Source organism: Aphis gossypii, unplaced genomic scaffold (assembly GCF_020184175.1).
Source record: "Aphis gossypii isolate Hap1 unplaced genomic scaffold, ASM2018417v2 Contig00647, whole genome shotgun sequence".
Taxonomy (NCBI): Eukaryota; Metazoa; Arthropoda; class Insecta; order Hemiptera; family Aphididae; genus Aphis; species Aphis gossypii.
Genome location: NW_026083208.1, coordinates 11,275 through 155,453, shown reverse-complemented (window position 1 = coordinate 155,453; position 144,179 = coordinate 11,275). Strand labels below are relative to the sequence as shown.

The window sequence follows — 144,179 nt, the reverse complement described above, 5'->3', positions numbered from 1 at the left end:
GCTTGATTTTTATATCAGTAGATTCATCAAGTTGTATTGAGTAAAATATCGATTTTTTAATTTTTTCAATAAGCTGATTTTCAATATCATTAGACATAATATTATTCTTCTACTTATTGTATCATTAGAAAACGGTATTTCACGTGATCATCACTAAATAATTCTGTACAAATATCAATCATACATGGTTTTAACAATTATTCACCAATTGAGTAGGTACGGTTTTTTTGACTTAGCTATGTGTAGGGCTGCCAAATAAGAACATTTTAGAAACATTTTGTCCTCAGCAGTATAAGTGTTTATCATTTTTTTATTTTTTTTTAAATTCTTCGAGTTTTCTTAAAAAAAAAAATCCCTCGTTTTATTTTTATACTGAATATGGTTTGTTTCAAGGTGTCTAATGAGCTTACTTGGTTTTAGTGATGCATTTGCCAATGTCATACTACAAATAACACATTGAGGAACATCAGTTCCATTTTCGTTATGGGATGTAAAACCATATTCAATATAACTATTATTATATTTTAATATTTTTACCTTTTTGAGTGGTGGTTCATTATTTTCGTCGGTAGTATCCAAATTATGTTTATTCGAATTTTGATTAGTTGGAGTCGATGTGTTTGGCGGTCGTTTGAAAAAATTCGTCATTGTAACTGTTTACTCATATTATTAATATTTATATTTTATATTTTATATTAATAAATGTAGTCAATTAAAAAAAAAAGTATAAATAAATGAAAATCAATTTTAAAGTGCGTATTATATGCGTATGTCTAACTTAACAACGGCGATGTGAACTGTGAACGATGAACAGCGATCAATATAATTGACGAAATCACGAAATTATCATTTAGCTAGAGTCCACTCTCGCATCTTGCACGTACGGCGATTAGTGATTATCGTAGGTTGATAATCAATTTAATCTATAATAAATGGCTTAAAAATTAGACCTGTTGTTAATAGTGTGTTTTCCGTTTTAAATTATATTTAAACTTGTTATACATGATAACATAACATGTTTTGTTATAGAATTCTCGTATTATTTAATATTGTAATAATTATTGATTTTATTATTTGAGAATTTAAATTTTTTATAATGATTTAAATTTTAAATACTATGATAGCGACTCGCGACCCAAAATAATTAGTTCGCGACCCCCAGGTTAAGACACACTGTTCTAGATGACAATTCTGATGAAAACGTTACGAGATCTGGGGTGCTGGATCCCACGACGAAAAATGATCTCAAGGCCGGGACACACTATTTACACACCACGTCTTAACATGGCTTTACATACCACGCCGTGGTAAGACGTGTGAGGCGGCTCTGTACACATTAATACAACGCGTGTAATTCCATAGTATGCGCTAAAACAATTTAGGTAACACACTTTGAACGCTAATTTTTGTCAGTCAGTACCATTTCTCTATCAAAAGAAGTAAGATCAACTTTGTAACTACATTATGGATTCTTCGTCAAGTTCATCTGACAATGATTGGATAGAAGAAATGGAAGAAACGGTTGTAGCAACATATATTTTAGATCAAACCTATAAGAACCGTCGATTTTGGGTTCACCCAATCAACAAGGAAAGGGATGAAAAAGGCATATTTGTTAACTTATTTCCACAGTTAATTAATGACCCGGAAAAGTTTCATCAATACTTTCGTATGTCGTATGGTCAATTTACTGATTTACATAATTTGATAAAGGACGATATTAAAAAGCATACACAATTTCGGACACCGGTTCCATCTGAACAGAGATTAGCTGTGTGCTTAAGGTAAGCATTAATACAATTTAATATTTTTTTGTTTGCATAATATATTATTATTAATTAAAGAAGACATAGGTACTTATAATATTATGTAATTAAGGGATTCGTATTGGTTAGAACTTTCTTCTGAAATGTATTCAAATTTTGTTGGTTAAGACGTAAGTTGGTGTGCAGGATTGGACGACATTAGTTTTGACCTTCATAAATATAAGTCCGGCCGTTTGAATTTGTGATGAGGTAGACCAACTACCTTCACTGTGTTCTAGATGCAAACTTAAATTTTGAGGTTGTAAATGTGTTGATTGGTTTTGAATATGAGTATTATGAAATACTGGATTGGCTGTTTCAGCTGTTTGATGGTTTACTGCTGTGTTTTGTTCAACCACCAATAGGTGGGCAATCTCTGTTTCCGAAACCTTATTGCATATTTCCATAAGAAGTTTAGCTTCTTTTGACTTTGGTAGACGCTTTGCTATTTTAGCCATACTTAAGTAAAATAGCTCTACATCATCATGCCCAGAAGATTGCTTTTTTTCGTATTTTTCTTTTCTTATGGCTGCATTTTCCCTCATTTATTCACCATTTCTCCAGCGTGATCTATTTTTTTTCTTTTCATTTGCGTTCTTTTCTGGATTCAAAACTTTTTTCTAGATCTGAATTATTAGATATATCTGTAGACTGCGATTCCACATTTATGTTATAGGAAGTATTACCAGTTGTATCAGAGAAAACATCGGAATTTGGTCGCAACGTATTACTCGGAGATGACCCGTTTCTAAATTACTGTGTATTCTAAAATTAAATTTAAATAAAATAAAAAAAGATAATATTTAACTTTTTTATATATTTAATACTGGGTATAACAAGAAGACCTGATAAATTAAATTACTTTTGTTACAATCAACAATCTATTTATATAATTTATACCTTAGGTACCTATAATTCATATTATTTTTAATATTGCTTAACATTATTTTCGATTCTGACGAAGTGATGAATAATTGATTTAAAATGATATATATATTTTTTTTTTGAAGTGTCGATAAATTTTGATTGCCCAAAAAACTTGAAAATTTAATACGAAATTTCTTATAAGTTCTTATTGTAGTTAAAAATAAATCAAAAATCGTTGGTCATCATTTATTTTTTTATAAGCGTTTAAAGTTCATATTTGTATTATGTACCTACCTAAGTCAAAATTGCTAATAATTTTGTAGCTAAAAGTTTGTACAAATAGTTAAGAGTTGAAAATTTAATAAGATTTTTCGTAAGTTTGGCTTACATCTTTAATTTTCGATTTTTTTTTAAGTATTATTTAGGGCCAAAAAAATTTTATCGACACTTCAAAAAATTTTTTCAGAAAAATTGAAAATTTCAATTGTCTATAAATAGCTCAAAAAAACTCAAAATATTTTGAAAATTAAATCATGTAAAGAAATGCCAATCTAAATAACTGGTAAAATTTTCAAGTATCTACGACTTATACTTTTTGAATAATAACAAATATAAAAAATCGTTAGGAGGCTAAAACCGTTATTTAACGCGTTTTGTAAAAAATTTAAATTTCAAACACTTATAAAAATGTTTTGTCTGAATCCGGTAGAGTTTTTTTTACAGATATTTGAAGAAAAATTTATGGAGAACCTTGTACCAAATTTCATAACTTAGTTATAAAAGAAAAAAAGTCGGCAAGTGGGTACCGCTCTGCTGTACATTAGGGGGTGGGGTGGACCTCGGACTAGGGTAGATTAAATTTGAATGCAATGATAGGTATCATTGTATACGAAAAAATTCTGAACGGAGATGATTTGTCAGTCTAGAATATATTATAATTAAATATTGTCATATATTCTATTTTGAAACAAATATTTTATTTTTCAATTAGGACGCATTTGCATTTGGCATGGTCAATCAATTTTTCCAAAAACATTGCATGTAGTATCAATTCACATAGATAATATCTATGATAATTCATAATACCTTATATTATCATAGATATACCTGGTATACCATATTTTTTTTATATAATCACATATAATATTGTACACAGCCAAGGTTCTTAGATTATAATCTATAAACCTTGCACAGTAAGTTGTAATGCTGCAGCTGCTGATATAGATAATACACTTTATCTAGATCTGTGATATTTTATGTTTTGTTTACATTCCATATGTTGACGTTGTTGGTTGATTACGGTTTTTAAAATTTTAATATTTTATTTCTATTATAAATTAACCATGACGTATTAATTGTAATCGTTTTAAATTAATATGATTCTACGTCGTATTGATTCCTTGTGTAACAATTACATATTAACATCAAGACGAGCCATTTCTTAAAGATTTCATTATGTAAGTTTAATAAGTACCTATCACATTAAATTACTTAATACTTACTTATAATTATGTATTTTGTTTATTGTTTAGATATTACTAATGGCTGAATTTTATCATCAAATATGCATATTTAGTGTAACCAAGCTCAGCTGATGTTATACTCAGTGTACTATAATACAAATAGTTATTAGTTTCTCAACTGGTAGACTTTAGTACAGAGGTATTCCAAATAAATTTGACCAGATTACTATGGACTATTTACAATACTAATAATTCAAATTAACCATTAAATAAAGTATTTTTTTTTATATTTTATAAAAATAACAGTGGATTAATACATTTCTTAAATTCTAAGTTCAATAGATACAGAATTTTGTATCACACAGCACATTGAGTAATGATAAATTGTTTATAAGATTCATAGTTCACAGTACATCAACGATATCAACTAATAAAAATGTTTGAACTGTTAAACCGAATGAAGGCCATTGAAAGATTCATGTACTTTCAACCGTTAAATTGATTAAATATTTTGAATCTGTAAAAAATAACAAATTTAATGTAATAAATTAGTATAAACATATATAATAAGTGGCTTTTTAAGTATTACCTAACCTAACCTTAATGTATTATATGTATTATAATATATTCAATAATTGTGAGTATTCGAGTTGTTGTATATAGTTAAATGTACAATGTAAAATATGAAGTATTGTATTATGAATAAATAAATTTAAATAAACTCTGATTATTTATTTTTAGTGACTGTATATTATTATTATATACTTGGCACAAAATTACAAAATAAATGTCCTAAACAATTTAAATTATGTATGGAAAATAACATCTATTATACAGGCTAGTCATCTAAATACTTAACACTGGAAGATAGGCTTTGCTGTAAACTGATATTATATAAGTTATTAAAAATATGTTATGATCGTCTACAAGCTGATTGTTGTTACGGCCTTGTTCTCCTTCTATTTGGATTTCATTATCGTCTAATTGGGTTCTTCTACTTTATTAAACTGTTGGTACAACTTTTTTATTTGATCAATGTTTTTTCATACACTTGTTTACAGTTAATATCTAACAAATCGGTTTTTTCATTGCGCCATGGTAAAATAACATAATATTTCTCTGTAAATTCTTGTTCATTTTTATCCACATTAACCTAATGTAACGTGCCACGTACAATCAGTTGAATGATGTCGATTTGGAAAAGGTTTTGTGAAATAATTGAACTCTCGAATTTTCTAAGTGTTTTTTATTTAAAATTATTCTAAGTCCAATTAATTAATTTAATAAAACTTGTGAAAAATATTCTAAGTCCAGGAGACATAAAATATTAACTGGGTGACGTGAAGGTGCTTGCGCTAACTCTGGTGGATCACGTCTGAATTGTGCCTAATCTGGGCCCCCTTATATATCGTCCAGGGACTCCCGCGGTACCTTCAGATCCCTGATGGTCATCTGCACCTGCATCCGCTTCTGCCCACGCTTTGCGTCATCCGGCCGATAGCGTGCGTCAATTATATGACTATAATATTCTATCGGGTGAGTGATTCCGCAACTAATATATTCTACCGGGTGGCAATTACGTATCCATAATATGTCACCGGATAGTAGTCCATGCCATTACCTCCCAGCGGATAAGAAGCACACGCGATGATACTTTTGATTGTTTCCTACTTTTGTTTATTAGATCCGGTCCTAGTCCGACCACACCCAATCATTGCTTGCCTGGTTGCTCACCCTAACATAACTATGAGGATATCCTTTATGTCCCCATGGTTTAGAGTATTGTGGCTATGGTAATTTATATATTACATTTAATATAATTATCAGAGCACGTTGCACCTCCCCACGAAAAAAAGGTTTATGTCTCAAAGACAGAAATCTTTCAAAGTTCAGTACAAAATAGTTAAGTTACAAATTATTACAATGTTATAGTGTTTACAATAATCGATTACAAGTCATTGATATAAGACATACATTACAATTCTCTGTATGCTTTTACATTTAAAGTATTTTCGTTATATAATATGAATATATGATGTATATGTTGTATATATAGTTTTGATTAAATATGGATTGATTACACTTACAAATGGTTAAATAGTTTGATTAAATATTTTGATTATAATATAATTAATGATTATATGGTTAGATTAAATATTTGGTTATATAATTCTATGTTTTAAATATGTTGGTTAGTTTTCTTATAATTTATAATTGTGATTACAATAAAATATAGTGTTAGTAAATAGTACAATATAGTGATTATAATTGATTTGATAATTCCAATAAAATATGTGGTTAGTATAATGTGTTGATTACAATAGTTTCTTATATGGTAAATTAATTAATACAAATATATTTTTTTTTTACTTATTATAATATTTAGTAGTACAAAATCTATAAAGTTCCCCACAATTCAAATTTATTTCCATATCCCAATAGTAACTTATTCGTACAGTATGTTTTCTTAAATCTAAGTGTATATATATATATTTATTATTATTCCAGTTTGTATGTTATTTTTATTTTATTTACTCAATCAAGATTCGCTGCCCATGGAATGACATACTAATCATTTAAGTACGTCGTCCACATTGACAACAACCCTAATTGATTAATACGTTTACTTGATCACTCTTTACTCATTGGGGATGCCATAGAATCCACCCCATCGATCATATGTCAAATGTTATGTCGACAGGTATTTCGTACAGCCCCAACCACTTCGTTTACCTGATCAATTCATTCTAGACATACATTTATCTACTGTAATTCAATATATCTCGTGGATTCTGTATTATTTCGAGGTAATAGTTTAATTCATAACAGTATGGTTCACCAAATTCTCTGTCTAACGCCATATCATACAAAAATCTTTTGGCTGCCTCAATCATTTCCAATATAGTTTCATCCTCGTAAGGTACGAGTATATTTTCATTAGCGGTAACTATATGAAAATCAAAACAAGCTGTGTAATTATGCCATTCTCCCTGTGTTGGATTAATATGAAATTGCGTTTCTATGTTAAACGATATTGCCGAAGCTAATTGCTCCATTCTATCCATTATTGGTTATTATTTATTTCGTAGAGTTGATTTGTAATTTATAGAATTATGAATTTCTGAAAAAGAATTTTACGTTCGTATTTCGATTATTAATGTAACCGTTGTTTTTGTTTTATTACTACTTTATTGTTATTGTTTATATATTTTTTTTTAGAAATGTTTTATTAGATTTTCATATCGCTGTTTCCGTATCACATAATCAAATATACATTTAGTATACTTGACATCCATTCTCGGATCATGCGCATACGTAGTATGGTGTTTCTTTTTACATATTATCATGGGTCTCTACTAAATTAAGTAGCCTTCCTGTTTTATTATATGTACCGATATCTACTTCGAAAATTATTTCTTTATTGCCTAATTTTTCAAACTGAATATAGAAATTTTTATTAAAATACTTATCGTAGCACGTTATGTTTAACATAGGATAATGGTCTAAATCTAATCTTTTTAAAATATTTTTGTCCGAATGTCCGTTCCATACTACTATCACATTCTCTTTATTACCTCTACGTATATAACTGTCAATATATCCTCGTTTAAATTATTTTCGTTGAACTCAAACTCTGCTTCATTGGTCCAGACAAGCATCTCTCAGATCAGTTTTTACTCTGAACACTCTTTTATTATCTCTCTTATTGCCACCTGAAGCTCCGTCTCACCCATAGGTCGAGCTTCTTCGTTAAGTGGTAGCAAAAGAGGTCGTCCCTCCATTTTCCTAATCTTAAAACGGTCTAAGCTATTGGATATAGCTCCGGAGATGACAACCATGCTTGTCTTGTTCACCATTGAGAACTCGAAGTCCATAATTATGAATTTATGTGTCTCTTTTCTGTATAATTAAACATTTTGTATTAGTGATTGTATTTTCATATATATTTTTTTATACATTTAATACATACTTATACTTTTATGTGATTGTTAATAACTTATATTATTACTTTTAAGTTATATTATATTATTAATATTATTCCTTATTATATCTAAATATCTATATATTTAATTTATACATTTTATTGTTCTTTTAGTAAGGGCGGCATATTACTTAGGGCTAGCCTATCTGGTGTGTCACCTAGTAGCTTTTCCTTAACCCCATTCCTTTTTGCCGATGACGTCATATGTATGATTTCTCTGTCTCTATTCGATATGTCGTTATCCGTAGTTCTTGCTCGATGGCCTATGGCCCTCATAGTGGTCAGTTTGCATTTATAACTTATGTATATGAATGCCAAAAGAAACATGGAGAATACTAACAATGCTATAATTGCATACATCATTAATGAGTGGTTATTACTTTGTACTTCCACTCCGGACTGTCTGAGTATTTCCTCGTCTATCATTCTTTCTACATCGTCTAGTGAGTGGGCCATTTCGTGTATGTTATCGAGTTTGCGTGCGTCGAACTTATGTCTATACTTTTCTATTTTAATGCCCTTGATACTGTTATTGATCTTATACGATATACTCCCTACTCCGATTTAGGTATGAAATTTGTGAAATACTTTGTTTTGATCTCCCTTGTCGGATTTAGCACTACGTGTTCTGCATAAGCTCTACATTCCTGATTTAATTTAATTATCCCTTGATTTTTAATTTTTTCAATATATGGTTCTTGTATTCCCTGACACGTAATTGTTAATGTATCTTTCTTTTGTTGTGTATATCCATGTGTTGGCATACTTAAGTTTGTGGTATATATTTTTAGAAATAATGATTACTCCTGATTCACAATTTTGTGGTAACTGGTCTGGATTTTTAAATAATGAAACTTCACACGGTTGTTCTTTTGATTCGTGTTGTATTGGTTGGAATTCCGGGCAAATAGTAAAAGTTTCTGTCTCGGTACAGTGTAATAATTCTGTTTCAGTAAACGTTGTAAATTGTCTACGATTTTTAGTTATTCCTACATATTGGTATTCTGGTTTCAATACAATACTATGTGATTTGTTATCCGGTCGATCAATGTCTACAGGATGTGGTATAGGTATGATTTTAAATAAAGTTAATTGAGTTTCCGTTATCAACGGTATTTTAATCAGAAATACTATTTGATCACCACTATAAAATACTGCAATTTTAGTTATTTTTGTAAATTCGTGTATTTCGCTAGGTAATGTTCCCATTGGTAAATTCAAGTTAAGTGGTAGGTTTAGTTTTACTTCTACTAGTTGTGCTGCAAGTTCTCGCGGTGTTACTAAGCTTGGGTAAAAAACACCTGTCCTAGCCGCGGTTATTATGGCACTTAAAGTTTGGGTTTCGTAAGAGTATTGTGTCATTAATGCTGTAAATATACTAAAAATTCTATTTGACAGTAACAAGGTTTCTAAAGTATACGTATTGTTTATTAAAGCTTTTATGTTTGTTTCTAAACTTAGTTGCTTTTGTCGTAACTCGTCATATAACTGGTTTAGTTTAGTTGAAGCACTGTTTATTCCTACTATTGAAGATTTGACTACAGTGGTCTGGTCTTTTATAACATGTATCATACGTTCATTGGTACCTTCGACTTTGTCTATGTGTCGTAAAGTTTCCTCCGCACATTCCTCATCACAAACTCCGAATAAGGTTTTCATTGCCGAACCTATCATATTTACTAACCCTCTTTTCACTCTAGCACTACGTATGGTGGTGTGTTCCCCTGGTGACAAATATCTACCAATAGATTCATACATTTGTTTCCGTTGGACGGATATTTCATTAAAAGTTGTTTTTAATACATTATCGTATTTTGAGCACATCTCCCGATCGGTCATATTTCCCTTACAATGCTCGTCCATATTTCTTATTTCTAATTCTAATTGATAATGTCTTAAATCATATATCGCTTAACGGTATATAAGTTACGAGCTCCCAATGAGCTCCTATTATTCTGATTTCACCTTGGTTTTCATAAATATACTTGTTTCATTTTTAAATTCTTCTATGGTGTATGGCGACTGTCCTTGCGCCATCATTATACACAAAACCTATATAATAATATGCTAATTAGACATATATTTACCTTAATTAATTTAATAGGCCATGTTACGTTATCATTTTTTATTACTTAAATATAATTTATCTTATTAATTCTAACTAAATACTACTAGCAATTAATTTTCATTTATTTTGTTAAAAATTTCCTCCGACGTTGTCCTCAAATTTCTCTTCTCATGATCCAGCACATAGGTCTTGTATAGGGCTCATCACTTTGTATGATTCTCAAGAGGTCTGATCTCAAAGTTGCAATAGATTGCTCTATTACGTGAGGACTTAACGGGTAAGGCATAAGTGCTGCCGCAGAGTGCACATGGTGGTCAAAGCAGGCGGGGATTTCCCTGTCCCCCACTAAGAAACAGTGTTTTTGGCGTTTTATTTTTCTACCCAAATTTTTAAGGAATCCGATTTTAATTCCCATCTGCTAGCAAAAAGCTCACGCTTTCCAACAAGTTCATGGTAGGCAACCACATGTGCGGCCTTCCATACGTTATCGGTGTCAAATGTATCCTTCGGTTTCCTTCACATCGGAAGTTGTCCAAAATACATTGACAGAGTACCGATTCCTCTGACAGCGTTTCATGTGGTTCATGCCAATCCCAGCAGATTTCGTTATGTGCACCATATATGTGCGAGTACACAGGGTTTCTTTCAAACTCCATGCACCCCAGATACGTGTACAACTGCATTTCCCCCAACATTTCATCTCCCTTATTTAACCGGAGAGTCACCAGACGTCCTCCTGCTGTTTCTTTTATTTCCAACCCGAATTCAGGAACTACGTCTAATTGTGCATTTTCCACCAATGGCACTATGCGCCTATGCCCTTCCGTTGTCAGATATATTACTTCAATTTGTCGGCTCCTATAATATAGTTTAACTCTTATAGTACGTTTTGGTTATTAGTGTAAAATTTGAATCTAACTACATTTGCATCTTAATACTAAAATAACTCTAATTTACTATCTTTATTCATGTTTTTTTTTTCTCTTTTTTTTATTTTTTTATATTTTTCTTATATACTAGTCTCCCTCATCGTGTTTAACTCTGTTCCTTGTTCGTGTATTAAGTTTACTACATATCTGTATCTGTATCTGTTCACACATTTAAAATTATGGTGTATACTAATAATTAGTAGTACAATGGTCATTATTAGAATGCTTACTCCTACACATATTATAAAATTATAATAATGTATTTTAAATTTAGGATTTTCTAGTTTTGTTACATTTGTGTGCTGGTGTTATTAATAATTATTTTACTAGATATATTTGTTCTATCCTCTCTTCCTTCTGTAGTATCTGACGTGATATCGCCATAGTCAAACTCATTTACTACATTTGTGGAGTCTACCGTTGTTAAGTTTGCTGTAATCATTTGCGATAATATTTCGTAATGGGTATATTTGTATTTTTGTTATACTCGAAATTATTCAGTGTAGTTAAATTATAGTCATGCTCACTTGTCATGATAGGTTTTATTGTAGTTGAAATTGTCTGCAATGTTGGATTAGTTATGTTGGTTTTATGTAGTAACTTTGAATGTATTACACTCAGGTGTCTAACATTTTTCGGAAATAATATGAATTTTCATTGTTTAATCCTATCGTTTTCAATGTTAATTCACACGTTTTTTCGATAGTAAGTTTTGTTAAAGTGTTATTAATACAATAGTCGTAGGTTTTATGGAGAATATACACCCTAGGTTCATATGTACCCGTGTGTTGTTCTCATCATTCAAAGCTAAAGTTATACGTTCCGTTGTTCCCCAAGTCGTTCGTTGAAGTTCAACACGACTATTGTTTACTTCATAAAAAACTATTGTTTCTTCATGGCTCGTTACTCCTTTATCGTCATAATGATTAACCTATAATTTCATTACTTATTACTTATATTATTTTATTATTCTATTACTTATTACACATTTATGCTCTATATCTATACTTAATATTATTATTTTTTTTATTATATTATTATTTTTTTATATCTATTTCTGTTCATACATTTCAACAATTGGTCCATTCTGTCGCTTCTTTTACGACTTACCATCACCCTTCGTTTCATTTCTTTTCTATATTTTTTCCTGTCGTGCTCTAACATTTCGTCAGCCTCCGGCATTACGTCTAACCAATCGTTATTACTATACAAAATTGTTCTCTCAAGTCGTTTTTTTCATAAACGTCATGTATATAAACCGTAATGTTTTTCGTAATCTCTTCTAATTCCGATTGCGAATATGGTTCGCTCAATTTCTTATTAGCATTTTCCATATGTGACTTTAAACAACTAGGTGCTTCGTCCCTTCTTAAGAAAGTAGTAACGTTATGTTTTTCCCGTTTGATCATGTCGTATAGATAATTTATGAATTTGGTTTTCTTTTCCCTAAAATAAATACTTAATCTTAAACTACACTCTAAGTCTTATTTACCTTATTTATTTAATACTTATTTAACTATATTTATTTCTACCTAAACTTTCGTATCGGATTTCTAATCATCCTTGTCTAGTTTGCCTTTTTCGTAATATTTTTTTACATCATTTTTATGTACAGTCACCTTCCTTCTACCTCTCTGTATTACTACATTTTCGGTATCCAAAACCTCTAAAATTTCAAAAGGTCCTTTCCATAACGGACTTAATTTGTTTTTCTGGGTTTTGTCTTTCAATAATACCAAATCTTTCACATCTAAATCTTCGCTAAATTCCTTTTTATCATACTGTTTTTTAGATTTTATCTTCTTATTAATTAATCTTTCTCTGGCAATTTTATGTGACTCCTGCATATTTTGTTTTAAATCGAATATATAATCATCGTAATATACCTAGGTTCAGGGCTACATTTTAACTTGACTGGTATGTCCAATTCTTTTCCATATAATAACGCGTAAGGTTGGTAATTAGTCGAACTATGTTCCGTTGAATTATATACGAATAATGCATATGGCAATAGTTGATCCCAATTATTTAAATCTTTGTCTACATAGTGTCTCAAATATTCGGCTAAAGTTCTATGTGATCTTTCTAAGCTACCGTTAGTTTGCGGATGATAAGGACTCGTATTTATTTTATTAATCTTTAGTAATTTACACACTTCTGTGAAATCTTACTAAGAAGTCTGTACCTTGATCAGTTAATATAGTTTCAGGTATACCGTGCACACATACGAAATTTACTACAAACGCCTGGGCGATAGTGTTTGCCGTATGATCTGGTAACGGAACACCTATGAATATTTCGTTAGATCGTCCTGCATAGTCAATATATATGTGTTGCCTATTGCAGTAGGTATTAGAGGTCCTACTATATCCAAAATATTTTTTCAAACGGTCTAGAACTTGTCGTAGTTATAATCATCGGACTACGGTGATGCCTATTAGTTGTTTTATTCGTTTGACACGACGGACAGTTTTTTATATATTCCCTTACTTCTGTTTTAAAACCCTGGCCAGTTGAATTGTCGTTTAATTTTCTTAACCGTTCTATTTAATCCAGCATGACCCCCTAGTAATGAGTCATGAAATTGCTTGAAAATAATTAATTTTTCCTCATTAGTGTACTCTAATTTAGTACAGATTATTATTTCTATATCTGTATTTCGAATATATACCTAATCATTGATCTTGTTTTTGTCCAGTCCAACCCTCTTTCTTTCCTAATGGTTCATGGCTAACTTATTCAAGGAATTTTTAATACAAAAGTACTTTAAATTTAATAATGCAAAATGCATATTTTCACTTGTGGTTAATTGTTTTTCTTTACTTTTAGTTATCAAAAATATTATGTATCTTTCTTCGTAATTAAAATATACTACGTCGCCTATTTGTTTATTTGTATATACTACTAAATAATATATAAAATATATATAAACATTTAATCCTATTATCCCCCGATAATACGTTATTCATTAATCGCTGAATGTAGCGGGACTTGTTTTCATTCCCATAGTCATACGTTAAAATGGTAATGACCTTGACCGGTCGAAAACGCTGTCATTTTCGCGAGATTCCTTCGCTAAAGGTATTTGATAAAAACCATTTGCTAAATCTAAAATGGTAAAAAGCTGACATTGTCCCAATTGATCTAATATTTCCGTAATGTTAGGTAACGGATGAAATTCATTTAAAGTTACTTCATTGAGTGCTCTAAAATCAATTACTATTCGAATTTATCTTTACCAGATGAATCTGATTTCTTTTTTACTAACAACAAAGGTGCATTAAAAGGTGACATAGATCGTTCTATGATATCGTTTGTTCCATTTTAATTAATTGTTGTTCAATTTCCTTTTGTTGTGCTGTGGCAATCTATATGGTCTTTTATATATAGGCGGTTGATTGGCGGGTAATCTTATTACGTGTTCCGCGGCGTTAGTAAATGTTAAATAATCGTTTTCCAAATGAAATACATCGGAAAAATGTTCGCATATTTCTAATATTGTTTTACGTTCCTCATTATTTAAATGGTCACTACGTATTAAAACTTTTTATTTATTTACGCGATCGTTATTGTCATTTACTACAGTTATTTCGTGTAATTTATATTCTATGTCATTGTCGTATAATATTTTATTTAATTGGTCCTCATAAATGTTTTGTGGTAATTCAGAAATATTCAGTATACTTATCACCGTGTTTCCATTCTTTACCGTGTTTATTATATTAGCGCAATATACGTCCTGTATTAATTCTTGTTTCTGTATTAAAATATTTTTATTTTCCATTATCGGATCAGCTATTGGGATAGATATTATTGTTTCCGTTCGCGGTTTTAATGTGTAACATATTTTATCTTTATTTAATTCGCACGGAGTGTTATCATTTATAGTTAATATATTATTTGCAACATCTATTATCGCGTTAGTTTGTAACAGGAAGTGGTGACCTAGAATTCCATCTCGCGGTATTGGAAATTCCTTATCGACCACATGAAATTCCGTTTTTATTTTATTATTATTTAATATTAATATTATTGTAATTTTGCCTATGGTAGTTACTATTTTATCATTAATGCCTTTTAAATTTATTTTTTCTTTTTCGTTTACTAATGTTTCGCCTGTTAATTTATTTATTTTTATTAAATTGATTTCACTACCGTGTCTAAAAGAAGATTTGCTGTATTTGTTTTAAAGTTAGGTGATTGAAATGTAACATGATTTTCATTAATTACTGATACGATGGTGAAACATCGTTGGGTGATAATTCCTCCGTTACGGCCGTTATTTGGTTGATCGAACGGACGCCGTTCCCGTTCGACACTTGACCGTTTCCCGTCCGGTTTGCATTATTACGCTCATCCCGTTGCCTACTATAACAACTAACACTATCGTGTCCTATCTTATTGCAATAACTACAAGTTATTGGTGCCGAATTATTGTTAAAATTATTATTAGTATTTTGTCGTGCGTTATTATTTTGCGGTTGCTGATTATTATTATTATTCCGACGCGCAACTTGTGTAACATTACCACGACAATCGCGAGCGACATGATTAGTTCTGCCGCAAATATAGCATCCGGGATCGTTTTGCTGTCTCCGATTATTATTATTATATTGACCGTTATTATTACGCGGATAGTTATTATTATTATTATTGCGACCGAAATTATTAAAATTATTGTTACGATTAACGTTATTATAATTATTAGAACCTTGTCTATTCTGACCACGATTATAATTTTGCTTATAACTGAATTTCTGTCCATTTGGGTTATTTCCTTGATAGTTATTTGACCAACGATTTCCGTTATTATTTTTATTTCCGTTTTGATTTACTTTAGTCTCGTTATTTTGTAATTCTTTGTTAAAACTAAATTCGATTTCTAACTGCCTAGCCATTTGCATTGCCAGTTCTAAAGTTTCTGGGTTCCTAGCTCGTAATATCGTCTGTAAATCCATTTTTAACCCGTTTATATAAATTGCTAATGCCTGATCCTTTAGAGTTTGCCTTAAAATTCTCGCCTCTTCGGGTGTTTTATTTGCCAATGTTGCATTACACAAATTATAATATAACTGTTCTACGCGACCCGTATACGTTAATACATCTTCGTCATTTTTCATACGAACTGAATTTAATCCTATTTGTAATGTTTGTGGTGACAATTGCTGTTCAAAAGCCCCCCTTAATATTTTTTTAATAGTTTCCCAATCACTGGTTTCCCTATACCGACATACTTCTAAAGCCTTGCCAGTAATCCTAGTATTAATAAATTTCACTAATAAGGGTATTGTTTCTTTATCTACGGCCTCACATGCATAATCGCATGCCCGTATGAACGAACAAACGTCTTTTGCATCGGCACATATTGGTATCATAGCAGTGACCTGCTCAATTGTAGCCTTTACACTAGACATTTTTGTTCTTTGCTTCCTCTTTACTGGTCCTAATTCTGAGTGGACTAAATTTGGTGTACTACGTAACCCTATTAATCTTTGTTCTAATCCGGTATTTGAGTCTTCTCTAACAGTAGTATCTAACAAACTTTTCCCTGTTGTTTTTTCCTTATTAATTCCCTGTGTAGAGTCGCTACCCTCTTTCGTATTTATACTTATGTTCACTAATTTATTTACTTCAATATTTTTATTTAACTCTACTTGAGTTCCGATTTCTTTTGTTGTACCTGTTTCCTCTTCCGAACTATTACTATCGTTTTTACTATAACTATTTTCTTCTTTTTCCTTATTCATACGTTTATTTTTATATTCATTTATTATAACTTAAATTAAATACGCTTTATTTCTTAAAATAATTTTTTTTTTTATTATTATTTTTTTTCAATTATTAATCAAACATTAATCTCTTTAAAATATTTATCAATATTATTTTATTATAAAATTCTCGTAATATTTTTATTATTCCCCCAATTATTTCTATCTATATTTTTTTATATTTTTTTTTTCTAGGATTTTTTTTTTATCCTCTCTAAAATTCACAATATACGTCAAGTAATTTTTTTCAACACGATAGGACTTTTCGCCTATAAAATTCACAATTATCTTTTAATTATAACACGGCTTATTTCTGCCTAATAAAATCTCCGATTATTAAAATCGCTAAATACGGCTCTTCTCGGCCTAAATAAATTCACAATTATTTTTTCACAAAATACGGCTCTTTTTGGCCCAATAAAATTCACAATTATTTTTCCACAAAATACGGCTCTTTTTGGCCCAATAAAATTCACAATTATTTTTCAATATACGGCTCTACTCGCCCAATAAAATTCACAATTATTTAATTCAATATATATATATGGCTCAAATCCGCCCCAAAATAAATCCTTTCATCAACTTTTAAAATATGGCACTTTTTCAGCCTAAATAAATCCAACACTTTTAATTCTCAATATATGGCTCAAATCCGCCCCAAAATAATTCCTTTCATCAACTTTTAAAATATGGCACTTTTTCAGCCTAAAATAATTCAATATATATAAGGACTTATTACTTGCCTTCCCAATAATTCAATAAATAAGGTCTTAACTGCCTTCAATAAAATTCTCAATTAATATTCTTTTTAATTCACAAAATAAACTCTTTCGTTTTTTTTTTCCTCTTGCGTGTTCCTTGACGTATAATTCACTAATAATTTTTTATTCTATAATTATTTATTTCCGTATTCTTCACGTATAATTCTCTCTAAATAAAATATTTTCCCCTTAATTATAAAATTTTTTTTTTTACAATATATTCTCTTTTTTTTTGTATTATATTTTTTTTTTCTAGGATTTTTTTTTTATCCTCTCTAAAATTCACAATATACGTCAAGTAATTTTTTCAACACGATAGGACTTTTCGCCTATAAAATTCACAATTATCTTTTAATTATAACACGGCTTATTTCTGCCTAATAAAATCTCCGATTATTAAAATCGCTAAATACGGCTCTTCTCGGCCTAAATAAATTCACAATTATTTTTTCACAAAATACGGCTCTTTTTGGCCCAATAAAATTCACAATTATTTTTCCACAAAATACGGCTCTTTTTGGCCCAATAAAATTCACAATTATTTTTCAATATACGGCTCTACTCGGCCCAATAAAATTCACAATTATTTAATTCAATATATATATATGGCTCAAATCCGCCCCAAAATAAATCCTTTCATCAACTTTTAAAATATGGCACTTTTTCAGCCTAAATAAATCCAACACTTTTAATTCTCAATATATGGCTCAAATCCGCCCCAAAATAATTCCTTTCATCAACTTTTAAAATATGGCACTTTTTCAGCCTAAATAATTCAATATATATAAGGACTTATTACTTGCCTTCCCAATAATTCAATAAATAAGGTCTTAACTGCCTTCAATAAAATTCTCAATTAATATTCTTTTTAATTCACAAAATAAACTCTTTCGTTTTTTTTTTCCTCTTGCGTGTTCCTTGACGTATAATTCACTAATAATTTTTTATTCTATAATTATTTATTTCCGTATTCTTCACGTATAATTCTCTCTAAATAAAATATTTTCCCCTTAATTATAAAATTTTTTTTTTTACAATATATTCTCTTTTTTTTTGTATTATTATTTTTTTTTTAAAAAAAAAAATAAATTTATTTATACTATTCTTACGATATTTATCTTAAATAATTTTTCCGCATAAAAAAAAAATAACTTTCTTGTAAAATATTTAATTTTAATAAAATAATTTAATTTTCGTAATTAAAAAAAAATGTTTAAAGTAATTAAAATAATTTTTCTTTCCTTTTATATTAAAAATAAAATTATTATTATTATTTCTTTTATAAAAATTTTATTCTTCTGCTATTATATTATATAAACAAAATAATAAAATAAAATTTTATTTTAAAACTTAAATTATTATTTTTTCCCTGAAAAATTTTCTATGTCAAAATATTTCATTTATATTTAAAAAATAAAATATTTTTATTATTAATTTTTTGATTGATTTTTTTTTAACTTATTATTTTTTTCTGAAAGTTCTTTATGTTACTTTGTTGTATTTCTTTTTGAAATAATAAAATATATTTTTTTTTTTTTAGATTCTTAATTATTATTTTTTTCTGAAAAATTATTTATGTCTTTTTTTCTTAAAAAAAAAATTCTTATTTATTTATTTGTTCCTCGAAAAATTATTTATATTGAAATATTTATATATTTTATAACTAAAATAAAGTTGTATTATTTTATTATTGAACAAAAATTTTATGCGTAAAAATAATCTAAGTGTATTATTAAAATATTAAATTTATTTAATCGTTGCGTTTTTTTTTTTTTATTATTTTTTATTTTTGCTTATTCTAAATTTTTCCCTTTTTAAATTATTTATTTAATTTTATCAAAATATTTTATTTAATGTTTCACGGGGAATATATATATATACACCTTCACAATTAAAAGTAACTTATACGATGGAGTTTTTTTTTAATTCCAAAGGAGACGCGAACAGAGTTAGACGCTTAAAATTATTCTACATTAAGAAAAAAAAAATTATGCTTACACAACGATGGTTTGAGTCGATGCTTCCATTCTTCTGGATTGTTGAGCCGTGGTGTTACTTGTTGATTCTTTCTCTTTCGGAGTCGCTGAAGTTGACGTTCTGCAGTTGTCTTCTTCAACAGTGATTCGTTGCCGAATGTGCCTCCGTGAATTCTTCGAAGTGGATATATTTTAAATTTTTTCGAAAAATTTTCGAAGTGGAAAAAAAATATTTTTTCCCGAAAATTTTCTAAGTTCGAAAAAATTAAAATTGTTCGTCCAAAGAATTCTTATTTGAAAGTATCCTACCGACTGCGCCAAATTTTGTAACGTGCCACGTACAATCAGTTGAATGATGTCGATTTGGAAAAGGTTTTGTGAAATAATTGAACTCTCGAAATTATTCTAAGTGTTTTTTATTTAAAATTATTCTAAGTCCAATTAATTAATTTAAAACTAAGTAAGTTGCAACTGTAACGTGCCACGTACAAGCAATTGAAAGATGTATTATGGAATGGATGTAGTCGTAAGAAATATAACAATCGAAATATTTCTAAGTGTTTTTATTCGGAAAATATTCTAAGTCCAATTGATTTAATAAATTAAACTGTGAAAAATATTCTAAGTCCAGGAGACATAAAATATTAAACTGGGTGACGTGAAGGTGCTTGCGCTAACTCTGGTGGATCACGTCTGAATTGTGCCTAATCTGGGCCCCCTTGTATATCGTCCAGGGACTCCCGCGGTACCTTCAGATCCCTGATGGTCATCTGCATCTGCATCCGCTTCTGCCCACGCTTTGCGTCATCCGGCCGATAGCGTGCGTCAATTATATGACTATAATATTCTATCGGGTGAGTGATTCCGCAACTAATATATTCTACCGGGTGGCAATTACGTATCCATAATATGTCACCGGATAGTAGTCACATGCCATTACCTCCCAGCGGATAAGAAGCACACGGGCGATGATACTTTTGATTGTTTCCTACTTTTGTTTATTAGATCCGGTCCTAGTCCGACCACACCCAATCATTGCTTGCCTGGTTGCTCACCCTAACATAACTATGAGGATATCCTTTATGTCCCCATGGTTTAGAGTATTGTTGGCTATGGTAATTTATATATTACATTTAATATAATTATCAGAGCACGTTGCACCTCCCCACGAAAAAAAAGGTTTATGTCTCAAAGACAGAAATCTTTCAAAGTTCAGTACAAAATAGTTAAGTTACAAATTATTACAATGTTATAGTGTTTACAATAATCGATTACAAGTCATTGATATAAGACATACATTACAATTCTCTGTATGCTTTTACATTTAAAGTATTTTCGTTATATAATATGAATATATGATGTATATGTTGTATATATAGTTTTGATTAAATATGGATTGATTACACTTACAAATGGTTAAATAGTTTGATTAAATATTTTGATTATAATATAATTAATGATTATATGGTTAGATTAAATATTTGGTTATATAATTCTATGTTTTAAATATGTTGGTTAGTTTTCTTATAATTTATAATTGTGATTACAATAAAATATAGTGTTAGTAAATAGTACAATAATAGTGATTATAATTGATTTGATAATTCCAATAAAATATGTGGTTAGTATAATGTGTTGATTACAATAGTTTCTTATATGGTAAATTAATTAATACAAATAATATTTTTTTTTTACTTATTATAATATATTAGTAGTACAAAATCTATAAAGTTCCCCACAATTCAATTTATTTCCATATCCCAATAGTAACTTATTCGTACAGTATGTTTTCTTAAATCTAACTGTATATATATATATTTATTATTATTCCAGTTTGTTTATTACTTTTGTTTATTAGATCCGGTCCTAGTCCGACCACACCCAATCATTGCTTGCCTGGTTGCTCACCCTAACATAACTATGAGGATATCCTTTATGTCCCCATGGTTTAGAGTATTGTTGGCTATGGTAATTTATATATTACATTTAATATAATTATCAGAGCACGTTGCACTAACATACCGTATGATTTTTCTGATTTTACGTTTATGTATATACTTGTTTGGTTTTCCGATTAGAGTGGAGTCAATCGGATAAGTGGTATCAGGTTCATTATCAGTGTCAGAATCAGAACTGTTTTTAGCCGGTTTTTTTTTACCGCGAACTTCATAATTGGAGCCAAATTCTGCTAAAGTTACATCTTCAAGACTGTGTGGTCTACATGAATAGTATTCATTGAGACCGTTAAAAAAAATGTCATCAGATTTTGGATCCATTTCTCCTCTAACTGCCATTGGTTTCAACATTCGAGTTCTTTTATCAGGATGGCTAGTGTTTATAAATATATACCCAGTTGAAGTATTGCATTGCTTCATACCTAAGCAAGTGGATTTGCTACGTCATTCGCAGTTGTGTTTCCTTTTTTGTTTTTTCGTAAAACAATTTGCACATTGCTTGCAATTAGTTTTTGAACTAATACTTTGCATTTAAAAAACAAGTTAGATGAGTCTGATGCAAACCTTCGATCTACATTCAGCAGTTCAGACCTTATTACTTTTGAATAATTTTTTAAAGGTGATTTATTTGTACGTGGATGCCCACCAAATAAATCAGGAAAAGCTTTTTCCTCTGCATGGTCATCAATAAGAATAGATAACGGTTTCATGCCTTCACCTGGTGCAAAAGAAACAAAATCACAGTTTTCAATCATCGTGTCCATTGATTCCGGATTGATTGGTTCAATATTTGTGTCTTCATCGTCTGTTTCTTCACTTTCGTGATCTGAACTGTTTTCAAAACTTTTTGTTGTTTCTGACACATGCGCCAGCCAATCTTTGTCTATTTCAGCATCTTTATATAGAAGTTTTTTAATCAAATCATTCAATGCTGATACGACTTATGATGGTCTGACATTTTGATAAAGATAATATTGTTTAAAGCACGATTTTCTTTTTAATTTTACCTTCATCATCTTAACTGCAGCTAAATTTTCGGCACGCCTTGGCAAAATAGATGTAGTCTTAGTCAGATCTATTGGAACATTGATAACGTTACCTTTGATTTTGAGCTGTCCATCACTGCGAAGACATTTGAATATTTTCATAAATGGTAATCTAAGGGAAACCATTTGCTTTTCTATTTGATTTAATTGCGTAACTGAAGACGGAACACTGTTTAACTCATAACCATTTCCTATGTACAACGGAGGAACTTTGGATTTTTTTATATGCGGAAGACAACTTGTACATATCGTTACAGTACTCTTGGCATCACTTGGAATTGACATCCCCAATCGATTGAAGATACCAGAGTTGCATTTATTGACACTGGATGGGAAACGCAATCTATGACACGAATAACATTTTTCTGATAAACCTTGAGACCTTTTCAAAATATATTCAGATATCAAAACATCTTCCGTCTGCCTAGTTTCATTTAATTTTTGCCGTTCTCGTTTTTTATAAGATATTGAATTTGGTGTTTTTTTTTTAGTAGATACATTTTGACATAAACTACTATCTGATGGTAATCTTCGCTTTCTAATGTTTCGAACATTTTGAATTTGATATGTTTTTTTGAAAACTGGATTTTCCATTCGTTTCAATCTGTTCTTCACACTGGCGATCTGGTTGGCTTTTTAATATCAGGATCTTGCAGTCGTTTCAACATGCTCTTACAACTGGCGATCTGGTTGGCTTTTTTAATATCCGGATCTTGCAGTCGTTTCAACATGCTCTTACGACTGGCGATCTGGTTGGCTTTTTTAAACTCCGGATCTTGCAGTCGCTTCGACCTGTTCTTACGACTGGCGATCTGGTTGGATTTTTTTACATCCGGATCTTGCAGTCGTTTCAACATGCTCTTACGACTGGCGATCTGGTTGGCTTTTTTAAACTCCGGATCTTGCAGTCGTTTCAACATGCTCTTACGACTGGCGATCTGGTTAGCTTTTTTAATATCCGGATCTTGCAATCGTTTCAACATGCTCTTACGACTGGCGATCTGATTAACTTTCTTTAAAACTGGGTCTTTCAATCGTTTTATTGTACTTTTTAAATTTAACAATTTTCTTTGATTTGTAGCAACAATATCATCAGACGCACGGCTTAATTGTTTTCTCAATTTATCCTTTTCAAGTTCTTGCAAATGAAGAACAATGTTTTCGCCACTACTTTACATCAGCGACACCAGAACGTACATTTTCAACTCTTAAATTATTGAAGAATTATTTAAGATCAACAATGAACGAAGAAAGACTTAATGGGTTAGCTATGGCAAAAATAAACAAATCTGAAAAAATCACAGAAGAAGAAGTAATCAAAGTATTTTCATCAAAATCTCATCGACGCCTCTTATTATTAGATTGGTCAAAACAAAGTTTGTAAATTTAAATTTAATTATAATAAAATAAAAACATGTTAAACTTAATATAAAAATGAATTTTTATTATTATTGTTGATTATGTTTTTTTAGTAGGTACCTATTTTGGGTTTGGCCACCCCCATTTTAAAATCCTGGCTACGCCACTGTTTTCGCGTGATATTTGTATTGCTTCTTTTTTATTTTGTGTACGTTTACTCGGACGTCCCATTTTATGAAAAAAAAAAATATATATATTAAGACAAAAATAATAATTAAAAATAAACTTACAGCTAAAAAAAAACCTTAATACTAAAAGTTTAAAAAAAAAAAACAACACACAACAACAACTGCTACCTCTGTCAACCAAAAAGAAATACAAAATTAGCTGATAATATGAGTATATAATATTATAAAAGAATTAATTTGAAAATTACCTTAACACAAGTTGCAATCACAGAATCCATATAATAAAAACAGAATCGATAATGATCTAAAACAAAATTATGAATGTTACCAAAAAGAAATATATAATAAAAACATTTGAATGTTAGTAGCACCACTTATAGTAGTGTAAGGCCACAACCTTGAAATTTTGAATACATGTTGGTATACAAATTTATACCAAATTCCTAATTTATTCATTCTCCTTTTAGTACAGTCAATAGGGCTCCCAAACTGGCGTTGCTTTGCAAAAAATACTAAAGTTTTGAAACTTGGCAAAAAGTTTCGCCTTGGGGCCCTGATTAACCAAAAAAAATGCGCCATCCCTCCGAGGTCCGCAACCGTCCGCCATCTTGGATTTTAGGGGAAATTTTTAACTTTTTTACAGTTTTTTTACAATTACTCTAAAGTTATTAATTTTACGATAAAAACAGCTTACATAAAAATTAAAGGTCGTACAATTTTTGATAAGAAAGGTTCTATACATTTTTAGCGTAAGAGTAATAGATAAGCGACAAAGTCCATCTGACCGTCATAGAATGTGCCGCTGCGCGATATAATGACGTATTTATTATTATATTATATACATATGCACGTAGTTTGCAAAACTAAGATGGTATGTAGAATCGTATATAAATCGAATGTAGAATTGGTATATGTTTAGTTTCGTGTTATTACCTATATTGTAAATAGTATTGCTGAAATATATTATTATTAATAACTTACCTTATTTGTTATTTTTTATAACAATAATATTACCCTTTATACTTTTTATATTCATTCTTTTTAGATATTGTCTGCAGTACTTATATTAATCTTTTGTAAATACTGAATATAGTATACATTTATATCATTAATTAAATTTTTTTGTGAAGAAAATAGGATAAATAAAGTAACATGATTTTAAAATATTATTAAATGTGATATTTTGTTTTTAAAAACATTACTGAACAATAGAATTAAATAAAAATATATTATACGAGTAGCTACATGTAAATATTTACACGTCATATTAAAATTGTATTTCCTCTTTTTTCCCTCGTTCTTTCCTCTTCATAATCATGCATTGTCCACTGAAACTGAATAAATCAAATTATTATATACCTACTAGACAGTATTATATTTGCAGTTTTCTAAATTTAATTATATTTACTTTTTTTGCGCTTTGTTGTTGTCTACGTTCTTCGTGATCTGAATCGTAATCGCTAAACTGGTCATCTGGTTGAATTTCGATACGAGAATTTGAGCATGATTCACCGTAGCATGTTTTACATGCAACTGAGCACTTCATCCCTTGTTTCCGACAGCCACAAGCCGATCCACAGTTTTTCAAACAACCACAAGAAATATTTTCCAAAATACTTTTTGGCGCTGGTTCATCATTTGTAAAAATTGGTTGTAATCCGTTATTTGTTAATTTCCATCCCCAATGTTCTGCATTGATTTCACGTCCGTACCATGTTTGCACTTGATGAAATGTTCGGAATAAATGCTGTTTTAAGCTTTCCTGTGTAGGAGGAAGTCCAGCTAAATTAAATTTTGTTTTTGAAGTATTTCGGACAAAGGAAATATAACGGTAGTTATTGATGGAATGTTCTTCATCGGGTGCTCCATAAAGTTTTAAAACATAATTTTCACCTGATTTTAAAATTTCGTCTTGTGTTGAATTTGGATTATTAAAAATGGATATGACTTGTTGAAGGTCCGGATATTTTTCTAATAATTTAAAATGTTTAATTTTTCCAACATTAAAAAAACATGAAACAGTGTCGCAACCACTTATCGCGTGTAAAAATAAAATAGATTGTTTCATTCCATTTATTTTTTGAACTTCTTGAGTGAAGTAAATATGTTTATCATTATTTCCTTTCCCCGTTTTAAAAATATGATATTTTTTTCTTCTGGAGTAAGAGCAATCAATAAAACTAGTAAGTCTATATCTTCTCCAACTACAATGACATCAGGCTCATAGTTTGCTTTTAATATCGCCTCGTTTACTATCATTGTGTCGGCATCATCGGCTGCTTGTAAAACGGTGTAACCATTATTTTTCAAGTCTATAGATAACATGTTAATAAATCTACTTTTATTTCGTAGATTTGATAAAAATGAACTTTGTGCAATTGTCAAAACCATATTTTTATCGAATAAAATATCTGTCGAAGTATTTTTTATACGTCGATGACGTTCTGCATTTTTCGTATTTTGAGAACTTTCATTGTACCCATCAAATACGATTGTTACTTTTTTTCCAAAATGTTTTTCAATATAAGATACATATAATTGGCAAATTTTTGCAAAAGTTTGATTTATTTGCCAAATTATTCGATGTAAGAGAAAACCTCCATCTACAACATAGGTTTTGTAGTTTAATTCAACATTTGTATTCTCCATTGGTTTTATGTAATCGTATAACACAGATTTTTTAGTTTTTCGCATACCACCTTCAGAAAACAACGAAAGGGGGTATGGAGATAATTCGTAATTAAAACACGTTTTAAGTTCTTCATCATTTTGTTTCATAATTGATATTCTTTGAAACAATAATAGGGGGTCTATTGGTATTAATTCATCTCTTATTTTAATGGAAGATGTCATAATCCCTAGAGGCAATACTCTACTGCTCCTCTTAAGAGTGACAGATCCATATGTGAGTCCAATCATCTTTTTCATTTCAGTTAATCCTATTTCGTTGGCTTTATAACAATTTACTCTTTTGTCTCCTACAATACCAGTAGCTATTGAAATAATATTATTTACTGTCGGAAAAGGTAGATGAGACGAGAACCATTCAAGTAACTTTTTCAAATCACTTTCATCTCTTGAAATACGTGAGGGCCTCTCGTCAACATGTTGATCGGAATTGGCCATATAAACACCACAATATTTCTCCAAGGTTTCACACACATCATGAGCCGATGGTAAGCCTTGAACCCATTTTGTCAAGGTGGCATCAGTTATTCCTCGGCCATGCGTCAAACCTCCAATTGTTTTCATTGATCGCATTAGAGTTTGTTCAATAGTCATATCCGTAAAATTTCCACACCAAAATTGATTTGTCCGCCTTATTGTAAAATTACTTTGGTCAATGAATTTTGCATATTCGTCTATAGTCATCTTATTTTTTAAATTTGCCATATCATTTAAATACAATTGACATGCTTTTGCGTATGGAAAATGTCCACTAGCGTGGAAAAAAGGTATCATTTTTTGTATACATTGAATATGTAAATTCCAGTTACCCATTCTTTCAGCCATTATAAATTCTTTCATTAAACATACCATGTGAAAATATTGTACCCATAGTTAAGAAGTAGCGCCATTTTTTTCTAGTTTATGTAGTTGTGTTTTCAATTTTTCATTTAACTGTGTTATAATGTTTTCATTACAAATTTCGTCAAGTAGAGGTGGTTCTGAAGAAAAATTTTTTAGCATATCAATAATCTGTCCCTTCTCTGTATCGTTGATTTCAATTGATTTAAAAATAATTTTTGATAAAGCTAAATATACCAACCCATGTCCTCTAACAGCTCTCGCGTATGCATGACCAGTAAACATTTTTTCGACGGTGTTTGGTGCATAAATAATACTTAAAAGTTCCTTCAAACCACTACCGGTCATTATGTACCCAATTGCGCCCATAAATGACATGAGTAAATGAAAACCTCCAAGCCTCACTATCACATTCGACAACATTGGAGTTTTTTCGACTACATCACGAGCTTTGATATAAAGTGGTTGATCAAACGTAACGAAACAGGTGTCTTGATTCATCGTTGTGCATTTTTTTGATGCAAAATTTAAAACTGTGTATATAGTGTCGTAATTACTAGGCGGAGAGTTTACAAATTGGAGTGGAAGTATGCTTGTTTGCGAAAATGGTTCATTTTGCGTAATTTTTGCCATAAATGCAGACCATCCTGGAATAACAGGAATGTTCATAAACTTGCCTAATATCCAAAGTAAATGAGGTTGAGATATTACGTATTCAAGTACAGTTGAAAAATTAATTATATCATCAAAAATTACGTTCTTAAGACCTTCGTTATTAGTAGGTTGAAAAGTTTTAAACGTTATTTGTCTGAAATTCCCCATAAATTCTGCTGATGGTAAATTTTTCAAACGATTTATCTTATTTGTAGGACAAACAGCAGAACTAGGTGTAACACACTGTATACCACCCATGCTATGGAACGTAAGCAAACCATCTAGAGTATTGACGTTAAAATCGGCGTTATCGAAAACGAATTGTGTAAATGAATCTGGTAAAATATCTGGTTGTGGGTGAGATATGGACGATGCTTCAAATAATTGTGCTTCATAGTATGTTGAGCAAAACCCGAGACTCGACAAAATATTAATAATATTTTTCGACTCAAACTTTCTGTGTAAAAATACAGAAAGACCTAGTTGTAGAGGTGATATAAATGACTTAGGTCTTGTTGCAGACATTATTGAATGTGCAATCGCAGTACATTTTTTTCCGATCTTTTCTTTTTGTGACTTTTTTTTTTTCAAAATTATACTCTCTAAAAATATTCTTAGGGAATCGGGTACAACATTATCGACATTTTTTAGAAAATCAATAGGTGATTCGTAATATGAACACTCATGAACCTGTGACCACAGATCTTCCCTAATTATTTCTGCAGCTGCACTAATAATTCGCAAACGTTCTTCCTGAGCATCCGTATTTCTATTGATATACCAGTTTTCATTTAACAGTTTATCACCAAATGATCTCAAACATAATATAGGCTGTTTGTTGGAATTTTCAGATATTATAATATTATTGCCATATTTTTCGATTAACCTCGATTTCACAGTTCTCACGTCTGGTTTATATCCATTAAGTTGATCGATTAAATCAGAAATTGAAAATTGACATTCTTCACTATTTTCAATCAAATCAAAAATAGTATCCATAGCTTCAGATATATTCTCCTGTTTTGGTCGCCCCCTTTTTTGTCCCGAAGTAGTAGTAATTAAAAAGAAACTTACGTAACAATCGTGATGATAAATGGCCTCGGCGGCTACTAGATCTGGTTCACTGATAATTCTTTTCCAAACCGTTTTTCCAATATCATCACCTCGTTCTACAGCCCTCTCCAATATTTTTTCGCGTGACGATAAACTTCGGACATTATACACTTTAGAACGTTTATTCGCAGGTTTTTTCCGTTCATTTATTAAAAATGCGTCATCAATTTTTTTTTCACAATAAAAACACGACTCTTTAAAATTAAATGTTGGTTTAGTGGATCGCAATTTGGTTTTAACGGGTGAACGAACTGTGGGCTGGTCAAGAGTGTCATGCGGATTAATTCGATCAATTCTCGAGTATCGTTTTCGACATTCTTCGTGCACTTTAACGGACTCAAGATTTTTTATAACATCGGCTTTACCGTCTTTACGAATAAAACTTGAATTTAAAAATGTTATTATACCTCTTCGTTTAACGATAACGCCATTACCCTCAGTAAACCCATTATCACAAATAAAACACGTATTTAACGACATCGTGAATAACGCAAAAACACAAAACACACTGTTAATTTTTTTTAAAAATACGTGTTTACGGTACTAATAACACAGACAACGTATCGGACGGTGTGACAGTCACTAACTAAATGTAAAAAAATAAAAATGTCTACTGTCTAGACGATTAACAGTAACACACAATATACAGTATACAGTGTATAGCGACCATTCGTAGTCTACGTAAAAACCGGTCATAGTTACCAACGCTGCATTCTTAGCGCCAGATGGGTATAGCGTCCCTTTTTCATTGTTTGTTAGCAGCTGCTCACCGGAATAACACACGAGACTAAACATATATACGTATAAATATACTATATAGGTATATATAATATTATATCTTATATTATATATATATATACGCATACATTCTAAATTTTTTGGTCCATTTTCACACTACTTGCACACGTATATAATATATATATACGTCATTATATCGCGCAGCGGCACATTCTATGACGGTCAGATGGACTTTGTCGCTTATCTATTACTCTTACGCTAAAAACGTATAGAACCTTTCTTATCAAAAATTGTACGACCTTTAATTTTTATATAAGCTGTTTTTATCGTAAAATTAATAACTTTAGAGTAATTGTAAAAAAACTGTAAAAAAGTTAAAAATTTCCCCTAAAATCCAAGATGGCGGACGGTTGCGGACCTCGGAGGGATGGCGCATTTTTTTTGGTTAATCAGGGCCCCAAGGCGAAACTTTTTGCCAAGTTTCAAAACTTTAGTATTTTTTGCAAGGCAAAACCCCTTATTTACTGGACTATTTATTAAACAAAGTAGTTGTTATTTAATAAATAATAAATATATATGTAATATTTTAAAAATTAGGTAAAATTAAAATATTAAATAATATTTCCTACTCGTAGTATCTAATAAGTAAAATATGTAAAAAGAACATAGAAAAATGAACTTTAAAATTAATTATGTTTTGTTTACATTGCTTATGAATAAATCGTTATTTAAACAAATTGATGTTATTTTACTACCAGGAAAAGTAATTAGAATATTGATTTAGTTATTTTAGTTAATGAATAATAAATCACGTAAAAAAAACGAGAATCTTAATAACTGGTAAAATTTTCAAGTATCTACGACTTATACTTTTTGAATAATAACAAATATTTAAAATCGTTTGAGGATAAATCGTTATCGTTACGCTATTTCGTTAAAATTTAAAATTCAAACGCACTTAAAATTTTTCCTATAATGATGCTTCGAGTTTTCTCTATAGATACTTGAAGGTTAACTTATGGAAAACTTAGTGTTGTATTTTTAATCCTTAGTTATAAACACAAAAATTTTTATGATTTTTCAACTTCAAATAATTTGCAAATATTCATGCTTTTGACGAATTTTCGTCAAAATTTGAACTTCAAATGCTAATAAAAAAAAATTGTGCCTAAAGAGAGCGTATCATTGCGGCATGCTCGTCCATAACATCGGAAATGTTGAAGTCTGTGACGGCATCAATATTAACACGTTATGAAAAATGTCTATCATATAACGGTAGACATTTTGAAAATATATTAAAATAATTTAACTATTTTTTCAAAAATAAATATTATGTTATTATTGTTATTGTTATTATTGCTACTATGTAAAATATTTTATAATAAATAATTAACTATTAAAACTAATTATTTTATTATAAAATGTAAAGAATAATTAACTTGGTTGATCTTGAATCTGGATTATTGATCCGCTATCACTGTTTAATGTTTATTATTTAAAAATGATAATTGATATCACGGTCTTAGATTGATACTTTGATCCAATTGATAAAACATAATTGATAATGATAATGACATTTTATTTTATATCACGGTTTTATCTTAAACCGTGTTTTATATTCAATCTTAGATCATATACTATGGATGGAGCCATTTCCCGATATATTGAAGCACATATAACGACAAGTCTCTGACATAGATGTATGATGTGCGCATGCGCGAAGGAAACCGTCGCATATTTAGTTGCTGACCGCTGATTGATATTTAAACATCGCGCGTGTTTCAAAATAAATATGCGACGGGTTTCTTCGCGCATGCGTATATCAAGCATTAATGTCAGAGACTTGTCGCTTATATGTGCTTCAAATTGAGTACACAGTCGAGATGGGCATGGCTCCATCCATAGTATATGATCTAAGTATTCAATATAATCTTTATCAATAATATTGGTTATTTTTATAATATAGCTATTATTGTTATGACATGTTTTCCCAGTACTTCAGAAATCGAGCACCACAGAATTGATATCTATCCAATTAATACCTATGACAATAAACTATTGTGCACACAATATTTTATGGCCTATCCTCAGATAAAAGATGTCAATATTTTAACTACTGGTTTTTAATAAATACAGCTACCACGATTACGCTACACAATACCGCAGGCAAGCGTCTCTTAATAGTTAATACTGCGTTTTGAAATAACCGTATTCTACAAACGGATTATTTAAAATTAAAAGTATAAACGCTAAAATTTATTGTAAAAAAGTATTATACATTTCTGGTAATAAACACATGAATTATTTAATCAATAATTGCGGGTATTATTGTATTAATATAGTTTATATACCAGTACACAACTTATTATTATAAATTATAATAAATACAATAAAAAAATAGTAAATTTTTCTGAAAATCAGATTTACAAATTGGCTATTTTGAATACTTTGGAAATTTTTTTTATCAATTTTTAAGTTTTTTATTTTCGGTATTAAAAAATAAAAAATAAAAAAATGATAATAAAAATGTAGCGCAATCGTCTATAAATTATATTTAAAAGAAATTTTTTAAAAATATTAATTAGATCAAAAGTTATTTTATTTGTCAGATCTCTGTGGGACACCCTGTAATGCACCAAGAATATTCACTTTTACATCGGAAACCACCCCCATAGTTTGAAATTGGAGCATTATTTCGACTAGTTATGCTGTACACAGACACAAAAAAAAAAACAAAAAAAAAACATACATCATTGTAAAATCAATACATTCTTTACTCCGTTCAGAATCTAAAATTTTATGATTTTTCAACTTCAAAATTACTTGCAAATTTTCGCGTTTTCAACGGATTTCGTAAAAATTTGAACTATAAACGCTTATAAAAAAAAATTGTGACTAACGATTTTTATTTTTTTTTTAGCTACAATAAAAACAATTCATAAGGAACCTTGTATTAAATTTTCAAAACTTTTTGGTCATCTAAAAATTTTTTATCGACACTTAAAAATAAAATTTCTCAAAAAAGTCGAAAACTGTTGGAAAATAATTATGCATGCTGTACACAGACACACACAAAAAAAAAACACACATCATTGTAAAATCAATACATTCATCACTTCGTTCAGAATCTAAAAGGTATCTAAGGTATATGTACAAGGTAGACGTCTGTAAATTATATAGAAAAAAAAAATTTTAAAATATTGATTAGAACAAAATTTTTAGATTCTGAACGAAGTGATGAATGTATTGATTTTACAATGATGTGTGTTTTTTTTTTTTTTTTTTTGTTTTTTTGTTTTTGTGTCTGTGTACAGTATAACTAGTCGAAATAATGCTCCAATTTCAAACAATGGGGGTGGTTTCCGATGTAAAAGTGAATATCCTTGGTGCATTATAGAGGTAAAAAGTTAACATTTTCCAACATTTTTCAAAAAAATCGAGAAAAACAAAAAAAAATGACTGAAAAACGGCAATTTTTACGCAAAACCAGTTTTCGACCAAATCGATTTTTTTTTATTGTTGTAATTCATAAACTAATCACTGAAAATACTTGAAATTTTTACCAAATGTTAATGTCAGTAGTATCTGTATATAGTTAAAGTGTCAATAAAAATTTTGGGATGACCAAAAAGTTTTGAAAATTTAATACAAGGTTCCTTATGAGTTATTTTTAATGTAGCTAAAAAAAATTAAAAATCGTGTCACAATTTTTTTTTATAAGCGTTTTTAGTTCAAATTTTTACGAAATCTGTCGAAAACTCGAAAATTTGCAAGTAATTTTGAAGTTGAAAAATCATAAAATTTTTTTCTTTTATAACTAAGTTTTGAAAATTTGGTACAAGGTTTTCCATACATTTTTCTTCAAATATCTGTAAAAAAAACTCTACCGGATTCAGACAAAAAATGTTTATGAGTGTTTGAAATTTAAATTTTTACAAAAACCGCGTTAAATAACAGTTTAGCCTCAAACGATTTTTGATATTTGTTATTATTCAAAAAGTATAAGTCGTAGACACTTGAAAATTTTACCAGTTATTAAGATTCGCGTTTTCTTTACGTGATTTAAATTTCAAAATATTTTTGAAGTGTCGATAAAATTTTTTTGGCCCTATAATAATACTTGAAAATTTAATACAAAGTTCCTCATATGTCATTCTTATAGTGATTAAAAAATTATAAGAATACATAGGCACAATTTTTTTTTATTAGCATTTGAAGTTCAAATATTAACAAAAATTCGTCAAAACTATGAATACTTGCAAATTATTTTGTAGGTATATTTCATAAAAATTTTTGTATAAGTAGCTAAGAGTTGAAAATTGAATACAAGGTTTTTCATAAGTTTAGCTTACAATTATTATAAAAGAACTTAAATTTTGTTGTATTCAGGCCATTAAAACATAAACCACCTTTTTCACCAACCACTAGAAATTATATCCTAGGCTGACAAATCATCTTCGTTCTGAATCGTTTTTCGTATACAATGATAACTATCATTGGATTCAAATTTAACACTCCTATAATATATAATAATGATCCATACGGCATCTAATGTACAGCAGAGCGGTACTCACTTGCCCGCTTTTTTAATTTTTCAGGTATTCCTATATACAGTATTTTACACCCTCTATATAGTCTATATCTTTTATAAATTATAATATTATATATTATATATTACTCTCGGTTTTCCAAAAAGGGCAATATAAATTCCATTTGTTGGGAATACTTCCAAGGTGGAATATTCTTAGTTGCTTGACCACTTGTTTTACTTCTACGTCTTCTAATAGCATTTAGAAAACAATTTCGCAATTTTGTCCATTCTGACTTGCACTTATCAGCTATTATAAAAAATATAAAATTATGTGTTCAAAGATTTATGAATTTATTTTAACCTATCCTAACCTGCATAACTTAATAATAATTAATATTGATATTAGGTATTAAATTAGATTAATACCTATTAATTATTTTATATTACAATTTTATTGTAAATAGTTAACTAATAATATCATTGAGTATTGATACTATAGTATACTATCTGTCTATCTATACTCAATGCTAATATACATTACTGCTTGAAAATACATTTTATTGTTCAATATATAATTTGAATAATATAATTTTTTTTTTTTTAAATAATTAATAAATGTATTTATTTATTTATTTATTTTCATAATTTTTTTTAGTTTTTAGGTAATTTTACATTTTTTCTGTTCTTTTTTTATATTTCTTATGATAATTATTAATAATAAATAGGTTAACTATTATTTTAATAGTAAGTTTTAAGTACCTATATAATATTCTTATTTTAACTTCTAAATATTTAAATATTTGCAGATTTTTGGCTACCGGGGAATCTTATAGGTCTTTAGCTTTTAGTTTTCGTCTGGGATTTAGCACAACCAGAGAAATCGTTGAAGAAGTCTGTGAAGTCATCTGGAAAACATTAAGACCAATTTACATGCCGAAACCTACCAAAGAAGATTGGCAGAAAATTAGCAGAGAATATAAAGAATTATGGAACTTTCCCAATTGCATTGGAGCTCTCGACGGTAAACATATCAATATTCAATGTCCCATAAATGATAAATGGCGGATCGGCATATTTTAATTATAAAGGAAGTAATTCGATCGTATTACTTGCTTTGGTAGATGCTCACTATAAATTTATAACTATTGATGTGGGTTCTTATGGTCGAAACTCTGATGGACATGCGTTAGCTAAATCCGCATTAGGAAAAGCATTAGAAAACGGTACATTAGATGTTCCACCTGATACACCAATTGAAGAAAATGGAGACCCAATTCCGTACGTAATAGTTGCAGATGAGGCGTTTCCAATGAAGTCATATCTTATGAGACCATATAGCAGGGCAACTTTAGATGGAAATGAAGGAAATAAAATTTTTAATTACAGGCTTTCTCGTGCAAGACTTGTTGTGGAAAATGCATTTGGAATACTTTCAAATCGTTGGAGAGTATTCCGAACAATATTCAAATACAACCGAAATCCGTAGACAACATAGTACATTGCACATTGCTGCATGTTGTCTGCATAATATGTTATGCCAAAGCCATGATTTCCAATTGGATGAAATAAATAATTATGAAAGTACCCAAGGTTTTGTAAATATGGTACCAATAAGAGGAAATAGCACCCAGAGATCATTTGAAATACGTGACAAATTTAAAGATTTTTTTACATCATCTGTGGGGGCAGTACCATGGCAGTACGAAATGGTTCGGAGAGGAAGAATTAATGATTGATCGACGATCCGAAATAGCAAAATGCACCTAAACCTTGTAAAAAATGTTTTAATTAAAAATTTTTCTTTATACTTATTTATACTTTATACAGGTAGGTCGTATGTACAATAAATAAAAACATAACTATTAAAAATTTATTTTTCGTATGATGTATTATGTGTAACTGCTTAAGAAATATAGGTATGACACGTATAATAATATGTCAATATGCAAGTATGTATTCCTTATTATAAATTATTAAAAACCTAATATCTTACCTGACATTTGTAAATTTGCACCAATCTCTTCCCATGCCTCTTTACGAATGCTATTATCTTTATAGTCGACAGAAAAAATGTCGTATAAAGATTTATGTTCACGGACATTTTCAATTAATAACTCCTCAAATGAAGACATTTTCAAAAAGATAGGAGAAACAAACAGCATCGACCGATGTCTGAAGTAAAATGATCGTATTTTAATTAATACGATACCATCACACGTCACACGTTTTTCAAAATTGTTTGAAACGCGTGGCGTGGAATTGAGTGGGAACGCGTTGTGTGTTATAAATATGATCACAAAATCGAATAATATTTAAAAATAAATGAGTTAACACGCGATTTGAAATTATCGGCGTGTTAACGCGTGGCATGTTAAGACGTGGTAAGACGTGGCGTGTGAATAGTGTGTCCCGGCCATCACAACACTGCTCCGTTTCTATATGTTGGATCTGACAACGTATTACATGTAGGAGCACACACACACACACACACACACACACACACACACTCACCACACATTAATTTTGAATATAAATATATATGAATGTATAGCAGCGAACAGAATCAATAGAGACGTACAAGGATGCCTTAGCTAGTGTAATTTCGAAAGGAAATATTGAAGATAACGTTTCAAACTCAATAACATTGACGGAAGGAAATTACACGTATACGATTCGGTGTCCAGTAGCGCCAAAATGCGATGACTACTACGTCATTCAACATTATAAAACTAGTGTTATAAAGGACATTCCGTCACTTGAAAGGTAAAAACCATAATAAAAAAACCAATGATTAAATGATGAACTATAGTTAAACAACAGCGATACAATCATTTATTGATCACCAGATTATTTTTTTAATTTGACCGTTACCTATTATTATTCAACACAAATAAATTATTAAATTCTAATTAAAATAATAAGATTGAGGATTTTATCGTTGATATTTAACTATAACATGATTAAATAATAAAACATATTACGAATATTATTAAATAATGATTTTTTATAATAGATGGAAACATTCTGAAGCTAGTGTGAAGTTGTATACTAGCAATAACTCTCCTGTTGATAACGAAATATCAAATAAAATAAATGAACTTATTCGTACAATTTTAAATCGATGTTCAATGATTCAAAACGGAAGATTGTAAAAAACAGTAAAAATAAAAATGCAAATATATTATTATGTAAAAACTTTTTATTGGTAGTATAAATTATGACATTTAATAAAATTATTAAAATTGATAAAATTAATTAATCTTATTTTTTTACTATAATATTGAAATCAATTCTTAGAGTAATTATAACAATTATAATGGTATAAAGTTCAATACAAATTTTATTTTAAATCGTCATTAAATCATATAATATCATATCTGATAGTGAATTATTGTGGAATTGAAGTATTTCATATATAAAACAAGAATCATCGTTCTGTATACAACACATGCTAAAGTCAAAATTTTGAATATACTGATTAGTAAAATCATTTCGCTGACAAGATGATGGTAGAATATTGATGTCTGCTCTAATTAATGAATATACGGTATCAAAAGTTGACTGATATGAAACCAACTTTTTCTGCTTTTCTACAATATGTGAATCGATACATTGTTGTAATTGTTTTAAACGATGTAAATCAGTATATGATAAGGTAATAAAATGATCATTAACATGCAATTTAATAGTTAACTGATTTAAATTGACTGAATAATATATGTTATCAGTTATTTTCACACGTTTACAATTAGTATGTAGATTATTAGTTATTGAACTATAATTGCTATCACACATTAGTGTACACCACTGAAGTAAATCGAAGGTTAACAATTTTTTAGTAACATTACATTCTAGTATTACAATAACAGAAATCGTTTTATTAACCAAAAATCCAACCGTTACACTTTTCTTGTTAAAAGGTCTAATACTGAATATTGATTTTGCGACAACAATTGATGGAATCACATTGTATGACGACGTGATCTTTTTGATATAGACGATTTCTGATGATAATTTTTAAAAACGAATAGAAATAAATGTAATAACTGAAATAAACGTAAAACACAGATGTTATTTACACATATATGAACGTACGTTTCCCCAGCCCCCCCACATTGTATTTTTCCAATTTTTTTTTGGCCAATATTTTGTACTGAATTTGTACGAATTTGTAAGATAAGCACCTAAATTTGTATGATTTTATGTTTAGAACCATACCAGAATTCGAGTGGGGGGGCTATAGAAACGATTCTCCAGCCCCCCCATTTATAAAATTATCTATTTATATAAGATTTCTACGCAGTTATTTAGTACGGAATTTGTACGAATTTGTACGACCATTCGCGAAAATTTTGGAAAATTCCTTACAACCAAAAAACGCATTTTACTAATATGACGTTTCCCCAGCCCCCCCGCCAGACTAAAATTACGTTTTCCAAAAAAATATCTATGCAGTTATTTAGTACGGAATTTGTACGACCATTCGCGAAAATTTTGGAAAATTCCTTACAACCAAAAAACGCATTTTACTAATATGACGTTTCCCCAGCCCCCCCGCCAGACTAAAATTACGTTTTCCAAAAAAATATCTATGCAGTTATTTAGTACGGAATTTGTACGAATTTGTACGATAAGAAACAAAATTTGTATGAATTTATTTATGCAGTTAAACCAAAATTTGAGTGGGGGGGTTGTAGAAACGTTTCCCCAGCCCCCCACCACACTAAAAATACTTGATTGCACAAAACAAGTATGCAAATATTTTGTACGGAATTTGTACGAACTTGTACGACCGTCAAAAATATTTTTTGAAAATTCTTTCATCCCCAAAAACACATTTTACTCTTTTGCCGTTTCCCCAGCCCCCCCAACACACTAAAAATACTTTTTTTCACAAAACAACTATGCAAATATTTTGTACGGAATTTATACGAATTTATAATTAGTATTATGAGTATTTTGTACATTTTAAATACAGCGTGAAATTCGTAAACATGTAGGAAGCTACGCAAAATCACTACTTAACTATAGATTGTAGAATCTAAAACGTTACTAATTTTATTATATATGTGACTTACACACCGTTGGTGTCCACTTACCGTTGGTGATTACTGATTAGTGACTTATGACTTTCGAGTAATAAATTATTTTTGTGCTCCTGTTGATCGTGTTTTTGTTATTATTTATCACAATATTCTTAGAAATTATATATTATAAAACATAAAAAAATATGTCAGGTTAAGTGAAATAACATCCTTTATTATCTTTAAATACATAATTATTAATTTTAATGATAATATACCTTATATTAACACTTTACCAATTTAAATACTATATATAATGAATTCACAAATTACTTTCGTATTCTCTTTTGTTGAAACAGCTTTCTTTTTTAGGTCATCTATTAATTCCCATTGTTTTCCACTTCGTTTGCAGTAAGCATTGTAATGCCCTACTGATGTTCTTAGCTTACTATTTCCTCTACGATAATTTACTACTCCTCGTAATTCATATGTTAAATCGTTATATATTAAAACTTGAGGAATATCACATAACTGTATTTCAATTAAGTGACCTACTTCTGAACTACATGTTGTTTCATCATCTGTAACATACCAAAACAAAGTATAAATTTAAAAAAAAAAAATCAAAGTTGATTTTTTTCACTTACTGTTCCAATATAGAATTTCTATAACAATATGTTCATTTGAAAGAGTTGGTGTTAAAGTTTTGATTCCACTACAATCTTTATAACAACATACATTACTCTCTGTTGCCATTCGTTCATTTATAAACATTTGCAAATCTTGTATGCTCTCATTAGATGTTTGATAGGTTATGTAGGTTACGGATTGTCTTGTGGGCCTTTTACATTCCGAGTTTGAACAAGTACCGATTTCAAATAGTGTTGGGGTTTCCTTCAGCATACATTTAATGACTGATGCTATTGTAGTATCACATTCAACTAACGTTGTATTATACTCCAAAGGTTTTAGTACTGGGTTGAGATAATTTATTATTATTTTTGCTCGACTTGAATATGTTGTAGCTGTTATTCCTTTATTGATTATATCTGATATGAAATGAAAAAAAATGTTGTCGTTTTCTATAATTGTATCAATGTGTTTTTTATAATTTACACTATCACAATACGCTGTCATGAATAATGAGACTAGTGTGTCGAATGCACACGTGTTGGTAAGTACTACATTTCCTATTTCCGATATAGTACAACTTTTCAATTCATCTGCTCTGGATCCATTTTTTAGCACTGGGAATGATTTTATATTTTTATATTTATTTAATTTTAAATGGCGTAATAGAGGGTTTGGCATTAAATAAGATTTATTGGTTTTTTGTCTTTTGCTGTTCCTGTTCCAGCTTTCAGAAACTACGTCTTCGTCTTTCAAATTAGTATTTGTGGTTTTTGTGAAGCATTTTCTACATATTCTCCTATCTTCTTTTCCCAATTCATGACTTGAACAAGAAGGAAGTGCGTGTACTGGTGTATCACATATCACGCATTTATGAGCCCCATTTTCCACTGGCAAATTACCCGTCTCACACAGTGGACAACAGTCAATAAGTTGTAATATATTTTGAGGAGTTACGATAATAGCATCTTCACTTTCAATAACTTCTGTTTGATTATTTTCTTGGATTTCTTGAGTTGGTGATCCTGCTGTTGATTGGCTATTGTAACTTGTCGATCGAATAAGTGATGCTCCTTGTAGTGACGATATATGGTGCTCTAAAAATTCTTCGATGTCCACAGGTAATGTCTTATGTTTAAAAGTAATATTTTTGAGTTTCTTGAAACTTGATTCAACAGCAGCTGAACTGGACGTTGTTTCACCATACCCGAAAAATGGAACCATTATAGATGACCACAATGGTAAAAGTTTCATGCATTTTATTACACAAGTTACCACACTAGGCAAATACATCGCATTTAAACCTCTACCTTCACGAATATAACATTTACTTTGTTTATGTATGTCTTCAGCCCACAGTTGAAATGGGCTATCATTATATTCAAACTCATTATATTGATATTCATATTCTTCATCAATAGGTCCGTCTCTTTCCATTTCAATAAATCCTAACAAATCTTCTATTTCAACGAAATCAGTTGTTACGGCTTGAATAATTATTCTCTTATGTTGTTCACACGGTGTGTCGTCTTCTGTCGCTAAATGTTTTCCATCTGTTTCATTTATTACAACAATAAACAATGATAATAGTATTTGTCGAATAACATTTATGGATTGACTTTTTAAAATAACTCCAATAACACGTAAAATTATTTCTCTCACTCGTCTTGGTAAGTCTTTAGTGGTGCCCATTTACTTACCAATTTTATAAAATGGGCAACATCAGTTCTTATGAAGCACTTCGGTAACCAATATGAATCTGATGGTAGGTTTTCAAAAACTATGTCAGCACAAATTTTTACATAATCTTTTAATGAAGAATACTGTGTAAAACATCGTGAAATCGCTGAAAGAAGTGCTATTGATTGATCACAAACTGTTTCTTTGGGATTAGGTACGTCACAACTAATCCATTTTGCCAACCAATTAAATATTGCAATGCTTGTGTGTCGTTCACTAATCATGTTAGTTACAGTAAAGCTATTATTTTTAATATTGTCGTGAACTAAAGCTTCATAGACGAAAAGACAACGAGTTTTCTCCAAACCGAATTTTGAAAAGTTTTTAACTACCGATCCCGTAGCATCGATGACCAACCGAGGATGTTCAACACTTTTGCAATAATTTCTATAAATATGTATTTGTTCGGTACAATGATAATGGATAAAGAATGGATCGGATCCCATATCTCGCAAGATGTCCTTAAAATCGTCTTCTTTTTTCATCATAGCTAATCCTTTAAGTGTATCAACGTCTCTTTTATTTTTTTTATATTGACGTGACTTCATTATACGCAATGCATTACCTGTTGGAATTATGGCAGGATCTGGTGCACCTAAATTGCATATACTTAATTCAAGATAATGTTTATAACAAATTTTTATATAGGGCTGATAAATGATAAATGTTATATAATCTATTCTTTTCTTCACTCAATTTAAAACCAATAAGTTTAGAGAAAACATTTGTTTAGAAATGTAAGTATTATAATTTATAACATTATATAATGGCATCATTTTTATTTTTTGATATTGAGCGGAGTAGGGACATATTGGTTTTACTACGATGTGTGTGTTCCCCCGCCACATCATAACAACTACCTAAACTAGTGGGAATATTTAGCAAACTTGGTAACTTCATACAGCCCCTACACTTAGTCCACTTCGTGCCAAGGCATCTACAATATCCAGAAAACAAATTTTTATTTAATTTCATTTAAAACTAACCAACCTATTTTCAGTAAACGACAAGCTTCAGATTCTCGGTAAGATTCACAAGATTTACTATTGTCGACTATATATTCCAATGCTTTTTTAATTTCAGTTCCAACCATTCGACGTTTTTTAATTTCGTTATGTTGCTCATCATAGTTACCAATATAAGTGCATTGCATTAGGACTCTATAAATATATTAAACACATAAGATAAACATTCAAATAATATTATACACAATTATTTGAAAACTTATTTAGTTAGTTAGTTTGGATAAATATTATCCAGTTGATAAAAATCTAAATTTAATAAAAAATATATCTAATTAGTAACTTGATTAAAAATATTAATTTAATAAAAATAAATCTAAATTGGATAAAAGATGTATGATCTAATATTTTATTCATACTACGTTACTTATTCCATATTCTTATTTTATTAACTTCTTATTTTTAATTAAATTATATTTTTTATATCAATTAAAATTGTTTGTTATCCAAAGTATACTGTTTAGCTAAATTTTAAATATTTAAGTAAGATTAATAGTTTTAAGATTGAAAAATATGACAGCAAACCGGATAAAAATTTTTGTTCAGCTATTTTACTTCTAATATATTATGTGCATTGCAATAAACCTAATCAACATTTTTTAATCCAGATACTTAAAACTTAACACTTATAATTGTTACTTTCAAAAATCCACGGGTTGAATTTTTTTTTATAATATTTTCGGTTATTTGGTATTGTATACTTAAACGTACATATTTTTTATCTATGTTCTCTGAATCATACATTATTAAATTAATATAATCTTAAATGTAATTAACTTAACAAACCTTGAATTTCCAGAAGGTTTTTCTTTAACAATCCCTTTAAAGTGAGAACAACAAATCGAACACCTTCCTATAACACAAATATACACGTTTCCTTCCGTGAACACTTTAGCCCTCTTGAATGAGATACAACATGGCAAGTTTGTGTGTTCCCAAAAATGTTCAGCCAACAGTGGGGTCCAAGAGCCTTTTGGTAAGACATAATAAGAACGACAGCTTCTCATAGGACGGTTTTTATCACTTGCTTTGTAAACAACTTCTTGAGGCTGTATTTGCTGCCATTCGGATGGTGAAAATGTGAAGACAAATTCTTTTTTTGGCAAAAAATCAGGATTGTCACTATCATCGGTCAAGTCTATGCAAATAAATACACAAAATAAATGTTATGAAACAATTTTAACTTTTTTGAATAATGAGTGCATGATAAATGTGATATTCAACACCAAATCATTTTTTTTTAACTCTCGTAATTTACCTTCATTTAGAAAAATTGGAGTATTTATTGCATACTTTTATTTCAATGTAAGATCATATAATTATTATGTAAGCAACAAAAAATGCATACCTGAATCACTTTGACAATACAACTCATCTGGTTTCTTCATTTGATTTGTATTTTCCTGTACTATTGCTGGAAGTAAGCCTAATGCTTCTTTTACTCCATGTCTGCCATTATGAACAAACAAATGTAATGCATTTTTACTTATCTTCCCATTTAAATGCATACTTATATCCATCCATACATCATTTGTTCCAACAACAATGCCTAATAAAATTAATAAACATAAAATGCTTATGGAAAACTTAGTGTTGAATTTTTTATACTTGGATATAAACACAAAAATTTTATGATTTTTCAACTTCAAAATTACTTGCAAATTTTGGTGATTTTGACATATTTCGTAAAAATTTTAACTGTTAACGCTTTTAAAAAAAAAATGTGATTAACGATTTTTGATTTTTTTAAACTACACTAAGAACAACTCATAAGGAACCTTGTATTAAATTTTCAAGTTTTTTTGGCTATCCAACATTTCTTTATTGACATTTCAAAAAAAAATTCTCAGAAAAATCGAAAAAATTTCAGTGGTCTATTAATTGCTCAAAAAAAATTCGAAATATTTTGAAAGGTAACTTTATATATTATATAACACTAAAATAAACATTTGGTGAAAATTTCAAGTATTTACAGTGATTAGTTTTTGAGTTACAACCATATAAGAAAATCGATTTGGTCGAAAACTGGTTATGCGTAAAAATTCCCGTTTTTCCGTCACTTTTTTTTTGTTTTTCTCGATTTTTTTGAAAACTGTCAGAAAATGTTTAATTTTGACCTTTATAATGCACCAAGTTTATTCACTTTGTCATCGGAAACCACCCCCGAAGTTTGAAATTGAAGCATTATTTCGACTAGTTATGCTGTACACAGACACAAAAAAAAAAAACACACACATCATTGTAAAATCAATTCATTCATCACTTCGTTCAGAATCTAAAAAAACACTACTTGTACAGTAGTTTACAAGTGGGTTACTGTAATGGATGATATTAAATTTGAATTCTATGATACAATATCATTGTGTACGAAAAACGATCGGAGACGAGTTTTCAATTTTGGATATTTTATACAATATTAATTATATTATTTTTAAACAAAATGTAGGTATCTATAAAATAAATTCCAAATTAATCAAATTAGATTCATTATGTTACTTGGAACCTTGTATCAAATTTTCAATACTTAGCTATAAAATTAAAATATTTTATACATTTTTAACAACTAAAGAATTTGTAAATTTCCAATTAAACAAATTTTGTCAAAATTTGAACTTTAAATAGTTATAAAAAAAATCGTGATTATTTATTTTTAATATTTTTTGACTGCTATCGTGACAATATATTAGAAACTTTGTATTAAATTTTGAAGCTTTTTTACCCAACGAATAAAATGTTATTGTTATTTATAAAAAAAAAGAATAATAAGATTGAAAATTTCAAAAGTCTATAAATAATTTAAAAAGGTTTTGAAATTTTTTCGAAAATTGTATCATTTATAGAAAATGCAGCTTGATAGAAATCTTTTATGAAACAGTTCATTTTAACAAATATAGATATTTTATTATATTTAAATTTTCTATTAATTAAATTTTTTTATTAAATATAGATTTTTTTATTCAATCAAGATTTTTTTTTGTTCTACTTAGATTTCCTATCAAATTTAGATCTATTCATAATTTGTATTTCAATAAAAAAAGTCAAGTAGAATAAAAACTAGAAACAAATCTAAATGAAATAAAAAGATCTGTATTTAATGAAAAAAATTCTATCAAGATTTGAATGGTAAATAACAGTAATGGTAAAAATTACCATAACTTTGAATTTGAAATTGAAACTTCAATAGAGTAGCTGCAGTGATCCACTCGTTTATTTTCGTATCGATAATATTTGGGTATTTATAAACTGTTCGTTGCCGCGATAGATAAGAAACTTGTCGACCTATGGCGTGGTACCGGGTGGGGTATAAGTATGATTTTAGAACACGCTACAGCATGGTGCGTTAGCACCACATGATTGCCAAAAGATGTTCAATTTTTCGGACAACAATATTTTCTTCAAATACAGTACAATTACTACAATTAGCAAATTTGGGCTAAGGTCTTATTGATCGTAGAAACAAGATTAATAATTATTGAAATATTGATTATTTCTTTACTTTATATGAATCATTAAATTATAAATAAAAAACAGTGAAAATTTTAAAGTAATATAAAGTTGGTTTGAATAAAAAAACTTTTCCAGTTTTGTTGTACATTTTCTCATATTTATTTCGATTACTTTAGTAGGGACTTAGCAGGTACTACCTGCCAATATTGTGTTTCTTTAATTTAAGAGGAGAAAAAAAATCATGTTTTTAAAATTGATCCAAGCAATTATAAATGTTATGTCAGTATCAGTATGTTATTATAATAGGTAGGTACTTACGTTTAACACCATCATTGTCAGTGGCTATAACTCGGTCTTTAAATAAAATAACTGCATCAATGATCACCTGATGTGGTACACTAGGTTTTCGCCCACGCATGATCAAAATAATATTGAGATCGATGGCTGGTACCTAATATCTGTTTATAATTTAATCACAAGGGCGCAAAACACAGAACTCAGAAACAAAATTGAAAAAAGGTCGTTAAACTCACAAATACAATAGTTAAAACGTTAAAAATCCACACATCTAACTGATAATAGTATAAGTTATTGAAAATAATCAAAATAACATAAATACATATTAATATTTGTTATAATAATAACCTCACAAATGATAATTGAAATGCACACCTGCACGCAGTGTTGCCCTAAACGGGTTGTTTAACATGCGACACGTATAATAATAATTGTGTATTATAGACTATTGAATATATAATATTCAAGTACGTAGGTGATATTTATTAAGATTATATTTCAGGGATGGAAAACTGTTTTTGCAAAATTGGTTACCAATAATTGGTTAACAATAATCATTTGAACAATGTTATATAGAAGATAAAATAATAACAAAAACACGATCAACAGGAGCACAAAAATAATTTATTACTCGAAAGTCATAAGTCACTAATCAGTAATCACCAACGGTAAGTGGACACCAACGGTGTGTAAGTCACATATATAATAAAATTAGTAACGTTTTAGATTCTACAATCTATAGTTAAGTAGTGATTTTGCGTAGCTTCCTACATGTTTACGAATTTCACGCTGTATTTAAAATGTACAAAATACTCATAATACTAATTATAAATTCGTATAAATTCCGTACAAAATATTTGCATAGTTGTTTTGTGAAAAAAAGTATTTTTAGTGTGTTGGGGGGGCTGGGGAAACGGCAAAAGAGTAAAATGTGTTTTTGGGGATGAAAGAATTTTCAAAAAATATTTTTGACGGTCGTACAAGTTCGTACAAATTCCGTACAAAATATTTGCATACTTGTTTTGTGCAATCAAGTATTTTTAGTGTGGTGGGGGGCTGGGGAAACGTTTCTACAACCCCCCCACTCAAATTTTGGTTTAACTGCATAAATAAATTCATACAAATTTTGTTTCTTATCGTACAAATTCGTACAAATTCCGTACTAAATAACTGCATAGATATTTTTTTGGAAAACGTAATTTTAGTCTGGCGGGGGGGCTGGGGAAACGTCATATTAGTAAAATGCGTTTTTTGGTTGTAAGGAATTTTCCAAAATTTTCGCGAATGGTCGTACAAATTCGTACAAATTCCGTACTAAATAACTGCGTAGAAATCTTATATAAATAGATAATTTTATAAATGGGGGGGCTGGAGAATCGTTTCTATAGCCCCCCCACTCGAATTCTGGTATGGTTCTAAACATAAAATCATACAAATTTAGGTGCTTATCTTACAAATTCGTACAAATTCAGTACAAAATATTGGCCAAAAAAAAATTGGAAAAATACAATGTGGGGGGGCTGGGGAAACGTACGTCATATATGATCGTTACAACACATATTTATATACTAAGTGTATTACTTGTACATGTATGGTTATATACTAAACTCATTACATTAAAAAAAATTGAAGTGAACGTGAAATCAAATCAAATAACGTGTGGAAGGGAGAATTACTTACCTAGGTTTTTTTCAGAAAAACCATGGGGCGTCTGACTCCATTTTACAGCGGGAATTTCTTACACTGCAAAGGGACAGTTATACTCCCTCAAACTTTTTTCATCTCCGCTGAAAAATGGAGCCAGACGCCCCATATTTATACTACTCACCGTCGCGGCTCATTTTTGGCTGGCCGTACTATAGTGGTTTGCTAAGCGTGATTCTCAAATTATACCGCTATTTTGGTCCTCTTGACATCCAAATTAGGTTAAAATAACAACAACTATTGGTTATATTATATTGCATACCTATGTAGTTGGAATTACTATCATATTAGTTGTCTAATCTACACTAATACATTTTAAAACCGGGATTGATAAATTGGGTCCCAAATGACTTTATCTCGGTAAATTGGGTCCCGGGAAAAAATGTTAATACGCTGAATAATATAGTAGGTACGTTAAATTTTACAATACCTACCATTACCTAGCTCCTTTAAAACAACACCAATCTAATGTTATCATAAATAGTTGATTAATTGATTTTGAAAATAAATTTAAAAAATTCAAAATACGAGGGTTAGACTTAATTTTTCTGCCTGTCTCCATCACGGATTTGATTTCACGATCACGGGTTTATTTAACTACCTATCCATATTTTCAACCAAACAAAAACATGGTATTTAAGTGAATGTTTTTATAATATAATTGTGCGTAACATTGCATTTCACGTGTGTTGCTTTTTATAGGAATGTATTTTTATAATTTTACCCATAGGCTATATTGTTATTATATTGCAGTAGGTACATTAAAGAAAAAAAATTATTCATCAATATTTAAAGGACTAAGTAATTGTTAATTTTATATTGACAACGATCTTATATAAAATGTAATGCTTTTAATAAATAGATACCTGTTCTCACTAGACGAACTGCTTTTATTTCCCTATAAGTTTCACTGGCTTTTCCTTCATCTACAATGTTTTTTATAGCAGTATTTTGAGTTGGTCCAATCATACGCCGTTTTTAACATTTACATGTTCTTTGTCGAATTTACCTACATACTCACATTCCATCAGCACTCAGTAAATTTAGAATTCATATGAAGATTAAATATTTAATATAAGTTACATAATATTAAACTATATCAAATTACAACTAACATTATTATTATTTACATAAAAATTACCTTGAATTTTCAGATGGTTTTTAAGGTATTATTCCTTTGAAAATTGAACCACAAGTTGTACATCTTCCAATAACTTTAACGTAAATATTACTATCACATAAAACAGTCCCTCTTCGAAATGAAATACAGCAAGGTAAGCTAGTGTGAATCCAAAAATGTTCTGCAAATACTGGCGTCCAACATCCCTTACGAAGAACATTATATGATCTGGTATTTCTTAAAAACGACTTGGGTCATTGACTTTATACACGACTTCTTCGGCGGCGCAACCTATTTGCGCCCGAACCCATTTATCGTAGCCCATTTGTGCCCCAAATCATAGCCCACATGCGCCCGATTCAGATCAGGTAAAAATCGTTGCCATTTATTGAGTATATTGGCGTGTAACTATAAAATCTAAAATAATATTTGATCGTTTTCCAAGCTCGATCTAAATCGATAAAGATAATAATATTTTGTCGTTAGTTGTGCTAATTGAAATTGTAAAATCCCAATCGATAAAGATTATATTATATAAAAATGCATTTATCAGTTGTATTTTATGTGTCAGTTGCATCAGTACATCAATAGTGAGTACTACTATAATAAAATGGAATTTTATATAACTGTTTCAAGTAAACAAAAACTTTGTTTAATTTTTCGTTATTTTAAATATCGCGTGAGTAGAACCCTTGTTTCTGGAGATATAAGGTGGCGTTGTGTAAAAACAACTTGTAGTGCGTATGTCAAAACCAATAGTTCGAAAACGAAGTTAACCGAAATTAAAGACAGTCATACCCATGATCCGGAAACTGAAGAAAGTTTAAACTTACTGGACGTTCAAGGTAGGTGTAAAAAAAAAGCGTGTGAAGATTTAACTTTACGACCTAATAAAATAATACGTACAGAGCTTTCCACGTGTAGCACCGCTAAGCATTCTGATATTCACAATATCAGAAAGTCTATATACCGAGAACGTCGAAAAATATTACCTCCAGTTCCTAAATAACTAGACGAAGCAATTGAACAGGTTTCTAATTTAGTAATTTTAACAAATAAAAACGAATAATTTACATATGTTGATAACTTAAATAATATTATTTTGATTACATGCAAAACGAATTTAAATTTTTTATGCGATTTCAATAATTCTGATATTTTTGGTGATGGTACTTTTACTTATAGACCGTCACATTTTTATCAAATGTATGGTATTCATATATATGTAAATGGATTTTATATACCACTTGTTATTGCATTTTTGCCATCAAAATCATTTGAATGTTATCGAGCTATGTGGAACTTTATTTGTCATTTATGTACAAATAAATTACAAAAAAATTTTACACCAAAATCAATCCATTTAGATTTTGAAATCGCAGCACACAAAGCATTTCTAAATGCATTTCCATACAGCAAAAAAAAAGGCTGTAGATTTCATTTAGGTCAATCTTGGTACCGAAAAATAAATTCTTTGTCAGACCTTAAAAAATTGTACAAGAATCAGTCATGTGATATCACTAAATGGTTAACTTTATTTTTTGGGTTACCATTTTTACCGTCAAATGAAGTGGAAGATGCTTATTTTGATTTACAAAACTTAACTCCAGATTTCAGCCTGACAAATTTATCTGAATTTTCTGATTATGTGTTTAATAACTATATCATTGAAGGATGTCCATTTCCGCCATCAATTTGGGCTGAACCTCCAACAGACGCACCTCGCACTACAAATTGCGCTGAATCATTTCACAAGCACTTTAACTCCCAATTTTATTCACCTCATCCTCCATTAACTAGTGTAATTGAAAATTTAAAATTAATACAAGTAGAATCATATCTAAAAATAAATGAAATCAAGAAGGGTAAAATAAAACCACGACGTAAAGAGGAAAAAGAAAAAATAGAATTTACTTATAAAGCGTGGAATGAGTACAGAGGAGAACACTTAAATAAAATAGAATACTTAAAAAAAATTTCTTATAATTTAGGGGAATCGATTTATAATTGTATTATTATTTTAATTTAATTATTTTTTGTATTATTAACATTCTTATTATTGACCAATATATATTATTAATTTTGATTATTTTTGACGTAAAATTTAATATTTTTAAACAATCTTAAACGATAACTGACAACTAATTAGTATTATTATTTTAATATTATTGTAATTTAATTATTTTTAGTATTTATTAATTATTTTGATTTTACGTAAAAATATTTCTATTTGAAATTTATTATTAAGTGCAATATAAATAATATTAATATACCTATATAATATGCATACTAGCTGTGTAGTATTTAAAATTATTATTTTTTATTAATTTTGATTTTACGTAGGATTTTATATTTTTAAACAACAAAGGCAACATTGCATGCAAAATGGGCGCATTTGGGCTATAAATCGGGGTGTTAAGTTTTTTATTTTGGGCGCAAATGTCCATAACCCTTGGGGCGCAAATGGGTTGCTCTTGGGCGCAAATGGGCTACACCCTTCTTCGGGTTGTATTTGTTTCCATTCCTCAGTGGTAAAAGTAAAAACAAATTTTAGAGAAGGCAAGTTATCGTTTATACTATCATCATCCAACGAATCTAAAAACCAAAATAAATTTCCAAATGCTAATGTTAGTTGTTTACTTGTTAATCTCAGATAAAAATTTGTAGCTTAAGACTAAATATTCTAATTTTGAAAGAAAAATAAATATGTAATTGTTTGATAAGTTGTCAATATTATATGCATGCGTTTTATGAATAGTGCAAACCATCTATTTTTACACATATTTTACAAAAACTAGCCATTGACATTATCAATAAATATTTTAATTTTGAATAACGATAAACAAAAAAATCGTATAGATAATATTTTACTTATAACTAATGAAAACAAAATTGTTTTCCAATTAATGTCTTGGTTATGAATATTTAATAATACATTTTTCAGACAATCATTTATGATCATTTACAAACATGTATTGCCTAAATTAATTATTGAATTTATAATACCAACATCAAGTATAATATTTAAAAAAATAAGAATTATTTTACCACAATCAGTAGAAGATTTTGTTTGTAAATCTACGTGGTCAATTACTAGTTCTTTATTTTGTATAACATTACTAATTCCCAGTACACTTTTGATATTATGACGGTCTTGTTGAACAAAAATATGCAATGCATTTTTAGTCATTTGGCTGTTCAGGTGTTTGGATATATCTTCCCAGATATTATTTGTAGCTGGTTGGATTTCTAAAACGATAAAAGAAAATAGTTAAAGAGAACATAATATATTACTCAAAATAATTTGTATTTGTATAATGTATTGTAAGCTTGTTTAGAACCTATTTGAATAAATGAATAAATGTATTCGATGTATCAACATTACGATGTTAGTGTAAAGGTACCCGCCGTTTTTCCAGAATCGAAATTCCCAAATGAATTTTGTCCCGAATAGTATTTTGCCCGAAAGTCCGAAAATCCGAAACCTGTTTTCCCGAACACCTATTTCCGACGGTTATTGTTTCCGAAAAATTATATTTTATTCGTATAATTATTTACCGATTTTAAAATATTTAACATTAATAGCTCAAAAAAAGTCAAAATATTTTGAAAACTTTTTAAAATCGAAGCACTTTTACTGCTCTAAAACGTGGTGACAGACAAAAAAAAAACACACATCATTGTAAAATCAATACATTCATCACTTCGTTCAGAATCTAAAATAAATATTTATATGTACACGCGTTATGAATCATGAATCATGATATATACATAAATATACAGTAAATACATGTTAACTTTTCCTACTATTCCGTAATCCGCATGCATCTCGGGCATTCGTATCGGATGATTGACGATTGAAAATTCCGTCCAGGAAAATATCAATGTAAAAAAAGGTAGGTACATGACTCGACGGTGGTATTATTACTCAATTCCCACTCCTTTGTTTTAGTATTTTGATCAAATAGTTATGGCGGGTGATTGTGAAGATATTGGACGAGCACTGTGTCTAAATTCTGGTAAAATCAATAATACCATAATCAATGATAATATCTATTCCAATTTCCAACTATGCTATTAACTACATACATTCTTAAGCTTATTTTTAATAATATAATAGGTACAAGTTACCACTAAGTGTTGAACATAAAAGCTACAAGTCTATAAAATGTTGTAAATTAAATTATAAATAATATACTCACTTATTTCGCAATTGCAGACATCTGTGCAGATAATTTTATTTTTAAAATGTACAATCGCATCAATTACTATTGAAAGTGCCACTGCTGGTTTTCGTCCACCCATTTTGTCAGAATATTCAGGATCAATTAAAATAACGTAGGTAACGTACGAATTCCAATTGCAGTATTTTGTAAAAAACACATAAACGGTATATTATAATAAGCAAACAAAACGATTGACTTTATCAATTAACAATCGTGATAATAAGTGCAAATGATAAACCACAAAAAAGTTTTTAAAAACACTATTACTTGACGATCACATATTTTTAGTCGTTCCAATTATTCCCACTGTAAAAATCACGACAATAATAATAATAATAACAATGATTAAAATAAACCATTAATTTTAGAATATTTATTATCTGTTAGTCCCTATTGTCGATACAGATAAGATTGTATTGACGACATCATAACCAATGAATACATCTATACATCTACTACTAATAATACTACTAATACTACTAATACTACGACACTGCGTCAACAGTTATATTTTATTTAAATTTTTGGTGTAGCGAGATGAGAGAACATTTGGTTTATATAGGATTATTGGAATATTCTAGTTAATGTATTGTACTTTAAAAATTGAAGCTGCTAAATTAAAATTAGTTCAGGTGTTCGAAAACACAAATATATATTAAATATTGATACGATTGGAGCAGTAGCGGACTGGCTAGGGCGGCAATCCCTGCCTGGGGCTGCTTAACAATATTAGGACGATAACTTATAAAACGTAAAAGTCAAATAATAGTAATACTTCATGAATAAATTTATACGTATCGTTGTCGAGTAGTTGACAATTATTAATACCCATAGCCGATACAGGTAGATACAGCTGTAAAGACAAAATAAAGCTTTGTAGTCTATTTGGTTATTCTTATCAGAATAAATTATGATTTTATTTTCATTCGTGTTTATTTTATTTTACTTATTTATTTTATTTATTTATTCAGTTAAAACAATTACAATTAAATAATAACAATAAAATATTTCAATTATAGCTGATGCGAAAATCAACTGAGCTATAAGCTCGTAACTGGTATACGGAGTTCAACGATATTACAATTCGTTTAAACTAATATAATACTTATAAAAATAAAAATACAATTTAATGAAATAAACATAACATGATAAATAGAAAATTTAGAAACTAAAATTAACATCAGCATTCAGCATATAGATATAGGCAGGGGTGGATTGGCGAATTTTTTCGGCCCGGGAAATATGAATCAAACCGGCCCATTCATCGGAAATGTAACCTCCCCCCCTTCATCTGGTGTCGGCACCGATGCGGTCGGCACCTTTTTTGTGCCGTTTGCGGTCAGATTATTTCTATCCACCTGATTATCTAATCTAAGGTATATATATTATATATATTATATATATTATGTACTAAATAATTATATATTAAATTGATTCTATATTTATTGTAAAAATATGTTTAAAATCGTATTATTATTGGATTTACCGATTTTTTGCTGTTTGGTTCAATGGTTGTTTATGGGTATTATTATAGATAAAGTGTTAGAACTTTGGAAGTATTAAATTAAAATTGTATTATGTCAATTGTATTGTTACATGTAATCGATATCCATCGATAACATTTACTCAGTCTTTAGTATAGTATACACCTTTGTAGAGTTCGTATAGTCGGTATATTACAGTGTTATTAAAATGAACGATTCTTTAGAAATTTTGGAAACTACTAAAGGAAAAGCTTTAGCAGTACACAATGGTTACCAATATAGGAGGTATCGAACCAATAATGTAAATGTTACAACCTGGGTATGTTTGAATGAAAAAAAGAGAGAAAAATGCACAGGAAGATTAAAAACAACAGGTAATACTATTTTAAATGTTACTATTCATCAATGTAAATATGACTCGGCAAAAATTGAAGTTAAAAAAAAATACAATATTGCAAAAACGTGATTCATCAAATTCTGCAGCTCAAATTTTTCGTGAAGAGTTTACACCATTAATAGATCAGGGATTAGATTTAGTGACCGAAATTCCAGTTTACTCGTCTGTAAAAACGACATTAAATCGTATACGTAGGAAATCGCTTGGAAATTCGTTGGATCCTAAATTAAGGGAAGATATTATCATACCTAGTGATTCTGAGTTTGTATTATTTGATGACGGAAAAGAAGATAGAATTATAGGCTTATGTTCAAGTAAAGGTAGACAAATTGCTTCTGAAGGAAAAACTTGTTTTGTGGATGGCACTTTTAAAAGCTCTAGCAAACAATTTTATCAAGTTTATACTGTTCATATTGATATTGGGTCTACAAATGACGAAATAAATATAATTCCTGTAATATATATTTTACTTCCTAATAAAACAAAAATTGTTTATGAGCGTTTATTTTCGATGATAAAAGCACACATTCCAAATTTTAATCCTGAATCATTTACATTGGATTTTGAAATTTCAACTATTCAATCAATAAAACAAATATTCCCAAATGCCGAAATATATGGTTGCAACTTCCATTTTAATCAATCGCTTTGGAGAAAAGTTCAAAATATAGGTTTAGCGAGTAATTATAAAGATGATGCAGATATTAGATTACACGTTAGAATGTGTTCTGCCTTAGCTCATATTCCAATTGATGACATTGACGAAGGTTGGATTATTATTATGACCAATACACCTGATAATGACAAGCTTCAAATATTTTATGATTATTTTATTGAACAGTGGCTGGAAAACCCGATTATTTCAAGAAGTGTATGGAATTGTTATCAAAGAAGACATAGAACAAATAATATTGTTGAGGGATGGAACAGTAAATTAAATAAAATATTAAATAAGCCACAGCCAACTTTTAATGATTTGTATCACTGTCTAAAAAAGAGGCTGAAAATTCTGATTTATTATATGAACGCAGTTACTTAAATATGGAAGGCAAAAGAAGAAAAAAACTTATATACAATTAGACCAACGAATCAAAAATACTCTAGCTCAGTATGAAGTTGACAAAAATTTGACAAAATGTTTGAATATCATTGCTAATATTCAAAAATTAGAATAAGTAATATAATATTATAATTTATAATATAATATTAATAAAAATGATAGTAACAATAATAATAATAGTAATAATAAAAAAAATAATAATAACAATTATAATCTTTTAAACACGCCAGTAAAAAATACTGTCAGTCCTAAGCCTGAAAAAGTGTGAAGGAAAGTTCAAATATAACATGTACCTACTTATATATTATAGTATATAGAATAAATTTATATATTATATACTTTAAATTTAGATATAAATAAGCTGACCGCAAACGGCACGAAAAAGTTGCCGACCGCAAATGTCCCGGAACCCCTTCATCTAACAAAAAAATCCAAATTTTACTTAAATTTCAAAATTTATTTAGTTTCACCCTTAAATCAATAAAATATATAATACCTATGGCTATACCAGTTGTGGGTTAGTCAGATAAGTTTAACCTATTCTAACTTGATCTTAAAGTTTGATCTTACTACACTTTTAAATATTTATAGAAAATATCCTATTTTGTAACAATAGACGTTAAATTTAAACTTTAATTTAATGTTCTATTTTTTAGTTTTTTACATTAATATTAAATACATTTTATTATTTCTCCAACTGTTCATAACATATTGCCTTGTCTTCACTTAATAATAACAATTGACAATTTTCTCCACAATCATCAATTTTATTTTTTTTTATTAGATAATTAAATTTATGATAATTACATTTTTAATACATAAATATAACATTATGATTAAAATCTTATTATTAAGTACATGCACCTTAATTTAATAACTAAGTTCTCTAAGAAGCAATTTACTCTTGTTTTCTAACATTTCAATTATTTGGTCAGAATCTATATTACTCAAAATATCTTTGTTTAGCATAAAAGCTTCTAATTTATCTTCATTCATAGTGTTTCTCAAGCGAGTTTTAATTATTTTAAAATTGAAAATGATCGTTCACAAGCCACCTAGTTTAAAGAAAATTAAATATAAATAAATAAAATTTAAGCTAAAAAAATAAAAATATTTAAAGCATTACCTGAGTTGAAGGAAGTGTGAGTAGATACTTATAACCCAGTGTTAGTTGTTGATATGCATCACTATACAGCTTATATTTCATCAATACATTAAAGCAGCAAGCAGCACAATTTCTACACACTTTTTTTTCATTACAAGACTTTTTGAAAATGTTCAGATCATCATCTTGGTTTTCATCATCCTCAGAAATATCATTATCTATATATGACTCAGGTAATGCTATTTTTAACTTATTCCAACTAGAGGCAAAATGAAATAACTCTGACAGTAAGCTATCCAATGTAATATCTTTATTAAATGTTTTGAGTTTTATGGCAAGAGCACTTAAAGAATTTGGTGTCAACCCATTTTTAAAATCATCAAAATGAATAGGTGACAAACATGCCAAGTCCATATATATTTGATTATTTTTAATGAATCTTTTTTCCATACTTTCTACTACTTTATCCATCACATATCTATCTGGTCATCCTCTGTTAACTCTTCAAAAGCTTTCTTTTTTTTCCTTATTTTTAATTTTGGTAATTCAGTTTCAATAGTTATGTCCAACTCTTCTTCATTTTCATCAATAAATGATTCTAGTTTATGATTAGCATTAATAATAAATTCATCAACCTGCTTTTTTAACCCTTTAACATCTCTTTGTATATGTTGTAATTCTTTATGAACTATATTAACTAATTGTTGAGATTTATGCAAGTCCATTCCATTTGTCTGTAAGTATTTTGACAATTGGGGAAGTTATTTTGTAAATTCTTAAGTACATAAAGGCTGTAAGCAATGTGGAATATTTTAACATTAATTCCTTAAAATTCTTAGCTTTGGGTCTTATTTCTATTGAAAAATATTCAAAAGTTTCTATTTCATAAAGTGAAATTAATAATTCAATATACAAACAATCTGTGAATTTTATACTACCAAAAATTTTGCTTAATGCTTCTTCTTTTGCCCACCACCTAGTTTCTCCAATTAATTGGAGTTTTCTATGTTTTACATCAGACCGTGTAGCTTTTGACCAAATAGCCATACGTTGATACGATTCTTTGAATAATGCAGCTAGCCCATTTAATAATGAAAAAACTGACGCAGTAGCAATAGACGTTTTAGTTATATATGATAATACCAAATTTAAAACATGGCTGTAACACCATACAAGAACATTACCAGGTGATTCATCTGATAATCATTTAGAAAATCCATTATAAATGCCCTGCATCGATGCAGCACCATCTGTTGCATTGGCAATGCAATATTTAATGTTTAAATTATTATTTGTTAGAACATTAAAAAGCAATTTGAAAATACCCTTTCCTGAACTATCTATACAGTTTACAACAGCTATGAGTTTTTCATGAATCCCATTAGAATTAACATATCTAATCACTATTGCGCACTGATCTTTGACTGCTACATCTTGGGTGGTATCTAAATTCACCAGAAAACATTTCAGCTTCTACAATTTGACTGGCAATGTATTTTTTAATAAGATCACTGATACATTCAATTATTTGATTAACTGTTGTTTTTGAAATTAAGGTTAATAAACCACCTCTAGTTTTATTTCCAGAATTATGTGATACTTGACTTTTTTTAATAATATTATCTAAATATTCATTCAGAACAACATCATATTTTTTTAATAATAATAGTATATCTAGAATATTGCCATGATCAATTGAGTCATTATGTAAAGTGTAAGGAGCTTCATTATGTTTTCCGTGGTAACTAAGGCTACGTTTACCAATTAATTTAATTACATCTATTATGCGTTCCAGTGCATTGAGTCTTTGTTTAATTAAAATTTTTCTTGAATTTAATTTATTTACAAATTAAAGGTTATCTATGTTAGTCTTGTGAACGTGCAAAAAATATGCTTCTATACTTACATTGTGTTCTAATATATTTTCATGTTCTTGAATACGTTGGTAGGTATGAGACCATGTATTCATGCCTAGTACAAATGAATTATTTTTTGAACCAAAAGCTAAACATACTGTACAAAATAATGATTTTCCATCAACTGTAAGCTGTAGTAAACCCAATGCACCTGCATTGTGTTGTACTATATTATATTATATTATATTATGTTATATTATTAAATCATGTAGAAAATGTGTATTAATTTAAGTAATACACATGCATTGTAAACAATAGGCCAGAGATCAGAAAAACATGTTCTTTCCGTTGATTGATTAACGTTAACTCAGCGGAAACACCTGGTGATACTTACATAGGGCAAAGATCACCGGAGATACGTGTTTTCCACAAATAGTAAGTTTTTTCCACAATCAGCGGAAACAACATGTTAGATTCCATAATTATGTAAATCACCATGATAATATAATACCACTCTAAAATAGATTTAATTAAAATGATTAATAATACTAGTCCCCTGTACGTCATTGAGAACTCATATAAATACGAGTAGAGGACTTAGTATTATTCAGAAGGTAGTTAACTCCAGTGTAAGACTATTGCTCGTCGTGGACTTTGTCACAGCCACATCGCCGCGAGTTTACGGTCATTCCCCAGTACTTGTAATTTTACATAGCAGTAAGATATTTTACTGTTGTTTTATGTCATTATTTAATATTTCATTTGTTCAAACTTAACAAAACATTTACTTTATTTCAATTAAAACAACAAGTGTTTTAATTTACAACATCTACCTTTCTCACAACAACTCAAGCTCAACCACGGAACGTACTACGTCGTTTAAATAATTAATTGGTACGTAGTCGCAGTGTCCTGCACAGCATTCACTACAGCCAAAATCTATTAGTTCCATCTGCTTTATAAAAAACCTTTTTACAGTTGAAAAATGTATGTGAAACAGGTTGCAAAGGATGATATTCAAAATAATTGTCGAGCATTAGAGGAAGTGGTTTCTTAAACATTGATTCTGAGACATTCAAATTCATAACCTTTACCTGAAATTAACACAATTTTTTTTAAAATTTTTTATTAGAAAATTTAACAATCTATACATGTACAGATACAATAAGATGAAGAGATAATAATATATAACACAATGATTTGAATTTATAAATATAATACATTTAATAATATAATAAAAATAAAAACACTTTACATAAATCATCAATTGCATCATCTTTATTTGTTGAAATTCGACTTAAATTTTCAGGTATTTCCTCAGACTTGTCTAAGACTTCATTCTAAATTAAAAGTAAATTAAAATTATTACTAAATTGAGTAAACCATCTGCTGATAGATTTGTTTAACCTTTTCCAAATAAAATTATAAATATTATAATAGAACTAAAAACACTTACTTCACATAAATTATCAATCGCAATATCTGTATTTGTTGGAATTTGACTTAAATTTTCAGGTATTTCCTCAGACTTGTCTAAGACTTCATTCTAAATTAAAAGTAAATTTAAATTATTACTAAATTGAGTAAACCATCTGCTGATGGATTTGTTTAGCCTTTTTAAGCTATGTTTTGCATTTAACTATTAAATATTTTGACGCGGTCCCGCGTAATAGTCGCTTGAATACAAGCGACCTTTGCACGGATACCCGCGCCGTCACCTGTCTGTCCAACCGCCAATCGACGACGGCCGACACCGACGCGCGATAAGCGCGTCTGGAATTGTCAACCGCCGGTACCGCGGACTCTCTCGGCACTAGTTTTTCGACCGTCCCGACGAACACCGCGGACCGATTACTCCACGCCGTTACACCATCACCCGTAACAAAACGGCCATTCTTTTTGCTTGTTTTCTTTTTGTCACCAACATTTGTACCCATTCAAATATACGGCGATCACGCACCATTCTAACCAACGTAGTGCTTGTTTTTTTTTGCCTTAGTTTATTTTTTTTGTTCTTTCCACGTTTCCCCACGTGTTTGTTTTTTGTTTTCACCGCTGTGCGCGTCGGCTTCGCGACTGACACCGAGGCACCGCTACAATTTATATATATATGTATATATATATGTGTGTAGGTATATAAGTATTTAACGTGGAAAGTTAAGTTGGAAATATATAGAATGTAAATAAATAAATACATACCTTCAATTTAGAAAACATAACACGAATATCACCACATATTTTAGCATTATCCATTAAAAGTGTTCTCTTTTTATCTCGTAACTTTTCGGCACCACCCTTCTTTCGTTTTCCATTAGAATCACACATAGTTTAAATTGCACAGAGCAAAAAACTAAATTTTAAATTGAATTTTTACACTAAATATAAAATGCACTACTGTAGTCTGTAACTGACTTGGTAACTCATTAACGCGTTTACTGTCGACCGTATTATGCGTTAGCGCGCGCTTAGCCGTTTCTTAAAGCCAGTCTTGAAAACATTGATAAAAACTGGGAAAAATATTCTATAAATAATTTTAAACATACCTAAATCCAATAATTTATTCCATTCAATTCTACACAAATATCAAAATACATACAAAAGATGATGCAACCACCAGATATTATTTATAGCGATGCGTGTATAAAATTTTCATTTTATATTTAAAGAATAAAATAAAGGAATTTGTTGTTTATCGTACAAACACTACGAACTCTTTTGGCCACTTATAGTACGAATGTACAAATAAGTATCAAAATAATACCTTCATATTTAATTTTTCTTATTATACAAAAATATAATTTATTTTTGTAATAATTATTTAGTAAGTTAAGTGGCTCTTATAAGAACCGGCCCATCGGGAAGATTCCCGATTTCCCGATAGGCCAATCCGCCCCTGATATAGGTACCTACATATTATACGATATTTTGTTAAGACATACACTTTTTATGATTTTATTAATACACACATTATCATCAATATCATTAACTATTTTAATTATTGCCTAGTTTATGGTTTTGTATGGATTTACCTAAAATTCGACTAATGTTTAATTTATAAAGAGATAATATTAAATTAGTATAGTATTTTTCAATAATAAAATTCCTCTGATGGGTATTTTAATGATAGGAAGTACCTATAATACTTTTACAATATTTTTTTGTGTAATATGCACTGTATTGAGATCTGTTCTGATAGTGAATCCCCAGTATGTTATGCCGTATAAAAGAATTGAATTACACAGAACCATGTAAATTTATCTTGTAATTTATTTATAAAGAAATTACATTTTGTAAAATAATACATTTAAGCTCCTCATTGTAATATTGTATTTTAGATTCTGAGCGAAGCGATGAATGTATTGATTTTACAATGATGTGTTTTTTTTATTTTTTTTATATTTATTTTAGTGACTCTATACACGTTAAATAGTTAAAGAAATAATGCTTTGATTTTCAACTTCAGTATCTTTTTCGATTGGAAAGTGAATCTTGAAAAATTTTCAGTTTCTAATTTTTTAGTTTTTTTTTTTTGGTATGAATATCAATAAAATTTTATTCCTCTGTTAAAAAAGCTTTAAATTTTAACACGAGTCTCCTAATGCATTTTTACAATAGTAGTTGAAAAATATTAAAAATAAATAGTTAAACATTTTTTTTATCAGTGTTCAAAGTTCGAATTATGAAAAAATACGTAAAAATCACTAAAATGTGCAAATTACTTTGTGTTATAAATTTATATTTTTTTTTTCCAAAATATGTGCAAGCGCACGTAGTTCACTGAACGATTTCAGCCGTTCAATGCGTGCATGAATTCTAAATTCATCACGCATGAGCCCAATCACCGTCATCACCACCGCTTCTTCAGTCAGACCAAGATTTAACCTCCGATACAACTGGTACTTGTGAAGGACATACCCTCCCAGTGTTTCGGCCTTGGTCTGGGCGGTACTTAACAGTTCCGATTGTAGGCTCGACTGTAATTCGTCCCCGTTGAACTTTTCCAAAAGCTCAAACTTGAACTCTTGCCATGGCAAGTCCAACGCCCTCATGGTTCCCCACCATGTACCTGCCTGTGCCTTTAGCTGAGGGGCCAACACGGTCACCCATCGAGCCATGTGGATACCAGTTTCTTCAAGTATTGCTTCGGCCTGGAGCAAAAACCGCACCGGGTCTTCCTCCCTCTTGCCAGCAAACTCTGGTATCGACGCACGGGCCATATTCAACTCATTTTGAGGAATGAGCAGGCTGTCCGCGAAGTGAACACGTTTTCCACCTGAGAGATTACTCCGTAACGCTTCCCCATCACTTCTACCGGACACTTCGGACAGATCACCGAAGACACCGGACATTTCACCGGACACTCCGGACCGGTTACCGGAAACTCCGGGTACTTCCCGATTTCTCGGGTTTTCCCCGGCCAATCTGCTCCGTATGTTCGCCCAACGACTTTCAAAACTCACACCTTGAGTTTTGACCGGAAGATTTTGACTTTTGCCCGGGCAATTTTGATTTTCACCGGACAAAATGCTGGTAGAGGGTTTGGGGAAAACCCCACGGCATGCGCAACTTGCTTGCGCCACCCGTTCGGTCGACCTAAGCTTTTCTTCGGCTAACTCCCGCTCCAAGCGTTCCACGCTCTCGCTGAGAGTAGCAATTGTTAGCTGCTGCTTGTCGACCGTTGTTTCCAGCCCCTCCAGTCTATCTAACATCTGTTCCATAAAGTGGTTTATCAAATCTCCGTCGGATTTGCCCTCTTCACCACTGTTCTGGACCTCCGATGTATTATCTTCCAGTACCTGGGCTGACGTCCCGTCAGTTACCCCAAACCGTACTGATCTTGGATCCATGTTTTCCTTAGACCTAATATACTCCTCTAGTGCTAGGAGTTTATCGGCCTTGGACCCCCCGGTCTCAATACCACGTATCGAAAATTCCCGGTTAATTTCTACAATATTTAACTCACTAATGCATTTCGTAACCATTGTGGAGATTAAATTTAATTGCAATTATCTATCTAATTAAATTACGATGGATACGAAATTACGTAACTCGGGCTATCGCTGGTAGAGATATGTACTTTCCAATCTATAAATAGCCAAAACCAAGTTTAGCTCAGTAGGAATTACGCTAAATTATGCAAATTTTGCCAAAATTTACCACCTTAGATTGGATAAGCCCTTAATATTTTATTCAAAATAAAAAATATAAATAATTTGAATAAAATTATTTAGGAACCGGTATGATCAGGACACCTATTGTAGGTTCTTTTAACCCGATATGTGCTAATTTACTTTAATTTACATAAAATTATTTTTATTAAAATTAGCACTTACCTTACTCCTTTACCGACTGCGCCAATGTAGGTATCAGGTTCGGAATATGTAATAACGACACGTTTTGTAACGGCGGAAACACTCTTTATTAACACGATATCAATAATAATTAACAGTGCCTTTATAATAAGTGAATGTCCGGCGACCGTTGTTCAGGTTAGACTGCCTGTCGCCGGTCGCCGCGCGACCCATTCCAGTCGCGTTATCGCGGACGAGAATAGAGCAGCCGCGGTCGTTGCGATAACGACCGCGACAATCTTATAAAAAACGAGAACGGCAAAAATTAAATGAAACCAGGCAGAAGGAAGATGTTTTGATATCTGAATATATTTTGAAAAGGTCTCAAGGTTTATCAGAAAAATGTTATTCGTGTCATAGATTGAGTTTCCCATCCAGTGTCAATAAATGCAACTCTGGTATCTTCAATCGATTGGGGATGTCAATTCCAAGTGATGCCAAGAGTACTGTGACGATATGTACAAGTTGTCTTCCGCATATAAAAAAATCCAAAGTTCCTCCGTTGTACATAGGAAATGGTTATGAGTTAAACAGTGTTCCGTCTTCAGTTACGCAATTAAATCAAATAGAAAAGCAAATGGTTTCCCTTAGATTACCATTTATGAAAATATTCAAATGTCTTCGCAGTGATGGACAGCTCAAAATCAAAGGTAACGTTATCAATGTTCCAATAGATCTGACTAAGACTACATCTATTTTGCTAAGGCGTGCCGAAAATTTAGCTGCAGTTAAGATGATGAAGGTAAAATTAAAAAGAAAATCGTGCTTTAAACAACATTATCTTTATCAAAATGTCAGACCATCATTAGTCGTATCAGCATTGAATGATTTGATTAAAAAACCTCTATATAAAGATGCTGAAATAGACAAAGATTGGCTGGCGCATGTGTCAGAAACAACAAAAAGTTTTGAAAACAGTTCAGATCACGAAAGTGAAGAAACAGACGATGAAGACACAAATATTAAACCAATCAATCCGGGATCAATGGACACGATGATTGAAAACTGTGATTTTGTTTCTTTTGCACCAGGTGAAGGCATGAAACCGTTATCTATTCTTATTGATGACCATGCAGAGGAAAAAGCTTTTCCTGATTTATTTGGTGGGCATCCACGTACAAATAAATCACCTTTAAAAAATTATTCAAAAGTAGTAAGGTCTGAACTGCTGAATGTAGATCGAAGGTTTGCATCAGACTCATCTAACTTGTTTTTTAAATGCAAAGTATTAGTTCAAAAACTAATTGCAAGCAATGTGCAAATTGTTTTACGAAAAAACAAAAAAGGAAACACAACTGCGAATGACGTAGCAAATCCAGCTGTTCTAAACAAAATTATAGATAACGATCAAGGATACCGAATGTTACACAACGTACAAAATTCACCTTCATATCTTGCAGCGATGAGAAAAAATGTTTTTGCCATGGTGCGTCAAGAAGGTCAACCGACATTATTCTTAACATTTAGCCCTAGCGAATCAACTTGGACTGATCTGTTAAAGATTTTGTATAAACTGCGTTACTCCAAAACGTTGTCTGATGATACTGTCCTAACTTATGCACAAAAATCAGATTTAATTCGACGAGACCCAGTTGTTTGTGCTACTTATTTTGATCATAGGTTTAGAGCACTTTTTAAATTGATCAAGTCCAAAAATGTTATTTTCAAAGAACACAGTGTGAAACATTTCTTTTATCGTGTCGAATATCAACATAGGGGCAGTCCACATGTACACATGTTATTGTGGTTAGACAATGCACCTGTTTTCGAGCCAGCCAAACCAGAAACTTTTGGTGCATGTGTAACTCTTATCAACAAATACATTACGTGTATGGTAGACGATGGCAGTCCGGCCCATGAGTATTTGCATAAAAATACTCATAGCCATACACACACTTGTTACAGAACTGACAAAGACAAACAAATGAAAAAGTGTCGCTTCAACATACCATATCCTCCAATGAATGAAACCTGTATATTGACTCCGCTAACAGAAGACATAAGTAATCCGATCACAAGAAAAATTCGTGTACTACAATATGAAAAACTTCTGCAATACCTCAGGGACTTCAAGGACAGTGATTCATCTTCAGATCCAACATTAGAAGACATTTTACAAAAATTGTCAATTAAAGATGTTAATGAATATAAATCCATTATTCGAACTGTTATCAGACGGCCAACAGTTTTTCTAAAACGTACCATAAAACAACGAATGGTTTCTGGATTCAATGAAGAATTATTTCCGTTATGGCAATCTAACATGGATATACAGTTCATATTGGACGTTTATTCTTGTGTTAGATATGTAATCGAGTATATTGGAAAAAGCCAACGTGGAATATCAAAACTAATGAGAGAAATTGTCGAAAATCTTGAGTCTTCTACTGATTTATCGGTTAAAGAACAACTGAAAAATATAGCGTCAACTTTTTCAGGGAGTCAGGAAATTTCTGCACAGGAAGCAGTGTACACTTGTTTAGGTATGAAGCAATGCAATACTTCAACTGGGTATATATTTATAAACACTAGCCATCCTGATAAAAGAACTCGAATGTTGAAACCAATGGCAGTTAGAGCAGAAATGGATCCAAAATCTGATGACATTTTTTTTGACGGTCTCAATGAATACTATTCATGTAGACCACATGGTCTTGAAGATGTAACTTTAGCAGAATTTGGCTCCAATTACGAAGTTCGCGGTAAAAAAAAACCGGCTAAAACAGTTCTGATTCTGACACTGATAATGAACCTGATACCACTTATCCGATTGACTCCACTCTAATCGGAAAACCAAACAATTATATAGATAAACGTAAAATCAGAAAAATCATATGGTATGTTAGGTTTAATACTTTAATGTGGATAAAAATGAACAAAACTTTTACAGAGAAAATATTATGTTATTTTTACCATGGCGCTATGAAAAAACCGATTTGTTAGATATTAACTGTAAACAAGTGTATGAAACAAACATTGATCAAATAAAAAAGTTGTACCAACAGTTTAATAAAGTAGAAGAAACCCAATTAGACGATAATGAAATCCAAATAGAAGGAGAACAAGGCCGTAACAACAATCAGCTTGTAGACGATGAAGATTGGGTACCAGACGATGTACTAATAAACGATGTTGGAGATTATGTTGAAAATACCCCAATACATCAGATGTAGATTCACCTAAAGATGGTGGTAAGATAATAGTGCACTTGATAGACAATGAACAGTTTAAAGACTTAATCGGATGTCTAAACGACGGTCAACGCCAACTCTTATATCATACAACTAATGTTATAAGAAGTCAATTATGGGGAAAAGGTATTACTACAGATCACGGAACAACCATTGACAATGTCATTACAAATGTTGACATTGCGGCTTTGGTGTACGAATCCCGCATAAGTGATCACAGACCTATTTTGGTTATGGACATAGATACTTTCAAGGAAATAGAAAAATATTCTGAGACTGTTGATGACCAAATTGTACAAGAAGAAGTCAAAAACAATTTTATTAAACCAAACGTTCCTGCAATCGATGGATTTCCTGTTTAAAAACCTAAAAAATCGATTAAATCAACTAAGGTCCTGAATAATAATAATAATAACTTGGACGATATTGAGTTCATACAGGTTGATAGTGACACTATTTTGGTTCCAGAAACTAAAACTAAATCAACCAAAATAGTTGATTATAATACCGTAATTAATGATATTCAATTTATTCAGGTCAATAGTAATACTCTCAAAGTTCCAGAAAATTGCAACATAAGGTCAGATTCATTATAAGAAACAATAAGTGATAATGCAACTTTGTAAAAAAATCCAAAAACAATAAAAATATCAAGTATTAAGAATAAAGTTGACATAACATCAAGTAGTATATTTTGTGGCTTTACTAACATTGATGGTGTATCATGTTATGCTAATTCTGTCATACAGGTTCTTTTTAATTGTCAATCTCTCCTAAATGAAATTCGTAATAATCAACTCGGACCAACACTTCAACATAGCCTACACGAATATACAAGTAACGGTGGATCATGTGATACTCGAACAATCAGAGAATATTTGGACAATGAGACAATATTATATACTCTGCAACAGCAACAAGATTGTATAGAATTTTTAGAACCACTTATGGACCGTAGTAGACCTACATTTGAATCTTTATTTGGATTTCGAGAATTGTATACCATTCGTTGCAATACTTGTAAACATACAACGGCTAACAATGCACCTACAAGTTTGATTCTACATTTTGAGATTCCACAGCACAGATCACAAACTTTGCAAACATTATTTTCAACAAATCAAAATGTTGGAATACATTAGATGACTACAAATGCAATAATTGTAATAACATCGGAATTCTGAGATAAACCTCAGATAATAGAGGCAAATGAGTATATAGTAATTCAACTAAAACTATTTATTCCACATTTGTAAATGGTCAATTTGTTCCCAACAAGATAACAGATCTAAAACTTAGTGGCGTACCCACCTCTATTTTGGAAATTGCTGGAGCACAATACAAAACTCAAGCTGCAATATTACATATGGAAGAAAACACATTCTGGCCATTACATTGCATACCTGAGACAAGGAACTTCCATTGGTTTGCGCCAATGACACATAGTTGCAGAAAAAAGATGGCCAAACAACAGCAAAGATGTATATGTTATCATTCTAAAAGAATGTAAAACTGTTTTCCAATTGGAAAAAAAAACAAAAACATAACACAGCTAAAAATAAATTGTAAACTTTACCTGTAAGTATACAATCTGACTGTTATTGGATTCAAAAAGGAACGTATAAACCGCCAACTATTCAATTACATAATATTAGTATGAGTTGCCAGTCCCAAGCCTGGATAAAAAGTTTGAGGGTGCTAACTTATAATAATTGTTATTTTTAAACATAAGCAGAAACCTAGATTTTATTTTTTATTTCAATAATATCGAACTATATATTATTATCCACACTTCTGACCTTAATACCTTATACTATGTATGTTTGTATTCAATCCTCCAATACAAACTACAATTTTATTGTGCGGTCTTAAGATTATCACATTCATTATATGTATTCGCCTAGGATCATAACATATTTTAATAACTTATATAAATAGTATGTATTAGGGCATTCTGATGCATGAGCCCTTGAGCCCTTGAGCCTTGAGCCACACCCCCCTACCGCCACCCGCTCCACTACGTGTATGACTTATTTTTGCTGAGCCACACCCCCCTACCACCACCCGCTCCACTACGTGTGTGACGTATTTTTGCCGCCGCCACCCGCTCCCACACGTACATGACGTATTTTTCGCCACCGTCATGGTTATCATGTTATCAATTACGCTTATCAATTACGTTTATCATATTATTGTACATGCACCATATTATTGTACACGCAGCATATTATTGTACATGTATTCGAGCCACCACCGTAAATTTCATTTAATAATATTTGAAAATAATTTTGTGTGTTTCTCCGACTAACATACAATTCTCAGTATGTCATCATCTATTCTTCAAAGGTTTCACTGAACAACTATTGTGTATAAATCTTTAGGTGGGATATATTTTTAAAATCACATGAGTTTTAAACCAGACGTGTTATAAAACGCAACACAAATTATTTTTACCAACACAGTATACTATTAGATTTATTCAGATACGTTTATAGCGAAACAAATATTTTATTATTTCGTTCTTGAATACTTTATCTACAGACTTCAGTAATGTAAGTATTTTTTTTTTTTTGTATTATTCATAAATAATTTTATAAATAAACAATCCGATTTATAGATGTCTAATAATTCAACACCAAGTTTTGACGGCTATGAATATAGAAGGATTCTAGAGGAGATACCATTCGAAGATGACGCTCAAATAATGATCGAACACGACGAAAACGGATATTTGGCCATAGTAAGTTTATAATTTTAAAATAATGAAATACACAAATAAAGTTAATATTATTTATTATTTAGACTGCATCCGAAGATAGTGGGTACTCCACTCACCGAGAGTCGCAGATAGGTATTTGGTATCGTGCGTTTTCACCAATTCATTCACCTGCAACACCATTACTACCACGGCCATCTCAGGGCCTTTTCGATCTTTGTCGCCGATTCCGTCCGAACCATCCTCACCCGACATGTTCGCGGAGACAACGCCGAGACCGATTGTGCTTAGAGTGAGAACGATTTGTTCCCGGATGGATCCGATGACGGTTATGACATACAGTTGATTGAACTCTTGAATGCGTACGAGAATAATTGGGCAAAGACGGTAATGATGAAGAGATGAATCGTCATATGGATGCATATGAAGGTTCAAAAAAACAATTGTAAAATAAAATATTCAATAATATATATATATATATATATATATAGTAATAATAAATTTTCTTATAACCATACAACGTTTATATTATTTCTTAAATTTTATTTAATAATATTATTTGAAAATAAAATCGTTTATATCACCGGGTAACATACAATTCCCGGTATGTCAGCATCTATTCTTCAAAGGTTTCACTGAACAACCATTGTGTATAAATCTTAAGATAGACTATATATTTCAGACCCAATAATTTATTATCCAGTCGTGTTATATAACCTGACCAGTCGTATAGTGCTATTAGGAGTTTTTAAAATATTATTTTACTTGAAAATTGAAAATGTGTCGTATTCACGAGATAACCGTTTACCAACACCTACTGGATTTACTACAGCAAACGAGAACATTTTCCTCAATGGGTAAGTTATAATATTTAAATTATATTGATATACATATATGTTTATATTTTATTTATACTTAGTGAGATAAACGAAAATAATGTTACTCTCCCGCATAAATACCCCTTTGAGAGAGGTCTACCGTTTGTTACTACAAGCGCGTATATCTGGTGAGGGGTAAGGGAATGGACTTTCCGAGTTAGATCGATGTCTCTGCAAATTAACATTGAATTCAGAGTATTAGCCATGTTGTTGCGTGAATATCATTATGATCGTTCGATTCCAGAAGATACAAGCATAGTAAGTTTGAACAAAAATTGTTACATTGTTATTTTATTATTTAGTTAATGAAGTATTAAACATTATTTTCGGCAAATCGTTAGAGGAAAGATTTGTAGCTACATGTGGTGTGGAATGCTCGATTTCATTTTTATGCAATGAATGTCGAATAAAAAAAGGAGAGTTTTGTAAAAATTATCATTTAATTAATAATTCAAAGTGGTTTTCAATTATAAGTAGGAAATTTAATAAGACTAAATTAATACGGTTAATAGACGAGCTCGCTACATTTTCTGGATATGATTTCGAGGTATTATTACGTGAGCTATTTGAAAGCGTATATCAGATACAATGTGACAGAGGACATGATTTTTGGAAAAAAAATTAGTCAAAAAAGTATCACTCTTCGAACAAATCCAGATAGCTCAAATTATTGGTGTAATTATTTTTAAGATTTAGAATTAAAATGTAAAGACGTCGATTTAAATTGTTTATAAGTAAAAATAATTTAATTGTAAAAAAAATTAATGAAAAAAAATAAACAATAAATTTTTAGATGAATTAGATATTGTATACGATGTAAAAATATGTTAACTGTTGAAAATGCACGTAATGCGGAATTCGGATCAAGTAGATCTGAAATGTGGTAGTATTTCAACAGTTTTTATTATTTAATTTATCATAATTTTTACTTATCTATTTAATGTAATTAATTAAATAATATTTCCCATCAATAAATAATTATTCAACAAATTTTATAATTCTTTATAATCTCAAAGCGGTATATGTCGATAATAACAACTTTTTATAAAAGTTAGCTCAAAATAATATTAATAATCATAATTTTTGTCAAATGCTGCGTAAACAACACGACGGCACGGTATGCGTTATGTAACATGTTCTATTGTTAACGGAATGACCTGTTCCAGCCGGTCTTTCGTTCTATTATGTTCGACACGCGCAGGTCAGTTTTCAGAATTGGTAATGAAATTCTGTCCAATACATTGATACCCAAAATAATTAAAAATCTATGGCGATGTACACAATTATCATGGTAAATACCCAATTAATATTTTACCTAGCCCTGGTTTAATTTGTCTTCATCACCGCAAATGCTAAGACACTTGCCCCGTTGTCGACCGATGCATAATCAGTCTGTTCTAGACATTTATAGCGTTTACTTTGCCTTTGCTCTCTCCGTGTTTTCACAGTCCTTACACAACAGTATTAACAATTTTTCTCAGTGTTAATTTTCCAAGTGTTTAAACACTTTATTTTCATCCGTTTTATCTTAAACATTTTAAACATGTTTAAATGCGATCAGTGCCCCTCGGTTTTCACCGCAAAACATAATTTAACTGTGCACCAAAAGAAGCATACCGGTGTGCGTATTCCATGCACCGTATGTACATCAACATTTTCTTTCAAGACCAGCCTCAACAAACATTTGAAGAACGCTCATGGTATGTAATTAAAGTTTAACTGTATCTTTTATTCAATATTAATTTGTAACTATATTTTTTCTAAGGTATCATTAACGTTCCGGCTCACTTGAGACCATGTGCCTGCTGCTCCGATCATCGATCAGCAAACACGACCTAGCGTGATACAGTTCGCGCCTCCTATCACCCGCAGATTCAAAAACGCCTCAAATGGTTTGTACCGGATTTCCCGGCTGGCGGATCACACATGTTATCCGAAGATGACATATGTAGTTCGCAATGGATGCATATGAAATGCAAGACGCCGATACAGGTTAGTTTTATTTAATTTATCCGAATTTATTAGATTTTTAAAACCCGGATTTTTTTTCCTCCGTAGATTATTTTTTTTTTTTGAGAAATATTATCGGAAGATTTTTAAATTACGTGTCATTAAATTAGTTTTATTAAAATAAAAGTGCGTTAGTTATATTCCCCACTCGCAATAATTTTAAATAAATACATCGGTAGATTTATTTATCAGACGAGATGTTAATTAGAATTTAATAGATTCAACATTTTTTTTTTTTTTTTTTGTTAAAGATTTTACACTACTGGTGAAAATGGTAAACGCGTTTCGATGGCTAATACCGTGTCGGCTGCTAGGGCGAAGAAGGCGCTGCGTTTGGATATGGTGAAGACCATCGGATTTAATGAAATCAAATCGTCCGCAAATAGGAAGATAGTTTGGTACTACGCGAAAAAATATCAATAATGAAATAATTTATTCCGACTTTCTTCGTCCACTTATACCTGAGCTAATAAATTTATGAAAAACACGTACAAAAACATGCGATAAATTTAATTTATTTGAAGTTGGAGGCGACTTACAGCCGTCCCAACTTACCAGACTCGTTCGAAAATCGTGCGTTTAAGAAGATCTGCGGTCGAAATTTACCCGGACAGTGACATTACAGAGATTATTGAGAGGGCGTACATAAAGTTATTAAATGAGAAAGATGAATATAGCGGGAGAGGAAGTGGTTTTAATATTGTATCGATAGACGGGTTATTGTTGGCGGTATACAAATATACACCGATGGGTGGTGCGTCTTATATTGAGTTACCAGCGTATATCGATAGGAAACGGGCGACTGTAAACCCACAGAACCTAGATCAGCAGTGTTTCAAGTGGGCAATTCTGGCAAAGCATGTAACAGGTCAGGCGGTATGTCGTGTCGGAGAAAATTACAGGCAACATGAAGATAAATATAATTTCGAAGGTCTCACCTTCCCTACACCTCTCTCAGATATACCGAAATTTGAAAAAAATAATATTAACGTGTCTATAAACATGTACAGCCTCGATAAAAAATTCCAAATACCGAAATTGCCGAGGTATGAGGTCTACCCGCTACGTGTTGTTGACGAAGAAAAACCGAACCATTTTGACCTATTGCTGATAACGGAGGTGACAACTCGCATTATACGTATATTTCAAATTTTTCACAACTCGTACGTGCACAGAAAACCGTACACCATGGACAGGTTTATTTTTGCAAGCGTTGTTTTACGTCATTCGACAACCAAAATTTAAAATATAAGCTGAGCGGACAAGAGGCTCTAAACCAGCATAAACTGATTTGCGGGGCACACAAACCCATTCTACCGGAGATGCCGAAGGAGGGTGATAGCATTGAGTTTAAGGCGTGGAAAAAGACACAGCGACACCCTTTTGTTATTTATGCGGATTTCGAAGCATTGTTGGTGAAGACGGAGGAAAAGAAAGGCGAGAGTACTACAATTATACAGACACTACGAGCCATGAGTTACGGGTTTTTAGTGAAGGCGAGCGACAACGTACCGGAGGAGTTATTGGAAGAGTACGAGATACCGGCGGGGCCGGTAATCTACAGAGGCAGCGAGACAGAACGGACGTGGCGAGACATTTTGTGGAGATGATAGTTGAGGTGGCCCAGAAAATTGAAAAACTGATGAAGACAAATTTTCCTATAAAATGAGTGAGGGCGAAGAAAAAACACATCAAGAGTGTAATACGTGTATTTATGTAAATGTTGTTTAGCCGGGGGCGATAAGGTTAGGGATCACGATCATTTGACGGGGAATTTAGGCAGACTTGTGCTCTAGGTGTAACTTAGAATTACAACAACCTAAATTTGTCCCGTCTTTTTCCATAATCTATCAAACTATGACGCACATCTTATTGTAACGGAACTTGGATATGATACTCAGACTATCAACGTTATTCCGAACAGCGAAGAGAAATATAAATCTTTCTCGAAATATATAAGTAGTACCTTCACTGTTCGGTTTATCGACACGTTCCGGTTTATGGCGTCGAGTCTGTTGTCCCTGGCTGAAATTTTGTTTACACACCCGAACATGACAACTTCCGTGAGACAGCCAAACATTTGTCACCGAGATATGCCGCTCGTGACTCGTAAGGGTGTGTACCCGTACGAGTACACGGATAGTTGGGAGCGGCTGAAGGATAGGAGTTTACCGAGGAGCAAGATTTTTATAGTACGTTGACAGAGACCGGGATCAAGGATAATGAGTTGAGCACGCGAAGGAGGTCTGGGACCACTTCGACTGTAAGACGCTTGGTGACTACAGTGACTTGTATTTGAAGATCGATGTGCTGTTTTGGCGGACGTCTTTGAAAACTTCCGCGACCTGTGTATGAGCGCGTACAACCTGGACGCCGCTCATTATTTTACCGCCCCAGGCTTGAGTTTTGACGCGATGCTTAAGTTTACGGTCAAAAAAGCTACGTATTATTGCATGATTACGACATGTTGCTGATGTTCGAAAATGGTTTAGTATATATAGATATATATATAATATTATTTTTAAAATATACATTTATAATCTTGTTTATTTTTTAGGTATACGTGGTGGACTAGTGCAAGCGAGCAAACGGTATGCGAAGGCGAACAATAAGAAGACCCCGGATTACGACGAGACGAAGGATAAATCATGGATAATTTATCAGGACTGTAAGTATAATTTTTACAACAATTTTTTCAAACTTAATTTATTTTTTTTTAGGTAACAACTTGTACGGGTGGGCAATGTCTCAGTACATGCATACGATGGATTCAAGTGGGTTGAACCCACATTGAATGGATTAGATGATTTGAATGACACCTCCCCCATAGGTCGAGTGTACGAGTTAGATGGTCTACATACCCACACATTTGCATGATAAGCACAATGACCTACCCTTCCTACCGCAAAATAGTGCCAAGTGGTTCGAAGGTAAGGAAGTTGATGGGGACGTTCGAGGAGAAAAAAAATTATATCATACATATAGGAACCTACAGCAGGCGATTAAGAATGGACTTATAGTTGAAAAGGTAAATTTTACATTTTATAAGATTTTAAAACAGATTTAATCAGATTTTTCTTATTTTTAACAGGTACATAGAGTAATACAATTTAACCAGTCTGACTGGTTGGCTAAATATATAGAGTTTGAACACCGAGATGAGGAAGAAGGCGAGAAATGATTTTGAAAAGACTTTTTTAAATTAATGAATAACGCTATTTTTGGTTTGTCATTTTATTTATTATATTTAAACATTTTTACTAACATTTTTATTTTTACAGGAAAAACAATGCAATCGAAGAGGAAGAAGATGAAGATGGAGTTGTTATCGTGTGAGAGGAGGTTACAGAAACTTATTAATAAGTGTACTTTTAACACTGTACCATTACAATGAGAACCTTAATGCTGTCGCCCTAGAGAATAAGATTATTAGATTTGATAAACCTATTTATATTGGTAATATACTTTTTTAAATTACATTTTTATCATTTATTAACACATTTATTATTTACAGTTTTGCAGTTGCTGGACATATCTAAAGACATTGATGTATGATTACATTATATGTAATGAAGAAGTTCTATAGAGATAAAATAAAATTAATGTATACTGATACGAGTAAATATATTAAAACTATTCTCATGTATATAATATTAATTTTTTTTTTTTTCTCAGATTCTTTGATATATCATGTTCAGACGAAGATTTTATATGGATTTGGCTGCTACCCTAGCTTGTTGGACCGGATGGACACTGCTAACCTGCCCAGTGACCATCCGTGTTATGTGGCAGATAGGAAGAAGAGGCCAGGATTCTTTTCCGATGAAGTCTATGGTAATGTGATTACCGAGTTCTGTGCGTTGAGGGCAAAGTCCTACGATTTTAATGTGTATGCTGGAGCAGAGGACATAGTTGGTGGTGAAAAGATCAAGGCGAAGGGTATCAGAGCTCATGTTGTTAAGAACCACATGACGATGGAAGACCATAGGAAGTGTTTGTTTGGTGAAGCTGGAGTGGAGGCATACAAGGAGAATGTATCAATACGGTCATTCAACCACCAGCTAGTAACGATGAAGACCAGGAAGTTGACTTATAATAGTTACGATGACAAGAGGGTGGTGTTGGAAGACAAAATAAACACACTGGCCCATGGCCATTATAGCATAGAGTAAGTTATTACAAAATAAATATTTAAATTATTTTACTAATATTTTATCTTAATTTTACAGGAGAGATGAACCAGAGGATGAGTAGACAGAACTTCAACATTACTTTTATTATTGTATATTTTTTTTCTGTTAATTAGTTTATTGTAAATATTATACGTTATATAGTTTGTTATATTTGAAATAGATTATTGTATATAACCTTTGTAGGTATTTTTTTTAAATGCAACACATAAAATTGAAATTATTGTAAATACTATGTAACAGTATGATTTTAAGTTAGATTAGTGTATAAACTTACAGTATTTTAGTTAGATATTTAAGTTTTTCATATTTATAATGTATAATGTTAGATATTTAAGTTAGTTTACAATGTTTTATTATAATATTTTTTTCCTGTTAATAATCATGTTTTTTCTGTTTCAGGTTGATGAAGCCCATACATATTTAATAACCTATGTAAATGTTAACATATATAAATGTATGTTAGCATATAAAAAAAAAACAATGTTAAAATATAATCATGTTTATTAAATAAATTGTATACAATTTTTAAGAATTATTTGTAAACCATTTTCTTATAGCAAATACTTTATAGAATGTACATTGTTTAGGATTTAAATCCTTATGAAAAATACAGCAAGGTAAATTTTCTTCATCACAAATTTGTTCCAGTCGAGGACATCCCAGGTCTTCAATGTTGATGATTGTGACGTGAGGTATATACTCCATAAGTAGTTGTTTTTTCTGTTCACCTTTGATGTAAATGTATGTAGACTTTAAAGAATTCAATATTCTGTCAAGTTCTTCATATTCTATATCACCATAATCTATAGATATCTGATGATAATTACGTTCTAACCACTTGTTAGTTTTTCGACTCTTGTTGTCTTGTATAGATTTTGAATTTTTAAAAATCCAGTGTTGAGTCGCCCATGTTCTGTGTCTACAATAGACATCTCTTAATCATATATTTGTTATTCGCTCCAAGAATGCATGAATGTCAATGATGGCTGTAGACATTATGACTTGTCTTTAAAATAAGTTTCAAATAGTATTGAGTTGACTATGTATAGCAGGTAATGTTTTTTCAATCGTTTACAGCTTCTAGAAGAGTTTGTAATGTAACTTCAGCTTTTATCATATGCTTGTTATATCTAAACACGTTAATTCCAATTTTTCTGTTTGTTCTTCTGTAATTGAATAGATGTATGATTCTTCAATTAAATGTTCATTTTATTTAATTTATCCGAATATGATTTTAATCGAATGTTCAAGATTGAATTATTTTTTTTTATTTCACCAGACTGAGAACTACCGAACACGTTCATGGTTATATTACTACTGACACTATACTTTAACATCGCGTGTATTTATCCAACTATTATGCGTGTTATCAAATCCGAGCCACTTGACAAGCATCTGATTTTGCTTTTAAGTATAATTTTTTCGATCAGATATTCGTTCGGGTGATCATTTTATGTATTTCAACCGAATAAAAACAAACCGGAAATCGGTTTACCCGTATAATCTTGTAACTGATAAGTGACGGGCAATGTTCTATTTATTTTGATAATCTCAAATATTTCGGTAGACCAATTGGGTAAATAACCTTTTGTAAACAACACTTTTTGTGTACTGATACGGATACGGACGTTATCACCAACTTTGAATTTAATTTTCTCATTATTAATCTCACGTTGTTTTATTGTAACTGACAAAGGATTTAAATCTGCTTGCATCGGAGTCATTCCTATCGTTCTATGTTTTGAATTGTTATATTCGTTAAGCAGCTTTGGTAAAATTGAAATCCATTCGTGTGGAACCACGCGCCGTAAATTCTCTAAACATTTTTCTTTTAATGTACGATTAAATCGTTCGACAATGCACGCTTTCATGATGCTAAACGTAGAATATTTGTGAATATTATATTTGGGTCATCAATGTGTCGAAAATGGTGTTGTAAAATTCTTTACCGTTATCTAGTTGTAAAAGTTTTGGTGAGCGGTCTAGTAATATTTTAGACATTGCGTTGTGACTTCTTTTCCAGTTTTCGATTTTAATGGCACGGCCCACGCAAATTTAGTAAAACAGTCTATCACGCATAAAATAACTTGTAACCTTTATTTTCTTTGAATACGGTATCATTTCCACCAAGTCGGCCTGCCATAAATCATTTTTCCATATACGTTGACTCTGCGCCTTACGAAGTTTTTTCCGTGACGGGTTGTGTAGTTCAATAGCGATATGCGTTTAGACATTTGGTTATTCGTTTTATTAGCCCAGCTTCAAGTAATTCTTCGAAAATCGATATTATTTCATTGGAGACGCCTGTATTACCGGCAGCTTTCGAAGCCAAAAGTAATCGTAACCGATCGACTAACTCATTCGGATTATCCCAATACACTAAGTTATTTTTCTGCAATTTCATAGATAGTCGGGCCACCCGAGGGAAATAATTTATGTATTATATCCTTATATTTAGAACCACTTTTTTGATTTTTTACTTTTTAAGGTCAAATTTACCGATGTCTGAATAATATAGATTTATATACTTGTAGATCGTTTTCCGGTGTAAATAAGTGGATTTTTCAAAAATAATAACTGGATTAGACCCGAGGTTGTTGAATAAGTAGTACCGTCGATAAGAATAGAGTTTTCAATAAATTTTACTTCTTTATCGCCCAAGATAATATTTCATCGAAAGTTTTTTCGGACCATAGGCTTTGTCTAAATCTATAGAGTGAAAACCGATTTTCAATTTCTTGTTGATACTTTTCATTAAGATCGTCGTTATTTTTTATTTTGATCGATGGCGATTCGGTTGTATTCGATAATTTAGTTAAGGGCTCGATAATAGGTTAAAGTTTGTGACATTAATTGTTGAACATTTGCTTCTCCAGTTTTTAATGCAATATATTTACGTTTAATATTTTCTTAGCCTTAACTAACTCATCTAATATACTACCTTCATCCTTCATGACTGCGTTTTAAATAATGGAAATTTCATTTATACATCGCCTTATATAGCGACAAAAGTATCAAAACCATAACGATATCGTCCGTTATCGCGCTCGCTATCTTTACAAATAACGACGAATGCAAATCTGTCACGGTTCCAACACGTAACGCAAAAATGTTTAAATTGTATGTATGTCATATCGCCCGAACAGTGTTCATTGTATACATGTTTAAATTTGTCTCGTCTTGTTTGAATAATACTATCAAATTTGCATTGTCGCGGATCAACTGCTTTGGTACTTTTGAATAACTCTGAGCCAGATAAAATATATCTATTTATTGTGCAGCCCTCTACAAAAGAATTCCCGTATCACTCGCTGATGTTCTCCAATAACATCGTCCATGATAAATTAGAGTTTGGTAAAACTTTTTCAGGGGGAATGACTTATCATTCTCGAAAAATGTAAAAATTTTAACACCGTCAATATCGTCGATTATACGTTTAAATAATTTATATTTTGGTTGTTCTAACGTTTAAGTATGTAAACGTTTTTCAAAACGTAGACCGTTTTCGTCAACAAGTAGAAAATATATTAATTTGTTTTACCACAACCGGAACTCCCCAACACCAATGAGCGTATAGTGTTTGGAATAGCTCACCATGTCTAAACTGTATGTATCCGGAGTATCAATGTATAAATTTGTAGTTTTTCTGTGTGGCTCGATGAAGCGCATTTTTTCACTATAATATCAATGCTATGTACTTGAAAGCGTCACACGATGTCTCGCGTTCGTAAGCGAACAACAATAAAGGTTCTGGTCTTATTAACTCAGTTATAAATCATCTACCTGTGGAATTACATCTGCCTGGCATAGGTAAGTCACTAAAATATATTATTTTATTAAATCCAAACTACATTTTTTTTTTTTTTGTTTTTTTTTTTCCAGATTTGCTGGTCCCGGTACTAAATTAAAGAAAGATTAGCAAAGCGGTGAACGGGGAATAAACAGACTAGACGAGTTGGCCAGAGCTCACGATATCGCATACGAAGAAAGCAATTTGTTAACCGATCGACAAAGAGCTGACGAAATATTAGAGAATCAAGCTTGGGAAGTGTTTAAATCTAAAACACTGGTATTAAGCAAAAAGCGCGTCCTGGTTGGTTACTACAGCTATGAAGGCGAAACGCAAGTTAGGCGCTGGGTTGCGGATTTAAACAGATGGTTTTGGCAGCAAAAAATCAATCAAAAATAAAATTAACGAAAAGAATATAACCATTAGTAAGAACATGTCTGTCGGCTGCGAAAAAAATCAAAAAAAATCTAAAAATAAGAAAACTCCAAGAATTACTACCAATACCGAAAAAGGGCGGTGTTCTACCTTAAATACCTATTTTCGCTGGTTTATCGGCGTTGGGCGCTCTTACCGGTGGGTTCGGTAATGTAGTTAAAGTCGTAATGAATTAAATTCGGTAAAAACACACCTATTCATTTAGGGAAAGGTTTATATCTTACACACGCACAAGGGGCAGTCTTATAAAATTGTTAAAGGTAAAGGTTTATACCTAGCACCTTACAAAGGCGGATCGGTAAAGAAAACTAGAAAAACGACAAAAAACTAATTTCCACGTTCCCCAGAGAGCGTTGTACGACTATGAGATTATAAATACGCCGACATGTTGAAAATACCTCATTTCATCGTGTGTTTTTCAGAGACAAGTTGCCTCCAAGAGCTAAGCATCAAGAGTCTGCTGTGGTTAATTTATACATCGAAAACGGTACAGGTACCATTGGGTAGCGTATAAAAAAATCGGAAAAAAAGTTAAATATTACGATAGTTTGGAAATTTAACGCCACCGTTAGAAATACAAAAATATTTCAACGGTTGTGATATCGAATATAATTACGATAAACACCAAAAATATAATACGACAAACTGTGGACACTTGTGCTTAAGATTTCTGTCATGTACACCATAACCTTAACCGGGAATTCGAGTGAATTGTCTTGCGACTTTTTCCCGCCGATAGAAGTCAGTAAAAATGCTAAGATTTGTCTGCTGGGGTTTCAAACAAATAACTCTATTCCAAATATAAACGACAAGTGTAATAAAATAGGATTAGCATACAACGAGCAGACAGGTTATGCGATCAGTAGCGTTTTTACAATACCTACTGGTTCTTACGAATTATATGAAATCGAGTCAGCAATACATCGCAATTACATGATACAGATATAATATTCGAATTGAAAGCTGATAATAATACACTAAAAAGTACAATGTGGTGTAACAAAAAATATAGATTTTACCATGCCTAATAACATTGGTCAGTTGCGGATTCAAAAATCGAAAAAAATATGCTTATGAATGTAAAACATGAATCTGATACGTTGGTTAATATTACAAAAACAATTGTATATATATCGAATCAAACCTAGCCACAGGTTCATTCATCAACGGGAAGCAGTGCCATACAATACACGAGTTTTACCCGACTGTACCTCCAGGTTATAAAATAATAGAGGTACCGCCGCATTTGGTATTTACTCACTTAATTCTACATCTATAACGCATGCTAGTATAATTTTAAAAAATCAGAAACGACGAGTTGATCGATCTACGAGGTGAACCGATATCGGTACGTTTATTAATTCAAGACTCATGATATGGGTTTGCAATTTTTTAATATATATAGGACTGCACGTGTAAAGTCCGCTAGTCGCGTTAATAACACAAACCGGACAACAACTCTGAAGAAAATTCGACACGAAGACATTGTACACAATCTAACAGCATCCAATTTAGCGTTTTTACGTTCGTTAAACGCTATTTAATATGGACGACATGTATTTAGATGTTACGGGCGGATACACCGACGATTGCAGAATAACTCAAATTGAATATCATTCTTTTTTATCTTATTCTACGTCAGCTCTCTCCAATACGATGAAGTGCGTATCGCACTACATAACACAGAATCTATACTTTACCATGTGAGAGTTATATTTACATCGAAGGAACAATAATCAAACCTGCAGATATTACTGATGACATCCGATTTATAACAACGGGTTGCGTTTCTTTTCTCCGAAATGAAATATGAGATAAACGGCATTCAAATTCAAAAACTCGCTAAATCCAGGTATAACGACTACATTAAAGGGATATTGTTCGTATAATAAACGAATATTACATCACATCACAACTCTGGCTGGGATAACGATATTAAAAATGCTAATAAAGATTTTATTGAAAGCGGCAATTTTAATGGTTGTATTAATCTTAAAGATTATTCGGTTTTTGTGAAGATTACAAACGTATTTAATAATTGTAACCAACAACTTTATATTAAACAGAGCATCACTGGATATAAATGCCGTTAAGCAGTATAAGAATATTGAGTTTGTCGCAGACGCTCCTAAACTAATAGACGTGAAAATAAACATAACAAAAATATATGGAGAATGCCCATAGTCAAGGTCAGTGATAAAGAAAAAATAAATTGTTGAAAGTAGTAAAACATCAGAAACCGTTGACATGCGCGTTTAGATCGTGGGAGTTGTGTGAATATCCATTTTTACCTCAAAACACTTCGCATTCCTGGAAAGTAAAGACATCTAACAAATTAGAAAAACCTAGATATGTCATAATCGGATTTCAAACTGGTAGGAAAAATAGCTCGAATAAAACAACGTCACATTTTGACCATTGTAAAATTAAAAACTTGAAGGTCTATTTAAACTCAGAAGTGTTTCCCTATGAAGATTTCCAAAGCGACTTTACCAGGAATAAGTTGGCTACATTATACCGCGCCTATGTAGAGTTTCAAAAATCTTACTACGGCAATGACGAAGTGACACCTCTACTGAACCGATCAGATTTCAAAAATCTGTGTCCGATTATAGTTGTTGATATGAGCAAGCAGAACGATAATGTAAAAATGTCAACTGTCGACCTAAGGATTGAACTAGAAGCAGACGAAGCGTTTCCAGCTTCCACTTCAGCATATTGTTTAATATTACACGACCAAATTATAACTTACAATCCGTTTAACGGAGAAGTAAGAACCTTGTAAATATTGTAAAACTTAATATTAATAAATGAAAATACTTTTTTTATATACATGTCTTTTTATTTTACACAATACATATCTGAAATTAAAATAGTTGCAGAATACATTTTCGATAATGATCGCATGTTGTACCAATACGGCCCGTCGTTTTCATCGACTGCTCTGCTCGGCGATTGCCTGGTGAAACTCGGTGGTGGTGGTGGTGAGATCGGTGGTGGTGAAATCGGTGGTGGTGTTGGCATCGGTGTAGGTGGTGACATTGGTGTTGGTGACGACATTGGTGAAATGAGCGTCGTTTCATTGGAATACTAAAAAATAAAAAAATATTTAATATTTTTGTTTAAGGAATAATAATATAATTTTGAATTACCTCATGCGAGTTGTTCTGGTGTAATAATGATTCAGCCAACTGTACAGTTGCACACATCTGTATTTGATTGGAGAAGTTTGGAACGGACTTAACGACTTGATCGTCTTGTATATTTTTAATGAAAATTACCATCTGATCCAAATTTTCCGATGATAATTTATGTTGAGCACATTTTTTATCTAGGTACGCTATAATCTCATTATACTGATTTATAACTAAAGGTACAGTGAATACTTCTTTCCTCACTAAGGTCTCGACGATGGAACACTCGAGGTATTGAAGTCGGATAAGGTCCGCCCGATTCAATAATAATCTACATCCTTCTCGGTCTTTTGCTTCTATCACTAACACATTTTCTCCGCTGTATACCATACTCGATAGTTTTAATATTTCATCTTCATAAAATAATACTCGTTTATATTTCTGTGGCGTATCCAGTATAAAAGACAGGATATGACCCATCTACGAGAATATTTTTTTTAAAAATTCCGGAGTAATATGAACGTATCTCGAAGAAGTTAGTATATGCACTACAATTTTGAAACTCGAAGATGGGTCAATACCGATATGAATAAACTTACGAGCCGTAAAGTCAAGTGTGTAGCTAGTAGACTCGATGAGATCAGCCGGAGGTGCTGGTGGCACAAAAGTGTAGGTCTTCTTCTTGTATAATGCCGCGTTGTCTTCAATTGAACCAGCCATGTTTTTAAAAATTTGTTTTTAAAATAATAAACACTGAAAAATTATAAAGACTGCGAGAGAAACGGTTGAGAGGTGAGAAACAGTATAAAGCTGAGGACAGACTGAATAATTGTCTGGTCTTCCAGAGTCAGGCATATGTGCATTTCAGACAATAATAGGTAGGGGTACATTCCTTAATGACAAAGGATGGACGTGTGACTCATAATTCGGGGCTTAAATACATATCTTATAGATGTAAATAACAATAGACTGCTCGGACATGTCGATGCATGTCTGTAATGGAATATTTCATATCTCTACTGACGATGCTTTTTAATTTGACCAGGACGTTCTTTGTTACAATAAAATACTTTATATATAACAGTTTTAACAATAATTATCAATGGAGTTAGAGTTGAAGTGGGGAATATATGTTTGGTTACGTTTGTACATATCCCGGTTCGATTCTAACACCAGATTATTATTATTTTTTTGCATTATTTAATGAAAAACGTTATTAAAAATGTTGATAATGTAACTGGTGACTGAAATATATGTACAATAATATGATAAAATAGTTCTTCTGCGCATGTGCATGATGACTCGAATATAAATGTACAATAATATGATAAACGTAATTGATAAGCGTAATTGATAACATGATAACCATGACGGCGGCGAAAAATACGTCATGTACGTGTGGGAGCGGGTGGCGGCGGCAAAAATACGTCACACACGTAGTGGAGCGGGTGGTGGTAGGGGGGTGTGGCTCAGCAAAAATACGTCATACACGTAGTGGAGTGGGTGGCGGTAGGGGGGTATGGCTCAAGGCTCAAGGGCTCAAGGGCTCATGCATCAGAATGCCCTAATACATACTACTTATATAATATCAGTTATACAGCAAAGCCTATCTTCCAGTGTTAAGTATTTAGATGACTAGCCTGTATAATAGATGTTATTTTCCATACATAATTTAAATTGTTTAGGACATTTTATTTTGTAATTTTGTGCCAAGTATATAATAATAATATACAGTCACTAAAAATAAATAATCAGAGTTTATTTAAATTTATTTATTCATAATACAATACTTCATATTTTACATTGTACATTTAACTATGATACAATTCGAATACTAACAATTTATTGAATATATTATAATACATATAATACATTAAAGGTAAAAAGTAAATACTTAAAAAGCCACTTATTATATATGTTTATACTAATTTATTACATTAAATTTGTTATTTTTTACAGATTCAAAATATTTAATCAATTTAAGGGTTGAAAGTATATGAATTTTTCAATGGCCTTCATTGGGTTTAACAGTGCAAACATTTTTATTAGTTGATATCGTTGATGTACTGTGAACTATGAATCTTATAAACAATTTATCATTACTCAATGTGCTGTGTGATACAAAATTCTGTATCTATTGAGCTTAGAATTTAAGAAATGTATTAATCCACTGTTATTTTTATAAAATATAAAAAAAAATCCTTTATTTAATGGTTTAATTTGAATTATTAGTATTGTAAATAGTCCATAGTAATCTGGTCAAATTTATTTGGAATACCTCTGTACTAAAGTCTACCAGTTGAGAAACTAATAACTATTTGTATTATAGTACACTGAGTATAACATCAGCTGAGCTTGGTTACACTATAATATGCATATTTGATGATAAAATTCAGCCATTAGTAATATCTAAACAATAAACAAAATACATAATTATAAGTAAATATTAAGTAATTTAATGTGATAGGTACTTATTAAACTTACATAATGAAATCTTTAAGAAATGGCTCGTCTTGATGTTAATATGTAATTGTTACACAAGGAATCAATACGACGTAGCATCATATTAATTTAAAACGATTACAATTAATGCATGGTTAATTCATAATAGAAATAAAATTTTAAAAACCGTAATCAACCAACAACGTCAACATATGGAATGTAAACAAAACATAAAATATCACAGATATAGATAAAGTGTATTATCTATATCAGCAGCTGCAGCATTACAACTTACTGTGCAAGGTTTATTATAATCCTTACCTTGGCTGTGTACAATATTATATGTGATTATATAAAAAAAATATGGTATACCAGGTATATCTATGATAATATAAGGTATTATGAATTATCATAGATATTATCTATGTGAATTATGATACTATATGAAATGTTTTTGGAAAAATTGATTGACCATGCCAAATGCAAATGCGTCCTAATTGAAAAATAAAATATTTGTTTCAAAATAGAATATATGACAATATTTAATAATAATATATTCTAGACTGACAAATCATCTCCGTTCAGAATCGTTTTTCGTATACAATGATACCTATCATTGCATTCAAATTTAATCTACCCTAGTCCGAGGTCCACCCCACCCCCTAATGTACAGCAGAGCGGTACCCACTTGCCGACTTTTTTTTTTTTTAAATTTTAAGGAACCTATTTGTAGTTTTCTCTTTTCAATTTCCCTAATATAACTAATATACATTAAAATTTCTTCTTATATCCAAATAATATACAACGGCAACTACAAAACTACCAAAAAGCCAGTCAGTGACTAATGAACAAAAACAAGCAATGGTTGATTACTTAAGCAGTCACCCAGAGCTCTCGAGAGGAAAATTTACAAACAATTTCACACATTTCACTGAATCGAAACAATGAATTGAACTAGGTGAAACATTGAACACCCTTCAAAAGAATGGAAAGCATGGCAAAGGGTAATGTTAATTGTTAAATTTGCGTAATTTCTTCCCCGACCAAATATAATATTATGAAAAAATGGTATAGCATATTAGCAATATTAGCATAGTAATTATATAAGTAGGTAGTGCAACGTGCTCTGATACTACATATTAAATATAATACATAAATTCCATACCATAGCCAACAATAATCAATCATTAGAGGTGTAGTAAATATTCTTATAACTGGGTTCTTATAGAGAGCAGGTAATGATCAAGTACGGATTTATTAAACCGCGATTAGTTAACACATTAACGTAATAGTTGTCGATAATCAATAACACTGGAGCAGCTTAGAAACACTGGCCATATCGATAATATTATATTATATCAAATAATGCTATGTAGTCACATGCAGCATCATCACACGTACGCTTGCCACACGACAGGATATTATAGATATGTGGTTGACGCACAGCATCGCGCGGATGACGCAAAGGCGTGGGAAGAGCGGATTTTCTCATCATCTAAGTATTATTCACTCCGAATATATTTATCAAATACTTCAAGACATATATCATCTGAATCTTCGCCACCCCATAAGTCGATATCATTTGGTTTATCTATAATAGTAAATATTTTTTATGCATAATGCACGGACAAAACAACATTAAATGAACATACCATTTATCTGCTGCTGATTAACAAGATCATCCGATATATGTTTGACATCATTTCTAGTCTATAACAATATACATATATAACGAAGGTAAGGTAAGCGCTATAGTAATATATTTTCCTATTGGCTTAATAAATTGTTATAACACATACGTCTCGATGTATTTGATAGCTATAATATATAAACTATAATATATGTAATTACACTTACCATATCATCGAACTGACCATTTGTTAAGAAGTCAATGGAACCTTTTGAAACGTCAGGGGTATCCAGCATACTACTTTACAGCCCCAGCATTTTCCTTTGATGCGATGTTAAAGTACATGGGAATAAAATTGGAATTACTTCAGATTATGAAATGCTCCTCATGTTTGAAGATGGTAAGTAAATTGAAATTTTGTTTTTTGTATATAAATAGAATTAAATTTTATATATATCGCTGGAGAATAAAATCATTGAATTCTGCAAGCCTATTTATATAGGTAAATAATCACTTATAATTTGCTATTAACGACTATATTTTAATATTTTAATTTCAAACAGGTTACTCAGTGCAGGAAATTTCTAAGACCTTAATGTATGATTACCATTACAATGTTATGCAAAAACATTATGGCGATAGTATTGAGCTCATGTACACAGATACAGGTAAATTATCATTATTGTTATTATTATTGTCATCTTTTTAATATTATTTGTATTATTTTAGACTCACTGGTATACTTTATTCAGACTGATGACTTTTACAAAGATCTGGTGAATAATTCTAACTTGCATGATCGAATGGATACCTCGAATCTACCTCGAAATCATCTGTGTTACATTGCCGAACGAAAGAAGATTCCAGGACTGTTTTCCGATGAAACGGATGGGGAGATTATGATCGAGTTCTGCGCGTTGCGAGCCAAGTCATATGCATACATTCTTCAAGGCAAAGAGAAGATGAAGGCTAAAGGAATCCGTGGGCATGTGGTGAAGTACCAATTGAACTTTAAAGATCATTTACGATGTCTATTTGGTGATACAAGCTTGACAGTAAAGACAGATAATGTCTCTATCCGTTCATTTAAACATAAATTGAAGACTATCGAATCAAGCAAATTAACTTATAATAATTTTGATGACAAGAGGGTTATACTCGAGGATAAAGTAAACACATTAGCATATGGACACTATCGAATTGAGTAGGTTATAATAAAGATATATACTCTACAGTTATTCTAATTAAAATATTTTTATAGGGAGGCTGAAACAAATGAACAGTCAGAAGCAATAGTGGATGAGATTTGAAATAAAATTGTATGCAAATAATTGTATTAGGTAATACTTTATTTTTAAAAACTGTATATTATAATTTAAATCATTGTATATAATATAGAATATAATGTTAACTATATATATTTATATATGTATATATATATGATATTTATAATTTTATGTGATTAAGGTACCATTTTTATATAATGTAAAATATAATGTATACATAGTAGGGAAAAAAATATATGATATATTTACAATTTTATGTGATGAAGATACCATCTTTTTAAGGCAAATCATTTACACAGTGTACATTGTTGTGGATTAAAATCCATATGAAAAAAAAACATGGTAGTGTTTCTCCGTTCAATTGACAAAGCCGTGGACAATCTAAGTTTTCCATGTTAAAGACTTTAGCGTGTTGCATAACCTCTTCGATAATTTGTTGTTTCTGTAAACCTTTAACATAAACTCTATTGAATTTTAATGACTGAAATATTTTCTGTATTTCTCCATACTCAACATCGCCGTATTCCTATGATAATCCATGCTGCAGTCGTTCAAGCCAACTGTTTGCGCTTTGACTTTTTGCGTCTTGTTTTAAAAAAATATGTTTAAATATAAAGTGTTGATGGGTCCATGTTTCAGTGTCTGCTATAGACATTTCCTTAATAAAATACTTGTTATTGACTCCGAGGATGCAATGAATGTCCAAAATAGCTGAAGACATATTGTTAAGCTGACTCACTGTATGGAATATAGAAAAATAATTTCGTAGTACCGAACGCAATCACTTCTGGGCAACCACTGAAATTATTTTTTAATTTCATTCTTATTTATCCATGAATTATGAGAATTGTCAAACCCTACCCATTTAACATGTATCTGATTCCCCTTCTTTCATATAATTTTTTTCAATTAATTAATTATGTATTAGGAAAATTTGTTTTAGATATTTCTTCGGTGTAAAAACAACCAGCTATTGGTTCATCATGATAATCGTGTAACTTATAAGTATGGTGGTTCTGTTTTGTTTATTTTTACTATTGTGAATATTTCTGTTGACCAATTAGGTAAAAATCCTTTTGTAAAAACTCCTTTCTGAGTGCTTATAAGAACTTTATCTCCAACATGAAATTTTACTTTTCTATAAGTTATTGTGCATTGTTTTAAAGTCACTAGTGCAGGATTTTCTTCCGCCTGGACCGGTGTCATCCCGATCGTTCTATGTTTTGAATTGTTGTAATTGCCTATCAAGATGGGTAAAATAGATATCCATTTATGTGAGTCCTGAGCAGTAAACTCTCTATACATGTTTGTTTTTAAAGTTCGGTTAAACCTTTCAATAAAACAAGCTTTCATCGTTGAATATGTGCTATACTTTTTTATATTATGCTTTGTCATTAACATGTCAAATTTCAAATCGTAAAATTCTTTTCCATTATCTTCTTGCAGCAGTTTAGGCGATCTATCAATAAGTATTTTCCGGTCACTTCACAAGCCGTTTTTGTTTTTAATGGAATAGCCCAGGCAAATTTCGTGAAGTAATCAATCACATAGAGAATATAGTTGTATCCATTATTTTTGTTTGAAAGTGGTATCATCTCGACCAAGTCTGCCTGCCATAAATCGTTTTTTCCGTACACATTTACTGTTCGTCTAGTATAATTTTTCTTAGCCGGTCTATGAAGTTCGATTGCTATGTCACGTTTAGACATTTGGTATTTTCTTTGTTATACCGGCTTCATAGAGTTCTTCAAAAATAGATAATATTTCGTTTGAAACTCCGATGTTTCCTGCAGATTGAGAGGCTAAAAGAAGTCTTAATCTATCAACCAACTCATTCGGATCGTTCAAATATACTAAATTATGTTTTTGTAATTTCACACCGGTCCCCGAGGAAAATAGCTTACAAATAATTTGTTTATACTTTGCACCACCTTGCTTAATTTTTTTTCCGTCCAGCGTTAAATGTGCTGATGTTTGAATAAGTATTGATTTATATGTTGTCGTATACGCCGATTACTCGGACGTATACCAAAATAAAGTTAAACACAAAATAACGCAAAATACTTTATTTGAAGTTTGAACACGACGTCCGGTGGTGATCGAGTCACACGATCACCACCACTGACCACCTTTGCTGTCTTAGCCATCTCACTTATATATTACACTTACAATCGAATTACTATCGATTGTTCTACATTTTTCTATTACTACGTTAAATTTACAGTTTATAGACACTATGCACTATGATTATTATGTAATTATTATTTTAACCCGATTAGTAAATTATTAAACAAATTTATTTACATTTCTTATTATTATATCTTGCTTACTATGCTAACTGTAATATAAAGTTTACTGGCACCGAATTGCACAATTGTTATTTTAACCTATTTCTGTGAATAATTAACTATTGCTTAACTTATTGAATTTTACTGTTTTACTTATTATCTATAGTTTTTCTTAACTTATTTCTTACGTACTAACATCTCTTATAAAATATTCATACATATAATACAACAATGTATTTAAATCACTATCAGTATATTGCATTGGGTATCTAGAAAACAATAACTCAACTAGCCCTGGTGTTAACTGATAAAATGAATCTTTAATAATTATTTCATAGTTTTTAAAATTCACTTCTTCATGACCTAATTTAATAACACCATCAGATTTTTTTCTTGAACCATACATTTTATCTTTCTCATCTTCTTCTAATGACCGGAGAGTTCCAGTTCGATTATCGGTAGCTAAATCTTCAACTGCATAAGAAATTTCATTATCATTACTTGTTTCGGAAGTCTGTGGTTTTGGCGATTGGTTATGTAATTTGTTCAGAGGTTCGATTATTAGTTTAAATGTTTGTGATACGTCATACGATTTAATATCGGCATCACCTCTTTTTAATGCCTCAAATTTACTTTTAATATTTTCCTTAGCAATAACTAATTCGTTCAACACTGTTCAATCGTCTCCCATGGTTAATAACGTATTATGGTGTTTTATACAACGACAAACGTGTCAAAACCGTGTCGATACCGTCCGTTGTCACGTTCACAGTCCTTACCTATCACGACGAAATTGAATCTCCCCTTACTCCAGCACTAAGTACAAAACTCTTTAAGCTCTGGATAATTCATATCACCAGAGCAGTGCTCCGTGTAATCGTGTTTTAAATTAGTCTCATCTTGCTTGAATAGAATTATCATGTTACTATTGTCTCGAATAAGTTGTTTTGGTATGCGTGCGAATGATTGCGCCAGATAGAACACATCAATGTTGTATGTCTACAGCTTGTGTAGTAAGAACGTACAATTTTCTGATTTTCACATAAAATATCGTCAAATATAAAAACAGAATCTGGTAATTATTTTTCTGGAGGGATAACTTCATCGTTTTCATGAAAAGTAAAAAACTGTACTCCATCGACATCTTTTAAAATGTCACAAAGCATTTTATATTTCGGTTGTTCGAGTGTCTTCGAGTATATATAAACGTTATGAAATCGTTTACCATTGATATTAGTCAATAAGGCATAAATTAAATTTGTTTTACCTCATCCAGAAGGACCAAAAACTAAAGCACGACAGGTATTTAGTAAAAACGCTCCATGTCTTGATTCACGAGTTGTAGGTGGGTCGACATTTTGCACCGTAAGTTTTATTTGTTGATCGACAGACTTCATTATAATATAATGATTATGTATAAAAAGCTGTGCAGTCTTTATAATCTTACCATAACACGATGTCACCCGTTCGAAGAAACAACAAGAAAAAAGGCGGAGGTATAATTAACACTCTTATAAACAAATTACCGTTTGAACTTCATTACCTACCAGGTAATTATAAATTCTTCCACACAAATAACCTAACCATATCACTTTAAATGTTTATTGTTTATATATATATATATACACTAGCTGACCCGGCAAACGTTGTTTTGCCATATAAATAATTTCCTAGTAATTTCTAGTGTAGACAAAAAATAGCTTACTTATTGGAAGTATGTATGTATGTTAGAATGTGTATATTGTATGTATGTAATAATTTGGTATATGCGTGAAATAAGCATGGAGCGCTGTGAACGATGAGGGAATATAAAAATAACAAAAGGCAAACATTATTTTTAAGTTATTATAATTTATTTCGTAAAATTATATATCATTAATTAAACAATTACGACAGTAACACTATTAAACAATATCAATCTCTTAATGCTATAGCGTGAACAATATTTTTTGTTAGTCCATCATTAGCTAACACAAACAAACTGGATGGTTTGAGAGCATAACTCGAGAGCATGCCACGTATAATTGTCCGTGTGAAAAACATGGTGTTCTCAAATCTAATCCACAAACAGACAACGTTTGACCTTGGGATTTGTTGATAGTGTAGTAACCAGTGATAGTTACTGCACGCTTCTTTTACGACGAATGCACGTTCCGTCGTAGGTTGGAGAGTTGAGGTATATAAGTTAACAATAAATTAATAAGATAATTGATACGTTTATTAACTTTTTAAAACAATAATGAAAAGGCTTTCGTTAGCGTAAGCACAAGTACTTAGCTACCGGAGAGCAAGTGACAACACTGACTTGGTCTAACTGACTCTTAACTAACTCTAATTAAATCTATGATGAGGACTCATATTTATATGGAACATGCCGTGATTGAGAATCGGTTGATCTACGTCTATGAAGTGGCGTGATGTGTTTAATCCAATCAGGAAACGGCATTAGTGGTCCGACTCGGTGGCGTGATATAGTTATAGGCCACCGGACTTCGGAACTACGTTTTTATACTAAAAACGTCGGTTTACTACAATAGTCATTGCAAATGCCAATCTAATCGGAAACTGAATACGTTTGAATTGAATTGGCACATCAGTAGGTATAATAGGAATCCGTGGTATGAGTATATTTTCACCTCTGAACTTGCCATTTAAAATCCTGGCTTCGATCACGTTTTTCATTAATTTTTGAATGACTAATCGCTTACCGTTGCACAACCGGGGCGGGTTCAAATTACGAAGCATGATAATTGGAGATCCAACCTTTAATTGTAAATTATGCGGTGGCATGCCTGGAAAATCCAGTGAGTTCAAAAACTCTGTGGAAAAGTTTACTGCTTCGCTGTCGTCGCAAACCGTATCAATAGATTTATATGATACCAAATTCTCTGGCAACAACATCTGTATCTTCAGATTTATATTGTCAACGTCTACATTTTTTTGCCGCTAAAATCACTCTTTCTGCAAGCCACTCATGATTTATGTACTGTGTGTGTACATCGGGAAATATTTGTTCAATGAGAGTATCTTGCGAATCAGCGATTGCGCAGAAATCGGTCGGTAATTTTACGTTTCCAGTTTCATCTATAGCAACTTTTCCATCACCGATATCTAAGAGTTGTTTTGAAAATGTTTCAGCGGATGGTTCTTGAAGCATTTGAACGCACATATTTATTTTTAGCTGTAATTTTTCAACATTACGCCACAATGGAGATGATTTTAAGCAAGCGTTGATCTCATCAGCGTATGTCGAACGTGGAATGACTGGAAGTGTTTGTCTGAAATCACCTGAAAGGACCAACAGAGATCCGCCAAATAGTTTGTCACTGTTTTTAATATCTTTCAGTGTCCTGTTCAACGCCTCAAGTGAATGTTTGTGTGCCATAGTACATTCATCCCAAATAATAATTTTACACCGTTTCGAATTTTTAATTTTTAACTCGTTAGATTTTGGATCCGTGCCGATGAGTAAGCCGATCAATGGTTCAGGTGGTGTTTAAATTTCAGGTAGTTGCACTTTTCCTGACGCGCAACACCTCCCAGCTGGCTCATTTTTGAATTTCAGAGCATGACAATGCGGACATTCCTTGTCCATAGCACCAATTACCACTTTTGAATGAGCATAATATTCAATATCGGGCTCATACTGGAATGCTAGACTCGGGAATGAATCAGATATAAATGCTCGATGTACCTGTTGTCGTTGTTGGTCATTTGTTCTTCGTCTTTTGACTGTGAAGCGGCGTGATTGTCGTTGTTCTAATCTTCTGACTTCATTGCGTTCAGCTCGTGTATCATCTGGCTGTTCTTGATTCAATTGCGCCATTCTGACACGTGCATCAGTATTTTTTTGCTGGATTTGTTTTTCTGTTCTTTCGGATCTGTTATTTCGCAAGTTTCGAGCTTTACTTGTACTGCGGCTCAAATCAGCCCCTTTACGTTTTCTTGGAATGGCTCACTGTACAAAACATCTAATATATAAAATTCTCGTGTCACAGTTTTCGTTGCCATACATATTGTTTATGCATCAAGTGTAGTAACGTTGACAATTGTACTACACTGAATACGGAAACCTACTGTATTAATATAAATTCCATGATAAAATTGATACAAAGAAAATCAAAAAAAATCAAACGAGAATAATTTACCCCTTTGGTTTTTAATTACAGAATTTGATTCTTGGAAACGAGAAATGGAACAACGGACATCAACAATGTACCTACTTACTTGATAGAGGTATGGGTAGTAATAAAATTGAACAAGCCTGTCCCTCGTTGCTAAAAGTTAATATTTCCAAATATTTCCAAAACTCACTGTGAGCATGAACTAGAAATTGGTCTAATTCAATTGGATAATGATACAAGAACAATTATTGCTGGTAAGTGCTACTTTTTATTTTAAGTATTAATCAACAATGAGTTAAATATAATATTTGGGACCATTTAATTCAATTATTATTTTAATTGATTCTACCTGCATACTTTTAATGAGTCTTTGGTGTTTTATATTTAATTTTGTAGGTATAGTGTTGCGTGCCAGTATCAGATTTGAATCCAAATGGTTAATTTGAATGAAAGTTAAACTTAATAACTTAATATGTCTTTATTTCATATAAACAAAATACATGTAACAAATAAAATAAGTGGCTGAGTGACGTGAAAGTGCTCAGTTGTTGATAGCTTTGGTACTTCTGCCGTTGCTGGTCTTCAGGCTCCCTTATATATTGTGGTGCGTCTCTTGTTTACGTCGTGTGGTCGCATTCTGGGCGAAACCAGGTGTCCTTGTTGTTGTTGTTGCAAATTCGGACATGAATTTGAGAATGTGCAATAACATCTCAAATGCATCATTAGTGCACTGTAATTATTGGTGCGCTTACTATCCCGACACGTGTCATGGTCATAGTAGCATCCGCATTACCCTTGACACGAGGCATGGTCATACTAACTTAGCCTTGTAATCTCGTAGATATCTTATAGATATCTCGTAGCCCATAACAATGGCTATGTTATTTTTTAAACTCTGATTTTGAAGATCGAGATTCAAATGATAGTATTAGTGTAAAACTATGGGTCACTGAAATTAAATTATTATGTTTGCACTACTATACTATATTTCTAGTAACCTGGTGAGGGGGAGTTCTTTTTAAGTAAAATTCTAAAGCGTTTGGACTAACACTTAAGTATTTTATTTTGTTCATAATTTTATTATATTTGTATATTGTTACTTATAAGACATGCATAACAATTACAAGAAAAATATGGCTACAACTATAAAAAAAAAAATAATAATAAAAATAACAGTTATTGGGATGGCTTATAACATAGAAAATTCAATATTTATATGAACAAAATCTAAGATCACAGTGTCAAAAATATAAATTAAAAAAATTTAGTCATTGTATGAGTGGTCAAATGTATTGTGAATATTAATGCTCTCTCTATTTTGACTCTCAAGCGCTTCCACAATGGTATTAACTTCATTTATTGAAGGTTTTTGAACATTATTTTTGGTTGTTGCTTTTTTTTCGTAAAGGAAAACATATTTTGTGGCTCAATTTTCTTCTGAATGTTAATGTTTTCAACTGGTTGAAGGTCACTTTTTTTTCCTTCGTTCATAAGAGAGATAACTTTGGCTAGCTGCTTTTTTATTAATTCTTTTTGCGAATCACTATATGAACAAGTAGTACTTAAACCCAAAATAAGCTTTGCTTGACTTGTTATGTCCTCATTATTGTCAGGTATGGCTTTAAATTGAACAAATGTTTGGGCCATTTTAATTGCATTTTCTTGTTCGGCAAGATTTGTTTCCACATTGTTTTCTTTATCATCGAAAGAATTGAAAATTAATCTCGCACAAGCATGAATATGTTTGTAAATATTCAGTTTTATTAAATTATCCATACAAGAACAATGAAAAGTATGTACACAAATATTACATTTAATACACTTCAAGCATGATGGATGATTGCATGTTTCACCGACCTTAACAATATCGTGTTGTAAAGAAGGGTTTGATTGTGATTGTATTAAATATCCTTCTTCATTTTTTAAAATTTGAATTTGGTCTAATTTGAAGGCCATGCTAACTGTATGACTTTGACGGATTTTTTGCACTTTTTCACAAGGGACATTTTTAGATAGTTTTATCAAGCGTTGAAAAATACTGTCTCTGGTAAATTTCATAACGGCATTAATAGTTTTGTCCAGACGCTTAACTTTCTTGCCTTCTAAATAAATGTGCTTAAGTGTTTTATGGAAGGACTCTAAATACATATTTGTGTTAATACCAAGGCGTAAACGGTAACAATAAGCCCATTTCTCGGGTCGATTTGAATAATGTCGTTTAAAGTATTCCCCAAACAATTTAGTATCATTATCATTTAATAAATCCTCTAAAACTTGTACATGATAAGTTTGAAAATCCTCCACAGATGTTTGTTGCAATAATACTCGTAGAGTTTTATATACAATTGCCTTTTTTTCTGTGACTCCCCTTATCTTGTTCAAATTTTGACGCCAAAGACTCATTAAAAGTATGCAGGTAGAATCAATTAAAATAATAATTGAATTAAATGGACCCAAATATTATATTTAACTCATTGTTGATTAATACTTAAAATAAAAAGTAGCACTTACCAGCAATAATTGTTCTTATCTCATTATCCAATTGAATTAGACCAATTTCTAGTTCATGCTCACAGTGAGTTTTGGAAATATTTGGAAATATTAACTTTTAGCAACGAGGGACAGGCTTGTTCAATTTTATTACTACCCATACCTCTATCAAGTAAGTACATTGTTGATGTCCGTTGTTCCATTTCTCGTTTCCAAGAATCAAATTCTGTAATTAAAAACCAAAGGGGTAAATTATTCTCGTTTGATTTTTTTTGATTTTCTTTGTATCAATTTTATCATGGAATTTATATTAATACAGTAGTTTTCCGTATTCAGTGTAGTACAATTGTAGACTTTAAAAGAAACATACCTACATATTGTCCATCACTTCATAGTACAAAACAACTTATATGTTAAAAGATTAAAGCCAACCAAGTACCATTATTTTAAATACATAAATTTATTTAAGCATACATCATAAGCTGCTCCGCTCCTATGCCAAATAAAAATAATTAATAATTCCTTAGGTTAACCTGGGCTGACTACACAGTACGCACCAATGTGCAGAAAAAATGTACTTTTTATATAAAATGAATTTGATTTATTATGCACAATACATAAAACAGAAGTATATAATATCAATATATATAATTAAGAAAAATGAAAAAAATTAACACCAAATAATAACCTGCCACGATGGTAAATATTTTATATTTAACAAACGCTGTTTTGTCACCTTGTCTGCCTTCCATATTTAGGTATCCAGCTACACGATTTTGCATTATTATCTTCATCGCCATGTAAGTTGACCGTTTGACATCAAATGATTTTGCATCCCTCAGCAAAATTTGAGCCTAAATAAAATATAAAATTATTATTCTTTTTTTTTTTTTTAAACCAACCAAATAACCAATAAAGTAATATAATATACCAATGTTCAAATAGTTTAATAATAGAGACTTCTCTCTGTAGACCGATAAGCTTATTTGTAACTAAAAAGTTAAAACATTTAAAAAGTTAATTAATAATACTAATAGTATTATGACAAATAATTTGGACTTATGGAGAATATAGTAAGCATATCTCGTGCTTAGAGAGCAATAAAGCTTTATTTTGGGGATATTCTTCGATCATTTGAATAGCCAAATAAGATTAAAATGTTATAATATGAAAAATCCGAGTGTTAGATTGAAAGGTCCTCTTCGAATGTGTGTAACGATATTAATAAATAATAAATATTAATATAATAGTTTTAAAAAATATTTACCTGATTGATTGAATGTCCAAGAGCCTTCCGCCTACGTAGGAATTTATAATATAATATAATACTGCAGAGTATACAGGACCTTGAAAAAGTAACGAATGTCGAAGACCGAAGTCGAACACTCAATACGGAATAACCAAAATAAGAACTATTTAGTCTGCAGAAATACAAAGGAGTGCACAGCGAGGACGGTGCGCGTTGATGGCTTCGCGGGTTTCGGTAAACAGATAACGCTATACCGACTACGTGCAGCCATAGACATATAAAACAACTAGATAGCCGACTGTATAGTACATTGCCATAAGAGTATTAAAGTCGGGTCGCCATATGCCAATAGGGTAATGTTTACATGATATCTCAATAGATAAGATATCTATACTGATATCTGATAACAAACAATAATACAAAAAACGAATTTCTTTTCATATTTTACTTTTATCAGAATATAAAATACAAATTGAATTACATTAAGTACCTACATACTAAAGTAATTAATAAGATGCCTGTTTCTTGTTTCGCCCATGCCTGTACTAATCGAAGGCAACGTGATGGCAATATCCATTTTTTTCGTAAGTACTTGCAAAATATTTTTTTTTTTACTAGAATTCAACATTTAGAATTGTAGGTTCAATCCATATCTACAGTAACTATCAAGCTTAATTAGATAAATCATTTTTTATTTAATTATTTATTATTGTATGGATCCGATTTCAAAATAAATCCCGGAGGCAGTTACCGTTTATATTTAAATGACACTGCTGTACCATCTGTTTTCCCTGGTAATACATCAGAAAAAAAATATCAAATTGAACAAATATTGATCAAATTTCACCTATTAGAGAGATTATTAATACAGATAATGTATTGACTACTCCATCCAAAGTAACAGCAAGAAGGCCTTTATTTTCTCCTAAAACAAAAAGTAAACATACAAGTCAACCTCTAACACCTAGAAAAATTGAATTAAAAAAAAAAATCATAAAATTGTTGCAACAAGGAATAAGACGAGGGGATAAAAAAATAAATAACTTAAAAAGCTTATTACAAAATATGCGTTCTAAAGGTTTGATCGAAGAACAATGTGAGCAATTGTTAATTGATCAATTTGAAGGTACATCTCAAGAAATTTTTCGCAACGAGCTCAAAAACAAAGGCAAAAGACCAACAGAGTATAGATACTCTAAACAGCTTAAAGAGTTTGCTGCTACGCTTCATTATTATTTACCTAAAGCGCTTAAATATTGCAGGTATTATACTTTTAAATTAATTTTATAAATTCAGGTCATGTTATAATTTATATTGCTCTCACAAATTATTTTGCTAATCGCATATTAAAATACATGCTTTGCACTTAATTTACAATCAAATCATTTTTATTTTTTATTTTCCTATTTAATATTACATTGTTTTAGAACATTTTTGAAATTGCCAAGTGGTAAATCAATTCTTAACTGGACTTCAAGTATTAATGGTGAGCTGGGTTGTAACGAGACAGAATTGAATATGTTATATTTCTCCAAATAACGTATAAATACGCTAGCGACGCGCCACCCGCAGACCGTTATGGAACTATCACGTATAGTTTCCTCTATACTTGGTACAAATAAAACCACACCAGATGTCGCGGTACTCGCCTGCCCTTTTGAACGATATGTACCAGCGACATTTATAGATAAAAAACACACAACTTACACACTCTATTAATCACGCCATAAGATAAAGAGTATCTCAGGACGCACTCCACTGTCTCACTAGACTGTCCGCATAAGAGGGATCACAAAAAACCAACAAAATGCCACACACCGAAGTCGATGCTCTCAAAACCCGCCGTGGTCGTAACAGGTAGTAAATAGACCCCGATGAGCCGGCCAAAACCACCTTTCCCCGTCAGCAGTCGTGTCTGGTGTTTACTAAACTACCGTCCACTTGGAATTAACAACATCGTTTAAAAAATTACTATAGCCGTCATCACCCGAGACATTGGACAGCATCTACAGAAGTGACAGACAGCATCAGTGAGTCCATTCCAATCATATATTATATTGTAAAATTTTTCCTTGTTATACGTATTTTGAAATGTACATTGCTTTATGCAATTAAAAGTATTATAAAAGAAAATATTGTGAAAATAACTATTACAATATAAATAATAAAATAAAAAAGATAATATAATATTTGAAGCAAACATTCGTCTCCGCATTCATTTATTTTATTACAGGGTTTTTTCAAAGAAGTTTTTGATGCACTTCAAACCAAGAGTCCAGATGACAGACACTGTAATCTAATTTTTGATGCTATGTCTATAAAAAAACAGATTTCATGGGATGAAAGATTGGGTAAGTTTGTTGGATACTGTGACTATGGCAATATTTTTGAACTTGAGGGATCTGAAATACCAGCTACTGAGGCATTAGTATTTATGTTGACCAGTATAAATGGAAAGTGGAAATTACCAGTTGGGTATGTTTTTCAAATAAAATAACTGCTTCGATTCAAGCTGAACTAATTAAATCAGCCTTTACTCATGCTCATAATGCTGGGTTGACTATCTGGAGTGTTACGTGTGATGGGGACTATACAAATGTTTCTACTTTAAAATTTTCAGGATGCAAAATAGTCAATAACTATGATGATATTGAAAGTTGGTTTGAGCATCCAGTAACTAGATCTAAAGTATATTATACTCCGGACGCATGTCACGTGTAAAAATTAGCCCAAAATATTTAAGCTAATAATCATGTATTAGAATCTGATACTGGTTACATTAGATGGGACCATATCAAAAATCTATTTAAGGTTCAAAAAGATTTAACATTAAAATTAGCTAATAAATTGAGTATGGCCCATGTTAACTGGCATAATAATAAAATGCGAGTTCAGTATGCTGCTCAGACCCTGAGCTCATCCACAGCTAATTCCTTAGAAAAAGCCACTGTAGAATACTGTAGAGCAATACACCGTATATTTGATTTTTTAAATTCAAAAAGTAAATTTTCAAAAGCTTTTAAGAGTCCAATTTATTATAATACCATTGAAAAACTTGAACAAATCATTATTCCACTAATTAAATATTTATACACTTTGAAATTTAAAGGATCTTCATTATATATATCAAGTAAGAAAACATTCATTTTAGGTTTTGCAATAGCAGTTAAATCTTTCTTTTCAATGTCCAGATCACTTTTTGTACAACACCATATTTCAAATACCTTTTAACATATAAATTCTCACAATATCATCTCGAATTGCTTTTTGGCCGTATTAGGCAACGTTTAGGATCAAACAATAATCCCAATACAGTTCAATTACCACGGCTATAGATAATATGGTTGCGGAACGGCCTATACTAAACAACACAATAAGCCGAGCCGGAATCTTATTGAAAAGTCACGTGACTAGAATGACGAGCCTGTCACGCCATCTACGGCATTTGATAGAACTAATTGCACAACTGCTTGTATATTAATGTATTATGCAGATTTGCAGGCCAGAGTGCCAGACACTAGACCACGGCTACGACTAGATATTTGAGTTAATATTTTAAAAAATATCATTATGGCTAATTGTTGTGTGAAATATCCACACGAAGCTTCAAAAACAACTTTCGGGGTCCCTAAAAATATAGAGGAAATAAATAAATTGGAAAATGCCTTAAAAATTGTTCTTAAAAAAAGTTACAGAGTGTGTGCTTCACATTTTAAGGAGAGTGATATAAAGTCTACTTGGGAATCTGGGGAAGGAGAAAATAAATACAGAGTAAGAATATATTATTATTTATTACAGTGTACCTATGTTATAATTTATAACTATTTTTCAATAAATGATCAATTGTTATTTAGATATGTCTTAAAGTTCCTAAACTTTTGAATGGAGCAATTCCATCAGTGTTATTTAAGAATGATGAAAACTGCCAGATTGAAACCAAAAAAAGAAAGGTAAATAAAGTATAGGATAATTAATAATATTAAGTAACTATTAATTGTTGGAATTAATGGTTCTCACCAAGTTTCTTAATAAAAAAAAAAAAAAAAGGAACTATTAAGTTTAAATATTGATTTATTTTATAATATATTACCTATACCCATAAATAATATTTAATTTTACAATTAACAGATTGAAATAGACTTGTACACAAATATTTTGAGGAATAAGTGTTTGATTAATTTACCTAGTCATTGGTTTATTGATATTGTGGATGTGCACGAAAGTAAAACTGAGATGGTAGTATCAATTCATAAACTTAGCCCATTGCAATTACATTTTACAGGGATAATTGAAAAAAGAATAGTTATAACTAAAGATTATATAAATTAATGCTATACTTATTTATATTTATAGTGTTTGAGATACTTGATAACTAGTTATGCATTTAATTAGATTCAAATATATTACTACATCTTAATGGAAAAGAATTCAAATTATCAGAAATATGCCTAGAAAACTTACATATTAAAGATATTAAGGATATAGAGAATTTATTGAATGTCCTTGAAAAAATAAAATGTTGTTATGGAGCTGTTTCCTCAATTAAAGTTAGTGACATCAAGTCTTCATTTGGTTCCCAATACATTGAGGTCAATGGTCGGTGGAAGCATAATAACTGTTAAACAATTCTGAAGGATGATGAGTAATTTTTTGCTAATAAAAGTGTGTATTGCCAATATAACAATGTATTTATTTATTCCAGAAAATTATTCATATGGTGTAAAAGACTAACTTATTCTATAAATAATAAACTTACCAAATATAGCAAAGGATTATCTTCAAAACCATTTTTTTCTCCAAATAAAAAAAAATAGTTTCAAAAATAAAATCTATTAGAAAAATATGCAGCAAAGATGTTCTAGAGCGCGTAAAACAATTTTGCGTCTACAAATAGAATTGAATAAAATAAAAGATGAAATGAACTCTTTTAGTGAAAAAACACTTGATGAGTTATTAGAAAACTCTGAGATACCAAAAGGCCAATGTGAATTGATTAAAGAGATATTTTTGGCAGCAAAAGTTAAAATTTCTAAAAACAGATGTTATAGTGAAAATTGGACTCTTTTATGTTTGTTGTTTCAGATACTGTAAGGTTTGAATATATTAGTTTTTTTAATCTAATAACTTCACAATTAACAAAATTCATTTTTTTAATATTTCATTATAGTTCACCAAGTGGCTATAAATATCTTAGAGAGCAAAAAATACTACCACTACCTTGTACAAAAACTTATTTGACGTAATTATTTGTTAGCCATTAAATAGGTTGTGGATTTGACCCAGATTTTTTTAAATTATTAAAGAAAAAGTTTGCAAATAAAACAGAACATCAAAGGAAAATGATTCTCGTATTTGATGAAATTTTCCTGAGAGTATTTAAGTCAATACGAGAACATTGACCTACATTGGCTTGGAAGACTTTAGAGAAGGATTTGATACCAGACCAACCGAAAAAGCTAATTATGCATTGGTTTTGATGGTGCAAAGTTTAGCAGATAATATTCAACAGCTATATGCACTATTTGCTTCCAAATGACCTGTAAAAGATAATTTTAAGTTTTAATTTTACAAGACAATGTATAACATAGTAATATTTGTTACAGGAATTTATTTAGCTAAAATTATATTAAAATCCATTTTGTTGTTGGAAAATTCTGGTATTCAAGTAATTGGCATCACTAACGATAGTGCCTCTAAAAATCGCACAATGTGAAGTGCACTAGGTGTAAGTGCCAAATAGAACAGTTTTAAAAATTCAACCGAAAAGTTTTTGTTTTTTCGGATGCTCCACACTTGCTAAAGACTGTTAGAAACAGATTATACACAAAAAAAACATTAAAAGTAAATTAATAAGATTATATTAAATTTCAATAAGTATAAAAACATAAACTTGTATTTCATATTATAACTATATTTTTTTCTTCTTTAGATTCATCCTAACAAATCATTAATAAAGTGGAATACGTATATCAAAATGTTTATTTTCATGATTCAAAAAATTTAACAAAAGTTTGTCCTAAAATCACAATAAATCATTTAGAACTAAATAATTTGTCAAAGATGAAAGTAAAATATGCTTAACAGGTATATTTTTTTATTTTTTTTTAGATATTTAGTTCATCAATGGCTGCTGGAATTCAATTTTACCAAAGTAAAAACTATAAGGGTTTTGAAGACTGTGAAGAGACCATCAAATTTACTCTAATGATGAATTGTTTATTCGATGCATTAAATAGAACATTTCCAGGCGAAGGAATTAAAAAAAATAGTTCTGATTTAGAGGTTTTGTAGTTTATATGTAGGATTTTTAGGTTGCATGTCAATAGTTACAATATGTATTTGTATTTGTATAACTAAAAACAGGAAAGTATCAATAAAATGTATTTATTTAACTCAATATTAATTGTACAAAAACGTAATGGAGGTATGTATTTTCTTATTCTAACTTAATTTTATGTTTAAGCAGTTATGATTAATAGTAATTCATAACCAACAATTAAAACTATATTATATTATGTAACTACTACTTGTATTATTTGTTTAGATGATTATTATTTACAACATACTTGAAGGGCAGTATCTTGAAAATATTTTAAAACTATTTTTCATAATATGTCACAATAGGTACGAGTGTATGACTATTAATTTGTATTTGTTTAGGTATTGAAAAATGCATTGGTTTGGTAAGACAATTGGGAATCAAATGTTACTAAAAATCTCATATCAGAAGAAAAGTTTTTAACTAAAAACACAGCAGAAGGGCTTAGAATAACTATACAATCTTCAATTGACATAATTAACTACTTACACACTCGTGGTTTTGATTATAGTACTAACATATAAAATCAATCAGGATTGTGTTGAAGTAAGTATTTTACACAGTAATTACCTATTTGAAATTAATAAAAATTATATTATTTTATTTTATTTTACAATTACCAGACATTTTTTGGAATAATAAGGCAAGTGGCAGGACCTAACGATCATCCATCAACACCCACATTCTTGCAATTATACAGAATGTTATCTGTTTATTCTCTGGTAAAACCTCCAAAAACAAGGAATTGCACTATCTTGGAAGGTATTTATGGATTTTCATTAAAAATGTATTTTAATTAGAAATTGTATTATAATAATAAATACAAACAATATATTTTTAGATAATATTCCTGTTATTTCTATTGGAGATTTGAAAAATATTGCAGAAGAACAAAATGAAACATCCATAAGAGAAGATAAAATATGCAAGTTAAAACATAAAATTGATTCTATTGTTAAAGATGGGCACTATGATTTTGATGATATTTTTAAAGACCATAATTATTGCAATACAAATTCCACAGTATTTGAATGTATAGTGTACTTTTTGACAGAGTGAATACAACAGTTTGTATTTATGTATAGTAATTTAAGCAGATTGAACACATTTTAAGTTATGTTAGGGGAGCATATTATTTTATAATGTTCAATTTACTATTCTTTGTTATCAGGTACATAGTAAAACGAATGAAAAAAACCATTAAATGTGAAACCTGTTTGAAGTGTTTAAGCACAGAATATGGACAAGTTTCGTATCCAGCTGCAGATTTTGTAAACATAAAAACAAAAGGTTATTTAACACACCCCAATCATCACGTTTACTTAATTATAAAATCATTTGAATTGTGTTTTGAGAAATATGCGGATTCTCCAACAGTATTTGAAAATACACAGGACGATTTGCTGCAGAATAATATTTCTTTTCTAAAATGGAATTGTAATGATCACAAAAGTGAAATACTCACAGATATGTTTGTTATGTATATAACGATGAGAATGCGTCAATACAGTTATTCAAAAAATATTGAAGCCAAGCAATTGAATAAAACTAAAAAAAAGTTATCAAAATTGGTTACTTCTTAAATCTAACTTTCAAATTAATATAATATATTTAAGTATACCTACTATAGTTTACCGATAATTATTATTTATTATATTTTAGATTATTATTATAATTAATAAATACAAATACTGGAATGAGAACTATAAACCTGAACATGTATTTTAGGGTGGTCCTTAGGTTAAGATGAAGAAAATTTTTTTTCAATTTTTGATTGGGCTACCACTAAAATGTATTCAAACCCACAAAAAACTGTATTTTGTAAAGTTTCATAATAATTGGTAAACCCTAAGGCGTGCCTCAAGAGGGTTGAAGTTCAAATAAGGGTGATTTTTAGATTTTTGTATTTTTAGTCTAAAATTTTTAAGATAGACTAAAAAGTGTAGGAACAAAAAAATTTTTAAATTATATATCCTACAAAAAATGTAATTTGTACATTTTTCATTTAACAACTCATTCACCTACAAAATAACAAAAACTAACTTTTAGTATATTTTACTTGGTAATAGCTTGTACAATATAATATACTTTATACTAAGAAAATTTACAACATAACTGCATAAACAACTTTATAGTAGCTATTAAATAGTCCACTAATAACATGGTTAAAACGCATGCTGCATACAAATACAAAGCTGTGCAATATTAATTATACATGTTCTAACACGTCTGTCTAAACTAGCGAAGGCATGATACCTTCTCGCGTTTTCGTGTCGTTCACCAAGCGTTCTTTATAATATATAAAGTTAACATGTTAGGTTCTGTGACAACACGTAGTCTTTAAATGTTAAACATGTCTTTACAGGTTTATTCTTCACTCGGTTTTAGAAGTATTATTTATTGTTTATATTAATTCGAACATTGTCGTCACGGCTTAGTTTATAATTGTCCACACACCATCGACGAACAGACTATTGATTTTAAAAATGGACAGTAAAATCAATATACGTACACGCATTTATTTAATTGGTGCTAGTTCTCATCAACTAGTTGGATGCAAGTTACCATCAAACAAACAAGTTTTATCGGTCCTATTTTTTAATATTCGAGAAGTCAAGTTAAGTTTACGCGAAAGTGCGCGGTTAGTGATTGACGAAACATTAATATTTTGGCAAAAAGCCCGAATACCTACTAGAGAAGTTCGTAATTGTGTACCTATGTTGGAAGAGTTGTACAATACATGGCGAAGTTTGCAGAAAAATTCAAGTCGGAGAACAAATACTCAAATTAAAAATGAAAATGAGTTTGTACAATGTTTTGACGAACTATTCGACATTGCCCATGCAGATGCATTGAATATGATGACTATTGACATAGACAAACAGTTTTTAATTACTCAGAGACAAAAAGGTCGTCCAGGAGCAATGATGGGCGTCGATTGGATAAGTAAAAAAAGAGAATTTAAACGATCTAAACAATTAGAAGAATCTGAAAAAAAAAGAAAACTTAATGAAAACAAAATAAAATATATTTGTAAGGATTTCGTATTTCGTGTTTTTATAATTTATCGTATAATAAGTACTTTTAAATAATATAAAATTACGAATTAACTTTTAGTCGAATCTGTGGAATTATGTTCTTCAAGTGATACAGAAGAAAGTTTGTCTGATAATTGTGAGTTAGCCCAAAACATACAAGATAATACCAAAAATTCTATAATTATGGAAAGCTGTGAAGATTCTGCCGGCCCTTCAACTATTAAACGAGGAAGAACAGTATTCATCAACGATAAACTTGTAACTGTTTTAGATAGATGCAAGGTAAGTGACAGAGATGCAACTCATATTATAATCGCCACGGCTCAGGCATTAGGACATAATGTTGATAATTTGGTAATAAATCGTTCGTCGATTCACCGAGTTCGTGAAAAAGTACGAAAGTTGCGAGCAGAACAATTACGCTTGAGTTTTAATAATGATTTATTTAAAGAAATCGTTGTGCATTGGGATGAAAAAATGTTACCTTCATTAACCGGTAAAGATTTAGTGGAAAGACTGCCAGTACTAATTTCATGTGAAGGGCGCGAACAACTTTTAGGGGTTCCGCAGCTATCAGCTGAACCGGAGAAGAGCAGGCTGAAAACGTTTTTCAGTTATTAATAGATTGGGGGATAACTGATTCGGTTGTTGCAGTTTGTTGTGACACTACAGCATCCAATACTGGTCGTTTGAAAGGTGCATGTGTCTTATTAGAGCAGCATCTTGAAAAAAGATATGTTATATCTCATGTGCCGCCATCATATTTATGAACTTGTATTAAGGTGTGTTTTTGAAGAAAAATTTGGCATTACATCAGGGCCCAATATTCCACTTTTTAAAAAATTCCAAGAATACTGGAGCAAATTAAATACGAGTCATTTTAATGCGGGTATTGAAGATATTAATATTTGTACAGCTTTATCACACACAAAAAATGATGTACTTCAGTTTGCTCTCGATCATTCGAAAAAAGAACAATTTCGTGAAGATTACAGGGAACTATTAGAACTTACAATTATATTTCTCGGCGGAACTCAACATCGAGGAATATCTTTTCGTATTCCAGGTGCTTCCCATCATGCTAGGTGGATGGCCAAGGCAATATACTGCCTAAAAATATTTATTTTTCGTAATCAGTTCAAAATGTCACCACGTCAACAAAAGGCATGCCAAGATACATGCATTTTTATTGTTTCTATTTACGTAAAAAGTTGGTTTCGAGCACATATAGCAATTGAAGCACCATACAAAGATCTTATGTTTGTTCAAAAATTACTAGAGTATGAAAATATAGATCAAAAAGTTGCATTTGTATCATTAAAAAAAATGTGTGGACATCTATGGTACCTAAGTCCTGAAACAGCAGCACTTGCTTTTTTAGATTCTGAACGAAGTGATGAATGTATTGATTTTACAATGATGTGTGTTTTTTTTTTTTTTTGTGTGTCTGTGTACAGCATAACTAGTCGAAATAATGCTCCAATTTCAAACTATGGGGTAGGTTTCCGATGTAAAAGTGAATATCCTTGATGCATTATAGAGGTAAAAAGTTAACATTTTCCAACAGTTTTCAAAAAAATCGAGAAAAACAAAAAAAAAATGACGGAAAAACGGCAATTTTTACGCAAAACCAGTTTTCGACCAAATCGATTTTTTTTTATGGTTGTAATTCAAAAACTAATTACTGAAAATACTTGAAATTTTCACCAAATGTTAATGTCAGTAGTATCCGTATATAGTTAAATTTTCAAAAAATTTTGACTTTTTTGAGTTATTTATAGACCACTGAAATTTTCGATTTTTTTGAGAAATTTTTTTTAAGTGTCGATAAAAAATTTTTGGATGACCAAAAAGTTTTGAAAATTTAATACAAGGTTCCTTATGAGTTGTTTTTAATGTAGCTAAAAAAAATTAAAAATCGTTAGTCACAATTTTTTTTTATAAGCGTTTTTAGTTCAAATTTTTACGAAATATGTCGAAAACGCGAAAATTTGCAAGTAATTTTGAAGTTGAAAAATCATAAAATTTTTTTCTTTTATAACTAAGTTTTGAAAATTTGGTACAAGGTTCTCCATACATTTTTCTTCAAATATCTGTAAATAAAACTCTACCGGATTCAGACAAAAAATTTTTATGAGTGTTTGAAATTTAAATTTTTACAAAACCGCGTTAAATAACAGTTTAACCTCAAACGATTTTTGATATTTGTTATTATTCAAAAAGTATAAGTCGTAGATACTTGAAAATTTTACCAGTTATTAAGATTCGCGTTTTCTTTACGTGATTTAAATTTCAAAATATTTTGACTTTTTTTGAGCTATTTATAGACAACTGAAATTTTCAATTTTTCTGAAAATTGTTTTTTTATGTGTCGATAAAATCTTTTTGGCCCTATCAAAATACTTGAAAATTTAATACAAAGTTCCTCATAAGTTATTATTATAGTGATTAAAAAATTATAAGAATACATAGGCACAATTTTTTTTTATTAGCATTTGAAGTTCAAATATTGACAAAAATTCGTCAAAACTACGAATACTTTTTTTATAAGTAGCTAAGAGTTGAAAATTTAATACAAGGTTTTTCATAAGTTTAGCTTACAATTATTATAAAAGAACTTAAATTTTGTTGTATTCAGGCCATTAAAACATAAACCACCTTTTTCACCAACCACTAGAAATTATATCCTAGGCTGACAAATCATCTTCGTTCAGAATCGTTTTTCGTATACAATGATAACTATCATTGGATTCAAATTTAACACTCCTATAATATATAATAATGATCCATACGGCACCTAATGTACAGCATAGCGGTACTCACTTGCCCGCTTTTTGATATAAACATTCCATTATCAGAAAAGAAAAAAATGGTAGTAGCACTAAATACAATTGATACCAGTGAATATACTGCTAATCGTTTCGCCATTGATATTAAAAACTTGAGTCTATTTAAAAGTAATTGTATTAGTGATTTCATCAACAGCTCGTCAGTTAAACTATTTCATAGGTTTAACATTAAAACAGATTTTTTAAATGAAGATCCCGTATTATGGAAAAGTAATCAGCATTATATACAAGGACTTAATAAATTTATCAATTTAAAAGTTGTTAATGACGCAGCAGAACGAGGAGTAAAATTAATGAGTGATTACAATAATTTAATCACTAAAAACGAAGATCAAAAGCAATTTTTAATTCAGACCATATATGATTACCGGCAAAGATATCCAAACGCAAATAAAAATACACAAAAAAATTATATTTAATTATGTCATTTATGTATATTATTTTTAAAATATTATTAGTATTTATTATTTAATTTAAATAACATAATATATAAAATATAGGTACGGCATATTATATTTATTAGTTATTTTATACTAAAAACGAGTTTTTTTTTGTTATTTTTTTTTGGGGGGGGGGGTCGAATAAAAAAGTAAAAACAACATTTTTATACTATAATTAATTTAAAAAAAATTTTATTCTTATACTTTTTTGCCTATCTTAAATATTTTAGACTAAAATTATAAAAATTGGAAAATCACCCTTCATTGAACTTCAACCCTGTTGAGGCACGCCTTAGGGTTGAACAATTACTATGAAACTTTACACAATTCATTTTTTTATGGTTTCAAACAAATTTCATAGGTAGCCCGATCAAATTTAAAAAAAAAAAATAAGGACGACCCTAATGTATTTATTGTATAGCTATTCATATAGAATTCATAGACGAACATAAATATTGTTGGAATACTATATTTTACTTCTATATATTTGAAGAACAAGAAGTATGTTAGAAAATAGAAATACAGAAACAGAATATTAGAATAATATTTTATTAATGTAATCATACAATGTATCACCCAGAGAGCGCTGTGTGCTGGTGTAAAAGCCAATACACATTTTGAGCTTCACATTTTCACGGTCCGTTCCGCAACCATATTATCTATAGCCGTGCTCATTACCTACATTATACATTAAAATTATACTTCTAATAATATATTATTATATATTACAATTTATATACTATAATATATTAATATATTATCATAATTCTGCAGAATGTTAAACACTATATTATATTACTATTATTTATTTATTTATTACATTATTACAATTTATACAATAAGTATACACTAATCATCTATACTCACTTATACCACAATCATAAAATATATGTAAATCATTATACCTACACATTACCCATAACATCGTCGCATCACTGCGTAATTAGATACATCGAACTTAAATTTGACCATTTTTAAATCGACGTACCTATACGAATATACGTACCGTAAACGTAAAATATATGTGTATTCTTACTCATACATTAACGTAATTTTGACCAATTATTAATCGACGTATCATCCACGTTGAATAAACGTAATTGTAAAACGAAAAATATACGAATAGGAATATACGTGCCTTCGACGTAAATTCAATCGTAAAAACCGTATTTTGACGTATATTGTACAAGTATTATACGAATATTTGCTACGTATAGTATACACCAAAGTTATCCTTATTATAAACGTAGATTATACGTACTATGTTTACTGGGCATATTGTATTAACTAGACTAGATATTATGCATTTTATTTATTGACATTAGCAGTAACAAATTTAAATTCTAAAAAAGAAGTGCTTTATGTCTTGATACAATCATTTGTCAACTATAATATTTAGGCTGCTGTCTGTTGCTATATTCTACATTTTAATTACATAGTAAGTAAATTATTATAAAATAAAATAACAAGAAAATTCATTAACAAATTACGTGTTTGATTATATAAAATTGTTAGTTTATGGCAAAATAAAGTTACAATATTATATTGATACTTGATTACATAATATATTTTTTATGATCAAATTTGTAACAGTAGTAAACTTTATAAACTAAGCTAAAATATTTATGAATATTGAATAATGTCGTGCCTATTAAAATGCACGCTTCATTTTAAATATTAACACCGGGAATTATCATTAATTTGTTATCACTTATCACTACAATAATCACGGAAGTCAAATTGTGGCGAAAATCGCTAGGGGCGCCGCGCGCGTGATAAGGATGTCAAAAATCACGAACGTCTAGAGCATGGCTATAGATACTATGGTTGCCCATCGGCCTATGTTAAATAATACCCATAGGCGGAGTACAAGTTTCTCGCTGAATCATAATACCACCTAGCGCTACCTAGTGAATTACTATAGAAACAACAAGATTTATAATTTTAGCGGGCTGCATGATTTCTAAGCCTATTAGAGTTGTGAGTACAGTGGATCTGATTGGCCCATATTTCTATGGCGGTAAATTCAAAACTATAAAATCAAATAATATTGTAAATAAATTTTGTGAATTTGTGATTTATTTATTATATACATTATATTTGTATTTAATATTTATATTACCTATATTAAGTATATTTATTATTATAATTAGGGCCGTGAATTTAATGCACTAACACACCTTAAAAAATGTCAAAAAAAATGCAATAAAATGCAAAAATTACAATATAAAATGCACTTAAAAATTTTTTTAATTTAATTTTTATATTTATATCGATATTTTAAGATATTATACATTAGTACATTACATTTTACATGTATAAAAATGTGCATTTAAAAAAAAAAAAAAAAAAAAAAAAAATGATGATTTTGATTTAAATTTTACATGAAACATTTTTCAAAATTGTGTGATACACACAAAGCCATGTTTCACAATCACCAGAAAAAAAATGCACTTTCCTACAAATTCACAGCCCTAATTATAATATTTAGATATTAAAAAAGCTTAAGAGGTGATTATTATAAAAAAAAAATGTGGTGCTCATTTTCCTTTGTACTCTTCTATCCACCTATTTAGATTCCTTTTTCTAGTTCTGCTTAGTTTTATAATACCTACATTATTATTCACTATTCTTGTACCTTAACATTTAATAAGCGTTTAATTTTTTTTCTAGTTGTAGTCAGGTATATTTATTCCAAGTTTTATCATATTTAATTGTATACTATTATATTATTAAGAAGTAAATGTAAACACATAATATTTATTCATTATAATACAACTTATTAGTAATTTCAAACTTCAAAAGTATTTACATTTAATGAAGCCAATAGGTAATTATTATTATTATTATTATATCAGAAATTTAATTAAAATTATATTATAAATAAATAATAATAATAATTATTGTTTTTTAAAATGTTGTTTGTGATAACATTAAAATACTGCAAACCTCTTATTAACAATCTAAAAATACACATTATTTGATATGAAATTTGGATCTTATGATTGAATTCACAAATCAATATTATTTTGGGTTTCTATATATATTATGTTTGTTTAAATTGCTCTCATTATATGAATAAATGATGCATGCTTTTCATGAGAATTGTTCTTTGGTGTCGAGTGAGCTAAAATGTAAAGTAAGTACACACATTTACCTAAGTTTGAAATATACTACATATATTTATATCTTTTTATAGAGATAGTTAAAATTATTTTATTGCTAGATATTACAGATACTACCACCACAATATCCCTCGTTAATATTACAATAAATAATGTGGATAATGGTTTTTCTTGTTTATTGCGAACATCAATTAATAATAAAAGTAATGCTGTTGAATGGAAAAAAGAGTTTGAATTACTAAGTTTAACAACTTATAATGTGAGTGGTTCTTTTCCTGAAAATACACAAAAATTAGTGTTTAAAGTAAGTATTTACAGATGACATTTGTCTTGTTAAGTATTCTATACTTGTCTACTACTTATCTAGTGACCTATACAAAATATATAATAAACAGATATATTTTGCTCAATTTCAGAAGAGATATCATTGCCATCACAATACTCGACCAAATTTGAAAACAATTAATCCTCATGCAAAACATACATCATGTACAGCAAGATTCACCATTACTGTAAAGCAGAGCAACATGAAAAGGTAAAATAATATTCACTTTTTGTTGGCATATAAAATATGCATTTAAATTTTGATCTTTTAAACTAGGATTTTTAATTATCATGTAAATAATATTATATTACAGAGTATATTTAAATAGGTTAATTGACATTTAATACTTTATTCCTAATTGGTTTTGGTAACAATATGGTTGCTAAAAATGTATGTCGTTCAAAGTTGTTAATTATTAGTAATTTTTAATTGAATAAATTATCATTAAAATTTAAATGTATATGTATACAAATATAATGCTAACAGCCTTAGTTGTCGAAGCAAAAATTTATATATCAAAACCTTTTAAAAAAAAGTTACTAGTATTTATTTATAAAAATAAAAAATTGTAAAATGTATTTCTTAATTGTATACTAATTATAGGTACCTATATTTTTAATGATAATTATTATTTTTCAGAAGCAAAGATATATACTTAAAGGAATATCCATGTGAAATAGATATATATTTTGTACATAACCATCTTCTGAATAACGCTGAGGCTTTAAGACATAGGCATCCTACTGAGGAGTTAGAAACTATTTTTTCTGAGTATTACTCCAACAATCATTCTCCTTCATCTGCTTTAGAAATGTATAAAATTGATTTACAAAGTAAGCATGGTGATGAATATTTTAAAATTATAGCAGATGGTTCAAAGTGTCCTACTAGGAAGTGGTGCTATGATTTATATTATAAAATTTTTAAACAACAATATGGGGCACCATCTGGTGAACAAATGGTTGTTTGTTTAAAAAAATGTATCCTACAATATAACGAAATTAATAAAATGGAGTGTGCTATGTTGAAAGAAGATTCTGGATCATTAATATTAGCAATTTGTAGCCCTCTTATGAAAAGAGTATTGATGGAATTAAGAACATCCCATGTTAGGTTAGGTATCCCATATCTTTTTATAGAGATAGTTAAAATTATTTTATTGCTAGATATTACAGATACTACCACCACAATATCCCTCGTTAATATTACAAATAAATAATGTGGATAATGGTTTTTCTTGTGTATTGCGAACATCAATTAATAATAAAAGTAATGCTGTTGAATGGAAAAAGAGTTTGAATTACTAAGTTAAACAACTTATAATGTGAGTGGTTCTTTCCTGAAAATACACAAAAATAGTGTTTAAAGTAAGTATTTACAGATGACATTTGTCTTGTTAAGTATTCTATACTTGTCTACTACTTATCTAGTTACCTATACAAAATATATAATAAACAGATATATTTTGCTCAATTTCAGAAGAGATATCATTGCCATCACAATACTCGACCAAATTTGAAAACAATTAAGCCTCAATAATAATAAAACAATTAAACAATTAAAATGATAGTAGGTAACAAAGTGTCACTATACCATTGATTTTAGAATAGAATAATTTATATTTTTCATGAAAAGAGAGAAAAATAAAATGAAACTTACACCCAAAACCTATCCACCCTGATAACTATTAACCATGATTTTCAATTTAATATACATGTTTATCATACTAAAAAGCATAGCTAAATACTTAGTATTATTAATAATTATTAATACTAAGTATTTAGCCATGGTAAAAAGTATGTAAGATGTTTCAATATATTTTATTTATTAATTATATAATATAAGCAAAAAATAAAACTTAAAAGATTATCTATTGTGAGATTAATGTTGCTTTCCTAAATTTATATTTTGATTGGTACAATATTCAATTGAATGAGGTGCCTTTTTTTTTTTATTCGTTGGTATGTTGTCAATAGATAATGGTATTTTTCTTTTACTATAGCCATGCTCATGTACTCTGCTTTCTTTTGTTGGTCTTCCTGCTGTCTGTACCTTTCGTCCTCCAAGGCATACTTTTCTTCTGGAAATTGTTGTAGGTTGTACTCCAATTACCTTGGATCCTTGTAGATTTTTTCTTGGTTTAATCCGTGGAATTCCAGCACCATTGTATTTACCAAAAGTATGTAGTGCGCTTATAAGACCAGAGTCAGTTTTTATATTATTAAATAAAGTAATGAATTTGGTTATAGGCTCTTGGAACGATTGACTATCAACAGTTAATTTATTTTTTAAAACATTAAATATTTGTTTCAAATTATCTACTATCTGAACTACAGGTTCGTCAAATGGTTGTGATGTTGTATTTTGTTTTGCATAATTTGATTCAGTACATTGTTCTGTAACATTTTCTTCATTTGCAGTAGGTTCTTCAGTATGTACTTGTTCTATTACTTTGTTTGTCTTCTTATTAGATAAATCATCACACCACGTTTTGTCATCTATATGTTTTCCAGTTGCAATAAAATATAATTTATTTTTCATTAAATTATCATGTATAGGAAAAAATTGTTCAGATGTTAAATTAAATTTTTTTACAACAGCATATTGATGCTTACATGGAGCCCCATGTTTACCAATTATACAAGTACAATTTCCAATTTTATAATCCACATAATATTCTTTACAGTTTGAGTCAACTTTATATTCTTGATTATTAATTTTAGTAACAACTAACTTTTTTATTTTATTTTCATCAATGAAATACTTCATTTTTGTGTATCCTTCAAATCTATTATTAACTATATCAATTAATTTTCTTTCATAAAAGCTATCAAATATTTTAGTTAAAATATCAAATAGTTGTACTACACTGAATGCTTTTGTTCTTTTTAATATTTTATCTTTTAAAAGTTTTATAGATGATTCACTATAATTGTTTGTGTGATTATTTCTGGTCATTAAATTATTTCGATAAAACATGGCCCATTCTGAAGCTCTAACTTTATAGTCGTATAAGTATTTAATATACTTGGGATACTTTTTTGTGACATCTGACAACACCATTTCTTCAAAATGTTTCTCAAAAAGTTCTTTGGTTTCACTATTTAATGTCTTACTGAACATTCGGTATAAACACTGACGATCATTTTTATTAATATTGTGTTTACTATCCCAAATATACCGCCAAATTGCTTGTAAAACATGGAATTTGCATAGCAAGAGGTTTGAATTAGGAAATGCTTTTCTTAAGCTATTTCGCTCAGCAGTTGAATCGTCTGTGATAATTATTTTGGGTGAAAATTCGTTCACGCCATTTAGTTTTTTAAAAAGTTCAAGACCATGATAAATATTGTTTTCTGTTTCAGAAAACGTAACAATAATTCCCACAGGTAAGGCTCTTGCAACTGACGGTACTAATAATAAAAATACTCTACTATTATGTCTGTCCATATTTCCAGAGCTATCCATAAACATTATTTCATGGGATGTTCTTAATTCCATCAATACTCTTTTCATAAGAGGGCTACAAATTGCTAATATTAATGATCCAGAATCTTCTTTCAACATAGCACACTCCATTTTATTAATTTCGTTATATTGTAGGATACATTTTTTTAAACAAACAACCATTTGTTCACCAGATGGTGCCCCATATTGTTGTTTAAAAATTTTATAATATAAATCATAGCACCACTTCCTAGTAGGACACTTTGAACCATCTGCTATAATTTTAAAATATTCATCACCATGCTTACTTTGTAAATCAATTTTATACATTTCTAAAGCAGATGAAGGAGAATGATTGTTGGAGTAATACTCAGAAAAAATAGTTTCTAACTCCTCAGTAGGATGCCTATGTCTTAAAGCCTCAGCGTTATTCAGAAGATGGTTATGTACAAAATATATATCTATTTCACATGGATATTCCTTTAAGTATATATCTTTGCTTCTGAAAAATAATAATTATCATTAAAAATATAGGTACCTATAATTAGTATACAATTAAGAAATACATTTTACAATTTTTTATTTTATAATAAATACTAGTAACTTTTTTTTAAAAGGTTTTGATATATAAATTTTTGCTTCGACAAACTAAGGCTGTTAGCATTATATTTGTATACATATACATTTAAATTTTAATGATAATTTATTCAATTAAAAATTACTAATAATTAACAACTTTGAACGACATACATTTTTAGCAACCATATTGTTACCAAAAACCAATTAGGAATAAGTATTAAATGTCAATTAACCTATTTAAATAACTCTGTAATATAATATTATTTACATGATAATTAAAAATCCTAGTTTAAAAGATCAAAATTAAATGCATATATGTTATATGCCAACAAAAAGTGAATATTATTTACCTTTTCATGTTGCTCTGCTTTACAGTAATGGTGAATCTTGCTGTACATGATGTATGTTTTGCATTGAGGATTAATTGTTTTCAAATTTGGTCGAGTATTGTGATGGCAATGATATCTCTTCTGAAATTGAGCAAAATATATCTGTTTATTATATATTTTGTATAGGTCACTAGATAAGTAGTACAAGTATAGAATACTTACAAGACAAATGTCATCTGTAAATACTTACTTAAACACTAATTTTTGTATTTTCAGGAAAAGAACCACTCACATTATAAGTTGTTAAACTTAGTAATTCAAACTCTTTTTTCCATTCAACAGCATTACTTTATTATTAATTGATGTTCGCAATAAACAAGAAAAACCATTATCCACATTATTATTTGTAATATTAACGAGGGATATTGTGGTGGTAGTATCTGTAATATCTAGCAATAAAATAATTTTAACTATCTCTATAAAAAGATATAAATATATGTAGGTATTTCAAACTTAGGTAAATGTGTGTACTTACTTTACATTTTAGCTCACTCGACACCAAAGAACAATTCTCATGAAAAGCATGCATCATTTATTCATATAATGAGAGCAATTTTAAACAAACATAATATATATAGAAACCCAAAATAATATTGATTTGTGAATTCAATCATAAGATCCAAATTTCATATCAAATAATGTGTATTTTTAGATTGTTAATAAGAGGTTTGCAGTATTTTAAATGTTATCACAAACAACATTTTAAAAAACAATAATTTATTATTATTATTTTATTTATAATATAATTTTAATTAAATTTCTGATATAATAATAATAATAATAATTACCTATTTGGCTTTCATTAAATGTAAATACTTTTGAAGTTTGAAATTACTAATAAGTTGTATTATAATGAATAAATATTATGTGTTTACATTACTCTTAATAATATAATAGTATACAATTAAATATGATAAACAACTTGGAATAAATATACCTGACTACAACTAGAAAAAAAAAATTAAACGCTTATAAATGTTAAGGTACAAGAAATAGTAATAATATGTAGGTATTATAAAACTAAGCAGAACTAGAAAAAGGAATCTAAATAGGTGGATAGAAGAGTACAAAGGAAAATGAGCACCACATTTTTTTTTTATAATAATCACCTCTTAAGCTTTTTAAATATCTAAATATTATAATTAGGGCTGTGAATTTGTAGGAAAGTGCATTTTTTTTCTGGTGATTGTGAAACATGGCTTTGTGTGTATCACACAATTTTGAAAAAATGTTTCATGTAAAATTAAATCAAAATCATCATTTTTTTTTTTTTTTTTTTTTTTTAATGCACATTTTTATACATGTAAAATGTAATGTACTAATGTATAATATCTTAAAATATCGATATAAATATAAAAATTAAATTAAAAAATTTTTAGTGCATTTTATATTGTAATTTTTGCATTTTATTGCATTTTTTTTGACATTTTTTAAGGTGTGTTAGTGCATTAAATTCACGGCCCTAATTATAATAATAAATATACTTAATATAGGTAATATAAATATTAAATACAAATATAATGTATATAATAAATAAATCACAAATTCACAAAATTTATTTACAATATTATTTGATTTTATAGTTTTGAATTTACCGCCATAGAAATATGGGCCAATCAGATCCACTGTACTCACAACTCTAATAGGCTTAGAAATCATGCTAGCGGGCTTTATATCTTTATTAATAACATGCATTAACTTTACCAATATTAGTTATTACTTATTACATACACTAAATCAATATTATTTACATCATACATATTTTGCTAAGATTAGACATCAGTCCATCGCACGGCTATTAGTAGTCTGTACTAAATTAGTACAGCATTAAATTTTTTATTTTATTTTATATAGGTATTTTGTAAAAATGTCTGATTTTTAGCAGTGTTTGGGTACCTCATGTAAAATCAAAAAATACATTTGGTATACCAAAAAATGAAAAGAAAAAAGTATGTGGGAAATAGCTCTTGGAATGACTTTGAAAAAAAGTCATCGAATTTGTTTAAATCATTTCCAAGAAAGTGATGTTATTAGTACATGGAGTTCTGGTGAAGGATGTAGTAAATACATGGTATGTAAATAAAGAATGAGTATTACCTATATAAAAGTGTGTACTATTTTAATTATTCATTATTTAATGGATTTGAAGAGAATGTTTATATATTTAATAAAATAGTCTATAACAATGTGGATGTTGGTATCATAATAACACAAACTGGAAAGCTAGGGATTTAATCATAATATAATTATAAATGCTAAAATTGTTGAATATGTTTTTTATTTTGATCAAGTTATGCCTAAAGAGGTATCGCTTGAAAGAAGGAGCTATACCAATAAAAAATGCAGCATTACCACAGCTATTTCCACCGTGATGAGGTTTGTTAGATCAATAATTTTTTTTAGACCTTGAAATGATTTTTGATTTTGTGATGATTACCTATAGATTCTACAATTAAATGATATGTCATCAGATTCATTAGAACTAAACCAGTAACATGTGAAGTAGTAAGTAGTTGTTTATTGTGTTACACATGAGTGAGAAAAATATTTTAAAAAAAATTTCATTTAGACTTCAGATTTGAACCAATTTGCTCCCATTATGCAAAATAATTGTGATCTCATTTCACCAGAGTGTTCAGAACCAAAAAAGAGAAAAGTACATTATTTTAGAAACTTATTTAAAAATAAATTACTAAATAACATTATCTATACATTATGTATTATGTATATGTTTACAGTTAAATTTAGTTACACAATTGGAATCTGATTTAGATGATACATTGTACACTAATATTTTTAAAATATTATTCTATAAGTATACCTAATAAATGGCAAGCTAGTATAGAATGTGTGCAAAGTACTGGAAATCTTGTTATTGTATTTCATAAATTAAGCTCTATTGAAAAAAATTTTTAAAAGATACATTGAAAAACAACTTATTATTACCAAAGGTACTTACAGTAATATAATATGTTTTTATATGAATAATATAGTATAAGCAATACATTTTTTTATTTTAAAATAGATTCTAAAATATTAATACATTTGAATGGAAAAGAAGTACTAATATCAGATTTAAAAATAGACATAGATCAGCTTAAAAGTGTTCAAGATGTACAACAACTATTATTGTTACTTGATAAAATAGATGTTGTAGAGGAGCTACTTCATCCACAGAATATTTAGATATTAAATCCATATTTGGTTACCAGTGCATTGAAAGTAATGGCCAATGGAAACATATAAAGTGTTCAATATTCTTAAAATATGATGATAGGTATTAAAATAGATGACATATATATATATATATATATTTAACACTAATCAAACAATTTTTTATTATACCCTAAATATGTTACTGTTTCATGAAGTTCCAAAAATGTATGTGTATGGTGTCGAAGATTGACATATTCAATTGCCAAAAAACGTTTAAGATTGCTTCGCCAAAAAAATTTAAAAACATATTTTTCAACTACAAAAAAACAATCACTCCAAAGAGTTAAAAAATGTATCAATATTTTAAAAATAAAAAATGCTCGTGCTCATTTATCCATTGCTAAATTCCAATACAAGTTAAATCAAATCAAGTTACAAATGAGTAATATGAATGATAAAAATCTAAATGAAATATGGATCAATTTATATACCACAAGGCCAATGTGAGCTTATTAAAGAAATATTTTCTGCTGCAAAAGTTAAAATTCTAAAATAATAGGAAGTATAGTGAAATGGATGATGTTATGCTTACTATTTCAAATAAGGTGAGGGTACCTAAAGAAAAAAAAATATAATAACATTAAAAATTAATAATATTTTTTTGATTTATATGTAACAGATCTCCTAGTGGTTATAAGTATCTTAGGAATCAGAATATTTTGCCATTGCCTTGTGTTAATACAATACGTAAACACCTACTAGCCTTAGAAATAGGGCGTGGATTTGATGGATAATTTTTTGAATTACTTAAAAAAAAATTTGAAACAAAGACAGATTATCAAAAAAAAGGTATTCTCGTTTTTGATGAGATATTTCTAAGGCAGAGTTTAAGTGTCAATACACGGTCATTGACATATCTTGGACTATGGTGATGGGTTAGATATAAAAATTCAAGGTTCTGAAAAAGCTGATCATGCATTAGTCTTGATGCTTCAAACGTTGCAGATAGTATACACCAACCAATTGCTGTATTACTTCTAAAGGATCTGTCAAAGTAAATAAATATATTTAAATATATTAATATAGTAATATTATCATACCATGAACTAATGGGTTTATTGAATTAATGTGATTTATTTTTTTAGGAATTGACCTTGCAAAAATTGTTGTAAAAGCAATATTACTTTTAGAAAATATTGGATTCAAATATTAGGAATAACTAGTGATGGCGCTTCTACGAATCGTACAATGTGGAATATATTGGGCATAGTGACAAAAGCTAATGAATTAAATAATTCATTTGAAAATCCATTTGACAATAAAAGAAAAGTTTTTGTTTTCTCAGATGCGCGTAGATTGTTTTAAAAACTGTACGCAATAGATTGTATAATAACAAAAACTTAAGGGTAAGATAAAATTGTTAGCCCTTAACTTAAAGTGTATTTGTACTAATGAGAATGAAATGAAGAGAGGCGTGTTATAATAATTGTATGTGTGCAATAAACTTTTTAGATTGACTCAACTAAAGCACCTATAATGGTCATTTATGAGAAAGTCTACAATGATTCAAAAACACTACTACAAAAGTTGTCCAAAAGTGACAAAAAATCATATTGAGCTTAATAATTTAACAAAAATGAAGGTGTGAAATATGCATTCACAAGTTATGTATTGAAAAATATACAGATTTTATTATTTATCATTCAGACTAAACACCTAAACATTAAAAAAATATATAATAGTAGATTGGGATATAGGTAGTACATTATACGAAAAATATGATTAATTGCACATTTATACATTAATTTCAGGTTTTTAGTAGATCTATGGCAAAATCAATTCAATTTTATAAAAATAAAAATTATGATGGATTTACTGGATGTGAAGAAACTATTATCTTACAGAAAAGATGAATGATATTTTTGATGCACTCAATCGTAAATTTCCTGCAGAAGGCATAAAAAAAAGATAGCCATGATTTAGAGGTTTTTCTGTGTGTTAGTGTTGCACGTGTAAACTTTATTGCTTTTGTGAAATTAAAAGGGAAGTAGTAGTTATTCAAAACACAAATAATAATATAATTTAACCAATGTATAATGTTGTTTTAATTAATTATTTATTTTTTATTTATGTATTAAAATGTGTTTGAATATCTAAAATTTAAATATTATTTTTGTTTTTAGGTTCTAAAAGAAGCATTAGAATGGCTGAACAACTGGGAGACAAATTTAAAAAAAAATATAATTAAGGATGATGAATTTTTGACCCAAAGCAGACTGCAGATGGACTCAGAATAACCATAAAATCAACGTTAGACTTAATTTATTACCTACTTAATGAATGCAATTTTTCATATGTTTTAACATATAAAATGAATCAAGACGTTTAGAGGTATTATTTAATATTTATAAACTAATGATCTTACATAAACAGTACTTTACTACTAAAAATAAAACAAATGTCAACAAATACCTACCTAACATATTTAAATATTTAATTATTAATATGTATCAATATTTTCTTTCAAGAAATTTTTTGGGATTATAAGACAAGTTGCAGGACCAAATGATCACCCATCAACTCCAACATACCTACAATTATATAAGATATTATCCGTGTATTCATTGATAAAACCTCCAAAAACGGGAAATTGTACCATCTTAGAAGGTACCTAATTAAAAATATAATTTATTTACATTTAAATATTTTAAAATTGTTCCACATGTATTTACAGAAAACATACCTGTCATCACAATAAATGATATAAGACAATAACTAATCAAGAAAACAAAATTCAATAAGACAAGAAAAAGTATTAAAAACTAAAAAATAAAATTGATACAATAATAGAAGAAGGAGTGTGGACATTGACGATATTTTCCAAGAACACAAATATTTTAACAGGAACTTACTGTTTTTGATTGGTGGTGACTTTTTATCTGGGTAATCAACTATTACTTAATTATTAAATAATTATGCATCAGGTTAGTTATTGTTATTTTTCAATATAAATATTGTGTTACAGTTATATAAACAAAAAATTAAACCCAAATATCAAGTGTAAACAATGTTTGGATAGTTTAAAACCTGAATATGGACAAGTTATAATACCAGAGGCAGAATTAGTAAATTTGAAAACAAGGGGCTTCTTAACTCATCCAAATAAAAATCTATACTTGATTATACAAATGATTGAAGTATGTTTTGAAAAACATGCAGAATCACCAAATGTTTTTGAGGAAACTTGTGAAGACTTTTTTAGTAGAAATTTTAAATTAACTTTTCCTTGTGGAGATCATAAAAGTGAAATAATCACCAACATTTTTGTTCTTTACATTACTATGAGGATGAGGCAGTTCAGTTACGCTAAAAACCAACAAACGAAAAAACAAAACAAAGTCAAAAAAAAGTTATCAAAATTAGTATCAACTTAGAAATGTCAAATATTTTACATGTACCTATTATTAATTTTACTTATTGTGCTGTCAAACACAGATTTTAAATATTCTTAAATAAATAATAAAAAAAAATACAATTTAATAGTTAGTATTTACTAAAAATTACTATTAGATAGCGTGGCATGTCATTCGGATGGTATGAGAACTTTTAGTTTCACTATTAAATCTCCGATGAGCAACCATAGTATGGTCTAGAGACAGCACAAGAGCAAATATCAGGAGCGTCTAAACACAGAACTGAACCGTGGCCTTTCTGCGCATGCGCGAGTACCATATCAAGAATTGAAACCTCTTATCACTTAATCAATATCATAGAATTGAATATTGATATTTAACTTTATTACTTTTTTAATATGAATTATGAATATGTTTACAAATAAATTTAAGTTAATAATTCCATTAATGAGTGCCAGTGAACAATACTTATGGTAATGTAATATGATGTAGTTTGTATATTATTTTATTTTAATGCCAAAATTATTTATAGTAGATTCTTGAATATCTAAACTTTTTAAGACTACCAATCTAGTTTGGATGGTTGTAATTTAATACATATGAAATATATGTATGTGCACTCATATTGATGTCGGGATAGCAGAGCATTTGAGCATTTGGATATATAAATTAATGCATATTGATGTTTAGATAATAGAACTAATTTTTGATTTTTTTTTTTTTTTTAATCGTTTGTATTTTTAGTAGTTAATTACATAAATTATGAATCTCTCAATACAGAAATGTTTTAAGTAAAGCACATAATAAAATATTTTATTATTTTATGTAAGACTTACTTTGTATTTTTTTTAACCTTTCATTTCCTTTCTACTTTCTAGATATCTATCTATAAGAATATCTATAAAAATAATTAGCCATCATTAATATAGAAATTATGGAAATTGATATTGTAAAATAATATTAGCTTTTTTACAATTCTCATAACATCATAGTAATCCTAAACATATTATTGCATGCAATATTTTTATTGGATCTTGTATTTATCTTATATATACAGTAATAACATTTTCCTAATAAATGTTGTAAAAATAGCTCTTCATAATTACATGAAAGATACAATCACAATGGTATGCAACTTTGATAAAGTGTACAAAAAACGAGTTTCCACTTAAGAATTTCCACTAATTTTAACTTTATTACTATAACTTTATTTTCAAAATGTCAATTATTTGTGATATATGCAAAGTAGAATTTGCAACTAAGTCTTCATTGACAAGACATCTTTTAAATAAACACAATGTTACTAGTGAAGCAAAAAAAAAATGTTATCTAAATGTATCACCTGTATTGACAAAACTTTTTCAAAAAAAAATTGCTTATTGATCATTTAAATACAGAACATGGAATGAGTATTCAAGAAGAAATTATAAACTTTTCTAGTGTATCAGGTACTACTATGACATAATAACATTTTTATTTTTTTAATAAATATACACTTTTTATAAACTAAAAAAATCATACATTAAATTATAGATTTTCAAAATTGGTTAATAAATTATGAACTAAAAAATAACTGTCAATATTCACACCAAACTGGAAAAAGAATAAGCAATGATGGTCGTAGAACTTACTATGAATGTAATCGATCTGGCACCTATAAAGAAAAAGATAATTCCAAAAGGCTAATAAAATCACAAGGAACTAAAAAAATCAACTCAAATTGTACGAGTCATATTATATTATTTGAGCCCGTAAACCAAAGCAATTGTAGTATAATATTTTATAAAGAACATTATGGATGTTGCGTCCCGACTAGGTCGATTCATGCATCAACGTACAAAATGAATACGTCGTGTTGTTCAAGTATAAGTTAATTGTTTATTAAAATAATTCTTGCACCAATACAAATAATATAAGCTTAATGTAGAATATATAAAATAAGATGGTGAGTGGTGTTACGACCTGCCTCAGAAACTGATATCAAAATGACTTGAGTGGTGTTACGACCGGCCTCTGAGTGTCATAGATATCCCTATTCGTTGGTTATACAGTAACCGTCTGTCGAGCTCTTGTCTCGATCCCTCTTATATATGATTTCTTACAAGAGTGGGCGGTGACTTCGTCATACGAGGGATCCCGGAACGACTGCTTGTGTATTCTTACCCATGATTCTTATCGAATCGTTAAGACACCGAGTTTCGACTTTTGCAAAGAGACGTGTGAATTTACTTTAATTGTCAAATTATTATATTAATATAATATTCTACTCTCTCGTGTCCTGTACTCGTGAGCCTGTGGTATTAATTTTACAAGTTAGGAAATTTGACATTGTATGATCTTATGCATATAAAATAATCAATACGGACAGTATAGGTCCGTAACATGGACATGAAAATGAACTGCAACACATTGGCTTACCAGTTATAAAAAAGCATGAAGTCGCTGCAAAATTATCACTAGGTGTGACAATTGGTAAAATATTGGATGATTTTAGGGATAACATTGGAAAAAATTTGAAAAGAGAAGATCTAATTACTCGAGCTGATCTTCATAACATCAAGCAAAAATATAATATAAATATTCAGGATGGTCAATTGCATAAAGATGACTCTACAAGTGTGGATATTTGGGTTGAACAAATGAAAGAGCATGGAGATAACAATCCATTAACAAAGGGTAAATCAACAACAAGAATACAGGAGATTAAAAAAAGACATTTAACTAGTATTTCACTTAATTTATATATTGTTGGGTGCCAGTATCAGATTTGAATCCAAATGGTTAATTTGAATGAAAGTTAAACTTAATAACGAAATATGTCTTTATTGCATTTAAACAAAATACATGTAACAAATAAAATAAGTGGCTGAGTGTCGTGAAAGTGCTTGCTGAAAGTTGTTGATAGCTTTGGTACATCTACCGTTGCTGGTCTTCGGGCTCCCTTATATATTGTAGTGCGTCTCTTGTTTACGTCGTGTGGTCACACAGGTGTCCTTGTAGTTGTTGTTGCAAATTCGGACACGAGTAAATGCATAATTAGTGCACTGTAATTACTGGTGCGCTTACTATCCCGACACGTGTCATGGTCATAGTAGCATCCGCATTACCCTTGACACGAGGCATGGTCATACTAACTTAGTCTTGTAATCTCGTAGATATCTCACAGATATCTCATAGCCCATAACAATATTACTAAGAACGACGCAAATAGCTGGAATGTAGATAGTGAACATACACCAAATCAAATGTATGTAGTTAAAAAAAATAATGAAGAAATATGTTGTGTAATAGTATGTAGTACGTGTAAAATATGCATTCATACATTTGAATGCACTTGTCTAGATTACTCGATAAAATCAATTATTTGTAAACACATTCATACTATTGCTCTAAGTCAAGAAAATGACACGAATAAAATGGTCAGTTCAGAATTAAATGATACAAATAAACATGCAAAAGATACAAACGATACAAAAGAAATAGAAATACGTATGAACTCTTTAAATAACAAAAATGAAAATTTATATGAAATATTTAAAAAAAAAACTATGAGCACATTAAATAAAATACATTTAATTGAAGATTCTGATCACCTTAAAGAAGCTATTAAAAAGATAGATGCTCTCAATGCATTTATAGACGCAACATCAAAACAGTCTGCACCAAATAAGGAGTTTGTCAAAGTAAATAACGATCCACCTAATAAAAAAATAACCATACAAAAAAACTTTTTTTCGACAAAATCGAAACGAAAAAAACCCGAAAACGATTTGTTTAAACCTTCGGAACTTGAAAGCAATGATTTACGAGATACCTTTTTAAATAAAAAATTTAAAATATTGCAGGAGAAAGATGTAGAACATTCATATTTTAAAAAACAATAATTAAAATTTTTTTATACTTTCTAGACACGTTACTTTATATTTTATTTGATGAAGTTTAAAGACTGATTACTATTATTTAATTATTTTTTTTGTGAGTTTTTATTAATTTTCATTATATACTATTAAACTATTTATATTAACTTCAGTAAATAATACGTACCATGAAAATGTATGATTTACTTTTCAGTTTCCAGTTTTTTTGTAAACACATTCATATTATGCATGAATGCAGGCCTATGCAACTCATCGACCAATTTACACAAAGCGGTAGTGCTCTTATTGTCGGGTCCCGCTCTGGTGGCGCGCTCTAGTGTAATTTGTAATTTAATAATTTATAACTTATTCAAAGATAAAACATAATCAAGATAAATATTAAATATTTTTCTAATTTCTATCATTTGTACAATATTGTACTTGACAGTAAGTTGACTATTATATTATTTTAATAATAATATAATATATTAATATACAATTTAAATAGTACATAGAAAACATTAAAACCTAAAAATAATAATTAATCTAAGACCGTGCATGAATGCATGATACAATAATATTAGGTATATTATTATTATATTATTAACTTATTATTGGGTTTAAATTTAAATATTTATGCTTATTTCTCTGTTAATAAATTTAAAATATTTTTTCGCTCCCGACAGGCAAGGCCGTTACGCACGAAATCGGAATTTTTTTTTCGGCGGGCCGTTACGCACGAGTCCGAATCCGTCGGTTAGGCTAGGTTCCGCCGTCAAGGCAGCGGACGGCTGCGCCGTCCGCTTCTCCGGTCAGTGGGGGCCGGGGAAGAAAAAAAAAAAAATTCCGTTGAGCTTGACCACCGGCGGCGGAGTGCGGCACACCGGCGGGTACGCGGCGAGTCGCGCACGGAGTCGTTGTTTTATTTTTCCGCGGGCCGTTACGCAGGGTTGGCCGGGCCGTTACGCACGAGTCCGAATCCGTCGGTTAGGCTAGGTTCCGCCGTCAAGGCAGCGGACGGCTGCGCCGTCCGCTTCTCCGGTCAGTGGGGGCCGACCACCGTCCCATTATTGAAGGCTTTATGTGTACAAACACGGCGGATGAAAAAATCAGGGAACCGAAATGTTCGACGGTGACGAGACCTGAACCGAAAGACCGGGGTAGGTTACGTACGGGCATGCTTGGCTTCGACGGTTTGACACTTATTCGATTCCAACTTTTCGAAGACCAATATCTCCGGAACCAGAGGTGTTAGCGGTTTTCTCCCGTGATTCATTCCGGTTCCAATTTCGATTTACAATAAGATGTCAAAGTTGGAAAGCGATCGGTGCGCGGAATAAAAATTCGATTTTCCGATCGACGGCCGCGATTGGTGCGCATGCAGGGGGACCGAGCACCGCGAGACCGTCTGCCCGGCCGGACCACGGGCACCGCGGACGTACGTTCACGGCGTACGGGCGCTCCCCCGGTGTTCACCGTGTCGCACCCGCGGCGGCCCGTATGCGGTGAAAAATATAGTTTCGGCCGCGGTCGGACCTTACTCCGTACTATCTAGCTAAACCACAGCCAACCGAGATTTTACCCGTAGAGCGACTATCTAGCTGAACCACAGCCACCCGGGCGGACCACGGTCGACCGAGCCCCTGCCGGCTGGCAGTCACCGCGGGACCCGTAGTCCGGCCGGTCCACCGCAGTCCGGCGGTCGGGCACCGCGAGACCGGCTGCCCGGCCGGACCACGGGCACCGCGGACGTACGGTCACGGCGTACGGGCGCTCCCGCGGTGTTCACCGTATCGTACGCTTGGCGGGCTGTTTGCGGTGAATAATATATTCTAGGCCGCGGTCGTACATAACTCCGAACTATCTAGCTAAACCACAGCCAAACGAAATTTTACCCGCAGAGCGACTATCTAGCTGAACCACAGCCAACCGAGATTTTACCCGCAGAGCGACTATCTAGCTGAACCACAGCCGGGCGGGCGGGCAGGCACCGCGGACGCGGCGAGTCGGCCGGTACCGGCGGTCGGTCCCGGGATGGCCGTTACGAGCCGACATAGCGAAATTCCGGCGACCCCGGCTGGCCGTTACGCACATTCGAGTTTCACACGTCCACCGGTCAAACCCGAGTTTTTCTAACTATGTGAGCGACCGGTCGGTCGGTCGGCGTTCAGCCGGCCGGCCGGTCGGCGACCGCTCGCTTACGACAGCAAAGCCACGGGCGACGCCGAAGCCGACGGGTCCGCCTCCCTAGCGGAGAACGCGGCACCCGTCCACGTTTCGGCGACCGACCCATCTCGCACGCCGAGTGGCAAACCACGACCGGCGCTGCGGGCCCTCCTACCGGTGGGCCGGCAGCGCGACACACGGCACACACGACCGATGACGACTCCCGTTACCGTTTCGCAGTCTACCCGACAACCCGAAGCCAGAACAATCCCGCCGCGGCCGGCCATAGTCGCCGCGCCCGGCGGTCGCCGGGGCGAAGCCCCGGGACGACGGACTTCGCGTCGCGTCCCGGCTTCCCCCACGATCTCGGCTGGGGACCGTTACGGAACGGGCGAGAGCAGCGATTGTACCGGCCAGCCGGTCTCTCCCGACTCTCGTCAACGCGTACCGCGTCGCGACGGGTCACCGCTCCGCCGGCGCGCGCGAGCGCGGCACCGCCCTCCGGGGCGGGGTCCGGGACCGCGCGCAAGCGGCACGCGCCTGTTGTAAAACCGAGATCCCGGGTTGATCCTGCCAGTAGTCATATGCTTGTCTCAAAGATTAAGCCATGCATGTCTCAGTGCAAGCCGCATTAAGGTGAAACCGCGAAAGGCTCATTAAATCAGTTGTGGTTCCTTAGATCGTACCCAAGTTACTTGGATAACTGTGGTAATTCTAGAGCTAATACATGCCGACAGAGTTCCGACCGTCGCGGCGCCTCCGGGCGTCGCGTGCGGGAGGAACGCTTTTATTAGATCAAAACCGGCCCGTCGCGGCGCGCTTCGTGCGCTTCCCGATCGCGGCCCGCGCAAAGACCTGGTGACTCTGAATAACTTCGAGCTGATCGCACGGTCTCCGTACCGGCGACGCATCTTTCAAATGTCTGCCTTATCAACTGTCGACGGTAGGTTCCATGCCTACCGTGGTGGTAACGGGTAACGGGGAATCAGGGTTCGATTCCGGAGAGGGAGCCTGAGAAACGGCTACCACATCCAAGGAAGGCAGCAGGCGCGCAAATTACCCACTCCCGGAACGGGGAGGTAGTGACGAAAAATAACGATACGGGACTCATCCGAGGCCCCGTAATCGGAATGAGAACACTTTAAAACCTTTAAACGAGGATCAATTGGAGGGCAAGTCTGGTGCCAGCAGCCGCGGTAATTCCAGCTCCAATAGCGTATATTAAAGTTGTTGCGGTTAAAAAGCTCGTAGTCGGATCTGTGTCTGGGCGGTGCCGGACCACCCTGGCGGTCCGGCGTGTCGCGGCCGGTCGCGTCGCGGGACCACGCGTCCGACGACGGCGGCCGCCTACTCCAATCTGGCTGCTCGGTGCTCTTCACCGAGTGCCGTCGGCGGGCCGACACGTTTACTTTGAAAAAATTAGAGTGTTCAAAGCAGGCTCAAATCTGGCGGGGCGGCTTCGCGGCCGTCTCGTCAAAAGGCCCTGAATACTGGTCGCATAGAATAATGGAACAAGACCTCGGTCCCGCGCATCTCCGCCCTTCGCGGGCGCGCGAAACCGCCCTCCGGGGCGTTTCCGTGCGCGGGCCGCCGGGCCGCGGGCGCCAGTCGCCCGCGCGTCCCGCCGGGCCGGTTTTCGGGACCGGAGGTAATGATCAACAGAGACGGGCGGGGGCATTCGTACCGAGACGTTAGAGGTGAATTTCTTGGATCGTCTCGAGACGAACTGACGCTAAAGCATTTGCCAAGTACGTTCTCGTATGATCAAGAACGAAAGTTAGAGGTTCGAAGGCGATCAGATACCGCCCTAGTTCTAACTGTAAACGATGCCAGCTAGCGATCCGCCGGCGTTTCATTAACGACCCGGCGGGCAGCTTCCGGGAAACCGAAGCTTTTCGGTTCCGGGGGAAGTATGATTGCAAAGTTGAAACTTAAAGGAATTGACGGAAGGGCACCACCAGGAGTGGAGCCTGCGGCTTAATTTGACTCAACACGGGAAACCTCACCAGGCCCGGACACCGGAAAGATTGACAGATTGGGAGCTCTTTCTTGATTCGGTGGGTGGTGGTGCATGGCCGTTCTTAGTTGGTCCTAACCGCGCGCACGGCGAACAGTTTCGTCGACAATAAACACCCGACCCCGAACGGCGGATCACTTGGCTCGTGGATCGATGAAGACCGCAGCTATCTGCGCGTCGTCGTGTAATCCACAGGTTATACGAACATCGACCAGTCGAACGCACATTGCGGCCTCGGTGACCCGCGGGTCCCGGGCCACGCCTGTCTGAGGGTCGTATACCGGATACTCGGCCAGACCGATGCGCCGCCGGCACGCCGGCGCGCGCGAGCCCGCCCGACCGTCGTCCCCCGTCTAGGCGGCGGCGACGGCCAAGGCGACCAGCGCGCGCGCGCGCCCGCACCGGCGGCGCGAGATTGGCGGCTCGACCGGCGCTCCAGGGCGCCCGGTCGTCCGCCCAAGTTGTGACGGCAAACAGTCACGGGTTCTCGCGCCGTAAAACGGCACGTCCCCGTCCGCCCGCCGCGCGAGAGCGCGGCCGGGTCGGCTGAGAGCGTTCGTCTCGACCGCGGTGTCGCGCGTGTCCTCGACACGCGCGCGCGCCCGGCGGGACGCGGCGCCTCTCCGGCTTCCGAGAAGCGGACGCGGACTGTGTCCGGGACGGAGCGCGGACCGCAGACCGCCGCCGTGCGAGTCGTTCGCCGACCGCACACGCACATCATGTACATACGTTCCGACCTCAGATCAGGCGGGACTACCCGCCGGATTTAAGCATATTAATAAGCGGAGGAAAGAAAACAACCGTGATTCCCCCAGTAGCGGCGAGCGAACAGGGAAAAGCCCATCGCCGAATCCCGCCGCGCACTTTTGTGTCGCGGCACGTATGGGAGTTGTGGCGTACGGGCCGGCCTCGTTGCCGGGGCGCACGTGACGGTCCAAGTCTCCCTTGAACGGGGCCATGGCCCGCAGATGGTGCCAGGCCAGTAGAGGCCGTCACAGCGTTCCGGGATCGGACCGCGCCTTCGAGTCGGGTTGCTTGAGAGTGCAGCCCGAAGCGGGTGGTAAACTCCATCTAAAGCTAAATACGGCCACGAGACCGATAGTGGACAAGTACCGTGAGGGAAAGTTGAAAAGAACTTCAGAGAAAGAAACTTTCTCAAGAAAGTCGGCAAAACCGATCCGTAACTTCGGGATAAGGATTGGCTCTGAGGAGCGTGGCGGATCGGGTTCGGGTCGTCGTAGAAGCGTAGGCGGTGCTGGCGACACCCCGGCCGTCGCCCGTGCGCCCGGTCTCCGGACCGGGAGCCTCGAGGCGGTCGCGGGCCCGTCGCCGTCCGCCGACCGTGGAACCACCGAGCTTCGGTCGCTGGACGCTTCGCGGCCGGCCGTCCGCCCCGGCGTCGGTTCGCCGTCGCCGGGCGGTCCGGCCGCCGCGCCGTCGGCCGCGTAGCCGGATCGACCGCCATGTAACGGTCAACTCAGAACTGGCACGGACCAGGGGAATCCGACTGTCTAATTAAAACAAAGCATCGCGATGGCCCGGGACGGGTGTTGACGCGATGTGATTTCTGCCCAGTGCTCTGAATGTCAACGTGAAGAAATTCAAGCAAGCGCGGGTAAACGGCAGGAGTAACTATGACTCTTTTAAGGTAGCCAAATGCCTCATCATCTAATTAGTAATCTAATTAGCATGAATGGATTAACGAGATTCTCACTGTCCCTATCTACTATCTAGCGAAACCACAGCCAGGTTTCGTTGGAGTGCGCTACGCCGGTTTTATGCCGGTGCGGTCCTTGTCTCCGGTACGTTTGGTCGGACGGCGGCGCGGCATCTTGGGTGTCGCGCCGTCGCTCGGCACCCGTTCTTGCTCGGAGTGCGCGCGTTCTGCTCGGCCACCGTTCATTCGTGGCTCGCTGATGCAGCGATTTGGCGTCCTCTTTGATGTTCGGACCTGGTCTCGTTAGAGGGTGTTAGGCGGGTGGTTCGACCCGCGCGGCGGCCTTCGGTCGTCCCGCGTAAGTCTTTCCGCCCGCCGAGTCTTGCCGGATCGCGGCCGCGCTCGCGCGGTCGCGGGACGGGCGTTCGGCCGATTACACCAGGCGCCCTCGTCATTGCAAGGACGGGGGCGCCGGTGCTCGGTGAGGGAACGCTCTTGATACCGTCCGCGGCGGTTTTCTCGAGCGCTCCCGACTATACACCTGTGGTTTTTCGCTGCGGGCGCGTTTGGAACCGCGCCCGTATCATGCGTGCTGCTTCCTCGTAGCGATAGATGTCCACGCACTCGTCCCAAATCGGTAAACGGTTCTGGGTCGTTTGCGGCTAAAGCACGCGTTTCCACCATCGGCTTTCGATCGTACGCGGTCGTCAGCTATGCGTCCGAAGCTGTTGTTTTCTGACGGTAAACTACTGAATTATCATATGCTTGTCGCACAACGGCGGGCGGTACGCGCGGATTTCAGTCCAGCGGCCGCCCGGCCAAGCGAACCTTGTAATAGGAAATTGAGATAGCAAATACTCGATCAGATTTCAAAAGTGAAACGACCGTAAGCGGCGTCGCGGACCTCTAGCGGGTACCCCGATCGCCGCTGGCCGGGTCGGAGCGCAGACGTGCGTGTCCGGGCCGGTTCGTATTCGTCGACGCTTCCGGGGCGTCGATCGATTACGCGGCTGTTGTCTGCGCAGACGGGATATACCCGGCGTTGCGTCCCCTTCTGGGGGCGTAGCGTCGGGTTTTTCTCTTGTCGCCGATCGGAGGGCCGTTACGCGCCGACTTAGGATTTTCTGACTTAGGTCAGCTGATCTACCGGTCGTGCGCGTGGGCGGTTTCTCCGGTCGACCTAGCCCCGGTCTTGACATGACTCGATCGGGGTTCGAGCGCGGGCATCGGCTTGCGTTTTTGGCTGGCGTCTCGGCTGCGAAGGCGAAGGGCTCGGGATGAAACCGATGCCTAGGCCGGCCCGGGATACTTTACAAGTATTACCATGAATATATATGGACACGCTCCGATGGATTAAATCATGGTTCAACCATGAGGATGGCTTCGGCCGACAACAACGGCTTTGCTACTTCTGCAATGACGGGCCCAGAATCGGGCATTAGACCAGATAATGCATCTGGGGACCTCTCCCAAAAGGACTGGTTAAACTGGAAGTTACCTTAAATGGTCGCCCCAGGTTCTGAGGTAGCTGAAAATGCCTTAGACCCGGAGGTGCCACTTGCAACTTAGAAAGACACCTCCAGGGAAAAATACCGGGTAACTCTAGCTTCCCGGGTGAATTTACCCGCTAACGTGGGAAAGTCAGAGAACCCTCGGTTACATTAAAATGTTGCCGAGGGGGGTTGACCCCGGACATTCACTTGTTTGGGGTCAAAAGCGGCCCTGACTTTGGATAGTTGGGGCAGACGCGCTCGGCCTGACTGATCGTTGAAAAACGTGTAAACAGTCAGATAACTGAGGGGTCCTGCATCGGATCTGCCTTGCGGACAAACAAGGGCACAGAGGGTCCTTGATTGGACTTTCTAGATACCTCCTAAGCTCAGGTACTTAGCTATGAGAATTAGGTTGGCACGGAGGAGGGTAATATACCGTGCTCATAGGGATCCCCCACCCCCTGGGAAGGGCTGGGTAATACCTTATCATGTCAGAGAGGCGCAGTGACATGATGGACTTTATAGATCGTCCTAACTCGTGGGAACTCTATGGAAAAATTTAATAAAATTTGTGTTGTAGGGAGGAATGAAAGTGGAACGGAAAAAACAGGAGTAAATGGAAATGGGAAAGGAATAACCGGACAGTTGGGAGATGAGAGAGAGGGAGCGCCCTTCGTCTTTACGGGATTGATGGGAGATGAAACTCCCAAGAAATCCAATAAAAGACAGAAGGACGAGGAGGGTGAGGGCGTAGATAATTCACCTACGGTGCTGGGTCCATAGTGGACACCGTGGAGTTGCGGGATTATACCTGCATCCTCGGTCGCCGTGGGAGGGAGTTGTCTGATGAACTTCTCCGTTTAATCATGGCAATGAAAACGGAGAAGGCGTCTATGACGAAAGCGAGGGAAGAGGCTTTCAAAAAGACCAGAACTGGCTTCATGAACGTTATAGACGAGCTCGTCTATGCGCAAATGATGATCCAGGGAAGGTTGATTGAGGCCAGACACCAGCGTTCTCATCAGACGGTCTCTGATAGAACCCCGGTAATGACCGGAGCTGCACGTTGGGGAGAGTCCTTGGTGTCGGAAACGACCATGGGAAACTTCACGACGGGTGGTGACGCGATTGAAAGGGTAATCGCAGAGATACAAGCCGAGAAAGAGGAGGAGAGAAAGGCGAGTGAAGGGAAACAAGAGGGAAAGGTGAAGAAAAAGAAAAAGAAGAAGAGTGAAAAGAAGAAAACGAGTGAGGGTCCGGTTCCATCTGGAAAAGGTGAAACGGTTGCCAAGGCCTCTACCTCGAAAGAGGGGATGGTAGCGGCAGAACTTCCTCTGGCGGCTGAAAAGACGGTTGCAAAACCGCCTACGAAGCCAAAAAAGGTGGCGAAACCGGTGCCGCAGGAAAAAGGGCGAAAACGGGTGGAAATCCCGGTAAGACCCCTCCTGGAGCAACCAAAGCCCAAACCAGAGGAATGGACGACGGTAAAGAGAAAAGAAAAGAGGAAGAAAAGTCAGAAGAGGGTTGTCCCAGACGAAGTGAGAATGCTTCTTGAGGAGACGCAAAAGGCCCGAGAGAACAAACACGGGGGATACGTTCTGAGCTGGTCTCCGAAAAGAGAGGAAAAATCGGAAGAGCCGAAGGTCACTTCTGAAGTGACCGAAGCTCAGATGGTAAAGAATCTCTGGGACGAGCTGGCGAAGAAAAAGTGTGCCCCGAGGTTTAAAAGGTTGAAAAAGGTGGGAAAGGACAGACTTTACGTGGAACCGGAGAATGAGGAGACGAGGAAACTTCTCCAAAACGCTTCGCTCGACATCCGTCGGGCGGGCGAGAGAAATCCTCATATCGTAGTACATGGGGTCGGGATTGAGGTAAAGGACGACGAAATCGCCGTGTTGCTGGAAGAGCAGAATGAAAGTTCTGTGACGCTGGCGACGGGGGGGTTTAAGAATTCGGAACTCATCTCGCACAAAAGTAGGGTGACGAGAAAGGGACGGGATGTAGAGTTCGTGGTAACTCCCGAGGTTGCTGGCCAGATCGTGGGCCAAACGATGTGTGTCGGGCTATCGCGGTGTCGGGTGGGTCCAAGTGTGAACGTGCGGAGATGCCATCGGTGTCAACGTTACGGGCATACTGGGGTAGCCTGCAAGGCGCCGTCGGTGGTCTGCGGGCGTTGTGCTGGCTCGCATCATGCTGCGCACTGTGTTGCACGTCCAGCCCAAATACGGTGCACGAGTTGTGCCGCTAGTGGCTGGGCTTGTGACCATGTCTCGGGTGATACTGCGAAGTGTCGAACGTGGGAGGTGAATTTCCGGCGGGAGGCCCGGAAATTCAAATGGTCGGTGTAAGAGTAGGGCAGGTAAATCTGGGGCGGGGGAAACTGGCAACAGATGACCTGCTGTCCGAGATTAGGGAACGAGGTCTGGATGTTGTGTTAATCCAGGAACCTTTTGTGACGGGAAGTGGGACGTTTGCCAGTCTTGGTAGATTTCCCCTTCGTTTCATAACGGGCAACTCACCGGGTGAGAAACCAGCGGCGGCGGTATATGACGATTATAACGCAGTTTAGCGGGACTCACGTGGTGATAGTGGAAATCCGCAGCGGGGACAAAAGTCTCTATGTGGGTAGTACGTACTTCCAATTTTCCGAGGAAACCGACGTCCATGTCGAAAGACTGGAGTCGGTGATCCGGGATCTGGGGGGTGCGGACTGGCTCATTGGAGGCGACTTCAATGCGAGATCTACACTTTGGAATGACACACATACGGACGGTAGGGGTGAGAGGGTAGAAGATATGATTATGTCGAGTGAAACAATCTGTTGTAACGAGGGCTCTGTACCGACCTTCCAAACTAGTATGGGATCGGCGATACTTGATCTGACGCTCGCGTCGGTGAGAGTTGCCGCTTCCATCAGTGGATGGAAAGTGCATGAGAACGCGGTCACCAGTGATCACAGACTAATCACATTCGGATACGATGAATAGAGGAGGGAGAAATAGTGAAACAAAAAAGTAAAAGGTTCAATGTCCGGAAAGCCGACTGGAATGTCTTCCGACAAAGGCTTGCGGAGAAGCTGTTCAACGGCCAATCCACATGGCTGGAGCAGGATATACATTCCAGAGCGGATTACCTAACTAAGGCACTGAGTGAAGCCTGTAAAAAGTCGATGCCGTTGATAAAACCGCGAGAGGTCGGGGTTCCTTCGTGGTTCACGGAGACCCTTGATACTCAGCGGCGTATAGTCAAGCGGATAAGACGGAAAATTGGCAAATCTCGGGCCTTGGGAAGCGAGGAAAGGACAGCCGCATTGGAAGAGGTCTACCGGAGAGAAAGAAATAAGTATACGGCAGGAAGGAGAAAAGAGCAGACGAGAACCTGGCGAAAGTTTACTACCGAAGAGGGTAACGAAAAGCCATGGGGGTCCGCCTATAGATGGTGTAAGGAAGGAGCGAACACGGACTCACGAGGTGTTCTAGCGACCCTCCGCAAGGGGGGTGGTGAGAGCACAGTGGGTCTGACGGACACTCTGGATTTACTGCTGAAGACGCTAATACCTCCAGACTCGATCGAAGGTGAAACCGAGGAACACAAAAGAATCCGAGAGGAGACTGGCGTGGAAATCGGTGGATCTGAAGAGACGGACTGGGGTGAAGAGTCGGAAAGCAACCATCTAGAGGAATTTTCTCTAGAGGAGGTAAAGAAGGCTATATGGCGAATGGGAAGGGATAAAGCTCCGGGGGAAGATGGTATAACAGCCAGAATCCTCCGTGTAGCGTATCCGGTGATAGCGGAGATAGTGACCGCTCTTTTCAATGAGTGTTGGAGAAAAGCACGCTTCCCGAGCGGATGGAAAAAAGCGGTGGTGGTCCCCCTATTGAAAAATCGTGACAAGGACAAGTCAGACCCAAAGTCATACAGGCCGATAAGTTTACTCCCGGTGCTGTCAAAAGCTCTGGAGTATCTTATTTGTCTTAGACTGAGGGAGAAGATCGGTCCAAGTATGAGCGAAAATCAATATGGTTTTAGGGCGAACAGAAGTACCACAGATGCAATATTGAGGATGAGGGAATGGACCGAAAGCCGAACGGAAAAGTACGTCCTCGGGGTGTTCTTGGACATTTCCGGGGCGTTCGACAACGCTTGGTGGCCGGCAATATTGCATCACATGAAGAGGTTGGGAGCGACGAGTAGAATTTGTGAACTGACCCGTAGTTATCTGGGGGGTCGATACGCCAGCATCACTGTGCCGGCGGGGAGAAGCGAGATTAGACTGTCGAAGGGTGTCCCCAAGGCTCTCAATTCGGACCGGAACTCTGGAACATTCTGATGGACTCTTTACTGAGCCTTGATGAATCGGAAGGAGAACTGTCTATCGGTTACGCGGATGACGCGTTGCTGATGATAGCCGGCCGGACTAGAGCGGAGGTGATCCGGAAGACAGAGGATAAGCTGAAAAGAGCAGGAGCCTGGGCGGGTGGAATGAAACTTTCCTTCTCAAGTGCAAAGACGAAAGTCATGTGCTTGAAGGGGAGGCTAGTTCCGCCTTACACAGTTAGGATGGACGGGAAGAGGTTAGCGGAAGTGACAGAGATGGATTATCTCGGCGTCACTTTGGACGATAGGTGGAGCTTTAGGAACCACGTAAGGAGAGTAGCGGGGAAGGCGGCTCCAATGTTTCAGAGGATCAGGCGGATAGTAGCCTCAACTTGGGGTCTTAGTGGCCGGACGACGCGCAGATTATACCTCGGTGTATTTGTGCCTAGAATGGTTTACGGGGCCGCGGTGTGGGGTGAAACCGTCAACGATCGGATGATGAAACGTCTCCTTCTGGGTGCCCAGAGGAAGGCGCTTCTGGC

At 32.2% G+C, this 144,179-nt stretch overlaps 5 protein-coding genes and 4 pseudogenes across 5 annotated transcripts; 6 read left to right on the top strand and 3 right to left on the bottom strand.

Moving 5' to 3' along the window:
* Positions 1-34,788: 34,788 nt before the first annotated feature.
* Positions 34,789-37,106, bottom strand: LOC126554915 (uncharacterized). Its single transcript, XM_050209911.1, has 2 exons — positions 36,725-37,106; positions 34,789-35,038 (listed from the first exon to the last, which is right to left on the bottom strand). The coding sequence occupies exons 1-2, from the start codon at positions 36,891-36,893 to the stop codon at positions 34,875-34,877; spliced, it is 333 nt and encodes a 110-aa protein (XP_050065868.1). The 5' UTR covers positions 36,894-37,106; the 3' UTR covers positions 34,789-34,874.
* Positions 35,502-36,725, top strand: LOC126554914 (uncharacterized; annotated as a pseudogene).
* LOC126554913 (uncharacterized) lies at positions 36,900-39,714 on the top strand (annotated as a pseudogene).
* Positions 39,715-55,633: 15,919 nt separating this feature from the next.
* On the top strand, positions 55,634-56,861 carry LOC126554912 (uncharacterized). The gene is made up of 3 exons (XM_050209910.1): positions 55,634-55,744; positions 55,860-56,276; positions 56,322-56,861. Exons 1-3 carry the CDS (start codon positions 55,634-55,636, stop codon positions 56,859-56,861), a joined length of 1,068 nt encoding a protein of 355 aa, XP_050065867.1.
* Positions 56,862-70,427: 13,566 nt separating this feature from the next.
* Positions 70,428-71,460, top strand: LOC126554916 (uncharacterized). The gene is made up of 2 exons (XM_050209912.1): positions 70,428-71,125; positions 71,188-71,460. Exons 1-2 carry the CDS (start codon positions 71,003-71,005, stop codon positions 71,395-71,397), a joined length of 333 nt encoding a protein of 110 aa, XP_050065869.1. The 5' UTR covers positions 70,428-71,002; the 3' UTR covers positions 71,398-71,460.
* A 6,098-nt stretch (positions 71,461-77,558) lies between these two features.
* Positions 77,559-78,161, top strand: LOC126554918 (uncharacterized). The gene is made up of 2 exons (XM_050209913.1): positions 77,559-77,607; positions 77,665-78,161. Exons 1-2 carry the CDS (start codon positions 77,559-77,561, stop codon positions 78,159-78,161), a joined length of 546 nt encoding a protein of 181 aa, XP_050065870.1.
* Positions 78,162-85,428: 7,267 nt separating this feature from the next.
* LOC126554917 (uncharacterized) lies at positions 85,429-86,518 on the bottom strand (annotated as a pseudogene).
* Positions 86,519-96,110: 9,592 nt separating this feature from the next.
* On the bottom strand, positions 96,111-96,572 carry LOC126554911 (uncharacterized). Its single transcript, XM_050209909.1, has one exon. The coding sequence runs from the start codon at positions 96,570-96,572 to the stop codon at positions 96,111-96,113; it is 462 nt and encodes a 153-aa protein (XP_050065866.1).
* Positions 96,573-136,288: 39,716 nt separating this feature from the next.
* Positions 136,289-136,446, top strand: LOC126554919 (5.8S ribosomal RNA; annotated as a pseudogene).
* Positions 136,447-144,179: the final 7,733 nt, after the last annotated feature.

Excerpts from the sequence above, each read along its gene's own strand:
- LOC126554918 (XM_050209913.1), top strand. The coding sequence starts at position 77,559 with ATGAAGAAGTTCTATAGAGATAAAATAAAATTAATGTATACTGATACG. Across the intron at positions 77,608-77,664 it reads ATTAATGTATACTGATACGA|ATTCTTTGATATATCATGTT; the intron begins GTAAATATATTA and ends TTTTTTTCTCAG.
- LOC126554916 (XM_050209912.1), top strand. The coding sequence starts at position 71,003 with ATGTCTAATAATTCAACACCAAGTTTTGACGGCTATGAATATAGAAGG. Across the intron at positions 71,126-71,187 it reads AAAACGGATATTTGGCCATA|ACTGCATCCGAAGATAGTGG; the intron begins GTAAGTTTATAA and ends TTTATTATTTAG.
- LOC126554912 (XM_050209910.1), top strand. The coding sequence starts at position 55,634 with ATGAACGATTCTTTAGAAATTTTGGAAACTACTAAAGGAAAAGCTTTA. Across the intron at positions 55,745-55,859 it reads ATGTAAATGTTACAACCTGG|TTAAAAAAAAATACAATATT; the intron begins GTATGTTTGAAT and ends CAAAAATTGAAG. Across the intron at positions 56,277-56,321 it reads ACGAAATAAATATAATTCCT|CGTTTATTTTCGATGATAAA; the intron begins GTAATATATATT and ends ATTGTTTATGAG.
- LOC126554911 (XM_050209909.1), bottom strand. The coding sequence starts at position 96,572 with ATGGCACACAAACATTCACTTGAGGCGTTGAACAGGACACTGAAAGAT.
- LOC126554915 (XM_050209911.1), bottom strand. The coding sequence starts at position 36,893 with ATGCTGTTTGTTTCTCCTATCTTTTTGAAAATGTCTTCATTTGAGGAG. Across the intron at positions 35,039-36,724 it reads TGCAAATTTACAAATGTCAG|CTGATAAGTGCAAGTCAGAA; the intron begins GTAAGATATTAG and ends TTTTTATAATAG.